General features: G+C 49.7%; 2 protein-coding genes across 3 annotated transcripts; both read left to right on the top strand.

Moving 5' to 3' along the window:
• Window positions 1-48,165: 48,165 nt before the first annotated feature.
• LOC137153357 (collagen alpha-2(VI) chain-like) lies at window positions 48,166-92,958 on the top strand. Of its 2 annotated transcripts, none has more exons than XM_067548582.1 (28): window positions 48,166-48,363; window positions 53,728-53,868; window positions 54,531-55,129; window positions 58,676-58,696; window positions 60,156-60,221; window positions 62,286-62,339; window positions 62,450-62,494; window positions 63,691-63,717; window positions 64,464-64,490; window positions 64,590-64,634; window positions 65,225-65,278; window positions 65,691-65,753; window positions 66,800-66,862; window positions 67,900-67,989; window positions 69,057-69,119; window positions 69,839-69,901; window positions 70,986-71,048; window positions 71,596-71,658; window positions 72,157-72,207; window positions 72,811-72,846; window positions 75,079-75,141; window positions 75,717-75,779; window positions 76,070-76,105; window positions 76,469-76,514; window positions 77,508-77,660; window positions 78,162-78,614; window positions 78,927-78,965; window positions 91,062-92,958. In XM_067548582.1, the coding sequence occupies exons 2-28, from the start codon at window positions 53,757-53,759 to the stop codon at window positions 91,667-91,669; spliced, it is 3,066 nt and encodes a 1,021-aa protein (XP_067404683.1). In that variant the 5' UTR covers window positions 48,166-48,363; window positions 53,728-53,756; the 3' UTR covers window positions 91,670-92,958. The 2 variants fall into 2 exon arrangements, with proteins under 2 accessions (XP_067404683.1, XP_067404684.1); XM_067548583.1 differs by lacking the exon at window positions 91,062-92,958 and adding an exon at window positions 86,518-88,154.
• An 819-nt stretch (window positions 92,959-93,777) lies between these two features.
• LOC137154046 (lanosterol synthase-like) lies at window positions 93,778-139,427 on the top strand. The gene is made up of 4 exons (XM_067549793.1): window positions 93,778-93,824; window positions 121,611-121,781; window positions 122,918-122,996; window positions 138,991-139,427. The coding sequence occupies exons 2-4, from the start codon at window positions 121,663-121,665 to the stop codon at window positions 139,144-139,146; spliced, it is 354 nt and encodes a 117-aa protein (XP_067405894.1). The 5' UTR covers window positions 93,778-93,824; window positions 121,611-121,662; the 3' UTR covers window positions 139,147-139,427.
• Window positions 139,428-142,582: the final 3,155 nt, after the last annotated feature.

Below are 142,582 nucleotides of genomic sequence, written 5' to 3'. Positions count from 1 at the left end.
CTTCTGCTTCTGTCAGGAAACCAAGAATTGGGGGGGGGGGGGGGGGAGGGCCTTAACAGGAGCCAAACTTCATTGCGGAATGGGGAGAAACTGGCCCCTTTCCTTGTTACTAGGAGGTGATATACCACAGGCACTCCAGCAAATGGCCTTTGGCAACCCTCCTTGCTGGAGTCACCCTTAATCCTCTGGAAACCTCTTCTTTCTGGGGAAGGGAAGCTATTGCTTTGGTCCTCACTGGAGAGTTGTGCACATAGCTGCCCCTTGGTTCATGCTGCCCTGTGTCCCCCTGCAGCGTGCTCCTTGGTCCCACAGGTTTTCTTTTATCTCTGGAGCAGAGAAAGGCTCAGTGCTGAGTCCATCAGCCCCCGGAAGGGAAGTGCAGCCTGTGCACTGTGGAGATCGCAGCTGTGTGCTCTGAGCCGTTCCCTATCCTTCTTGTTAGACACGCTGGGGGAGGCAACAAGGTGCCAAGCCGCTGTATCCACGCCGGGAGCCTCTCTCTCTTTCTTTGCCCCCAGCTGGGTGACTTAGGCTGATGTTAAAGGACATGTCCCCCTGAAGCGAAGCAGCTCCCCATTGGCCCAGGTTCAGGACTCACTGGGGACTGAGTCTCACTAGCACGTGCTGGCCCGGTGACTTCTCTGAGCTTGTAAATTAAAGAGCAAACAGCCCACGCCCAGCCACTGCTTCCCCTCAAGTCAGCCCTGCCGATGCAGTGCCAGCCGCTGGGTGGGGATGGTGCTTGGGCAGGGTTCACTAGCCACCCCAGGTTCCCTTTGGGTCAGCAAGGTGACCAGGGAGCTGGGGTGACCTTCACCTCTGCCACCTAAGACTTGCATGGGGGCCAGCACCCCACCCCCCCAGCGTGGCAGGGAAATGGTGTCTGCTCTGGGCCTGCGTTGTCCAGTGGGGCAGGCTGGGGCAATGCAGGGGCAATAAATTCAACCCACTAGCCCTAGGGCAGCCTGCAGGCCTCAGGACACACCACAGCCTCCCACCCAGACCCCAACTTTCCCACAGCCAGAAACCCCCAGGGACTAACCCGCTCTCTCCTGGCTAACCACGTCAGGGCTCAGAAATGTGCTGTGTGAAGAATTGGAGCTAGCGGGGCTGGGGTGTCCTGGCTGAGCCATGGGGCCTGGCTTTAGCCAGATTGCACCTCCCCCTGCTGCACAGCCTCCCGATGGTCATCTCACACCTGCTCTTGAGGGACTTGGAGAAGTGTGTGCCCAGACTGGTCCTCTCCCCGCAGCCTGGATGGCAGCATGATATGTTGCCTGTGCTACTAAAGCCTAAGAAGAGCAAAGTTTCCATGCCCAAATGCAAAGTGCCTGGGTGCCAGAAAGGGGGTGGGGTGGGGACGGGCAGGCAAGGCAGTGGCTGGTGTTAGCGCACTGTCTCAGCCTCGATTCAAACGATTGCTTTCCAAAGGGCCTTTTTTTTTTCTCTTTAATTCTAAATAAATGGAAGCCTGGGCTAAGCAAACAGTCAAGATTCTTGTTCAAAAGTAATTCTTGCTCCGTTTCTACAACAATACAATAATCCAATGCCCAGCAGCTCAGAACTTGCATTCTGCTATACCTCAAAGCCATCTAAAGTCCTAAATCTAGAACTGACAATTTTCCAGTGGTTCCTAAATTTGGCAAAATGGCAGTGTTATAGGATGACACTCAGGTTTCCTCGCTTCAGTAGCAGAAGCAATGCTTTATGGAAAGTAGCTCAGGCTTTCATAAACTTATAGTAACTCAATGTTGTCCATTACCTCCTGAAATCCATGCAAATCTTTCTCCCCTATGTGCTGAGGAAGCCACCACCATGAACACATCACAAAAACTAAGTTGTTGCTCTTTCACTTAAAATGTTCCTGCTTCCATCCCAAATGGAGAATCTGGGCCCAGAACTCCCCCCTGATTTTTGAACCTTCCCCCATCTGTTAAATGAGCCTGTTAAATGACTGCTAGTGGTAAATATGCCCAATGGCCTGTGATGGGATGTTAGATAGGATGAATTCTGAGTTATTACAGAGAATTCTTTCCGGGTGTCTGGCTGGTGAGTCTTGGCCTCATGCTCAGGGTTTAGCTGATTGCCATATTTGGGGTTGGGAGGGAATTTTCTCCCAGGTCAGATTGTCAGAGGCCCTTGAGTTTTTTTGCCTTCCTCTGCAGCATAGGGTATGGGTTACTTGCTGGTGGATTCTCTGTACCTTGAAGTCTTAAAACCATTATTTGAGGACTTCAGTAATTTAGTCATAGGTTAGGGGTCTATTACAGGAATGGGTGGGTGAATTTCTGTGGCCTGTGTTGTACAGGAGGTCAGACTATATGATCATATTGGTCCCTTCTGACCTGTATCTAACATGGAAACTGAGCAGAAGTGTATATGGTGTTTTCCTTAAGTCCTGAAGTACCTTATGTCCTTTAAGAGCAGCTTGGAAAAGTAACATGTTGCTTTTTCTGCCCTCCAAGGGTCAGGTCTGATTGAGGTTTGGACGACATCCCTGTCTCAGCTAAGGCCTAGGACGTAACGTGAAGCTGCATTTCCCTTGTTCTGAGAGCCTCCCAAGGAAGAGCGGGACATGTGGTTAACAGGATACAGCTGCTGGCACCTATAGATGAGTCACCCCACTGGTGCCCCAGCTGGAATTCCTTATAGCTCCTCTGAAGAGTGTGTGCTAAAAGAAGGCTGATGGTGGGAAAAATGAGAACAGATGCAACAAGTTAAGTCTAATAATGTCCAGCTCTCACAGCACATTTCATCCACAGCTCTCAAAGGGCTTTTCAGGCTTTCATATATTTAAACACACACATCCCTGGGAGGGAGGCAAGTAGCATGATCCCCATTTCTACAGATCCTGCTCTGTGCTCAAAACTAACCTCAGTATCAGCAGCAAGATTGCAAAACCAAACCTTGTCTCCCAGGATTTCATAGAGGGCTGTGTGCCCCACATAGGGGTCAATGTGTACACCTGGTGACACCTGGAGGGAGAGCCAGGTTTCACTGAACAAGAGGCTCAGCTGGGCTGGAGTAGGCTGGATTATAAAGCCAGGAAGTTTGCAGCAGAAGGGGGCTGCAAGGCAGGCAGTTACTCTCTCAGAGTAGAGAGAAGGGGAGAACAAACCCCAAGGTTCTAGCCCCTGACAGAAGGGTTAACCGCAGTGGTGCTGTGGGAAAAGGAAGCCTCAGTGGTCTATGTAGAAAGAAGCCCAGGAAAACAGCAGTAAGGGGTAGGGCTATGCAGACCTTGGCTGCTGGTTATAGGGTGCCCTAGGCTAGAACCTAGTGTAGATGGCAAATCTGGGTTCCCCTGCTAGCCACTGGGAAGTGGTACAGGAGGATGGGAGATGCTTGCTAGCCAGCTGGTCTAGAGAGGCATAACTCCAAAAAGGGAGGACTATAGTGACCTGGCTGGGAGGCCAAGTCATGAAGAGGGAGCACCCAAGTTGTGAAGAGCAAGAGAGTCACAGCTTGAGTAACCAACAGAAGAGTGCACTGGAATGGGTGAGAGCCAATTCCCCAGACCAGCCACAAGGAGGCACACCACCTGTGGTGAGTGAGTCTATTCACGAAGGCATCTGCCTGCAATAACTAATTTATTATAGGTCCTTCTCTAATTATAATCTACTGTACAAAACTGATACATTGCTTGGTTTGGTGCATCTGACTTGATGAATGTCCATCGTTGGTGCAGAGTGATCCCCTTACTGACACCTGAGCTGGGATTTGCTATCCCCATTGAATAGACTTAACGTGCCACATCCCACATGAGATTCCAGTTTTAGGAGACAAACAGTGGGCCAGGCCCCACCCTGCAGTCAATCCCCATACCTCTAGTGACTTGATGGAGCAAGGTTGGTTTACATGAGCTAACATTTTGGCCCAGTGACTTTGGGTACTGCTGAAAACCAAAGCTCAGAGCCCCCAGCCCCCCGACACACACACAAAGACAAAGCCACACATGCTGCAGTTGGGCTCCATAGGGCTGCCTCAGACGGCGCCTTGCAGTGATCTTGGCCCACACAGTAGCCTACTGTTACCTTTCCTGTCTCAGCAGAGTCCTTCCCAGAGTCACTGTGGCTTTGGGGACAATTTCTCTTCTCTGCACGCAGGAAAGTACCTGATTCCTGTGCACAGTGCTCACACCTTGCGCCTGGCCTCAGGGCTTGGGTGGGAGGGGAAATAACTCCCAGTCTATGCTCAGTTCTGTGGCTCTTGCTGCCTTGCTTGCTATTGCAATATCCTCCTCGTAGCTGGAGGGCTCCAGGTTTCACGCGCAGGTAGCTTGTGGCAAGGAAGATGCTGCAGTCCTCGTGCCACGGGCGTGGGCCAGAGTGGCACAGCCCACCCCAGCTACTGACTGCTCAGGGCCCCCTGAAAACACAGGGCTCTACAGCCATGCAGCCCAGAGGCTGGCCCTGAGTAGGCAGGGCCATGTGTAAGACCCTCAAGCTGTAGGACTGCCCACAGTGACAAACGTCTGGCTGCGGCAGCTGGCTTACTCTCCCCAGCAAGGCCCTTGGGGAGGTGCAGAGGGTGGGACTGGCCCTGGCATCTGTGTCCCACAGAGCAGGGAAGGGATGGCAGCCATGGACTTTCCAGGCCTCCACAGCCAGCATGGGTGGGATGCCATTGACTTGATGGCACTGCCGCCAGCATAGGGTTTCTCTGTCTCTCCCATGGCACAAGTCGGTGCCCAGATGCCCTTCGACTGTGAGCCCTCGCTGTTCCCAGCAGCATGGAGAGACAGGCCCATTTCCCTCCCTAGGAAGTCTGTCTCCCAGAGCTGTTCATTCGCCTCAGGGCCCAGCAGTGTGCCACTGTCCCTCTTCCTCTGGCAGCCCCTCCAGGGCCCTGATTTAGCTGCTGCCCGGAGGCTCTCAGGGAAATAAACTGAATCATTTCAAATGAGGCTGACTTTCCTTTTGAGGAAAGGGCCCCTGGCTCTGACTCCTGGACCCTGGCTCTAGCTCTGACTATCAGCTCTGCTTCTGGCCTTGGATTGCCACTGCTCCGACCACTAGGCCTGCCATCCACTCCCTGGGATGTGACAGTACAGGGTCAAGTGTGCATGGGGGGGGGGGGGGGGTGAACAGTGGCACACTGACCACATCAGATGCTAACGCTGGCTTTTGAGCTCCCAGTCCCTTGATTAAAATATAGCCTGGGCAGCGATTGCCTGTACAGGGACTGAACCAACATCCCCCAGGTTTCTTTGTTTCTCTGATACAAAGGTGACTTTTTTTTAGGGTGACTTGCCACTGAACAGCTGGTCAAGTCTGTATTTATTCTTGCTACAGAATTGGAGGCCTTGTCTCAGAAAGGAATGCATGGCCAGAGCCATGTCACGCTCAGTAATATGCTAATGTACTGTGTGATGGGGAGAAGTCTGAGCTGATGGCACTTCAACAGGATGTCCTCTGTATACAGTATGGAGAGAACAAGCTGTTCGTTTATTGGCTGGCTGCTGGATGGGTGGTCTGGCAGGGATGGTCTGACTGATAAACAGGTTGCATATGGTCAATTGCCTAGGGGCTCAGGCAGAAAAGTTTGCTACATCTTGCTTCCAAAATGACTTGGATAAGAGTAAGAAAGGACTCTAACCTCTGTTAGGGTATAAGTGTGTATAATTTAGGTTTGTATAAATATTTAGGCCTGTGTATCTGCCTGAGATGGTATTTTGGGACTGCTTTTGGGGCCTGTTTGCCTGCCTGAAAGCTAAAGTCTCTGAGCTACACATGTTAGCGAAGAACAAAGACAGTGTGTGTTCCATTTGCCTACTTGGAATTAGCTGGGTTTTCTTTATTATTGTGGGAAAGATAGGGAATGTAGTTAAAATGTTTCAAGGCCTAGTGGAGGTGTGATATATAAATGCACAAATGAGGAAAAGCTCTGACTCCTCTTCAAGACAAATGTTAGAGCAAGGACAAGCAACCGGCTGGGAAACCAAGGAAGGTGAAGGGAGGTGGTAAAAAGAAACATAAACATAGGGCCATAAACTGACCATGGCCAAGATGTGACCCTGCTCCCTGCCCCTCCCATGGGGTACAAAAGGGGTTGTACTAAAGCTCCCAGACCCCACAAAATGGAACATGACCATATATTGGAAGGAGTGGTACCGGGGAGGAGAGGAGGATACAGGCATGGACGCCAGGTTCCTATAATTTTTGGTGGTGCCTATAATGGGTCCTGGCCAGGGCGCTGGGCCCATGTGGGAGAGGAGTGGGGGGAGAGGGAGGGCCAGGAGGGAGGAGCAGCAGCTGCCACCGCGCCACACACTGCTTGGGGCCAGGGCTGGCGCGGGAGTGACTCCATCCTGGCTAGCTGCTGAGTGTGTTGGGAGGGTGGCAGAATGGCTGGGCTGCACTGGGGGCCACTGCGCTCTGCACCTCCACGGCCAAGTGCCACTTGAGGATCCCCCCCCAGCACCACAGAAATTGGTGGAGCCGGGCCCACCATCCTCAGTGTTGGTGGAGCATGGGCCCTATGGCTACAGGTATAATTAAGGGGAAGGGGGTTTTGTCAGTGTACAGAGCCATGGTCAGGGGAAGAAGGGGTTCTATGGGTGTATAAAACTATGATGGGGCGGGGGAGGGGAGGGGAGGGAACTTTCTCGGCATATAGAGAAATAAGCCAGACTGGTGTGAAGGGCTTGGAGGTAGGGTTATGGTTTTAAGCTTGTCAGTGTAACCCCGAATAAACCTATCGCGCGGTGCCTGCAGTTTGGACTCTGGACTGTTGCTTTCCGACATACTGTGTCTGGGAACTGAGAGGGGACAGGGCGGGGGAGCCCAAACAACATCCACTCCCCCACACGTGGAACGCTACCTGGAGGGACAGAGGACGAGGCCCCTCTAATATACAGCAGGCATTAGACACTTTAAGGTGCAATACTTTATGCCAGCTATTGGCTCCGTTAGAGGACTTATGGCTCAAAAACCCACCAGGACAGGGCACTTTCACAGTCAGATGCATGACTGGTGAGCTAATATTCACAGGCCGAGCGGTGCAAGCAACTGCCCTTTTCAGATGGGGCGTGGCAACAAACCGCTAAAGTGGTGTTGTTTCTGGTCAGCCTAAAATGAGCATCGTCCAGGTCTCTTTGGTGAAAAGCAAGAACTGAAAACATTTCATTTTGGGCCTGAGATGTCAGCTGGCGGGACTGCCACAGGCGCCGTAAATGGCAGCCAGCCCCTGACCAGTTTAAGTGCTGTTGACAATCCCGCTAGGAGCCTGTCTGCATCTGTAGGTGCCAGGTCATTCTGTGGATCTGACCCTCAAAAGCTTGAGCCCTGTTGACTTTTAACAGGCCTCCGATTCCTCAGTGCCCCAGCGTACATCTACACTGGGTTTTAAAACCTGCAGCAGCTGGTCTCGGAGCTGGGTCGACTGACCCAGGCTCGCACTCGGGCACTAAAAAGAGCCGTGTAGATATTGTGGCTCGAACTCTGAAGCCTGGCAAGGGGAGTGGGCTCCAGCACCTCAGTTACAGCTGAGACCAAATGTTTACACAGTTGTTCTTAGTACCATAGCAAGAGTTCGAGTCTGTAGGCCAAGGCTCTGAGATCGCTGGAGCAGGCTTTAAAACCCAGTGTAGACAGTCCCTGGGGCACTTCTGTAAATGGGAGTATGGCTCCTCAGTCATGCAGACAGCTTTTAAATATTACTTGGTATTTTCTGGGTGCATTAGCAGGAGTGTGTCCAGTTGTGTTTTGTTTGTACAAACCTTGTCTCTGCTTCCTAGCTCTCCATGGCTCAGGGAAGCCCAACTAAATTAAAGGCAAGTGTTCTTTATAGAGATGCAAAATTGTAACCCAATGCACTCAACTGACATTGATGATGATGGCGACCACTCATGAACGAGTAAGACTGTCTTCCAGGGATCTCAGTGGTGGGTCCACAGGTGGCTCCATAGTCCAATCCTAGACCCACATGTCTTGTGACAATAAGGACAGGTATTTCCAGGAGAGAGAGGCACAGTGTTGCTGCGCTGAATGTTCTGATGTTCTTTCCGCCTGTTCCTCTTCTACCTGTCAACGAGCTGTTTCAAAGTGTTGAGATCCCTCCAACAGAGCCTTCCTCTATTTTGGACAGTCCCGAGCGAGGGTCTGCCAAGTATTGATCTCAATGATGTACCTCTTCATGTTTACCTTCAAGGTGTCTTTAAGTGCTTTCTTTGTTCTCTGTGACTTCACTGACCTTCTTTCAGCTGTGAGAAAAGGATTCTCATAGGGAGGCAGGAGTCAGGCATGCAAACAACATGACCTATCCAGCGAAGTTGCCTTTGAATAATCATGGCCTCAATGCTGGTAGAATTTGGTTCAGCCAAGATGCTGGTATATGTACATCTATCCTCCCAGCTAATTCGAAGGATTAAATACCATTTAATATTGACATTAAATATGATTTGATCTTTGAACATTGTTTTTTCAATGGATTTTAAGCAAACAATTGTTTGTTAGTCATTGGAATACTATGGGAACATTTGTGCTGCATTAGTAGAAATAGACTTGGTAAAATGGACATCTTTTCCAGGAAGTAGAAATTTCCAGTAAGCTGCTTGGCAATTTTGCTTTACTCTTTTAAACAAAAATTATTCAATCTTATTCAATCAATGCACCAAGGGTTTATCCTGGGGCTGATTTTGTTCAACATTTTCATTAATGATCTGGAGGATGGGATGGATTACACCCTCAGCAAGTTTGCAGATTACACTAAGATGGGGGGAGTGATAAATACAGTGTGACCTAGACAAATAGGAGGATTGGGCCAAAAGAAATCTGAGGTTCAACAAGGACAAGTGCTGAGTCCTGCGAGTGCTGAGAATAGAAGAATCTCATGCACTGCTACAGACTGGGGACCGACTGGCTAGGCAGCAGCTCTGTAGAAAAGAACTTGGAGGTTACAGTGGACAAGAAGCTGGATATCAGTCAACAGTGCCCTTAGTGCCCATATTGGTCTGCATTAGTAGGAGCATTGCCAGCAGATCGAGGGAAGTAATTATTCCCCTTTTCGGAGCTGGTGAGTCCTCATCTGGAGTATTGTGCTCAGTTTTGAACCCCCCACTACAGAAAAGATGTAGACCAATTGGGGAGAGTCCAGAGGAGGGCAATAAAAATGATTAGGGGGCTGGAGCACAAGACGTATGAGGAGAGGCTGAGGAAACTACACTTGTTTAGTCCGTAGAAGAGAAGAATGAGGGGGGATTTGATAGCAGCCTTTAACTACCTGGAAAGGGGGTTCCAGGGCGCATGGAGCTAGGCTGTTCTCAATGGTAGTAGATGACAGAACTAGGAGCAATGGTCTCAAGTTGCAGCGGGGGAGGTTGAGGTTGGACATTAGGAAAAAGTATTTCACTAGAAGGGTGGTGAAGCACTGGAATGGGTTACCTAGGGAGGTGGTGGCATCTCCATTCTTAGAGGTTTTTAAGGCCCGGCTTGACAAATCCCTGGCTGGGATGATTTAGTTGGGTTTGGTCCTGTTTTGAGCAGGGGTTTGGACTGGATGACCTCCTGAGGTCCCTTCCAACCCTAACCTTCTATGATTCTATGGGTAACTGTCTCATAGATGCTACTGATGCTATGAAAATAATGCTGAGGTCTGATCACAGTTCTGTAAGGAACTGTGCACAGATTTGTAAATGATTGGCTTTGCTGAATGTCCCTATTCCCATTCAGTCCTAGCCTTTCATGGTCACTAGCAGAGTTCACACCCATATCTGGATCCCTGCAGGTATCCTGAGCGCTGGCTCAGATCCAGCACTCCTTGCAGGATTTGCAAACATGCTCCTAGCTAGATGTTGCCCCACTCCAGGTGCCCAAGACTTTGCTTTCGTGCTGTGTTGCATTTGGAATGAGTAAAAATACCTATTCAAGGCACAAGTCATGCTTGTCTGCTTTGTATTAACGAGAGGGGCTGGTGCCCAGCATAGGGACAGGGCTGCAGGCCACCTACCTCAGCCCACCCTGGAGCCTGCAGGGAAGCATTAAGAAGTGTTTTGGGAGGGGCGGGGGGGATGAGGGAAGTCAATGAGGAAAAGAGACAAGGGCGCCACTCCCCACTTTGGCGATTCCTCCTCCCTCCCTCTCAGGAGTTCTCCCCAGATTCGAATCCTTTTAAAGCAGGCCACGTTTGAGGCCAGTGTTCCTGCAGTGTCCCTTAGGCCTGGGTTGGAGGATGGGGCTCCACTGGAGCTGATGAGCTGCCAGCCTTTCCCAATCCCAAATGATGAGGTCTCATTGTGCAGGACGGAGCATCCTAAAATCATATTTTAACATATTTGTCCAGTACAGAAGAGCAGCTGCGCTGCGTCCAAAAATGCGGTATCTTGTTTTCATTGGACTGTGCAGTCATCTTCTCGAGACCTTGGCAGTTCCCTGTGCCCCTTCCAGATGTTTCCATTTATGGCTGGGATCATGACTTCTTTCTCTGCAATCCTCCCCACAGATGGAAAAGCTTAACTGGACAGGGAGCATTCAGAGTGACTCAGGCAGCCAAAGGAGGAGCTGTGGGTTTACACTGGAAGAGAAACACACTGTACACTGTACTGTACTCTTCAAATGTCTGCCTAGGTAAAGCACAGTGCCATCCCGCCCAGGCTGTTCTGTGCTTCACCGAGGTTTCACCAGGGATCCTTTTGGCACAAAGCAGAGTGACTCAGGGAGCCTAGCTGAGCCCTGGCACCAGAGAGAAAGCACATGCCAGTCAGGGAATGCCCTTGGGGCTACCAGTACAATCTCTGCCTCTGGCTTATTCAGGGCAGCATGGGTATGAAAACACGGCTGCCACAGACATGTGGACAAGGGTGATCCAGTGAACTTAGACTTTCAGAAAGCCTTTGACAAGGTCACTCACCAAATGTGCTGAAGCAAAGTAGAGACAGTGGGTGAGGTAACATTTGTTATTGGATCAGCTTCTGTTGGTGAGACAGACAATATCGTGGCAGTGAAATGGCTACAACAACACTGCTTACTTAAGCAAAGTAGGCAGTCAGGGAAGAAGAGGGAAGATCCTCTGATGGATCAGTGACTGGTTAAACAATAGGAAACAAAGAGTAGGAATAAAGGATCAGTCTTCACAAAAGAGAGAGGTAAATAGCAGATTTTCCCAAGGACCTGTACTGGGATCAGTGAGGTTCAACATATTCATAAACGGGCTGGAAAAAGGGGCAAACAGGGAAATGGTAAAGTTTGCAGATGATACAAAATTACTCAAATAGTTAAGTCGAAAACAGACGGCAAAGAGTTACAAAGGGATCTCCTAAAAATGAGAGACTGGGCAACAAAATAACAGATGAAATTCAATGTTGATAAATGCAAAGTAATGCACATTGGAAAACATAATCCCAACTATGCATATAAAATGATAGGGTCTAAATTACCTGTTACCACTGAAGAAAGAGATCTTGGATTCATTGTTTACAGTTCGCTGAGAACATCCACTCAATGTGCAGCAGCAATAAAAAAGCTAACAATGTTAGGAACCATTAGGAAAGAGACGGATTATAAAACAGAAAATACCATAATTCTGCTATATAAATCCATGGTACGCCTGCACATTGAATACTGCATGCAGTTCTAGATGTCCGTCTCAAAAAAGATATATTAGAATCGGAAAAGGTGCAGAGAAGGGCAACAAAAATGATTAGGGGTATGGAACAGCTTCCATATGAAGAGAGATTTAAAAGATTGAAACTGTTCAATTTAGAAAAGAGACACCTTAGAGGGGATATGACAGGTCTATAAAATCATGACTGGTGTAGAGAAGGTGAATAAGGAAGTGTTGTTTACCTCTTCATATAATGCAAGAACCAAGGGTCACTCAATGAAATTAATAGGCAGCAAGTTTAAAACAAACAAGAGGAAGTGCTTAGTTACACAAAACAGTCAATCTGTGGAACTTGCTGACGGGATGTTGTGAAGGCCAAAACTATAACTAGATTCACAAAAGAAAAGTTGATGGAAGCTAGGCTCATCAATGGCTATTAGCCAAGATGGTCAGGGACGCAACCACATGCTCTCAGTGTCCCTAAACCTGTGACAGCCAGAAGCTGGGCGTGGACGACATGATGGATCACTCAAAATTGCCATGTTCTGTTTGTTCCCTTGGAAGCATCTGGCACTGGCCACTGTGGGAAGACAGGATGCTGGGCTAAATGGACCTTTGGTTTGACCCAGCACGGCTGCTCTTGTGTTCTTATTTCCCTGGCTAGTGTAAATCAGCATAGTTCACCAGAACAACAGCAATGAACACCAGCTGAGGGGCTGGTCCAATCCCATGGAGTGCAGTGAAGAAGAGAAGTGAAGAGGGAACAGATTGCACTGCTAGAGTATATTGCAAGGACAGACTGGAGGTTGCAGCTGGGACACTGTTATGCTACAAAACCATTGCTCTCCTCTTTAGTACTGGGAATGGCACAAAGGGGCTAGTGAGCAAGCAATGCTGAGAAAGAGAGAGAGAGAGCGCTAGCTCTCTGTGCCATGAGAGTCCTGTCATTTTAACTACAGAGCAATGGGGGAGGAAATGCTCCCTACCAGGTGTAGCTTCAGCAAACAAGGATTTGGTTACAAAGATGCACAACATTTGGGATTCATACCTCCTGTATGTTGCAGATGTGCCTAGGACAAAAGTCAGCCAGTGCTCCTTTGGAAGAAAGCCTTCGTGGCTTATGAATGTCCAAAGGACAGATTCCAAGCTCCCTTGGTTGGAGCAGGTAGAGGATAAGCCTATTGCTCTATGCACTAGGAAGTCATGGTCAATACTGTGTAGCGTGAGATTATCATAAACACCCCATCAGCCATTTCCCTTCCCATCTCCCTCACACACTGTGTCAGGCACTGCCATGCTGCTCGTCCAGCCTGTGCTGTTACTTGGCTAGCTCTGATCAACATTTGTGCTTGGTGTGGCTGAGCTGAAGAGATTTTAATAAACACTGTGTCTCTTGCTGCTCCACCAGAGAACTGGGTTTGGAAGCAGAATGGATTTTGTCCTCTTAGGTCCTGATTCGGCAAAGCACTTAAGCAGGTGCTCCAGTCCCACCAATGTCAACAGAACTGAAGCACACGCGTCGCACTAAGCATAGCTGTCAGTACCTGGCTGGATGCGGCCCTTGCCCGGAAGGATGAGTGGCTGAGTCTCCTTCCCTGCTTGAGGAGGTAGCTCCAGAAAGGCAAGAGGGATTTTGTGGGTTGATGAGAGAGATTGCTCAGCTTTTGGCTGTTCTGCAGGGAAACCATCAAAATAGGACTTGAAACAGGGAATAGGCCTCGTGCTGGCTCTGCACAGGGCCAAATTTCTTCCTGTGACACCCAATCCCGCCGCCTGCCTTTCACTTCACCTGCTGAAGTCAGCTGGAGTCCTGGCAGAGTTTTATTATTATTTTAGTTTTGAGGTGGCACCTAGGAGCCTTAATCATGGACCAAGGCCCCATGGTGCCAGGTACTGTACAAACACGAACATTGAGATGGTCCCTGCCCCAAAGAGCCGGCAATCTAAGTATCAGACAAGAGACGTGGATGCGGGGGGAGGAGATACAAGGGATCGATGAGACAATATTGGTCAGTGGGATGGGCAGAGCTCTGGCCCTCGCTGAGTTCTTCGTAGACATCACAGCAAAAGAGTTCTAAGGAGGGCTTGAAAGAGGAACAGTGAGATGACCCTGTGGAAATGCTGGGTGGCCTTTTTCTGTGGAAACATTTTTTCAGCAAAACTGGAGAGACTGAACCTTTTTACAAATTTGTGTCCATTTTCACCAAACTGTTCCTATTAAAAAGATGACAAAATCTGGAAAAGTCAAAACATTTTCCAAATGAAATGTCTTGACTTTTCAGTTCAAAATTTCCCTCAGTTTTGTTTAATTTTCTTAACGTTTAAAAACAAAATATATTAAAATTGAAACAAAATCATTTTTATTTTGGGTCAAACAAAATGTTTCATTTGACCCACAGTGATACACCAGAAATGTTCAAAAGCTTCAGTTTTGCATTAACCTGAAATGAAGGGGGACTTTTTTCCCCAATTTCTTTGAATTGCTGGTGAAATGGAAAACCGCACAACTCTATTTGTGACTGTTACGGGAAACGCCTGCCAAGTGTGAGGGGCATCACAAGAGAAAGCAGGAAGGTGATTGTAGGAAAATGTAACAGGGGGGCAAGGGAGACTAAGGTCATGGGCTGAGCAGAGGCAGGAGTCACTAGTGAATGAGAGCTGATAGGCAGGGTGAGGATGGGCTGGGAAGAGCTTGGAAAATAAAGACCAGCAGCTTATGTTCAACACGACTCTAGGGTTAGGATGCAGCACTAGCTCCTTTCCCTTCCACACAGACTGCACGTGAACTATTCCATTTCTTAAAAAAAGTTGCTTAAAATATTTGACCTGTTCTGGGTGGAGCCATGTGATTTCTGCAGAAGCCTTGGAAAACAGGGCCTCGATTTTTCCAGCCAAAATCGACAACACTTGGCAGATCTGATTTCTGTAGAATCATGTCTGAGAGGGGATCTCTCACACTCAATTCCCCCATATGCAGTCCTGGCTGGGGATAAAGCCCCCCTGGGATGGATAAATGCCTTAACAAATGCTGTGGATGCTAATTATATCATGCATGCTCCTCTGTGGGCCTCTGGCACCACCAATGTTCCCTACAGGGAGGCAGATACAAGAAGAATCTGTTGTTACATAGCTTCCTTCAACCTCCTGTCTCAGGCCAAAGCACAGAGCCAAAGCACAGAGATCAGTTCCTAGGAATAGGGAGGACACTGAGTCTGATCTGACTGCCAGTGAAGTCAGTGGGCATCTTTCCATTAACTGCAGTGGGTGTTGGATCAGACCAGATAGCACAGGGGATAAGGCAAGCTATGGACCTGTAATTGTGGCAGGCAGGAAAGCCCTTAGCTGGGGTGCACAGTTGCAAAATGCCTTCAGTGCCACTGACTTGAGTGTAGACCTGAGACAAACCAACCTCAGCAGTGGAGTGACTACTGCTAAGCTGGAAAGAAAGGGGCAAATTGCCTGCCCGCCCCTCCCCCCCCCACCACATGCAGAGGTCAGCAGCAGGCCAAAGCAGCAGTAAGGCTTGATTTGGGGGGACACTAAGTAGGAGTTGGATGTTGAATCAGCCATCAGTAAGCTCCCTACACAGTGAAGATCCACGGCTGAACAACCAAAGAATCAGAGGTGTAGGCTGGTTGAACTAAGCATCCTGATCCGGAGTACTTAACCCTAGAATGATTACAGCAGGACCTCACTAATTCACAGCCATGCTGACAGAGCCCTTGTCCCTAAATCTCTCACTGCCAGAAGCCAGGACTGGACGACAGCGGATTGATCACTCGCTGGTTGCCCGGCTCTGTTCATTCCCTCTGAAGCACCTGGTACTGGCCACTGTTGGAAGACAGGACACTGGGCTGGGTAGACCCTTGGTCTGTCTCTGTATCACCATTCTTATGACCTAGCAAGCTTTGGGAAATGAATGACCACACAAAAAAGCCAAGCTAATATCTTTCCGGATGTGCTTTGTTCTTTCCTGGCAATTATTGCTCTGCTCTGCTTAGCTGTGATATGTCATGATACACAGTGCTATGCAAGAGTGAGCTATTGCTATCATTGCTTAGAGAGAACTGGCTAGCAGATTGTACGGGCTATGCTGTACATGCACCAAACCACAGTGTGGACTAACCCTTTACTCCTCCTTTCTCTCCCACTATCTCTGCTTACCCATGTGGACCTAAAAGCAAACCCTGAACCCGGGGCAGTTTTGCCATTTGCTTAAAAAACAAACCACCACTGAGGTTTCTGCCGCCGCCTCCTCTCCATCACGTCTCCTTTCACCAGACAGGGAATGACCTCAGCCCTCTGAGAGCCAAAACAACATTCCCATACCACCAACACAGTGCTCTGCAAAGGGGACTCATGCTCTTGAGAAGCTTGAATAATTTACCCACACGTGGTCAGGACTTTTCCATTGGCTGCTCTCACACTCTTCAGAGCACGGGCTCCTCAGGCAGGAATGTGCCACATCCTCATGCAACTTCTTCTTAACTCCTACTTCCCCTTGCAGTCCCATTTCCTACTCTGTTGCACTTCCCCAGCTTGATTTTCCTCAATCTCACTGTAAATGTCACTTACCCACACCCTGCCTGATTAGTGTTTGTTATTTGCATTACAGGAGTGACCAGCCCCCTGCAACAAGCTCAGGGCCCATTGTGTGTGGTGCTGAGACAAAGAGATTCAGTGATTTGCACATGGTCACACAGGCAGGCTGGGGCAAAGACACAAATTGAGCTTGGGTCACCTGAGCCCTGCTCCAGGGTCTTAGCCCCAAGGGCATCCTTCCTCCTTAGGAAGTCGCTAACTCTTCCCGGTCCACTGAGCCTTACAGAAATCACCATCCTGCATCCTGATCCAAGTGAACCAGACCCCAGGGAAGCTGTTTGTTGCCTTGCTCCTTGATGCAAATGTTTGTAAGGGTTCTATTAGCCCCTCACTGAAACTTTGTGGGTCTTTTTGGATGGCGTCTCTTGAGAAAGCAGGACCCTGAGATGGACAGCCCCCATGGCCAGTGTGGAGAGGCCAATGTGTGAGGTCAACCTGATTGCAATGGGGGAGCCAGGAGGGCGGGGGGGGGGGAGGTCCCCCTCCGTGTGAGCTGGAGCTGCCTGAGCAGAGAGCAGGGCTGAGCTAAAGACAGAGCAGCCAGTGACTAGAAGGCCAGAGAAGCCAGGCCAGGGCGCTGAACTGAGCAGACCCACAGCAGCAGAACCAGAGGAGCAGCCCACAGAGCCAAGCTGAGCAAAGCCACACCACCACCAAGCTGAGCAGAGTGGAACTGGGGCTGGAGCCATCGGGAGCCAGGTGCAGTGAGCAGTTGGGAAGAGCGAGGGGAACCGTGGGCAGGGCCCAGCGTAGGGAGATTGCCACCAGCCCAAAGACCAGACTGGCCAGGGGATCATCACCCCAATGGGGGGGCGACACTGGGGAGATGGGCCCTGTCCCTTGAGCCTGGGGGTGCGTGACCAGTGCCAGAGCAAGTGTCTGACTCTCTGCATCCCTGATGCACAGCCAGGGCCTGGGCAGGAGAGTGGCGCCAGTGAGGAGCAGACTGCGAATGTCACTGACGCCCCAGAGACGCTGGGTGTGGTGCCCCTGCGCCAGGGGGCAGCCTTAGGTGTTTTCCTTTAACCTTGTTTAATTGGTTGCTGTTTAATAAATGGTATCTGCTTTGAACTGTTTGCATTGATCAGTGAGTTAGGGAAGCGTCCAGTGTGGAGGAAGCCCCCTGGAGTGGGGACACCCAAGCCCCTGCCCTAAGTGACCATGACAAAATTGGGGGTTGAGCCTCCCAGGAAACCTGGTCCCAGCCTTGTCGGGGTTACGGGAACACCCCCCCCCCCCACAGGAGAGGGGAAGGGGAGCCCTTGAGGTCAGGCAGGCCTCTGGATAAAGGGAGTGGGAGCTGGGACTCAGATCCTGTTGCTAGCCAACTCCACTGGGATAGTGTATGAGCCAGGAAAGTTGCCTGCAATAGTGGGACCATTCCCCCACTTACACAGAGTTGAAAATGGGGTTGACATAAATATACACAGCATTGTATGGGGACCACTAAGAGCTCCCAATAGAAATGGCCCCTTTTGTCCAGGAAAGCCCCTGCCTTTGGTGCTCCCAGTAGGCGATGGGCTGTGATTGATATACCATCCCCCAAACTAGGAGCTGATTCTTAGGGCAGGGAGGGGGATCTGGGGCAAAACACTTCAGAGCTCCCCATATTCTATTGCTGTGCCAGGGCCTGCGTAGACCCTGGTATGAGCAGCCCTGAGGCTGCTCTAACTTATGCTCTGCTTCCCATGGCCCTCTGTAGCCATAGTGCAGTGTGGCCCAGCCATGCCCTGACCCACCCCAGAACCCTATGAGCTGCAAGCAGGGCCAGCAAAGAGCACGATGCCAGTTCTCTGATGGCCAAGCACTTCCAGGTTCCCCTAGACCTCCAGAGCAGTACAAAGGTGCCTTCGTGTGAGCAAGATTCGTTTGAATGAAGCAATGTAAATAGGTTTTCTTTGTTCCTTTCTCATGCGCATATTGTTCATTCCTGCCTGGTGCCCGCTGCTGCTGAGCTGGGTGGGATGGGGACAGTGGTAGGAGTGCTGGAGGGGCAAGACCATTTATTCAGCAATGGGTGAATAACCATTTGAGTTTTCCCCTTCTAAGAACCTGTCATCTGTCCATCACGCACTAAAGCTTGAAAACCCAGCTGCCCCTGGCCTGCAGACTGAGTCCTGAGTTTCTAGGGAATCCACCTCATCCAGGAGAAGGAGTGTAAATGTTTTGCCCTGGGGATTATTTTCCAGTGTGATCGCCATGATCCCAAGTGGTGCTAAATGTGACCCTAATGGTATGTTTGGACGCAAGGTGCGTACAAAAAACACGCCAGCTCCTCAGCTGGACAAAGCAATGCTTCTCCTCTGAAGCCATCATATTGGGGGCTGATTTAATGTGTTACGCTTACGGTGCCATGTTGTTCTACCCTTAGTACATCTGCAGTTGGAACTCACATTGTGCAGCATTTGCTTGATTTTTCTTTCAATGGAGTTTGGAATAAAAAAAATCTTGAAATGTAAGTTTTTCCCAATATCTAAATGGAGCCAGATTTTCAGTTAGCCACAGTAGGCAGGTGCCTAGGGGTGCTGGTGTTCTAGGGGTACCTAAACAGTGGCATATTACTGCATGGGCCAACGGAGCCCATGCCTAGGACCTCCAGCCAATTTAGGGGCCCCACACAAGCACTGGAACTCTGGCCATGCCCCCTGCTCCTCCTCTCCCCTCTGAGACCCCACCCCCTGGCCAGGACAGAAGCCAGAGCCAAGGGGTGAGCATATTTCCCCCACCTGGAGCTGGCTGAGCTGGTTGCCCCATCCCCTTTCCTCCCATCCATTCCATGCAGAGCTGGCCCGGCCAGCCCCTTTCTCCCCTGTCACATCTCCCTGCCCTGCAGAAAACACGTAGGCGGCGGGACGCTGAAGATTCTGTGCCTAGGGTGCTTAAGGTGTAACTCCAGCCCTGTATCTGAGCTGCATTTGGGCTCTCACAATGCTGCCACACTTAGTCTGGGAGGAGACCCTCAGCTCTTTGCTTTTCAAGGTAGGCAGATGGAAAGGGGCCTCTGTGGGCAAAAGCTTTCCCAGGGTACAATGGGGCTGGGAGTGCATCTCCGGGGGCCCAGCACAGCTAGGACAACTTCAGGGTCATCTTTGGGTCACAAACCTTTTCTTTCAATGTTTGTCAGGACAGGCTGCCCTCCTGCAGTGACAGTTTTCCAAAGGACTCTGCTATTAATCCATGGAGGTGGAGGAGGCGTGTGTATGGGTAGGAGTGACACTATCATTCTGCAGGATTTCAACCAGATCTCATGATGGCCGTGTGCAGTGCTTTGTCGCCCTCCAGGAATTAGACTTTATATAGCAGTTTATGAGTTTGCTCCTTCCTTCGAGTGGCCACAGCTGGTTCTGCAGTTCAGGCAGGAAAGCCACATGCTTCCAGATCCCCATGTCTTGGTTGGGGCCCTGCCGACTACCTCCCATTAAAAAAAGGTGCTCTGGGAGCTTTAGTGCTTGAGAAAGGCTGTGGTCTCATTAGCTCAGAGGCAAAAGCAACCTCATGAAGCTCTATGTGGTCCAGTGGGCAGAGTGCAGCAGTGGCTATATCTACATGGATTATTTGCATTGTACTAGCACCTAAAGGGCCTAGTGAGGATTGGTGCCCTTTGTGCCAGGTGATGTACAAACACAGAACTCTCTGCCCACAAAAGCATGCAATAAAAGCTGATAGCCAAAGAAGGAGCCAGTGTCTCAGAGCTGGCTAGTCACCTTGGCTTCAGTGGAGTTAGTGCCCATTTACACCAGTGCAAGTGAGAGACGAATCAGGCCCATTGCCTGTGGAGGCATTTGTGTGCCATTCATGCCCTCTTCCAGGCCCTAAACTTTTATGCTGACTGTCCCCAAGACATGCACCTTCACTGAAAGGGAGGGATATTATTTTCCTGTTCCTTCCAGGAGAGGGAAGGTGAAAACCTATTAAGTAGATGGGGAGTGACTTCTGGAGAAGGCTCTGGCATGCTTCTCTGTTGTGCAACAGGACCAAGTGCCCCTGAGATGCAAGCATCTCTAAGACAAGTGCAGCGGTGGGAGCGCTTGTGTGGCTAGGAATATACATGGCTGGGCTCAGAGGGTGCCCCATGGCAGGTGGCACCGCTCTGCAATACATTTCCATTCCTGTAACTAGGGGAAATCCCTGAAAATCTTGGGTGCGACACCAGCAGCTGGGCTGGAGTTATAGACACAATGTGAAATGGGACCCTCCAACATAGCGATAGTCAATGCACCTGCCCCCTAGCTGTCATGGGGCTTGTCTGCCTGGCACTGGTGGGGCTTCGCTACTTGACGGACAATGGCCCAAAGCAAGGGCTGCATTTCAATCAGGAATGTAGTCACCAAAGGATCAGGCACGTGCTGGAGGGGAAGCCAGGCTCTGCCCGCACTGCAGTCCTCTCCCCTAAGACCAGAGGATAAAGCAGAACAGGGTATTGAACTCTCTGCTATTGTTATTATTTAATGCTTTAGTGGCAGGATCCAAGCTTCTTTGTGCTACGTACATAGACAGAAGCAGCCTCAGAGAGCCCAGCGGCTCACCTTGCAGCAGGCAGGTACTCCAGGCTTCCTTACAATGAATAAAAAGAGCTGTCATTGTCTCAGGAGAGCATTCTCTGAGCCTCCCAGCCTGAGGTACCCTTGGCCAGACAGCATCTTAGAGCCTTTTTTCTAGGACAGGGCTGTCCTCAGTTCCAGGCTGTGGTTCCTTCACCCTTCTGGATTTGGTGTCGGATCTGGCATGTCTCTCAAAGAGATTTACACAGACGTCACCGGACAGCCCAGCATCACATGCAACAAGCCCCACCAATGCAGGGCTCCCACCTACATTCAGTGTTCGTCAGTTCCCATTGGACAGCTCCATTTTCACACATCCCCGTGTTCTCCTGAAGACAAACCTGCCAGCTGGGGACTGCCAATCCCTTTTCCAAGCCCACCTCCCTCTGGGTCTGATGAGGGGACAAATACCATTTGCTAATTAACTCCCTTTCAAATTCTGAGTGTCCCTGATCACTAGCGTAACCTTGAACTCAACTCCCTGGCCATCTTTTAGGGCCTAATCCAAGCTTACTGAAGTCAATGGAAAGGCTCCCGTTGACGTTAACAGATTTTGGATCAGGTCCTTCTCATTGTATGTTTCCTTTGTCATTCCCTTTTCCCAGTGCCATGTGAAATATGCATTCCCCACACAACATGAATGACCCTGTCCCAAGGATTCATGTCATCAGTGCTGACACTGGGGACATTCATTTAAGAACCCTGAACCTCAGGACTCTGACACAAAGCTGGGATTAAAGTAAAGAGAAGTGATTCAAAGGGGGAGATTTCCGTTTCTCACTCCTAATGCTTCCTTGCCAGCCCAGGGACCTCCCAAGCAAATGGAGATCCAGAAAAGCTACTCTCATTCCAGTTGGGAACGATTTATTCCCCACACCCAAGTTGATAAGCCCACTTGATCACATCCACAAATTCAGAGGAAACTCTTGTTTTCTGCCCGACTCCTCTAAGCTGCACCCCCTCTTTTCCCAGACTGCTGAGCCTCTTTTGATGGCTAATATAATTAAAACCTTTTCCATCTATTTATAACTACTTAGTCATTGCAAAAGAGTGGATTTATGGTTTAATTTAACCACTGTGTCCTTAGGGGATATTATTCACTCAACCCACTAAAGTCTAACAGCAGAGAGACTGTACTGGATCTGTAACCTTAGCCAGAAGCATTACTTCATGGACTGTTGCTGTCTCCAACTCAGACAGTAAAAAGGCAAATGTTTAGCTAGAAATGAGGTAGAAAAAGGACATTTGGATCTATTTTCTCTAGGTGTGTGTGTGCAGTGAGGGGTAGCCAGGGGCGGAGAGGGAGGAAGTACAGAAATGTATGTGGATTGGACCATCCCTGGGTACAGCAGGGGGAAGGGAGCGGGCTTTGCTCTATAAGAAATATGTATAGCTGTTTTTAGACTGCATGGAAACAACAGAATTTTCCCCCTCGTTTCTTCGGTGACAAGAAAACAAAACACATGCAGCTGGATCACTCGGCTCTAGCTGTATTTCACCATGAAAAGCCAAAGGCAGAGGAAAAAGTGATCCCGTGCGTGCCACGGACTGTGTTAACCCTTTAACTGCCCTGGCCCAAGAAAGGAGAACTGGTCTGCAATCTCTTGGGGGTGCTGCACTGCAAACCATTGAGGCACCACCAGCCCCTCAGGGTGTGTCTACACTGCAGTGTATGCCCAGGGTTAGTGGGACTTGAGTCAGCTGATCCATGTTAGGGAACCTTGGGCTTGAGCATCTACCCTGTATTTTGGCCCTAGGTTAAGAATTTTCTGATCCATGCTTGAACTCTGGCGTCCACACTGCAGCGCGTAGACCAGCATCAAAGGGACCACATCCCAGAGTCCCTACACTGCCCCCTCCCCTCAAATGTGGTGGCTGTAGCACTAGGAATGTGGCGCACTGTGGGAAAACGCTGCCCACCCTACATTGTACCAGGAAGCACCTTGCTTTGCCAAAGACTTGATTGGTTCGCTCTCCATGGCAAACCCAGGAGGCTCTGTGATAATGTGCTTGCGATGAATAGTCAACAGAGAATGGGTTAATGCTGACCTGAACTGTTGCTGTTTGCCAAAGGAGGGCGCTCCTGTTTTCAACAGAGTGCATTGCAGACTGTTGGGCTAGAAAGGACTAAAGAGTTTGTCCCATGGAATTGTGGGATGCTTCCAGCTGACTCTTGGGACCCCAGTCAAACAGGTCTGCATGTGCACAGGAAAGCAATGGGGTTAAGAACTTAACCTGTGCTCAGATTGTCCAGCCCTGCAGGGTCGTGGGACCCTGAATTAGTGCAACTGCAGTGTAGACACAAGTATGGTTAGACTTGAGGCCGAGCTTAAAGACGGGCTTATGTTTCAGTGTAGATGTGCCTTCAGTGGTCGCAACTCCCTTTGATCTAAAATGCTCTCCTCTCACCCTGTGAGTCTTTTCCCATGGATGCAGCAAGGGGTGGAGACCAAGACCCTGACTGACTCAATGATGAAAATGTGCCTGAGAGAGATGAAAAAGCCAAGCAGGAAAGAAGACAGGCCTGTGAATCCGATGAGATGGAAAGTGTTCACAGAAAGTTTAAATGTGCTTTGATTCACTTCCCTGCTGTGTCTCAATCCCCTTGCCCCCCAGCCAGTCTTTCCCTATCTGCAGGCCAGCATGGCTCTAGTCCTTAAAATAACGCACTGCTGTCAATTTGTTTTGACATAGTTTATTCTGGGAGAAGCCTTCCCAATCCCTCCAAGGGTTGAAACCCAATTTAACCAATCCTGAAGGAGTGCAGCGTGTTCAGTTGTAGAAGAGAGGCGGAGAGCTCACTTGGTCACAGGCTCAAGGAAGCTATGCCCAGAGGGAGACGATTTCGGCTCATAGCTGGTCATTCCATCATGCAGACTAAAGGCACAATGACATCCAGTGGCTGGGAGCTGAGCTCAGCCAAATTCAAATTGGAAATGGGACAGTGAGGGCAATTAGCTATTGGAACAGCTCTCGGAGGGACATGGCGGATTCTTTATCGCGTGGAGCCTTCACGCCCAGGTTCGATGTCTCTAAGAGCACGTCGCTGCTGCGGGGGGGAGCTATGACTGCAGCACGTGCAGACGTGATGTAGATCAAAACGAGCTTGAGTAACAATAGTAGTGATGCCACGGCACCAAGAGTGGGGCACAGGCTAGCCCCCTCCCCAGTCTGCACCCAGGGCCCTGCCCTCTTCACTGCTCTTGGTACTCAAGTTAGCTCAAGTGTGTCCACATATTCTGCAGTCCCACCCCTGCACTGCAGTGTAGCCACTCTCCCAGGGTGCGTCTACACAGCAACTAGACATAGCAGCTGGCCCGTGCCAGCCGACTTGGGCTCATGGAGGTCAGGCTGCAGGGCTGTTTCTCTGCTGTATAGATGTCTGGGCTCAGGCTGGAGTCCAGGCTCTAGGACTCTGCAGGGTGGGAGGGCTCCAGAGCTTGGGTGTCCTGCCGGAGCCTGGAAGTCTACGCAGCAATGAAACAGCCCCACAGCTTGAGCTAGGGAGAAAAAGTCAAAAAAGTTGAAATGGTTCATTTCACCCGAACAAATGGGGGGTGGGGGTTGCTTCAGCAAGAAAATCCATAAAGAGGCAGCTTCAGATCCAAACAATCAGTTTGCTGAGCTCTCAGAGGCAGTGAGGGCAGAGGGGCCCAGGCTGGCCCTAGAACTGGAGCCTGGCTGTGAGCTGGAGCTGCCTGCCAGAGGCCGCAGCATGGACGCTGGCCACAGAGGGAAGGCCAGGAAGACAGTAGCCTGGGAGGGGGCAAAGGTCGCAGAGAGCAGGGCAGGGGCACAGGAGCACAGGGAGAAGGACAGGTACATACTGCCATGTCTGATGGTGGCTATACATACAAATCAGGCAGCCAGAAACTTAAGGACGTAAAAGAAAGGGAACTAAAAGAAGCTAATGGACACCAATCTATCCTCCAGTATTTCAGATCAGGCAAGGCCTTTTTGCAGTCAGGCAATATACTAAATAGGGAAGCAGATGAACAAAAGACTGTGTCTGTGGCACTGGCAATTGAAAAAGAAAAGCTTCCAGAACATGCATCCCCAGGGTAAATGACTAGCAGCAGCTCCAACAGTTTCCTCGGCACCTCAGGCAGTAGGTGCAGCAGGCGACTCAGTTTCAAGCTCCAGTAATGGGGAGAAACATCATTCTCCTCCAAAAGCTCCAGCCCAACTGAGCTAGAGGGCCCCCCTTTTATACTTCCCCTTCCTACTCCTCCCCCCCCCCCCCCCCCCCGCTTCCAGCACAGTGCGCATGGATGTCCTGGCTCGGCCCACCAGGGAGCGGGTGCAGGTGTCTCCCTGTCCATCTCCAAGGGAGGCCAGACCCTCTCACTACACTTGGAAAGTAAATGAGCCACTGATGGAGTAGTGATAGAAAGTTTGTGTTGAAATTGTGTGAACACTCCTGGCAAAGGCCCAGGGCTGAAGACCCTGGGCCAAGTTGTGCTGACAGCCACTCCTCGACTGGACTAACTGATTTGTGTGTAGGATCATGCAGTGCGTCAGCTCAGCACCATGGAAATGCTTCCCCCATAGCTCCAATTTCACAGCCAGGTACATCAAACACAGAGACCCTGCACCCGCACAAACCCACCAAGCAGGCAGGTAATTCCCCAGCAGATGTTGCCCTGAATCATTCAGCCAGAGAGGGTAGGATTTAGACCCCACCGCGCTGGCCGGAGGCCTCACCTTCCTCCAGAGTCAGGGTCAACCCACCAGCATAACTGCACTGTTCCTGGTGACCCTGTTGCAGAACCCTCCCTATGGGGTGTGCCCAGCTGGAACATCCATACAGATTTCCATTTAGACACTCTTGGCCCAGCTCTGCCTCCATTCCAGCTCAGGTCCTGCTGTCCCTTTAGCTCTGCCCTGCTCTGGCTCAGGCAGCTCCAGCTCATGCGGAGGATGGGTCCCGGGGCTCCTGACTCCCTCATTGGTTTGCCTGCCCTGTCAATCGGGCTGACTTGGAGCGTCAGCCTCTCCCCATTGGCCTTGGGGACTGTCAGTCTCAGGATCTTGATTTCTCTTCGGCCCTTCCACTTTCTGTTGGCACTGGGAGAGGGTAACCAAAAACCTCTCTTAGTTTCAGTGAGGGGCCAACAGCCTCCTGACACGGCTGTGGCTGCTGAGTGAGTGGCCTCTGAGCACCTGTGTCCCCCAGCAGCCACTGGAGGAGTAGCCCAGTTGGAGCAGTAAAGGCAGGACTGCCACTGTGTATGGAGGGACTTTGATTCCCACTTCCTTGGAGCACCAAACAGCGAAAGGGCAATGGGAGAGACATTGCCGGAGGAGTGCGCACCTCCTAGCCACAGCTCGTCCCCGGGACCGTCAGGAGGAGGCGCTGCTAGCAGTGAGTGGACGCTGTGACAACCCTCCTTTGGAGAGCACCCTGAAACCTGCAGCTGAGAAGAGTTCAGTCGGGCCAAGATTCGTTATTACTGGTGTAACCGTCACTGTGGGAGTCTGTGGACACTGACCCCTTGGCTAACCGCATAACAAACTCACTCTTGGGCAAACATGGAGCAAATAAAGCTGCCTGAATCTCTCAGTCTGAAAGGGGAGTGGCCCCAGATCCACAGGCTCTGTGCTACACCCCAGCTTTTAACCGGTTCATTAGTAGGCCACACCCCAAGGAATCCCATTCTTCCCTCAGGGTACGCCATGCAGCCTCCACACCTCCTAGACAGAGCCACTGGGCTCCAGTCCTCCTGCTTCACACTGGCATCTCTGCTCAGCGAGCCCCACTGAGCTAGACTCCTGGTGGAGATGTGGATGCTCAACAGGGCTAGTTCACCCCAGCCAGCATGTGCAGGGACACCAGTATGTGCAGTCACAGCAAAACAGAGCAGGGTTTGTTAGTCGACTGGAACCCAGCACTGGCAGTCCTCACACTAGCACAGAGAAATACAGACTCAGGTAGAGTCTGCTCTGGCCACACAAGCACAATTCAGTGGCCAGCCTGAAGTGGCTCTATTTCAGGCTCTGTCTCTCTCTGACCTCCCTAGGCAGAACCAGGAGACAGCAGCCAGCTTCTTCCAGTAGCCTACACTTTATCCTGTGCTGGTCGCATCTTAGTCCTTTGTTCTTGAGCTGGGATCCCAGCTCAGCTTCCCTGCTGGAAGGTGATGGGAAACCTCGGGCCTTGTTCTCTAGCTATCAACGTTTTGGTCATTTGGGCTTTTCCAATGTCTCTTTGGACGTCTGCATTGATATGGGTCATTTTCAGTAGGTTCCAGTCACTGCGGCCAGCAAGACGGCACTCCCACCCCATGTCTTGCATTGCCCTCAAGTGCAGACTTAACACTTTCCCCTCCACCAAGTAACAATGCAAAGTGCAGAGGGAAACTGAGGCACACATAGGCTATATAAATATATTACAGAAAATTCCCATTTTGCCACAGAACGCATGAGGAAAGGAAGTTGGGAGAGATGGTTTCAGTGCATCCAAATTGACCTGGAAACAACAGGCATTTCAGACAACTGCAAAAAAAAAACCATGAAAGCAAACTCCATTCTTCAGCATATAGCTGGGGGAAAATATTCTGATAATACCAAGACTGCGCCTTTTGTTGGGTCTCTATACATGTTTATCAAGCAAGACTCTGCAACTTTTAGGAAAAGCTTTGTCACTAGGAGGGTGGTGAAGCACTGGAATGGGTTACCTAGGGAGGAGGGGGTGCAATCTCCATCCTTAGAGGTTTTTAAGGCCCAGCTTGACAAAGCCCTGGCTGGGATGGTTTAGCTGAGGTTAGTCCTGCTTTGAGCAGGGGGTTGGACTAGATGACCTCTTGAGGTCCCTTCCAACCCGAATCACCTATGATTTTAACTAATTGGTGTGTGCTATTGAAAACTCACTCACAATGTGAATTTCCCAATAGATGGATACTGAAGCAGAGCGCAGGGTAACCACAGCAAGCATGCGCAACGGAGCCACTGAAATCACTTTGTACGGGGAGATTTTCATAGACCAGTAAAAGGGCCAGGGACCACATGATAGTGTAATATTGATTATCATACTTGTTGCTAACAGCAGCCAAACTTGGTAGGCCTTTCTGCAGGCCTGTGCAGCTTTGGCATGACTAAGCCAGGAGAGGAGGGGAGCCTCTTGCTCAACCTTTCCCTGACCCTGCACCCCCTCCCTCATGCTCTGGTGGATGTTCTGGGAACTGTGTATTCAGGAAAAGACCAATAAGTTTATTTATTCATGCCCTCTGGGAGATGTTTGTTTGGGCCTCGAGATATGCAGATTCTGTAGGAACACATCTAGTTAATTAATTACTCTGGCTGCCTCAGGTCTAGCTTTTGAAACATTTTTTCCTCTTTCTTGACATGTTATTGTCTATTAACAAGGATAAATGGGGAGGGGAGAGACTTAGACTCTGGGATCTCTTCTTGGACACAGCTTCTGGATCCTCCAACGACAGCTGGAAGATCAGATCAATCAGAAAGCTGTCGTGGTTCCCACTTGAAAGCAGCCCCGGATTTCGGTAATTATTGAGGGTTGGGGTGTTTTACTAACCTGTTGCAGATGTGCGTAAGTGCTTGAGCCTAAGTAAAGTATAGCTTTAAGTAAGAACACCCTTGTGTTGTGTTTGAGCCTAAGTAAAGTATAGCTTTGTAGTGAGAGTACTTTTGTGTTATACTGTTTCTACCAGTCCATCTATTGGCTGGATGGCCATGTCTCCATTTGGCTTATTTCCCAACACAACCTTACACAAAGTAAAATTACCATGAGCTTTGGTCCTTCGTTGGGGCAGACCGATTTGGATTAAACAGAAATTGAATTAAACAGGAAAGATTAATTTGTGTTGTGGGGCTGCAGCTCAATTTTAAGAAAAACTTAAGCTCTTACCCAATCTATTAAATAACAACAATGCTTCATCAATCACATTACTTACCATGGGAATGCAGATGAATGACTAACAGCTGTGACTCGTTCATGTCAGCCCCATCCTATGCAGAGTCAAAGGTGTTAGCAGAAAAGTCAGCCCAAATACCAAAGAGCAAGGAACTTGATTTTTAAAAAAAGCTGATTTGAAAGCTCCATTATTAGATCATCACAGCGCAACTCACAAGGCATTATTAACATCTCTGTTCAGGGACAGATGGGGAGAAAGGGAGAAACCATAGAGCCAGCCTCTAACAGTCATGGTGAGATGAAGACAATTAACTATCCCTTAAATCCCTTAACTATCCAATTAACTATCCCTTAAATCATCTGTACCCGATGACTGGAAGATAGCTAATGTAATACTGATTTTCACAAAAAGGCTCCAGAGGCCATCCTGGCAATTACAGGCTGGTAAGCCTAACTTTAATACCAGGCAAATTGGTTGGAACTGTAGTAAAGATCAATATAATCAGACATATAGATTAACATGATTTGTTGGAGGAAGAGTTAACACAGCTTTTGTAAAGGCCTCACCTATCTATTAGAATTATCTGAGGGATTCAACAAATGTGTGTACAAGGGTGATCCAGTGAATGTAGTGTACTTGGACTTTCAAAAAGCCTTTGATAAGGTGCATCACCAAAGCCTCTTAAGCAAAGTAAGCAGTCATGTCATGAATCAGTAACTGCTTAGAAGATAGGAAAGGAAGGGTAGGAATAAATGGTCAGTTCTCACAAAGGAGAAAGGTAAATAGTGCTGTCCCTCAGGGGTCTGTACTGGTACCAGTGCTGTTCAACACGTTCTTAAATTATCTGGAAAAAGAGGAAAACAGTGAAGCAGCAAAATTTGCAGATGATACAAAATTACTCAAGATAGTTAAGTCAAAAGCAGACTGAGAAGAGTTACAAAGGGATCTCACAAAACTGGGTGACTGGGCAACAGAATGGCAGATGAAAAATTCAGTGCTGACAAATGCAAAGTACTGCATACTGAAAAACATAATGCCAACTATACATATAAAATGATAGGGTCTAAATCAGCTATTACCACTCAAGAAAGAGATCTTGGAATCATTGTGGATAGTTCTCTGAAAACATCCATTCAATGTGCAGCGGTGGTAAAAAAGCTAACAGAATGTTAGGAACCATTAGGAAAGGGATAGATACTAAGACAGAAAATATCAAAACACCACTATATATATCTCCATGGTACTCCCACATCGTCAATTCTGTGTTCAGTTCTGGTCACTCCAACTCAAAAAAAAAATTAGAAATGTGAAAAATATAGAGAAGGGCAAAAAAAATGATAAAGGATATGGAACAGCTTCCATAGGAGCAGACATTAAAAAGACCGGGACTATTCAGCTTGCAAAAGAGACGACTAAGGGAAGATAGGGATAGAGGTCTATAAAATCATAACTGGTGTGGAGAAAAGTGAATAGGGAAGTGTTATTTACTCCTTCACGTAACACAAGAACCAGGTGTCATCCAATGCAATTAATAGGCAGCAGGTTAAAACAAACAAAAGGAAGTATTACTTCACACAACACAGTCCACCTGTGGAACTCATTGCCAGGGGATGTTGTGAAGGTCAAAATTATAACTGGGTTAAAAAAAGAATAAGATCAGTTTCTGGAGGATAAGTCCATCAATGGCTATTAGCCAAGATGAGCAGGGATGCCACCCCATGCTCTGGGTTCCTTTATGCTTCTGACCGCCAGAAGCCAGGACTAGACAACAGAGGATGGATCACTCGGTGATTGCCTGCTCTGTTCATTCCCTTTGAAGCCCCTGGCACTGGCCACTGTCAGATACTGGGCTAGATGGACCTTTGGTCTGACCCAGTATGGCATTATATGCTGTATTATATGTATACATTAGAACATAAGAATGGGTATAGATTCAGGAAGTAGCCCAAGGACCTTATGTATGTATGTATGAGCTGCTCCTGCAATTGTGTGTACGCATTGTCTGTGTGCATACAATGCCGAGTACACACAGAACCCCAGCTCCAAGTATAGATGCAGCCTAGATACGTACAGACCTCAGCACAATTGGGCCCTGATTTCAGATGGGGATTCTAGGTGCTTCCCTTATGATTTGGTGTCCGAAGGACTGCTTTATTCTGGGCCCTGACATTCCACCGGGTTCTGGTGGAAAGGAGTCTGTTCCCCTATGGTGAGCTCTTGTTGGGATCCAAAAGGCAAGGCACAGGTTTCATGGAGTTTCTTGTATCTGCACAGGGTTTGCTGATTGGCTGCAACCATAAGCAGGGCTAGGGTTTTCATTGTGTACATACAGCGCCTGGCAGAGAGGGGCTTTGTTCTCATTTGGAACATGGACTGTAATGGAAATAAAACAATAGTAATACTCTGTGACTGGCCGCAGGGGACATCTTCCAAGGGAACATGATCTAGTATCAAAATCTGCTATGCAAAGGTGCCTCAGAAAGTCCAGAGAGATCCGGACAGAGCACACACACAAATGCAGAGCACCGGGGCATTGGAGAGCAGTAAGGAGCCACAGCTGGCTTGGGAGGGTTGGCAGGCACAGTTTGATATGAGTCAGGCATTTTGCACTGCCCTGTGTGAAGACTGGTGCTGGTTTCACTGATCCAGTATCAGTTACACAGAGCTGGGAATGACCATCAAGAGTCAGGGCTACCGGTTCCAATGCGGGCTGTGAGCTGCATCTCTCTGGCCCAGCAGCAGGCACTCACGGAAGAAGTGCTGCATGCAGGGGAATGTCCAAGGCACAGGAGGGATGAGGGGGGAAGCACTTGCAGACTCATGCGTAGGCTAATGCAGCCGCTGAGTGTTTTGACTGAGTACCCCTCCCCCTTCCTTTCTCTCACCCCACCTTCCCATGCCTCGATTTGTTGCTTGGTTTGGTGTGTCTAACTTTGGATGGCAAACGCTTTGTGGCATGGGAGGCTGAACTGCAAGAGACTTGGAGCCACCGGCAGGGGAGACCCCAGGATGACCCCGAGGCGAACCCGCCAGCATCGCATCCCAGAGTGGTGACGTCATTGTAGGCTGCTGTGGGTGTGTGCTGATGATGTCAGACTGGGGGGCTGGCAACATCCCTGAGGGAGATGCAGCAACACAAAGACATCATGGCTGGGCAAGGAGGGATGGTGACATCACAGGCCCAGGGGTTCTGGCATTAGTTTGTGGCTTGGGAGAACGGGGTTCAAGTCCCTTCTCTGGCATAGACTGCTTGGGTGCATTAGACACTGGAGGGGTTCAGACTTGGTGTCAATGGGAGGGCATGTAAGTGCCTGAGCTAGATAAGGGACAGGTCTGCTTTGTGGTCAGGGAAACACCAAGTGCCCTGCTGGCTCCTGTATGGACACTGATTATATGATGTGACACACAGCACCCCATATACACTCTTATGGTGTGATTTGTGTATCATTCATGTTCACCCTTGCAGCGTAACTGTGTATTGACTGATGCATATGTCACGTGGGCTGGCTTGAGTGGGGGAGGCATTTAGTATATTGTGTGACATCAGGATGGCAGAATCATAATAATTCGTGTGAGATATATCATGTCAGGTACTGTTAGAAGGGATATATCGTGCTGAGTAAGATAAATATACTCATGTTCATGTATTATATGTGAAATGGAAGTTGTGAATGTATTTGATATTTCTGTATGTCAATTTGGGCTGGCTGGGACACACTCCAGACAGAGAGGTGGCAGAACAGTAGCCTGCTTGATGGCCCATTAAGGCACTCATGGATGCAAGGGGCCCAGGAAGAAACTAAAGGCATACCTGAAGAGTTACCAGGATTGGCCCATGTAACTTTGGACTCCAGGCATACTTGAAGAGTCACCAGGATTGGCCTTTGTGACTCTGAACTCCATTTTAGTTCTTGTAACTTTCCACAGGCCTCATGGCCAGGGACAGAGGGTATATAAGATCAAACCCTAGAAACCATTTTGCCTTCTATCCTGAGATTCAGCCACCTACCTACCTCTGGATCAAGTCATCTGCAACTGAAGCTGTGTAACAAAGGACTGAGGCCTATCCAGGTACTGGATGTATACCAGAGGAGACTATACAAGCCTGCAACTCCACATTTCTTCTAGAAACCTGATGTATACGGACTTTCAATCATTTGTATGTATCTGATTTGTTCTAATCCCTGGTTTCTTTCTTTCTTTTTACAATAAACCTTTAGTTTTAGTTACTAAAGGATTGGCTGGCAGCATGGTATTTTGGGTAAGATCCAAACTCATATTGATCTGGTACTGTGGCTGACCCCTTGGGGTCAGAGGGAACCTTTTTAGTAAAGAGCATAGAGTTTAAATAACTGGTCTCTTTACTGATTTGCTGATTTGGGGTCCTGGAGCTGAAATGCAGTAAAGGGGACTGTGTGTATTTGTGTACTGGCTTCTGTGGGGATTGAGAAATGCAGTTGGTGGCTGGTTGGGAAGTCTGGCTTCAGTGCCACCCACCAGTGCTGGGAGAATCTGCTCTTCTTTTACAGCCTGCCCTGACCTTGGCATTTTCAGGTGGCTGCCCTGGGCACGGACGGGTCACAGCATAGTATACCATGTAAGGTGTTTTTGGCATGCTCATGAGATGCTGAACATTATTGATATGGTAGCATGTTTCCTGCAATGTCATACATATGTACAGATATGAAACTCTGCTATGTCATATCCCATAATGTGTGTCTCACATGGCTTGAGGCAGATCCAGGCCAACACTAAAAGTAGAGGGGTAGTTCACGCTTCACTAAGGCATACATAAAACAACCCAGCTCTTCCAGGAACAATGGACTGGCCTAAGTATCTGATAAGATGATGCTCATTGACTCAGGACATGGAGAAGACCATGTAGGAATACTGTTGTCACCTGACCCTGAAGGTGAGGCCCCAGAGGGAGGTGCAGAGACTTTTGAAAATGGGGGACATTTTGTTCTCTCTCTTGCAATCCAGCTACAAACAACATCAAGCAATAGAAGCATTGACCACAGGGGAGAGCCTGATTGGAGGCTGACCAACCAACCTGCGGTGAGAACCATCTAAGACTGTAAGGTTGCTGAAAGTATTAAGCTTAGTTTATAATGTGATTTGATTAAATCTGACCTGCTTTCCTCTGGCTTATAATCACTTAAAATCTTTCTGTACTTAATACATTTATTTGTTTGTTTTATCTAATGCAGTGCATGTGGTTTGGATGTGTCTAGAGACTTCATTTAGAGTGACAGAGCTGGTGCATATCAATTTCTTTGATAAATTGACGAACATATGAGCTTGCAGAGTCCAGTGGGCAGCACTGAACTCTGTAAAACGTCAGTTCCTAAGATTGCATCTGGGACTGGGGTGTTTGCTGGGATCATTCTACTGCATAATCCCATGAGTGGATGGCCAGAAGCACTCATAGACTCAATCGTAGAATCATACAGTTGGAAGGAACCTCAGGAGGTCATCTAGTCCAACCCCCTGCTCAAAGCAGGACTAACCTCAGCTATATCATCCCAGCCAGTGCTATGTCAAGCCTCAGCTTAAAAACCTCTAAAGATGGAGATTCCACCACCTCCCTAGATAACCCATTCCAGTGCTTCACCACCCTCCTAGTGAAAAACTTTTTCCTAATGTCCAACCTAGACCTCCCCCCCTGCAACTTGAGACCATTGTTCCTTGTTCTGTCATCTGCCACCACTGAGAACAGCCTAGCCCCATCCTCCCTGGCACCCCCTTTCAGGTAGTTAAAGGCTGCTATCAAATCCCTCCTCATTCTTCTCTTTTGCAGACTAAACAAGCCCAGTTCACTTAGCCGCTCCTCATAAGTCCTGTGCTCCAGCCCCCTAATCATTTTTGTTGCCCTCCTCTGGACTCTCTCCAACTTGTCCACATCCTTTTTGTAGTGGGGGTCCCAAAACTGAACACAATACTCTAAATGTGGCCTCACCAATGCCGAATAGAGGGGAATAATCACTTCCCGTGATCTGCTGGCAATGCTTCTACTAATGCAGCCCAATATGCTACTAGCCTTCTTGGCAAACAGGGCACACTGCTGCCTCATATACAGCTTCTTATCCACTGTTACCCTCAGGTCCTTTTCTGCAGATCTGCTGCCTAGCTCATCGGTCCCCAGTCTGTAGTTGTTCATGGGATTCTTCTTTCCTAAGTGGAGGACTCTGCACTTGTCCTTGTTGAACCTCATCAGATTTCTTTTGGCCCAACCCTCCAGTTTTTTTAGGTCCTTCTGTATCCTATCCCTACCTTCCAGGGTATCTACCACTCCCCCCAGCTTAGTGTCATATGCAAACTTGCTGAGGGTGCAATCTACCCCATCCTCCAGATCATTAATGAAGATGTTGAACAAAACCGGCCCCAGCACTGACCCGTGGGGCACTCCGCTGCCAGCTAGACATGGAGCCATTGATCACTACTCGTTGAGCCCTATGCTCTAGCCAGTTCCCTATCCATTTTATAGTCCATTCATCCAACCCATACTTCTTTAACTTGCTGATAAGACTACTGTGAGAGACAGTATCAAAAGCTTTGCTAAAGTCAGGTATATCATGTCCACCGCTTTCCCCACATCCACAGAGCCAGTCACCTCTTCATAGAAAGCAATCAGGTTGGTCAGACATGACTTTCCCTTGGTGAATCCATGTTGACTGTTCCTGATCATCTTCCTCTCTTCCACTCACTCTCTAAGGTAAGAGCCACTGGCATTCAGGAGACTGACCTGGTAGTGCAGGGGTTCACACAGTGAAGCAAGTACTAGTCGGGCTCTAGAAGTGAGGGATTAGGGTGACACAGGTATACAGAAGTCCAGATTGCAGAGGGGAACCTAACATATGGTAGGTTAAAATGCCTTCATGGAGCATGTGGGGTGGGGCACAGGAGTGAAGGGGATGTAGGATGCATGCGGAGGTCAGTCTGTGTGAACATGGCTGGAGTGTTGAGGAGCTGCTGGAGCAGCTCCAGTAATAGTTGATTTACTAAAGAGACAAGTTAGCTTAATGTAAGCGGGGGAATGGTCCCGCTATTGTGGGCAACTTTCCTGGCTCATACACTACCCCGGTGGAGGTGGCTAGCAACAGGATCTGAGTCCTTGCCCCTACTCCCTTTATTCAGAGGCCTGCCTGACCTCGAGGGCTCCCCTCCCACTCTCCTGTGTGGCAGAGTCCCCATAACCTCAACAAGGCTGGGCCCAGGATTCCTGGGAGACTCGACCCCCAATTTTGTCGTGGGCACTTAGAGCAGGGGCTTGGGTGTCCCCACTCTGGGAGTCTCCCTCCACACTGGACGCTTCGCTGACCCACCGATCGATGCAAACAGTTCAAAGCAGATACCATTTATTAAACAACAATCAGATAAAAAATAAAGAAAAGAGGAGAAATGTTAAAGGAAAACACCTAGGCTGCCCCCTTTGCCTGAGGCACCACACCCAGCGTCTCTGGGGTGTAAGGGACGTTCACAGTCTGTGTCTCACACGTCGCAGGCCCCCTGCCTGGCTGCGCTGCAGGGATGCAGAGAGTCAGGTACATGCTCTGGTGGTGGCCACACACCCCCAGGCTCTAGGGGCAGGGCCCTTCTCCCCAGTGTTGGGGTCACGATCCCCTCCAAGGCCTCTGGGCTGGTGGCGCCTCCCTGCAGCCGGGCCCTGCCCTGCGTCCCCCTCGCTCTTCCTAGCTTCTCACCGCACCCAGCTCCAGACAGTTCCAGTGCCAGCTCCTGCCCCACCCTGCTTCAGTGCAGCTTGGCTTGGCTCTGCTCTCTGGGACACTCCTTGGGCTCCTCTGGTTCTGTTGCTGTGGGTCAGCTCAGCTCCACTCTCTGAGCTTCTTCTCTGGCCTCCACACCCAGCTCCAGATGGCTCCAGTGCCAGCCCCAGGCTCGGCTCGGCTCTCTGGCTGCTCATCTGGTTCTGCTGCTGTGGGTCAGCTCAGCTTGGCTCTCTGAGCTTCTTCTCTGGCCTGTGCACCCAGCTCCAGATGGCCCCAGCCCCAGCCCCAGCTTGGCTCTCTGGTTGCTCCTCTGGTTCTGTTGCTGTGGCCCTGCTCAGCTCAGCTCCCTGGCTTGGACTTCTTCTCTCATCTCCAAGCTGCTGGCTGATCTGTCCTTAGCTTGGCCCCGCTCTCTGACCAGGCAGCTCCAGCTCACCCAGAGGACGGGACCCCTCCACCCCCCACTCTCCTGGCTCCGTCATTGGCCTGCTTACCCTGTCAATCAAGCTGGCCTGAGTTTGCCTCTCCCCACTGGCTCTGAGGTTGTGTCTGTTTCAGGGTCCTGCTTCCTCTAGAGATGCTAACCAAAAAGACACACTAAGTTTCAGTAAGGGGCTAATAGACCCCTTACATTAATAAGAAAGGAGTCCTCCTCTGTTCTGGTCCAGCACTCCCTACGTGTAGCAATAAAGAAAGGGGCAGAGGCTGGGCTTGGATGTCAATCCAAGGGCATGACTTTCTAACTAGTGCAGTCATTTGCATTCACGGCACAGAGGGCATAGTGTACCATGGTACTGTCTTTTTAGTCATGCATAATCCCCAGGGGGTCTCTCCCATGTGGTGGGCACACTACAGGTCTTCATGCTCAGGGCCCTCGAGGACCCCTTGTCACTTGTCTAGTGGAGTTCTGATTTTGACTTTACAGCCCTGCCCTCACCCTGGCTCCAGAAGCAGATTGGCTGCAGCATACAGTGCCAGCAGCCTGCCTTTGTCAGAGTGCATGACAGGGCAAATGCCAGCACAAGAAGCCGGGCTCCAGACATCTGGATGTTCCTTCTGAACATTTTGGGACTCTACCAGCTGGTCACCCTTTCTCTCCTGGTCCCAGCCATGGGGCAAGAAGTGGGGCATGGCTTGCTCTTATAGAGGGAGTTGAGCACCGTGCAGCCCTTTGGCAAGTATTTCTTAGATTGTTCACTCTTTGAGGCAGGGAGCATATTTTTATTCTGTTTGTGTTGTGAGCATTATCACAGTGATAAGATTTCAGAACCTTGAAAGCAGTCCATTTGGATCAGTAATTTATTTCCCTTCCTTATGTGGCGCAGAGATGACAAAAAGGTTTTCTCTTCTTATTTCCCCTTTCCTTCCTACTGGTACCAATACATTTGCTTTTAAGATAATATTTAGAGAAAACGATCTGTGTAAACTGAAAACTGTTCTGCTGAAGTCCAGATGGTAGATGTATTGTTTGGTTCTGCACAGCTGGAGTTTATACTGCTGTTTTAATAGATCAGAGGTATATTTTATGACCCAATGTATTGGCACTGAGCAGAACTATTGCAACAAATGACACATTGGATTTATGATGATGGGACAGTTGGCATAATTTTTGTCTTTATCTGGAATTTCAGTGTTTAGAAAACAGACCATGACTAATTCTAATTGTTTGGCTGATGGATTTCATGCCCCTATGGCCAGTGTATACATTCCATTCTGGAGGGTGAGTTACTATTATAGGCTATCCTACACTTAAATATACAGTGAGCATCGAAGATAGCTCACAACTACAATGCAAAGCCATATGATCGTATGCCACCATTCCTGAGACTGTTTTTGCCAGAGGGTTTCCCCACATGGGCAGCTGCAGATTCTGTCTGCAGGCAGAAATCCTGGCAAGTGTAGCGCTAGCTGGGTAAAGCTCCCTGGGTGGCCATTAGGAGCCAATACAACTTCAAGCAGCCTGGAGACAAGATAGGATGCAGGGGTGCTAGGTAGGCTAACTGTGAGGATCAGGGCTCTCAAGAGGGTCCCTGGTAACTTATCATTTATTTTACGAAGTATCTAGGCAAAGGGATCACTCATATAATCTGATGGAATAGACATACCAGGCCAAATTGCACTCTTCATCATGCTGCTGTAAATCTGGAGTAACAGCACTTACTTCAGTGAATTTCTGTTTTACGCCAAAGGCGCATCTACACTTCAGTCCTGGGCTGTGACTGCAGCTCATGTAGACAGCCCCAGGTTAGCTGGGTACTGGAGTAGTGAAGCTGCAGCAGCATGGGCTAGCTACTGAAATAATCACCAAGGGTTCCAGGCGGGCTCGTACAGTCTGTATTGAAGTGCCCAAGCTGGCTAGATTAAAGCTGTGATTGCAGCAGAGACCTTATAAGGGCCCAGGGGTCTAGAGCCTGGGCCTGCAGACCTGCCAGCTAGTGGTCAACTTCCTGCTGCTATTCAGCAGCACCTGTGACTGGTTAGTTGGTGCTACATTGCCTTTGACCTGCTGCAGACACAGATTATGGGAAGTCCCTCCTCAAGGAATCTGCCAGGTAGCAGCCTTGTGGCTCCTGATTGGCTCCCTGCCCTATATAAACCCAAGGGACGTTCCAGGAAGTGTCCAGGCAACAGTGCAGTTCTCCTGTAGCAGTCATGACCATTCCTGCTCTTGAACTCCTGGTTTTGGCCTCAGTTTGATTTTGACCTCACCTCCTGACCTGGACTCTGAAACCTGACTGGGCCTCTGACCTTTGGTATTGACCCTAGCCTGGAACTTGACTATGAACGCCTCCGCTACTCCTCTCCTCAGATTTGCACCTGCTCTGACCCTTGGCCCTGAATGCTGTTGTTGGGATCCTGGCAGTTTGCTGGATCACCCTAGCCCATGATGAAGGCATTACCCCAGAGTAACATGATGACAGTGGGCTCTCCCTACCCAGAATGCCCCAGATGGTACTGGAGATGCCTGAATGAGATGACCTCTCCCAGGAGTAGCTCCTCATGCTCAGAGCCCAAGTATCGCAGCTTGCAACAGGGAACCAAGCTCTGCGCAGGCAATTCACCCAGCTCCATGATGAAAATGTGGCACTGTAGGTCCAGCTGGCACAGCATGTCGCTAATAGCCAGCTGCTATGAGAGCAGGTGGCCCGGCTCCAAGATGAGAATGCGGCACTCATGGCATGCACTGTGGCTGTGTACTTGAACCTGGTCCCCCTTCCCGAATGTTTTAATGTGGACTGCCAAAAAGTCATGGGGGTTATTAACCAATGCCATCCCTTGTCCTACCCCCGACCCAGCAAAAGTAGGACTCGTTATAAGCCTCCTGACAGGACATGCATTAGACTGGGCCTCACCCCTACTTGAATGAGAGAGCCCCACATGTGGCCCATTTTCGGCAACTAGTCTCTGACACTGAGTGGAACGAAGCAGCCCAGTTCTAACAATTCTGTCAGGGATTAAGTATGGAGATTATGGATGAGCTAGTTTAGGTGGAGGCCCAACCTAGATGCCTTTGTCAAGCTTGTCATACATGTTGGCAATAAGATCTGCGAACAGCATGAGGAAAGGAAGGGGTCCATATTAACACCGAGCCGGTGCCCCTTGTTATCTGTCTCTGACCAGACCCAAACCCATGCTACTGGATAGTGCCTGTTGCCATGTGACCTCTGAGGAAAAAAAGCACCATTGACGCCACTGGCTGTGTTTCTACTGCGGAGGATCTGGCCATACTCTCTCCAACTGCCCATCCTGAGTTCTAGCATGAAACAGTTTGGGACATGACCACCCCCGGGCCCATAGAGGGCACTGACCCAGGGGAGCCCCAAGATAACCACTACTCCTCACTGAGGCATGGCCCAGGCATGGTGAGCACTCCCTGCACCTTAAAGTCCAGGTCTGCCTCTGTGTTCCAGGGGAGCCTTAGTGGGCACTGGTGGATTACAGGGCAGCGGACAACTTCATAGATATTAATATTGCCCACACTCTGGATATTCCAGTTCAACAAATGATGGTTCCTATCCTAGTGTAAACTATAGATAGTTCACTGCTGTCATCAGGGCCAAGGACACAGATGATGCCTCTGGAAATTGCCATTTGGGACCATCAGGAGGTCCTTCAGTTTGAAACGATCTGCTCATAATCCTTCACACATTGTTTTGCATGAGCAGCAGGTTAGTGTCTGCTCCAGGTTCTCCCAGCAGTCTGTCTACACACACCCCAAACCCCAGAAACAAGACGTGCACCAGCAGGGCCTGGTTGTGAGTAAGCTGGGACCACCACCAGAGTTGACTCTAGCACTGTCCTGGAAGTACAGTGACTACGGTGATGTCTTCAAGAAAAATAATGCTGACACCCTACCTCTACACCAGGATTATGTTTGCCCAGTTGAGCCACAACCAGGTGCCAAGGTGCCATTTGGCTGTATTTGTGCAATGTTGGAACTTAAGCTGGCTGCCCTGCATTCCTGTATCCAGGAGAATCTGGCCAAGGGCTTCATCTGGCCATCTCCCTCTCCTGCTGGGGCCCCAGTTCTGTTCACTAAAAAGAAAGATGGAAACCTGAGCCTATGCATGGGCTCTCAATCAGGTTACTATCAGAATATATAACCCTTCCACTCATCCTGAAACTAGTGGACTGTGTATGATTTGCCCAGGTATTTATAAAACTTTACCTGTGAGGGGCCTACAAACTGGTTTGAATCTGAGCCACGGATGAATGGAAGACAGCTTTTTGAATGCAGTATGGCAACTAGGAATACTGGGTATTGCCATTCATTGCTTCATAAACAAGGCCTTCCATGACATCTTAGACAAGTACAAGGTAGTCTACGTAGATGGCATCATCTTGTTTTCTGAGGATTTCATGCTACATACTCAACACATAGAGTCTGTAGGCAAAGCTGGAAAAGTGCAGCTTTGACCAGCACTCCATGGAGTTCCTGGGATCCTTTCCCCCCGTGGTCTCTGAATAGACCCCAAGAAGGTGGAGGCAGTACGGAGCAGGACGACAACCCCTCCGAAACATCAAGGAATTACAATGATTCCTTGGGTTCACTGATTTTTATAGGCATTTCATCTCTTGGTTTTCAGGCCAAATCACCCCATTGACAGCACATCTCTATAAAAGTACCTTCACTTGGTCTCTGGAAGCCTAACAAGCATTCAACCAGCTCAAGATGACCATTTCCAGAGCCCTGATCCCGGTCCATCCTGACCTGGCATGACCCTTCTTCATTAAGACAGATGCTTCCAGTGTAGCAATTGGGACCATACTTGCTCAAAGACATGGTCCCCAACAGCACCTTCACCCTTGTGCCCACTATTCATGGAAGTTCAGTCCAGCTTAACAGAATTATGAAATTCTAGATAAGCAGCTTCTAGCCATCAAAGTGGCCTTCAGAGAGAGGTGCCACTATCTGGAGAGTGCTCGATACCCAGTATAGGATACATGGGATCATGACATGAGGCCACAATTCATATCTCAAAATTTGCATTTCTCAGCAGCTGTAAACTCAATTTATTATTATAATATATACTATTTGTATTAAGGTAATATACAGAGGTCTCAACTGACAGTCACTCTGAACGGGTGAATCAAGAGTTAGAACAATACTTGTGCAGCTTCATGAATTTCCACAAGGGCAAATGGTCAAGCCTCGAACCCCAGGCAGAGTTTGCTTAGAACAATGCCGACCATATCTTCGCCAGGCAGTCTGTTCAGTGCCAACTATGGCTCTCACCCCCATCTCCACCTGATCATACCTGTCTACTCCACCAATCCCATAGCTGCTGACTGGGTGCAACAGATCCATGAGGTCCAAGAAGAACTCAAGGTCCATCTGGACAAGGCCAAAGAAGACTACAAGTGGTACATTGACTGGCAATACCGGGAAGGCCCAGCATTCACCATCAGGCAAAAAGTGTGACTCTCAACCCAAAACCTCCACACCAAATGGCCATGTTGTAAACTGGACCACTGATACCTCGGCACATATTCTATCAGCCAGGTAATCAACCCAGTGACCATGAAGCATCAGTTACCCAGATCCCTCAAAATACACCCAGTTTTTCATGTATCCTTGCTAAACTTTACATTGACAACCTCTTCCCCTTCACTCACTGGGCTCACTCAGCCCCCTCTCTGGTGCAGGTCCAAGGATATAATGGGGATGAGGTCCATGAGAGTCTGGAATAAAAAATCAGACACAGCTTCCTGTGGTATCTCATAGACTGGGAGGACGATGCCTACAAAGGTGATCCTAGGAGCCTATATCTTAAGCCCATGCCCCTAACCTCATGGCAGCCTTCCATGTAGCCCATCCAGGCTGGTAGAGTAGTGTAAGGGCCAGGAGGTCTAGAATCTGGGCCTGCAGAGCTTCCAGGTAGCAGACATCTCCATGCTGCCACCCAGTAGCAGCTGTAGCCAACTTGTGCTTTACTACGTGTTTTGGACACAGACCATGGGAAGTCCCACCTCAAGAGGTCTGAAAGGTAGCATCCTCATGGCTCCTGATTGGATCCCTGTCCTATATAAAACCATGGGGCATTCCAAGAAGTGTTCAAGCAACAGTGTGGATCTCCTAATCATTCCTGCTCCTGAACTCCTTGCTTTGACTTCAGCTTGATTTGGATTTGTCTTTCTGACCTGGATCCTGAAACTTGACTAGGACTCTGATCTTCAGAATTGACCCAGCCTGAAGCCAGATTATGAACTTCTATGCTGCTCCCAGCCTCATCTTTGACCCTGCTCTAATCTTTGGTCATGACTGTTCCTGTTAGAATCCTGATGACATACCCTAAGAGTAGAATACCCTAAGAATACCCTACATTGTACACATGTGGATTGAGTATATTTTTCATAATATGTAATGTCAGATACCATGTGGGTCAGGAGTCATCAAAATCTATCTACCGTATTTCCCCATGTATAAGATGCTCCCATGTATAAGATGCACCTTAATTTTGGGGCCCGAAATTTGAAAAAAAATGTATTACGGTAAAAAAATCTAAAACCACTGTATAAGACGCACCCAGTTTTTAGACCCCAAATTTTTCGAAAAAAGGTGCGTCTTATACATGGGGAAATACGGTATCTTAGAGTTGGTTGAAAGATCCATTCATGTGAAATGTCTTGGCTTAATTTTTCAATATTTGTTGGAAAAATTTGAAACAATTTTTATTTTGATTCAATTTTCATAAAACTTTGAAAATTGTTGATGTTTATGTCTTCTCCATTCTGTTTTCCACCACTGAATGTCATAGAATGAATTATATCCGGGGGTTTGTTGGTTTTCTTTTCTTCTTTTCCCCCTTTTTCCACTCTGTCATTTCTCAAAACTTCTCCAGCTTTGGAAAAGTTAGAGTAGCATTTTATGTTCTAAATTCACATTGCTTATTATTATTGAGTTCCAGAGGGGTAGCCATGTTAGTCTGTTTTTAGCAAAACAGTGAGAATCTTGTGGCACCTTAAGGACTAACAAATTTATATCAGCATAAAGCTTTCATGGGCAGAAACCCACTCATCCGACGAAGTGGGTTTCTGCCCATGAAAGCTTATGCCGAAATAAATTTGTTAGTCTTTAAGGAGCCACAGGACTCTCGCTGTTTTGCTTATTATTATTATTATTATTTCAAGCATATTTAGTTTCACACCATATGTGCTTCACAAAAGGAAACTGCCCATATATGATTGTAACCTATGTCCTGCCTCCAAGGTTCTCCAAGTTTTCCATTCTGCACAGCATTCTGGGAAAGAAAGACCTTCTCATGAGCCAGCAGCCCACCTCACTGCTTGGTTCTCAAGGGTAGTCCCCACCCCACAGAGTGAGAACCACATAAACATATGGAAAATCATTGAAAAATGACATGCATGGACTCTTTTTCAGTAAATCAGGATTGCTAGACTGTTGAACTGAAATGTGTGGGGCACATGGGGGATAGGGCAGTTACAATAGCAGGGAAGCAGCAAAAATCAGACTAGAAAAACCAATAACAACATGGGTATTCATTAAAATCATGGGTATGGTTTGTACTTGGAACCACACAGGGCTCGGCCTGTGAGAGCTATGAACAGGTTACAAACCCAGCACCAAGACTGGCCCCCTTGGCTGGCAGATCCCTCAGAGAGGCCACGGGCTGAATGAGTTTCCAAAGTGACCTGTTCTCTCACCCCTAGATTGAGAGATCGGTTCAGGGCAGTGCCCATGGGAGGGGAGGGCATAGGGCGATGCAGGGTTGCTGGCACTGCCATTAACCCTATTGTGCTAGTCTTTGCATTAATGAAAGACTCTCACTGACATCAGTGGGAATTGGATCAGGCTGTTTTCCTGGCCAGGAGGTTGCCATATATTAGCCTTTCACAATGGCTGGAGCCTGTCGTTACTGCCTGTCCTTGCCAATGCCTTGTACATTACTACAACCAAGTGTGACGCTGTGACTAAGAAGGCTAATGTGATTCTTGGATGTACAAGCAAGGGAATATCAATGAGGTGTGTGTGTGGGGGGGTGGTATTACCTCTGTATATGACATCGATGAGACCATGCTTGGCCATTGTGTGTTACTGGATGGTGACACATTGGAGAGGGAGGAAGATTTCTTACAGCAAAGGGCTCTTCAATCTAGCAGACAAGGAGACAATGAAATCCAATGGCTGGAAGCTGAAGCTAGACAAATTCGGACTGGAAATAAGGTGCAGCATGGTAAGAGTGAGGGGTGTTACCCATTGGAACTACTCCCAAAGGCTGTGGTGCCCACTCTAGCCCTGTACTAGGCGTGTCTTTCTGAACAGTGTGCTCCCGCATGTTACCCTCCCAGTGCTGCCGAAAAGCTCAGCACAGAGGCACCATGGTTTGGGGGTGAGCCTGCACCTTGGCATAACCACAAGGCTGGGGCACCCTCTAGGATCATACCCCCTATTAGCAGGGGAGTTACTCCTCCTCTTCCCACAGGCTGGTGTCAGCCTGGCCACCACCCCATTGGTTCTCCTGCCTCCTCCCATAGAAAACGATCGTGGCTGGCAGCCGGGCAACAGGTCCAATACTGTACTGCACTCACCAGTCAGGAATCCCTCCCCACCATCCTCCCTGGGAATCCCCCCACCAGCCCCCTCTATCTTCCCTGCCTTCCCCTAGAAATACCCAGCCCGCTGCCACAAACCAACTCCAGTTCTGGTGCACTCACTCTCTCTCCCCGTCCCTCGGTCGCTCCGTCGGTCTCTCCCTAGCCTATGCTGTCTTGTGCGTTTCGGCCTGTCAGCAGTGTGTGGGGCTGTACGGGTGGGCGGGGGCTGTGAGCTGAGCGCGTTGTCCCTGCCATGTCTGTACTTAGCCCGGGGGCGGAGTACCTGCTTCCTTGCAGTAGGGAGAATTCAACTCACGTGGATAGGCCTTTAGCCACACCCCCAGCCCACCCTGTTTTCCTCTGTGTCTGCCCTGGAGCCCACTCACACACCGTTAAGAAGATGCTCCGGGCTCCAAACCTCTTTCTGAGATGCCCGACCTGCCTGTTTTAGCTACGCGGGCGTGTGGAATGCCTGGCCTAGCAGGGTGCAGTGCTCTGTCAGGAGAGGAGTGGCAGGAACAAGCACCATTGCCGTGCGGAATGCCCCCTTCGCCAGGCTGCAGGGATGGCACAGGACAGGAGGGCAGTGATGTTGGGATGGCTCTCAGGAGATTGCTGTAGCCTAATGAACCAGTGTCTCTGTGCGTGAGCGCTGAGGGGCACCCAGCACTCGTACTCCTCACATACTCAAGTGCCTACATCTGGTTTGAGTGTCACAACCCTGGGTCCTTGTTTTTTAAAGCCTTGGCACATACAGTTAAGTGTTTCCACTAGAATCGGTATTGCAGTGTGCTGTGCACAGCAAGTACCTGGGACATTTCAGCAGCGCTGGGGTTGGCAGAGGAAAGGGGTGTGTGTTATTTATGGGGGCATTGCTGAAAGGGGGGAATGCTCTGATTTTCAGAAGTTTGAGATTTGCTTGACTCAGTGTCCTGCGAGAGGACAACATACCACAAGCGTGGTGAAGCACTCTTGCTGATGCACAGTACCCAAAGCGGGTCTTGGCTGGATCGTGCCAAATACAAGGACCAATGCTTCTGTGTGAACAGGGACCGGGAAACACTTCTGGTTCTTACTGTCAGAGTTTCCTCTTTGGGGCACCCTTCCTGAATACTGCTCCAAGAACCATCTGCAGAAGGGTGGGGGAAGCCCTGCCAGAGCCTGCTGGCTCAGCCAGGTAGCAAAACCCCCTGCCCATCCCACCAAAACCCACAAAGCCCACTTCCATGGAGCACCCATAAAGGGTCTCTGATGGGGTGGGGATCCTGGGGAATGATGTAGGTGAGTTGTTACTCCGCCACGGCAAACCCACTGGGTTCTGCTGCCCTCCACTGATGCAGGGTCCCATGGGGTTCCAAATGATCCATCGTTATTCTTGCAATGGCAATTCTCTGCCCCCTGACTGATGCCAGAAGGATTCCAGTGCTGGTGGGAAGAAGGGGCGATGATGCCAGTGTGGTGTAATGGGTTCTCTGCTCACTCTGCCAGTGCAGTCCAGTGCTTCCCTGCACAGCCCCTGCCATGGTCCCAGGCCACAGGGTGAGAAGGCCACATTCCCTTTGTATTGTTGACCTCAGCCAGTGTTTGAAGTTGGTCTCCAGAGAGATCTGGGCCCAAAGCCCACTGTGCGCTAACCCCCTGTGGAGAGTTTTTAAACCCCTGCTTTCTGTTCCCTGCCCTCTCCTGGGCACTCAGCTGCATTTCCATATAGAAAAACCAAATGCCTCCTTGGAAATCTTTCTGCCCTGGGCAAACGCTGGCCAATGGTAACGAGAAATTTCTCCTGAAGGTATTTGCTGCAAGGTCGGGGGGTGGCAGTCAGGGAACCTCTGCCTCATTGAGGGACTGCTCTAACTTGCGCTATCTGGCTGCGGTTCCTAAGGGACCACACTGGCAGTTTGCAGAGTGAAGCTGCACTCCATCCTGCCCCCGCCTTCCTCCACATGCTCCCTATGGCAGAGGTGGTTGGCTAGTTTTCAGTGCGATGGCTGATGAACCAGGGACTGAACCAGGGACCTTTGGTGGTAAAAACAGGCGCTGCTCTAGTTATCCTTTGCCTGCTCTGACTATAACAGAGCCACGTCATCTACAGATCGGGGCATCGTGGAGACATGTAACACCATGACCAGTGGGGTACTCCAACTCTACTGGCTTTACACCACTGGATATTCTGGCCCCTTTGCCTTGCTCAGGTGGTTCAAAGGTTCCCTGGCTTGTGGAATGTGTCATTTCCTGGAGCTCCTTGGTGCCATCTGCAGGGTGTCGGGGTGTTTCAATTTAAAATGGAAACCAACAGAGAGTTCTGAGATAGCAGAGCAAATCCACACCCAGGAGATGGTAGAATCCAGGTGTGGGGTTGCCAGGATCCCTGAGTAAGAAGTGAATGTTTGTGAAGGCCACAGGAAGCTGAAATCAGAGGCCTTCCTGTTTTGAAATGTCCCTGTCCATTTTATTTATTCTCCTCAAGCTAGGTTATAAACAGGGCAAAGAGGAGTAACATGAGTGAGTGGTGTAAATCCATGCGGCAGGCACAGAAAGAGCTCCTGTGCTCAGAAAAATAGGATTTCCTCTTCAGTTTTGTTTAAAAAATTATTTTAATTGCAACATTACAACTTCACCCCACCCTATTCCAGATACCCCCAGGAAGAGGAGTAGGATTGGAAGGCAATTCCCACTCCCCAGCCTAGCCTAGTGGGGCTTCAATGGAACCACAGTGACGCCCTGTGGATATTCGGAGTAAGGACAACTTTGGGCTCTGTCACACAGGGATTTGAAGGAGGAGAATTTATAAAGTAGGCAGTTTCTTTTTTGCCAGAGAACAGAGGCTCTCGGCTGGAGAAGCCTCTGCCGCTCCCAACTGATCCCTTCTCTTCATCAAAAATACACAACAAAAACCCTAAGAAAAGAAATCCAGTCCTTCCAACGGAAGATGCAGAAGCACTATTGACACAAAAGATTCCAAGAAGTCCTTCTTTTCCTGACTTGACGTTGTGGCAGAAACTTCAAACTTGTTTTCAGGTAGGCAGAGACTCTTGCTTCACCATTTAATATCTCCATAATCCTTCTTGTTTCTTTTGAAGGTGTTTCATACATGAACAGAGAAACTAACCTTTTTATCTCTATGTTGTGTTTGTGCATATAATACATCCAGTGCAGCTGCATGTGGACTGTGGATCATGTTGATAGGGGAGACTTTGTAAGCATGTTGCTTTTAGAGACTAGTCACAGTAGATAGACATAGATTGCACTTATCTCTCTGAGCTGCTTGATAGTTCATGTATTTGTACATGTGGATATTTGGGGCAACAGATTTATTCTCTTGGGGTCAGAATAATTGTTCATGAGGTCACTTTCTGAAGGAAAGCCTTTTAGGAAAGATTCTGCATCTGCTGCTCTTCACAAGACCCAAGGAAAATTCAGTCCCTTGTGTATGAACTCAAGTTTCAGGCTTCTGGACCAAGGGGGCTAATAACTCACTCTAAAACTTGTTGGGCCAAATTAATCCCTGGTGTAACACCATTGACACCAATGGCGTTACATCAAGGACAAACTTGGCCCAGTGTAGCAGTAACAGAATTTTGATGCTGCTATAAAGCCTGAATTATTTTGACTTTCAATGACACATTATGGTATCTTCTTTGTTTCCCACAGAAAGCAGGTTTTTGGGTTCTGCTGAATTTCACAAGCTTGTCTGTTTTCTGCGACGAGGTAACTGGCAGGATTTGAACATGGCTCGGGCAATCCTTTCAGGGTTATTGCTAGTGTACGCATAACTTGCTCTGCTGGTGCTGACGGTTTATGGAGTGTTTTCTGATTTCATGCACACGACTTTAGCTGAAATGTGTGTGTGGCTACTTCGCTTATACTGCAGTGCCAGCGGTTCGCTGATGGGTGTGTTTCAGCCTTGGTTATGTTAACATGAAGGTGGCTGCATTACACATGACAGCAGAACTTATCCACTGGAAGAAGTGCAGTTTCTGTATGACTGAAAGCAGCACCCAGACTGAGGTTGTTCCTCCCTTGCAAAATGACATTCCCTGGGCTTGTGCCACCTCCTTCCTGTGTTATTTGTGCTGTTGGAAGTTCTGTGGTATTTGCAGTAGGGTAGACAGGATAGAGCTAGGTGCCAGGCAGTGGAGGAAAGCCTTTACAATGAGTGATCTGCCTGGGAATCGATAACTGAGCACCAAAGGAAAGGTCTAAGCAGATTATTTGACATATACTGACACCTGCACTGAGTGAGCCCAGCCTGCGTGTGCGTGAGAGCAGGAGACAGGCATTTGTTCCCGATGGGGGACACAGATTTCTCCTAGTTTTATCTTACTTGATTCTCAGAAGAAACCCTAGTGCCTTGGACAGATCTAGTGCAGAGGATGTCTGCCTGTGTGACTGCTGATCTAGGTGTCAGGGTTGTACCCTGAAATCACATACTCCCATGCACATATCCTGCTTCTCCATGTGCTCAACACAACCCGTAGCCATTGCCATAAAAAGCACAGGCCTGGATGGCTCTCCGAGCAGGGATACAAAGTGTGAAATGTTATTCCACATTTGCCATCAGTGGGATGATGTACATGGAATAGCTATCTACCTGTGATCAAAACACAACTGTGGCATTAACTCAGCTCCTTCCATATGGTGTTAGCCAGGACACTGGAGCTGGGACTGGTTTGTTCAGGTATGCTAGGGGTGCCTCAGGCAAGTGAGATACTCAGGTGTGGGAGGAGGACTCAGGGATGCCAAGTAGATCTTCAGTATAGGAGGCATACAAGATGGGGATCCCCATGGGTGAGAGTTGGGAGCACAACCAAGGGAGACAATAGACCAGAGTTGTATGGGAGACCCTGGCTATGCACGGAGGTTCTCGGGCGCTGAGCTGGCCCTTCTGGTAAGCTAGGGGATGTGCAGGCTGGCTCCACTCTTAAGGATGGGACAGAAGATCTGTCATGTCTGTGAGCAGAGGGAATCTGTATCCCTCACTGTGACATTACTGCCATGTTTCACTGGACTTCTCTCCCCTCCCTTCCCCCCTTCCCCCCCCCCCCCCCCCCCCCACACACACACCAGCCAGGGCCTCCCCAGTGTTGTAGGGAAGGGCAGCGGGGCAAAGGATTTTGTGATCTCACCATGTGCAACAAGACTAGAGGACTCTGTGGGCTTGTGGAACATCATGTCAAATGGCGGGTGGAGCTGCTCTCTTGAGTTGAGGAGTGGGGGGGGGAGGGGGCAGGAGAGGTCTTTCCATTCTGTTTGCAAGCCAGGACCTGCACTCTCCCGCAGGGCCACCGTTATTGTCAGACCACTGCTGCCCATGCGGGGGGGCTGAGAACAAACAGGTGTGGATCAGTGAGCTCTTGGGCTCCTATGGGGGCCTCGTACAGCGCATTGCTCCTGCACGTGCCCTCTCGAGTCTCTGGAGATCACTTGAGTTGCGGCCTAAACCACATGCAGGGCGAGGGTCCGAGCCTGGGCTGGGCCTTCCGAGTCTGCGCCACGGCCATGTCACCAGGGCTGGAGCGTCCCAGGGCTGCTCCCTGCACACCCTCCTGTCTCCATCTCACTTCTGACTCCCTGACTTCCAGGAGGGGAGTTGGGAGGAACCCTCAGCTCCAAGATCAGTGGGGCCGCTCCCCAACATGCCAGGCTGTCCAGGGCATCCTGCATTGGGCAGAGGAGGTAATGCCGCCCCAGGCCATTGCCTGGGAACCTCGGGGGGCTGCTTGGAGGAGGGGCAGGGTGTGTCCCCCCCAGCCCACCCTGCTCCCTCCACATCATCCACAAGGGTCCTGGGTTCAGCAGGGACCCCTCCCTGGATCCAGGGCGAGGGGAGGGCAGGGGACAGCACCCAGCCCATAACTGAGGGCCCTGTTGGCATGTGGGCCTGGGGAACACACTACCCTCATGGGAGGCTGGGGGGAATGCAGATGGAATGGTGAGCCAATGGTACCACATGGGGGAGGGGCAGGAGTGTGCTGAGTGAGTTGGGGGAGGGGCAGGGGTGCACTGAGTGGGGTTGGGGGAGGGGCAGGGGTGCACTGAGTGGGGTGGGGGAGGGGAAGATGTGTGCTGAGTGGGGTTGGGGCGGGGCAGCAGTACACTGAGGGCAGGGAGGAGGAGTGGGGGTGTGCTGGGGGCCTACGCAGTTAGGAGGCCTTGAGTTCTCCTCTGGTCTACCAGAGCCACCCCATGAGCGCTAGGCCAAACCTCTCCCCTCGTGTGGGGTGGGGGGATCGGGGTGCTGACCTGATGCAGCGGGGCGCCACAAGGCTGCAGGCAGCATTGCCCATGAAGGGCTCTGATGGGCGACCATCTCAAGGGAAGGTGTGAGGCCAGGATTTCCAACCGTCATAATGGAATTGGGTCCAAGAGTTTCCAAGTGCCTAGTGGGTTCAGGTGCCCTGCTTGAGGAACTTTAAAGGGGCCTGATTGTCGGGGTAAGAGATCAGCGAGGTCTGAAATCCAGGCCCCTTCAAGGCCACTCAGACTGGGAACCCAGCATAAGTGCCCCATTCCCATTGGTTCTCAGTGGGATGTGGGCTCCTTACTCTCCAGGGATGATCCCACCCCAAGCATTAGCTCCTCTTAGGGGTGATGGCAGCTGCCAGGACTAAGTAAGGAACCCGGCTGTTTTAACTGCTGCTAACATAGCGAGGTCGTTAGCACCGACAGGAGCGGACCATTGCCAGAGGTATCGGCTGTTTGCAAAATGCCAGGAGGTTTGCCCTGGAGCTCTTGGAATGCCTCCCAGGCACCACTGTGTTGTGTTTGTCACAGGAGTATGTGTACACAGAGGAGTATGTGTACACACCGGTAGCTCCAAGTCAGCCCTACTCTTCCAGTAGCATCATTCCTTCTGGTGCAGAAGAGGCCATGGTTGGCTGAGTTTCCCAGCCCCTCGCTGCCAGTCCACCCCAGCTCTCTGCTGGAGGGGGAGGCAATCTCTTTCCATGCCCATCCACTCCTTTGCTTCTCCAGTAGGGACCAGCAAATTGGCACATGGGCTGATGCCTGGGTTGTCAGCCCCTGTCTGCTGCGAGCTGAACTCAGGATCCCTCTCATTGCACATACACCACACAGAGACAGTCCCTTGCTGGCTAGGGGGACCCAGGAATAATCAGCTAATTCTTGAGCCAGCCTGCGCTCCAATGACAAGCACCAGACTACCCAGTAACATCATCCTCCACTGCTACCCTCCTCACTTGTCTTTGTTGTTGGTAATTTTGGATTGTTTTGCTGGAAATGAATGTTCAGACTAAGGGATGTTAAGACTGGGGGCTGCTAGGAGCCTGCAGACCTGAGCTGCACTTTTTTCTGCCTCTTGAGTTAACACAATGTCAGAGTCCTTGGCGTGCTGAGTGCAGCTGGTCATCACAGGGAACTTGGCACTTTCCCAGCAAATTAAACAAACCAGGCACTGATTTCACTTTGCGAGCACAGCTTATGTATTTCTTTTAACAGGCAGATGCCCTTTGAATGCTGGCTGCAGTCCTTGGGGTCAGGATGGGGCCCAAAGGGCTGAGGGTTATATTGGAGGATTTAGGGGTCCCAAAATGTTTGGCACATCTCTCATCCGAGCCCCTCAAAACACTCTACAGACCTGAATGCATTTTCATGGCACCGTGCTGGCAAGTAGGAAGCTCTGATGATGGTTATCCGGATTCCCGGGTGAGGAAATAAAGGCAGAGCAGCTAAGTGCCTGGTGCAAGGCCAACCAATGGCTCTAATGCTGATCTCACGTCACTGTATGTCAGCAATAGCCTTGCTGGACCCAAAGGAGTGATACTGGTGGAACCAGCATGAACCTAGCAAGTCAATGCAGTTAGGACACCCTGACTCCACGTTGCTGCGCTGGCCATTAGATCCCTTCCCTTGGAGTGACACAGGCTGGGGAAGCAACCACCCATTTGGCATAAGGCAAAAACAGCTTCAAAACAACTTTCAACCACACTCCAAGATGAGGGGTGTTTAAAATGATGTAGCTGGATTCATTAGACCTGAAACCTAACTGAAAGTCCCCAAGCTATAGCCACTGTCTTTGATGAATGAGGGCGGAGCCATACTCCAGACTGTGCAGAGAATACTTTGCTTGGTGGGTCATTACTAGCATTTCCCTTTGACTCTAGAGCCCTGGCTGAGGTGGGTTGTAAATTCATAGGTTCCAGTCCCCGAAAGGACCATTGTGACCGTTTGGTCTGCCCTCCTGCCTGGCACAGGCCAGAGGACTTTGCGAATTAATTCTTTTTTGGATGAGAGCACTTTTTGAAAAACTTCCAATCCTGATTTTGAAATGTCCAATGAGGAGAATCCACCCCGACTCTTGGTAAGTGGTTACTGAGGCTAATTCCCCTGACTGACTCCTGGATTCGGTTTGTTCTGCCGCAGGAAGTGGAGCGTGAAGTGGAGCAGCTGAGATGTCCCGACCAGCCTTTTTCGCTGTTCTTCTTTGCATGACGCTGGTTCCCCTCCAGGCTCAGTATGATGAGGATGAGTCCATATCCTTCAGTCGCCCATCCCCCTGTCCAGGTATTAGCAGGGTAACTTGTCTCTCTGCCTCGGTCCTCTGTATTCAGCTGGATCAGTTCTAAAGACTATTCAGAGGGGTCCCACCTTGGCATGCCAGAATACATGCAGCTCCCATATCTGTGGGTTGTGCAGGAGTCTGGGTGTGAGGAGCTCAGGGGGCATGGATCTCCCAGGCCTTCAGAAAGGAAGCGTGATCCCTATCAGGTGTCAGAAAATAAACCTGTCCTGTCACACATCAGTGAGGGACAGATATTGGATCAGACTTGGAAGATGCAAGGAGCAGGGACAGGGTGTGTATGTGCGGGGGAGGTGGGAGGCCATTGTAGGTAGCACTGTAGGGCCCAGTTTTTTAATTTGTTTTTTGTTACCATTGAGACGATCCCCGCGCATCTCCCTCCCAAACCTGTTCTGAGAAGTCAGTGTAGACAAAGCCCTAATGCCTCCTGGGACATGGTTTCTAACCGATCACCACTGCCAGGAGCCATCACTATACATACCTCGAGGGGTGTTCCATGTGTGGAAGGGATAGGTTTGCGTCATATGTGTCTGCACGCTGTGTGTTTTCACTCGTTGCTCTGCGGGGTTTGTTCCTGACTAGTCCGGTGCCGGGGTGGCACACACAGTCCCATCCTGATGCTCTCTGTCCCATTGTCTCCACACAGAGAAGGAAGAGTGCCCCATTAACGTGTACTTTGTCATCGACACCTCTGAGAGCATTGCCCTGCAGACTGTGCCCATCCAGAGCCTGGTGGACCACATGAAGCAGTTCATCCAAGCCTTCATTGGTAAGCTGGAGGCTGAGGTCTACCAGAACCAGGTCTCCATCACATGGAATTTCGGGGGACTTCACTTCTCAGATGTGGTGGATATTTACAGCCCCTTGACCAGCAGCAAGGATATGTACCTCAGGAAGCTGAATGGCATCAGCTACATTGGCCGGGGCACGTTCACAGACTGTGCGATCTCTAATATGACTAAGCAAATCATGAGCCATGCATTCCCTGGTGTCAGCTACGCCGTGGTCATCACTGACGGCCATGTGACGGGGAATCCCTGTGGAGGAATGAAGACGCAGGCTGATAATGCGCGGTTTGAGGGGATCAAGCTCTTTGCAGTGGCCCCCAGCCAGAACATCTTTGAGCAGGGTCTCCGGGAGATTGCCAACCTCCCCTACGAGCTGTACCGCAACGACTACACCATCACAAAGAGAGGTGCCATTGATGTGGACGAGGACACCATTGACCGGATTATCCAAGTGATGGTAAGGGACATTAGCTCACACCACTCTGGCCTGATGCTGCTGCCAGAGGGTGCAGGGTCAGGCCGATGTGACACACGTAGAGATGCAATAGAGATCTTGTAGTGTTGGGCTGCTGGCACAGAGGCACTGGGAACTAAGGACAGGTGATCCAGGTGCTTGTCTATACACAAAAGTTGTACTGCTCTGACTGTATTGTACAGAAATGCCAGCAAAACTCCTAGTGTGCCAGTACTGCTTAGTCTGTGTGTGCGCTATGGGACCTATACCCGCATAGCCTCCTGCTGTAGATGCAGCCTAGCTGAAATGAGTTTTGCTATCAGTGCAGGAACACCACCTCCATGAACAGCATTAGTTACGTTGACAGAAGCGTTCTTCCATTGATATAGTTGCACCTGCACTGTCAGCATAGCTCTGGTTGTCCAGGGTGTGAAAAACACACCCCGGACAACCATGGCTATACTGACATAACTTTTAATTGCAGACCAAGCCTTATTCCATATGGGAATGAGAATAAGTTGTACTGGTATAAGCATCTTCAAATAACAGCATAATTGTGTCCACACTAGAGGGTGTGTTCCACTCTAACCCTCCTGGTATGCTTTACCCCTGTTACCAGAATGGTTAAATCAGTAAAAAAGGCATGTGCAGCCCAGGCCTGGCCCAGAAGTTGGGGTGCTGTTGAAGAAGCTGGTGTACAGTTTAAGAAGCTGTTAAGTAAATATTTAGGAGGGAAATGTATTAGATCCACCCCGACTGTTTATCCCAAGGAGAGAGATTTTGATGGGCCTGTTATCATCACCATATCCTGTGTTCCCTCCATATATCCTAGAAGCCCCTACAGCCAGACTTTTTAAAGTGAATTCCTTCACTTCACAATGTTAGAATTGGCATCAACACTTCTTTGTGAAAGGACGGAATGTAAAAGGTCAATCAGCAATTCACCAGTATCTAGCCTGGGTGAGGATGGTTAGCTCCAGAAACCTGCATTTTGTCACTCTGGGAATGGCAGAGTCTCCACTGCTGTCAGTTTCCCTCTGTTTGGAATAGGAGTCAGGGTGAAAAGAATGGTAGGACTCTACCCTAGCTCCATCCCCAATCCTAAACTCCCACAAGCTTCTCAGAGCAGGATGTCTCCACTGGAGTGAAATGAAGTAGTTAGCCATGCTGACATTTAACTGAATTCCGGCTCCCTTGGGATGAAAAGGTCATTTCACACCGACTTGAGGTCATCATGGTAGGTGCTGTTGGTCTCTCTGAACGCTCAGAAAGACCTGGACACCTTGTTGAAGGTAAACTCTCCATACCAAGATAGGTAGAACACTGTAAGCATTTACATTTAGGTTTTTTCCAAAGCCATAAAGGGCTAGAAACTTTCTGCCTGGCTTTCAGAGGTGCTGAGCTCTCCCAAACCTGACTTAAGTGATAACAGCAGATATTCAGCATCTTTGAAAGCCGGGGCCTTTTTTTACAATGAAAGCTTAGCTAGTGCAGCAGTGGATGGGCCCACATGAAGTCTTCAATGGGCCACCTACTCAGAATACAGTTAAGAATATGCCTCCATGTCTGCAGGTTCAGGGTCTGTCTAAAAAAACTATTTGTAAACGTCCTTAGGATTCTTATTGGTTTCTTGTTCAAGGCTTATCTAATCTTTCTTTGGGCTGGTTTACACTTACCCGGAAATTCAGCGGCAGTCAACAGGAGTTACGCAAACTACGCAGAGTAGTTTGTGTAACTCACATCGACTGCTTCTGCGCGGTGTTTATGCTATGCGCTATGCGCTATGCGCTCAGCGCTATGCTACTTGAGGGGACGGACTTACTCAGTCGACTTCCTGATCGATTGAGTGGGTCTCACTGACCACTCAGTTGATCCTGAAAGATCGATCTGGCGGCAGCGATTTTGCCGCCGTCAGTGTAAACGTAGCCTTTGTTTGCAGTGTCCAAGTCTCCAATACAGCAAACCCGTTTGTAGGTAACTAGTAAGGTTACAGATGTCCATAAGTCTTGAAAGGATCAGGGCCCAAATTTGCACATCAGTGTTCCCCCAAATGTTAAGCTATTCTTCCCTCTTTGCACCATATAATACAGTAGGTGTGATTGGTCAGTGTATGTAGGTTAGTATTTAAAACTACAGTCTTACCTTTCTCTTTAACTCATAATTAACAAAACCAACAGCCATGATTTTCAGAGGAAACTCTGGGATGAAAATCAGGTCACCCTTTCAAATGCCCAAGTAATGAATTAGGAGCCTAATTTAGGATCCCTTTTAAAAATAATCTTGGCCAACAAAGTCTATGAGTCTATGAGAGAGACAAGATGTGTGAGGTAATATCAAGCGTGGAAGCTTGTCTCTTTCACCAACAGAAGTTGGTCCAGTAAAAGCTATTACCTCACCCATCTTGTCTCTCTACTATCCTGGGAATGACATGGCTACAGCAACACTGCATAATTAAGTTCATGGATGTTCTCTTCTACCCAGGTATTGTTTAACAGAAATCTGTCCTTTAAAACTTTATCAGAGTAATAGCACTCGAATTCCTGTCCTGCGAATTCTCAGGTACCTGCTGAACATTCAGCATGTGAGTTGGTCCACTGAAATCATCCGCTGCAACAGAGAGGAAGGATGGCCCGTGGTTAGGGCACTAGTTCAGGATGTGGGAGAACTGGGGGGATCAAGTCCTGGCTCTGTCATAGATGTGCTGTGTGACCTTGGGCAAGTCACTTAACCTCTCTATGCCTCAGATCCCACCTGTACAATAAGGATACCAGTGCTGCACTGCCTCACAGCAGAGAGGGTAAATCCAGTACAGATTGTGAGGTGCCCAACAGTGATAATGGGGGCAGATAAGTCCCATGGCTAAAACATCTCAAAAGACAAAGGTGCAGTGACAGACACCCTCTGTTCCTAACTACCAATAACTGGGAAAAGGGGCAAAACTTAACCAGAGCTTTCAATACAATCCAGTTCCTGGCCCTGCCTCGGCAAAGTCATTTTGCTCATTCATATGCTCAGCTTTGGGCAGCGTGAGCTGTTCCTTTGACTTTAGCGGCACTATGCACAGTGTGTAACATTACACCCTAGTGCACATCTATGCAGGACTGGCATTCCAGTCTCATCTGGAGAAGGCAAATCTAGCGTTCTCTTGCATTCCATATGGTTTAAAATGTGCACCAGTGAAAAGAGCTACCGTCAGTGTAAACTGGAGGAAGACAGAACAAGTTAGCCATTCTCCTTCCTTGAAAAGGGACATCTCCTTTGCGGGAGTTTTGCAGTCTTTGGCTTTGCTCTGCAGGATAGTCCATCTGACTCATCTATCAGAAATCAGAGTAGTCTCATCTCCGTATCTCACATCTGGGGCTGAAAATCACTGCTGCTTGGGTTGCTTTGTATGTTGTTTTTAAACCATTCAGTTACTGCCTCCCGCTTTTCCTGCTCGTAGTGGGCAGTGCCAAGTTCAGCCAGCTCCAGGAGACGAAAGAGGTCAGTATCTCTTCGTGCTTTTGCATCTAAATGATCTGATTTTCTCTTTCTCTCTCTTTCTCACAGAAACAAGAAGCCTATGGAAAGGTGAGTGAACAACATCTACATGCAGCTTGCTCACGCCAATGAAACTGGATTGTACCACAGATGATGACTAACCCTGATCCTGCATTGAGCTTCATGTGCCTGGACTCCTGCACCTGTGCACTGAGTTCAGTGTGGGGTCAGGGAGCAGGTCATGTTGCCTGTTAGCTAAAATGAAACAGCAGGATCCTCAGTTCCTGCCCTAAATCCCCGTTTTATTTTGCTGAGCATAAACAAACAGCTGCTGTGTCCCCAGAAGTGGCTGCATTATAGTGCTAGGCATAGTGATTTCTGCCTATATAAAGTTTTGTGAAGTGTTTCTGTCTCCTTCTGGCTGGAAGGAATTATACATAGATATGAGATGTTTCAAATGCTATTATGTTCCAATAATACAGGCCATCCAGTCCCTCCATGAATTCACTTCATGTCATCTTGGACCGCTAAGTGAGAACATGGCGTAGTCCTGCCCACCTTATGCAGGCAAAAACCCTGGGCTCTTTGTGGCAGGATTTCATGAGAAGAGCTGGCCGAGACCATAGTCTCTAATGTCCTGTCTGATTCCACAGAGTGGAGGGCAGCAGCACACCCAGAGAACAGACACCAACAAGGCCCATTACCATTTCAGTTAATCAATCCCCAGGCCTGTTGAGGAGAAAGGAGTGTTTGAAAGCACAGGAAAAATGTGCAAAGGGGACTCGGTGACTTCCTGTACTTTAGAGGGAAAGCATGTGTGTGAATGTTTTAATTGGGGTCTATACTCACCTATACTCCCATGTCCATTTATCTGCCCACCCATAAACGCAGGAGAGCTTCAGATGCACTAGGCCCCAAAGGGCATAAGAACTGTACAGCAATGCCTTTAAACCCAGCCAGGCCCAGCACCATTAAAGCTAAGTGTTAACAGTTCCAGCTCCCCATAGCTGCTACATGCCAGGCCAGGATTCGGGTGCTCCTGGCTGGCTCCCATTTTGAAGTCTAGGGTGGGATTTTCCACCTCACTGCCTGGTGCCCCCACTCTGATCCCACCATAGCAAACAGAGGTGTTCCCCCGAGCTCAGTAGGAGCTAGACAGTAGGAGCTCAGTAGGAGCTAGACAGACACTGAGCAATTGTCAGCCTCAATGTTCCCTTAGGCACGGTGTGAAGGGCTGACGATCCCCACAAAGCAAAGCTCCAAGTGTGCCAGGTCCAGGCCTGAAACACCAGGCTGGCTACAGAAGTCAGGGCCCCATGCACAGAGCAGCGGGAGCATTGCACAGCAGCAGTCTCAGCCATCACACTAGGGAGCCACTGGGCACAGTGAGGAGATAAGCACCTGGTGACTGAGAATTAACCTAAAGGCTACCATTTGTTTCCATTAGATCCATCTTCCTGGCCTAGTTCTCTGTCTGTCTGTCCCCGAGCTTTGTGCCACATGCCTTGCTGTGGGGAGCTCACCTCATCTTTAATCTGGTTTATTTCAGTGCTACAAGATGAGCTGTCTGGAGATCACAGGCCCACCTGGGCCCAAGGGCTACCGGGGGCAGAAGGTGAGTGACAAACACCTGGTGGGCAGGAGGAACAGTGCTGGGTGATTCCTTAGGCCTGGTCTACACTGGTGGATTAATTCGAAGTAAAGTCCCTTAATTCGAATTAATTACTCCTGCGTCTACACTTGCCCTTTGTTAATTCGAATTAAGGAGCCTTTAAAATCGAATTAATAAAACCACCTCTGCAAGTGGATTAGCGCCTGAAGAGCATCAGTTAATTCGCATTAGTGTGAGGGTGGATGCAATGGGACTTAATTCGAATTAATTGGCCTCCAGACTGTATCCCATGATGCCCCATTTCAGTACCCTCCCCTAAAGCAGCCCTGGGAAGATTTAAATCTTCATTTCCTGCAGTGAATGGGTTTAAAATCCAAGCTGCGATCACCCCCTCCCCCCCCCCCCACACACACACAACAAGCCCTTTGCAGTTTGTCTCTTTAAGGGTTTGAAAGATTTCACCACCCCCTCCCCACGCGGTGAATGAGTTTTAAATGCCCAGCAAGCCCTTTGCAGTTTGTCCCTTTAAGATTTGTCCCTTTGAAAGTTTAGCCCTTTAAAGTTTGTCCTTTTGAAAGATTTCACCACCCACCCCCTCCCCGTGTGGTGAATGCCTTTTAAATGCCAGCAGTGAGAGGAAATTCTTTGCTACATTGTTTCAGTGGCCACTCATGGAAATTGATACTTTCTTAAGTGTTTATTCACAGTGCTACATGTGGATACATTATATCATGCTTTCTATCAGTGAACTGGAAACATTTGTATCACTGTATTAATATACTAACTGACTCAGTTGTTATCTATCTTACATTCTACAGACACCTGTAGAATCAAAATCAAAGGCAAGAAATATACAGGTGGTAGTGGGGGGAGCATAAAAGGCAAACAGCATACAGTTCTAAAGTAATCCAGGATAAACTGCGATGTATTTGTCACAGTCAAAATGAGAGCATAGTTCAGCTGGCTCCATGTGCCTGCAGCAATGGTGATCAGGGGAGTAAAAAAACAGCGTGAAAATCCTTCTGTTTGTTTGGGGGTGGGGAAAAGAAGGTGGGGGAATCAGCGCTGCATCCTGGGATGATGATACTCGTCACAATAGCCTCTATGGTTAGTTGCACTGTGGGATAGATTCCCACATTGCACTGCTTTCTAATTCGAATTAAGGCTGGCCAGTGTGGACGCAAGAAACCAGCACAAACACTGTAGTGTGGACAGTCTGTAGCGCTTTCTATAAATCGCTTTCTGTAATTTGAATTAAGCTAATTCGAATTAGTGCTGCAGTGTAGCCATAACCCCAGACTCCCTCAGCTGAGCTGGCCTTGGGAACTGGGAGATGACACTGACCAGCCTGTCAGTATGACACACCAAGCCCAGGTTGTCATTACCTCTGCTTACCTGTGGCAGTTGCAAACCCCATAGCTGCAGCGGGGCTCTCCTTCACTCACGCTGCTGCACGGCCTGGAGCAGAGAGAGGTGCACTAAACCCACACCTTTGCAGTGTCACAAGCCCAGCAACACCCAGTTCTTGCTGTGCAGGATACAAAAAGAATGGAGATCACTCCCCACTTCCAGTAACCACCCCTCCCACATGGGATTCAGGCTCACTCATCATACCCACAGGCTGCCTCAGGCTTCCCATCCTCACCATCCCCAGGCCAGGCTCCCTTGGTGACCCAACTCTCCCTCTCTCCCCAGCTGCCCCTTTCTCCTTCCTCTCCCCCACTCCTGGGGTGCTGGGCAGTAGCCCCACCCTGCACACCATTCTCCCCAGGGAGATGCTCCTGGGCACTGCAGCCCCAGCCAGTGCTGTTCTTTTCTCTCGGGGAGCACGCTCTGTGACTGGCAGCTGTCACACACTCAGCTAGGCTGCATGTTCCCCTCCCCACTGAAACCTGAGCTCTGAGTCCGTACTGTGTGTCTGCCCCTTTGGGCGTTGCACCCCTAGCACAGAGCACAGCCCACTCTGTGCTAGGTCTGTGGGACTCTGTGAGAGAGGTGCCAGCACATGGTGCCCTCTGCTGACTGCGAATGAAAAGTCATGGTGCTATTTGTGTGCTTTATTTTCAGGGTGCAAAAGGGAACATGGGTGAACCTGGAATACCTGGGCTAAAAGGGCGACGGGTGAGTAGTGTGAAATCCCCCTTCCGCCTGCTGGCTAGCAGTTCTGTTACTGGGTCAGCTGGAGATTGACTCTGACTTTGGACTAACTCTTCATATCTTCTTTCTTTAAGGGTGATCCAGGTATTGAAGGTCCCATCGGATACCCTGGCCCCAAGGTAAAGAATCCTGCACCCAGTGGCTGAGCTGCCTGGCTGCCTTCTGGTTCGGATTCAGCAGTGTTGTGTGTGTGTGTGTGTTTGTGTGTGTGTGATGCACAGCTGCCGGTCTAGTGCATGCCTTCTAGCACTGCTGCAAGGCTGAGGGGCTGGGTGAGGGCACACGGCCTGCCCCACAACCTGCCAGAGTCAGTGGGAAGGGACTTGTCTCCCATGGACTTTGGATCCATTCACGAGAGAGATTTTTGCAGAAGGGAATCTATTCAGCAGAATTTTGGCCTGCAGCAGCACAGCAGCTGAGTGCAAGACATGGTTCTAACAAGCTTTCCTGGCTGATGTCCCTTGTAAGCAGGACAGACAGCTCCTGCCCTTGTGCTACCCCAGCCCACCTGAGACACACAGGAGGCTGCAGCATCAAAACTGTTTGGCTAAACAGGTGCCCCTCGCATTGCCCCTGTAGGTCAGCAAACAGGCAGGCCCCCAGACAGGGAGCGTTCCTCCGTTTGGGACCCTTGGCTAGAAACACCTCTCCTCTAGCCGCTGAGCGTCATCTCTGTGCCTCTTGAGGGCGCACTAGCAGATGGGTGGTCCCTAAGGTAGGTCCCTAAGACCCTGAGTGAGGGTTTGGTTGATTGGAACAATCACCCTGCGTGGAACCTGGAAGCAGATGGGAAGCCAGGGCAGCTCTTGTGGCACATCAGGAGTATTATGTGCTCCTGGCCCCCACTCCACTCTGCAGTCAGGTCCCCCCACCACACTACACCAACGGACGCTTCTGAGTGGTCTCCTGGTTAGCCCTGAGGAGAGGACATGGCAGGGAGCAGCCGGGAGAGTGATACTGGGTATCAGCGCAGATCATTACAAATACTGATAAGGCAGAGTCTCTGTGTTCCTGGAAGACATTGCTTGTTCCTTGGGTTGGAATGAATGTGTCCCAGAGGGGCTGGTTTGGAGGGCAGCTGGCCCTTAGCACTGACTGGCTGAAGGCTCTCTGCTGTTCTGTGTCTGCCCAAAACAGCAGGGACTGCTGGGAATCACTGTCTTTATCTCTCTCTCTGTAGCTGGCCATCTCCTACTTTCTGTGATAGTTGCATCCCTGAGTCCACTTGTCTGCCTGCCTTCCCAGCAACCCTTTGCTTCTGCCAGTCCACCCACAGACACTAACAGAAAGGTTTTTGTGTTTTTTCTTGTCCTAGGGTGTTTCTGGTTTGAGAGGAGAGAAGGTAAGAAAGAGCTTCTGATATCGTTCTTTGACCACTGAGCAATGGGACACCTTGACATTTCCACAAGGGCATTGTTGATATTGCATGATTAGAGCTGGGCCTGGGAATATTAGTAGTAGCAGCTGGGAAGCTGAGGAGGATTATTCTTCAAGTATTTGTTCACAGTGGAACTTGGCTGTGGGTGTGTCCATGTTTGTGATCTCCCACCCAGCATGCCTGTGCTTTAACTTTGCTATCTTTACTACCATGAAAAGCACATTTCAAACTCACACGACTGAATACTCATTTACAATGAACCTGGAATTATATATTCAATGGTAGTATTTGAAATGGAAATAGATTGGTAAATTACATAAATCATCCAATCTGGGAGCAGAAACAGCAGCATGTGATTTATGCAGCTAAGCAACACGTGGCCAGCCCAGGACTGGTGTAGGTCACGGTAGTTCCCATGAAGTCAATGCAGATTTGCCAGTTTACACCAGCCCACTTGAGCCTGAAATAATGAACATTGACAACAAAGAATGCCATGTCTGTGCCAGAGGGAGAGGGGAGCAGGGGATTGTGAGGATATTACTGAATAATTGAACAGTAATGAATAAATCTGAAAACGTCATGATTGGCTTAAGGACACTTCATGAGTAGAAAGGTGGGGGGCTGCTAGACACGGAACATGGTCATCATTAGGAGGGGTGGGTGGTGCAATGTTCCCAGAGCTGACTAAGCATTGTCCCCTTTCTCCTCAGGGTGAGTATGGAGGCGACGGCCGGAAGGTAAGAAGGCACCTTTCACGCATCACGTGTCCCAGCTCAGATCCTCGGAGTGTCTCTAGCAAGATAATTAATTTTCTTTTTTTTCCCCCTTGATCCCAGGGGGCAGCTGGTTTGTCGGGAAGGAACGGCACCGATGGACAGAAGGTAACACCATATAAGAGACAAGCAGTGCCCAGTCCAGCTCTGGTGTTCTGGTCGTTCATATAAAGTCTTTACTGGTGTGGATTCCTGACACCTGAGACTGGGCGAGAAGCTGCTGCCATCGATGAAAACGAAATACAGGAAAACAGCAGAGAATTCTTTCAAAGGGGGAGGGGCAAGATCCATCCCTCTCCCACACCTGCCCAAACACCTTCACTGCTTCCACAGACCAGACTTCAAACCTCCCTTCCACACCTCCCATAAGACAGCTGGTGCCTCAGAACCCACAGAGCCCAGTCTAAAAAAGGGACTTGATGCCCACCCAGGGTGCTAATGTTGCCCCACCCCCGTACCTCCTCTGGGGCATCCCTGCTGCTTGGCAGGTGTCTGACCAGCCATGCCCAGGGCTGTACTCTGTTTTTTGTTTTATGGCTATGTTTGCAGTCCCTTCTCTAACTGGTCTGGTTGTGCAAGACCCTTGTGATTAGCTTTGGGATTGAATTATTTACTATGAAAGAACAGAAATTCTTCATTGTTTCCCCCTAACACCCAGGTTTTCTCTCCCCTCTTTCTGTCGTATATAATCTCTCTAGGGCAGGCTGGGACGGATTGGATCTCCTGGCTGTAAGGGAGACCCTGGGGACAAGGTAGGAATGTTTTCTTGTGCATAATCAGCCAAGGTGCAGTTCACCCTAGCAGTGCAGGCTTAGCATGGACTCACCAGTGGAGTGAATCACAGTGGCTAAAGATGCATCGTGAGTACTGAGCCTTCCTGCCTAGCAGTCTCACTGCCCAGTGCTGAGCCATGCGCTGGAACGCAGCATGGAACTCACCACGGCATCAGAGCGCTCAGGTCTCTCCTGTCAACGCTGAAGGGGAACAGCGAGGTGATGAGAGCAGGCCTCTGTCCGGTTAACACTAGCTGCAAGTTGAGCCCACTGTTGTATCAGTAGTTGCTCTCATGGTGAAGTGACTTTCTAGAGAAGATGTTTTATCTGGCGGAGAGCTACGCACTGTTACTACTGCAGATGGACAGCACTTTGTCCTTTCCCTCCTTAGGGCCCTGATGGTTACCCAGGAGATGCGGGAGACCAAGGAGAAAAAGGAGATGATGGCATAAAGGTACGTGAATTCCAGACCAGAGTGGCCCAGTTTGGACAGAGCACCAAGCAAGAAAGCTAAATTCCCCAGGCCACAGCTAGAGCTTGCAGAAGAGGGCGTAGCTGTGTCCCCATCAGTGGAGCAGTGCCCAGGTCTGCCCGCAGTGAATACAGCTCTTAAGGAAATGGAACAATGCAGAGAAAGTTGGATACTTCCATGGAGATTTTGTTGCTCAGTTTCACTGCTTCCTTTACACTTTGTGCACTAGGGTGACTTATGAAAGACACTTTTGCTCCCTCAGCCTTTGTTTGTGCCCTATGGGTGGCTGTATGAATAAGAGGGTGCATTTGAGTGAGACCATGCTGCTGAGAGCAGAGTTCACCACAGCACAACCGCTGCTATCAATAAAATCTAAGTTGCTGAAGGCCGCTGGAGATCTGTGCTGCCACAGCCCTTGTGTGACACAGCCACTAGATGGCACATTGGAGAGACTCCAGCTGAGCAGGAGACTGACAGAAGAAGATGGCTTGCTTGGAGTCCAGCTTGTGTCCCTGCTGAGGCTATAGGAAAGCCCCCCTCCCCCCACACTTCTGATCTGGCCTGCTCAGGTCAGAACAGATGCCCAGACTGAGATCCCCAGCCCCGTGTGACCATGCACTGAGTTAGTACCCCTGGAGTCCATGGGGAGGGTGCACAATTCCCAGAGCTGGCAGTGTGATGGTCACAGCTGCATTTTGCCTGGAGGCTGACACATTCAGTCCCAACATATCCAGTGAGATGCGGGGCAGGGACTTCAACCCACAGGCTGGAGCCAAGGAAAGGGTCTCAAAGCCTGTAAGGTAGGAAGGCCAGGTTCTGCAAGGCACCAGTCATTACCACACTCAGGGTAAATGCGGGTGCACTACAGTGCTTCCCCCCTTTGCTCTCAGGGAGAACGGAGTTTAGGTTAGGTTAGTTACACATTGCTTTTTCCCCCACCGGCACCAATAAGCTCTGAGCAGCAGCTGGGACCCCTGGGGAACAGGACAGCGATGGCGCTCTTGACCATTGTTCTCTTGCTGTTTCAGGGAGACCCTGGCCGCCCTGGCCGCAGCGGACCCATAGGCCCTCCAGGAGAAAAGGGAAACAGGGTAGGTTCCCTGCCATATCGGGGCTTTCAGCTGAAGCAGCAGCAATGGAAGCAGGCACCTCCCTCTGGAACCCACATGTGATGCTATGCGGCCACAGATAAAGATACTTACTTTGCGGCATACAGCACTGGAAACGCTGCAGCCATGTCTGCATCCCAAATACATAGGTCATTGCCCAGGGAGGTGAAGAGCTAGCCGCTCTGGGAGCTGATATCTGCACAATGGGTAGGGCTTACACCTGCCACCCTGCAATAGGCAGGGGACATGTGCACACATGCCAGTGCCCAAGGTTACACTGAAGAAGGCACTGCCTGCATCTCAGGTGGGTTGGAGCAGGAGCTGGGCCAGTTGCTGGTAGCAAGTCACTGGGAAATCTGGTAGCCTGCTGCTGCAATGTAAAGAGAAATCTTTCTTGTCCTGTGTCCTCAGAGTGCTGCACAGTGCTGTGCAAACACTAGCCAATGGGCCTGGGAGCTGGCTCTCCAGACACCCATGCATTTCCAGCCATGTAAATGGAAGTTACACTGGGAGTGGTGGGGATGCCAAAGAGTCCCTGCAGCCGGGTATGTGGGGGGCATGTGGGGGAACTTCTTCTTCCCTGCCCCTCTGGCTGTGCCTCATTCACATCAGTGCCTCAGTGTCCCTCCAGGACACAACTCAGACTGCACACAGCCCAGCTGCTACAGGTGTGCCTGGGCGGGGAAGAGGGGGGGCAAGGGGCCAGGAGCCCCTCCCCAGTGGCCAGGCCCAGTCACAATCACTGGGCTCCCTGAGCAGGGGCAGGGACAGGGAGGTCCGGGCGGAGGGGGAGCTCCTAGGACCTTGGACTAGCAGGGTGAAAGAGGGGTGTGTGTGCTGCACGGGGCTATGCTAAGGCTGGAGCCAGGAGGGTTGGGCAGCTGGGTTGGCTGTGGGTCGCTGGGTGTGAGAGGGGGTGGCTGGGGGATGTGTGGGCGGAGCAGGGAGGGAATGACCCCTGCTGATTGTCCTGCCTGCTCTCTTCAGACACATTCTGACTATTTTTTTTCCTTGCAAAGGGACCTAAAGGCAACAGTGGAGCCCCTGGGAGCCCTGGTACCAAGGGAGCCAAAGGCAACTTAGGATCTATTGGACCTAAGGGAGAACCGGTGAGATCCCAAGTGGTTCCCCTAGCCCTGTGCACTGTGTGTACCTTGCAATGGGGGATCCTGGTGCTCAGCAGGAGCATGGACTGTCCCCGCAGGAAAGGCAGCTAAAGCACATTCCTGCAGTGAGCTGGCAATGCCTGTAAACACCCGGCACCCCCACCTGGCCTGCTTGCAGCAACCCCGAGGGGAACCCCAGCAAGGAACTGCAGAGATTCGAGCCCCTTGTCTGTCACAGGCCAAACTGGGATTTAAAACACCATTTTTCTAGCCCTCTTGATTGCAGAGGAAACACTGAAAACCTGAATTGAGAGGCCTGCCTGAGTCTGTAGACAGCCTGAAATGATAGGTCAGAGGGAGGTGGGACTGGCCCCATTCCTCAGTATTAACTCTGCAAGCCCAGAGATGACCAGTTAAAGCCCATATTGTTAACTGTTTCCCTGCTGATCCTTTTAGCAGAAACACCCAGCTAATGTGCTACCCCCAGGCCCAAATCATCTCTCCTCCACGGCCCCCTCCCCAGCTCCCCCGGCAGCTCCTACAGTGCCGTGCATGCAGGCAATGCAATAGTGAGAGCAGAAAGTGACAATGCAAGGTCAGTGGAGAATCAATTGAATTACACTTATATGAAGCTGCCACAGAATCCTCAGGGCATTGCAGAATCCCAGGAACGTGCTTTGGGGTAAGTCAGTGTCAGTAGCCGAGTCCTGATGGCTGGAAGCTGACACTAGACAAATTCCAGCTAGAAATAAAGCATCATGTTTAGCAGAGAGGAATTAACCATTTGTATCCATGTGAGAGCAGCACAGTGGTGACTCTCCTTGGAAAATGTTTGGCCATTGCTTAAAATCAAACCCAACCGCTTCAAACCATATGGCAATAGAACACAAAGCGATGCCTTGTGTGGCCCTCCCTGCTCCCATCCCACGAGCCACGCACTGCCGAGGGAAAGGAAGGAGAAGTGACTGTCGGCGAGAGAGGGAGGGATGGGGCAGCATAGCCAAAGACCAGTAACTAAGCTGGTGTCCACCTTTGTGTCCCGTTTACCTGGTTGGTTTCTGTGTGTGCAGGGTCGGCGTGGGGATCCAGGGACAAAAGGCGGCCCGGGGAACACTGGGCCCAAGGGAGAGAAGGTGAGTGCATGGGCAGCAGAGCACAGAGCAGAGGGGTGATGTGCACTGTTCAGTCCGGCCAGCACGGAAGGCCCAGGGGCCCGTTGCCAAGCTGTCTATGGACCCCAGCCTTCCTTCCTACGGCCAGGGAGACAGCGAAGGCAGGCTGGGCTGTGCTTGCCCCAGCCAATCGGACAGTTGGGAGGAGAGGAGGCTGAGTGGCAGAGGCCAAGCCAGGGTGTACGGCGTTAGCTCAGAGAAAGCAGCTCAGGAGGGAGGCGTGTGCCAGGGCTGCCTGAGGGTTCGTGCCCTGAGAAGACAGAGACATCTGTCCATCCCACACAGGCCGTCTGGCTCCTGCAGTCACGGTGTGGGAGGGGTTGGCTCTGGTGGGGTCTGGGCTCTGGCAGAGGAGTGTCCTGCACCGTTCTCCTGACCCTGCTAGCAGATGCAGAAGCAGCAGTGGGGCGTGGGGGGTTGCTCCACCAGGGGTCTGGGGGCCTGACCCCAAGCTGGAAGCGGAGGAGAAAGGGCAGTGATGGATGCTTCAGGTTGCGAGGGCAGCTGAGGACACTTTGCCCTTGCAGCACCTGCCACGAAGAAAGGAACTGGCATGCGGGGCCCTCCTGAGATGGCGCCTGTCCCTAGGCAGGCAGCGTAACCAGCTGTGGCTGGGCGGGGGCAGCTGAGAGGGCAGCGCCTGATGGTGAATGTGTCTTATGACCTTTTCTTGCCAACAGGGAGACCCTGGCCCTGAGGGCCCCCGGGGCCTGGCAGGAGAAGTCGGCAGCAAAGGAGCAAGGGTAAGCAAGGATTAGAGGCTCTCGGCAGCCAGCAGGGGGAACAGCTCATCAGCCATTGATACCCTCCCCAGTCCGAGCAGGACAACTCACAGCAGATCAGCTGTCAATGCAAAGCCTGCAAAATATCCACAGCTCCCCATTTCCGACTGCAGGTCTGTGCCCTCTCTTAGCCTCAGGGCAGGCCCTGCTCCCCAGCTGTGGGGAGCTGCTGCCCATGGCTGTGCAAGAGCCGAGGGGAAGGGTATCAGAGCAGAGCCTGCCTGCTGCGTGTCCCCTCATGCCAACCCCCGTCACACAGGAGGGGCGCCCAGAGGGCAGGTATCCATCCAGATGTTGTGCATGGCCACACAGGCCGGACCAGGACCACTCCCGTGGGAAGCCATGTTTCCCTCCCCCAGCCACTTCTGTGTCACCTGGATGCTGGAGAGAGGATTTTTAACCCCTCCCTGCCCCTGAACAAATCTCCCTTTCCTCAGCAGCACAAACTTGAGAATCCCTTGCCCTGTTGCTCCTCTGGTGTCTGGCCCCAGGACGGAGGGGCGGCTGCCTGTGGCTGCCCTTTGGGTGACAGCTGGGGAGGGGCCCTTAGAGAGCGAGCCCCAAAGGATGCCCCAAAGCAGAGGACACTGGGAAGAGTCCCACTGATACAGCAGTAATGCTGAGCTGGGCCTTCCTCGATAGCCTCACCCTGCCCAGGGCGTGGAGTTCAAACCCTGAGCCCTGCATCCTCCTCCCGCCATAGCATCATGGAAAGGGGAAAGGAACACGGCACCATATGCTCAGGCAGACGGCTCTACAACGAGATAGCATGGGGCCAGGAGAGCATCCCGCATGCAATCCACACCCCCGAAGCAGTAGCGAGGGGCTTCCCCTGGGAGAGAGGACCCTAACTGCAAAGGGATGCCAGGTGGAAGCCTAGGATGTCCAGGTGCCCTGGTTGACCCCACCCCATATAATGCCCTGCTGCCAGGGGCGTCTGCCCTGACTGGCACTGCATACGCTTGGCACTGCCCGTTAGATGCCGAGAGCTGGCGTGTTCCTGTCCACTCAGTGTGGTGACCTGTCTTATTGCTTTGTTCCTCAGGGGGACCGAGGAGGGCTAGGGCCCCGGGGCCCGCAGGGTGCCATGGGAGAGCTGGGCAGGCCGGTAAGTTCCCTGGTGGGGATTATGGAGTAGTGTGTGACTTTGATAACAGCCCCCAATGTTTACAAAGTGCGGTATGGATGTCCGCTCACCCTGTCAACTGCCCAGCAGGGGGGCCAGCATGTCTTATGGTCCCCATTTTACAGATGGGCACAGAGATTTGCCCCACAAATCAGTGTCAGACCCAGGGTCAGAATTCAGGGCCCATTCACTGGCTCCTGCTGCAGTGCTCTGCCCACTCAGCTGCACTGCCTCTCTCAGGCCTGACTTCTGGTCACCTGGCCATTGCTACCCCTTTGGGCCATGGTTTAGTTCATGGTTAATTCCAGTCTCACCTGATGCCAGAAGTGGTTTCCCCCTGGAGACTATTAATGCCAGGAAAGTTAGGTGCATGGGCCGTGCTGCAGGGACGCGAGTAGCAATTGAAAAGTGGAATTATTTTGTTACAATAACTCCCTGCATCACCTGAGCCATCCACAGCACTGTCCCCTGACCCAATGTGTGAGAGGTGTCCCCTGCTTACCCTGCTCTCTCCAACGCTGTCTTGCAGGGATCTCGTGGGGATCCAGGCGACATGGGCCCAAGGGGTGACTCGGGGCCCCCAGGACCAAAGGTAAAGTCTAGACACATACGGCGTAAAAGAAAGGGGAAAACCAGCAGCTTCATCTGTGTACTCCATGGGGGCAGTAAATGCCCCCTCCTGAGTCTACAACTCTGAGACCCAATCTGGGTTCTGACCTGCCTTCTCCAGTCCTTCCCCAGGCCAAAGCCATGCTGGTGACACCTGGGTGAAGTGTCGGTGGCTTCGCAGGCCCACGATGACTCCTTTCTGAACTCCCCTCCCATCAGTCAGCCCTGCTGTTGGTGCAGAATCCTATGCTGTCCCTGGCTTCTCTTACCCCCCATTCCCCTGCCTTACAAACACAGATGCTACTTTTAAAGCACTCCACAGCACAGCTGCTAGCTAAGCCCAGTGACCCAAATGCAGAGATTGCGGGTACGCCTTCTAGAGAAAGGAAACACACCTGGCTGTGACTGATGTGGCTTGCTCAGCCGACACTGGGTTGCAATGTTCTGGCTTCACTGCAGCATTCTTTCTTTCCCACCAAAGGGAGACAGAGGCAGACCTGGCTTCAGCTACCCTGGCCCCAGAGGACTTCCGGTACGTATGGTTCCTGCAGCACATCCATGCCCTGCACGTGGGCTGCTATGGTTGCATCAGGCTGTGCCAGTGAAACCAGAGCTCTCCCAGCTAAGCCATTTCAAGAGATGCAGGGGAGGGAGGTTTTGGGAAGAAACTGTGTTGGAGTCAATTCTGGGGCAAGGGAAAAGCTGCTGTCGAGGCGATAGCACGGCAGGCAGCTGAGCTGCCTGGCATTTCTCTATGGGTTAAACCAGTGGGGAATCCTTCCCATGCAGTAGAGGGACAGGGTCAGAAGGAGTGACAAGAAGCTAGCAGGAGAATTTCATTGTCAGCAATGGGCATTACTGCTTCCCTGAATAGGTAGGTACCTAATGGTCAGGTTGGAAAGTCAGGTTTCCTCACACCCCTTTGAAGTCAATGTAATAAACCAGGGTTTGCATGTTACAGATCTACTTCCTACTGATAGCTAAAGATGGTGTGAGGAATGCAGGTCTATTACAGGAGTAGCCTGTTGTTTTAAACATCCCCCATGAATCAGACTCACCGTTGTCTCTGGGCACATCTGCAACAAATTTCAATCCAGCACAAAACAGAAGCTAACTATCTCCTGTCTGTTCCCAGGGCGACAAAGGCGAGAAAGGGCCACCTGGTCCAGAGGTATGGTGTGTGCGTGCATACATGTGTGTGTTTATGAAGTTATCAAACTAACCAACGTGCTAAGCAGCTAGTCCCTGTCCTATCAGTGAGTGACTGCGGAACCCTGCCCTGATGGGCGTGGCTGACCCGGCACCTGTGAGTGGCTCCATTGATCCCAGCAGGCACTCACCTGGGTGACCCAGGACCTGCAAACATCCTCATTGGCCCCAGGCGTCACTCACTGGGGAAGGGCTTGCAGGGGCAGAGGCTCTGATCCATTTGGTTGGGTTTAGCAATCTGTGGGTTAGTGTTGCTGTCCGCGCTGTGTGTGCACACAGACAGGGTTAGCTGTGGCTTAGTGTCGCTATGTGTGTGCACACAGACAGGACTAGCTGTGGGTTAGTGTCGCTATGTGTGTGCACACAGACAGGGTTAGCTGTGGGTTAGTGTCACTATGTGTGTGCACACAGACAAGGTTAGCTGTAGGTTAGTGTCGCTATGTGTGTGCATACAGACAGGACTAGCTGTGGGTTAGTGTCGCTATGTGTGTGCACACAGACAGGGTTAGTTTGGATTAGTGTCGCTGTGTGTGCATGCTGCCCTCTCTCTGCACACACAGTACAGGGAGCTTACTGACAAATATCTGTCTGCTTGTCCTACCATTGCCCTTGCAGTAACGCTGTGCACCCCCTGCTCTGATGCGGGGACTGGGGATGGGGATGACGCAGCAGCGCCATGCGGGCTCCACCCACCCTACAGATTCCCTTTTCCCAGGGGAGCTCCCATGGGGCCAGCTAAGCTGGCTGGGCACTGCTTTGTGCCAGCGGGGCAGTGCAAATCAGGTCCAAGGACCAGCCCAGCATCAGCAAGGCCAGACTTTCACTTCACAATGCACTCTGTTCTCTGGGGATCTCTTGTGAAGAATTTGGATTCATACGTTTAGAAAATGCTCACCTAGCTGGCAAACTTGCTGCCACCCAGCCACGTACCTTACTGCCACATGCAGAATTGGTGCAGTGACTGCAGCCGTTGTAGAAACACCTCTCTCAGGCAGCCCTGGAAGTCATGGCACTAGGCCCTGGTCCTGGCCCAGACATCCACTCACCTGCCGCTTTACACTGCAGAGCACAATGGGCTCCTGCAGGTGTGTCACACCGATCTGTGCCCTCAGGTGGCATCCAGCCTGGAATGGCCGCTGCAGGCCCGGGCAAGGGGAGCTGGCACAGGGGCCATGCAGGGAGCTGTGGCATGCCTTGCCCCGTGGGGTAGGGGACTCTGTGTTGGAGCCAAAGGGGCCATCCCCTGAGTGTGTTGGGGTTGGGCCAGCAGAGGTGGCCAGGAACCCTCACTGACAACCCTGCGATGGGACAGTGGCCACAGCCGTCTCCTTGGGGACTGGTCCAGCCTGTTGAATCACTAGGAGTCTGTCCGCTGCTTCCAGGGAGCCTTGGCCAGGCCACTAGAGCCACACACAGGCCTCATGGCTTGGGCGTGGTGTGGGATGGGAGGGTTCCACCCAGAGCAACATCAGTTTCCAAATGTTATGAAATCAGGTGTGTTTTTCTTCATCACAGAACCCAGGTGCTGTCGGCTGGTGGCTGGGCCGAGGGGTGCAGGGGTGGGGCGGTGCTGGGTCAGCTATCCAGTGTAGCTAAGGACACACCTGAATACAGTCAGTTCTCTTCCTCTCACTCGCACTTCATATGTGGGTCATGACAGGTTACTACAGCACCAATCCAGGGTGGGCCCTGTGGATGCTACCCCCATAAACATTGCAGTCTAGCAATGACACTCAGAGGCAGAGAGCTACATGCTAGTGGCAATTACCAAGCCTCGGTTTACAAAACACCTACGTGCTTCACAATAATTACCTGTGCATGGTACACACTGACAGGCCATGCACATTTCAGATTTGGGAAGCATTTATCCCTAGGTCCACACGTTCTCTGTCTTACCTCAAGCATTCATTAGTCCCATGCAAAAGATCACCAAGCTCTCCCGCTGACAAAACTGGCCCTGGAGCTCTTCCAAGCATGTGTTTTCAATGTAGCAATCTGATGTTTCGTAAAACATCCCCATTCTGAAATGAAAGGCTGTTAAAGCCAGGCGTATGGCTTCATGTCCTCTCCCTGTGCCTCATGCTACCTCTTCCTTCTGGGACAGGAAAGTCAGCCAGCTCACCATTTGGGTCTAACAGCAGTGCAGCTTTCCCAGTATGTGCTCATGATACTTCTTTCTCCCTCCTTTGAACAGGGTGGAAGGGGTGACTTTGGACAGAAAGGTGCTTCCGGGGCGAAAGGAGAGAAAGGGGAAATTGTAAGTACATTGTCAGTGCCGTTCCCATGCCCAGGCCCTGCTTTCCTACCGTGGGCAGAGGTAGAAGAGATGCACACGGACCCTGCCGTTCTGCATGTCTGGGCTCTGGGGCGCCTGGGGGTGATAGAGCCAGGTTAAAGAACTCCCAGCCTGGGCAGTGCCTGCCTTGTCACATTGAGAGCAGAGCCCCCTTCTCGGTTGCTGGAATCCCAGTCTGAAAGCTGACCCAAACTGGCAGCTTACAGGTCATGCCACTTGTAATACCAGAGCACCCCCTGCACATGGCTATAATGCTATGCTGTGTACGTGGCCCCTTGGCACACATGGCTGCGGCTTGGCCCCCATACTGGGAACACGGTGTTTGCAGTGAGATCTGACTGAGTCCAGACCAGCCATTCCTGCACACCGCCATGGGAGCCCCACACTGCTGGCTGCGTGGCTAGGGCTAGTCCCCATCAGGAGGAGCAAGGCCCTTGTGGGATTCAGTTGGAGTGCTGCTGATCAGGGCAGGCAGGAGGGGCAGTATCAACCCTTGGTCATGCCTGTCAAATTCGTTCCTTTTCTCTTCCTGCCAGGGTGACCTTGGCCCAGCAGGCGAGCCTGGACGCAGAGGCACAACCGGCCCAGCTGGCCCCAAGGTACTGTACCGTGCCATGTCAGACTGGCCACGCAGAGCTGCACCCTTTCTTCCTGTGTCTTATATGTGCTTATAGCAGTAAGGCCCAGAAAGCCCTGTTAGGGCTTCCCCCACACCGGACTGGCAGGGAGCTGCTCCCCTGGGCCAGCGGTTAACGATTCCAGCTGGGCGCTCCAGGGTCTGTTACCATGCCCCTTCCTGCCAACGCCTGTGTGAACCCAGCCCCAGCAGGCATCTGTGTCTAGATCCTGACTGGGAGTCGGGCATGACACTGCTGTATTTTTATTCCAGGGTGACCCGGGCCCTCAAGGAGATCCTGGCCTAACCGTAAGTAGAGCCGGGTTCCTAATTACCTAATACGGACACACCTGGCGGGCTGATGCCATCTAGCGACGGATCCCCTGCACCATGCTGAGTGGGACTGACGCTCAGAGGCAGATCCTGCTCTTGGAGCCAGGGGGGCAGCTCTTGCTGGACTCACCCCTGTAGCGCAGAGCAGCGCGAATGCCCCTGCTGGCCCTGGCACCCGCGGGAGAGCGGCGTGTGACTAGCTGCAGCCAGGGCAGAGTGTGAGGGAGGGAAAGCAGAAGGGCATGGTCGGAAGGGAAGCCGTGCTGCGGGTTGGGGTATTCCTGCCCAATGGGCAGGCTGGCACTCACCAGCGCTCTGCTCCTTGTGTTTTGCTGGCAGGACTGCGATGTGATGACCTACGTGAGAGAAACCTGTGGCTGCTGCGGTCAGTCCAAAGCTCCTCTCCGGGGGGCTTAGTCAGCGCTGAGCAGCTTGACTCTGAAACCAGAGAGTGCTTTGTGTCCCTTGGGGGTCCCTCCCCAGTGTGTCCCCCTCCGTGCCTGTGCATTAGTAGGAAGGTTGTACGAGGCAGCCCTCCCCGAGCACAGGGCCAGCTCTCTCCTGTGCACTGACGTCCTCAGAGTGGGGTAGAGCAGGATTCTCGTGGGTTTGCATGAGGACAGCACCGCCTCCATTGACACCATCCGAGCTGAGCGTGCCCTGCCTGTCGGGGGTGATGGAATGCCCAGCAAAACACAAACTCCCATTCAGACCAGGGAAATAACAACCCCTGCTGGGCCTCCCCGTTCACACCAGCTTCTGCTCGCTGCCCTGTGTGCTCAGCCATTGCACGGTGAAGCTGCCCAGATGGCGTGAAACAGCCCAGCTAGTCTCTAGTGCTCTTCCAGCAGAGGTGCCATAGAAAGACGTTAGGGAATGGCTGAGTCAGCCAGTCAGAACCTTCCCCTGCCATGGACAGGGACTGGGTCCCTGCAGGCTGGGTGTGGAAAGGGCTGGATAATTCCCCAGCTCTGAGAACTCAGGTGAGGCTACTGACTATCCAGTCATGTGCCATAGAGCATCAGCTTAATTTCCTGTGGGTAGCTTCATTTTCCTTCAGGTATTGGCCAGAGTGGGATGACAGAGACATGATGTGGCCCTGCCAGGTTACCTATGGAGGTGGTGGAATCTCCATCCTTAGAGGTCTTTAAGGTCTGGCTTGATAAAGCCCTGGCTGGGATGATTTAGTTGGGGTTAGTCCTTCTTATAGCAGGGGGTGGGACTAGATGACCTCCCAGGGTCCCTTCCAAACCTAATCTTCTGTGATTCTCTGAATCTTCCCGTGGGCAGCCTCCCATGTGGTGGAGACCTCCCTGGTCTCTTGGTGGTCCCCGCTGGCCTTGTCCCCCTGTGATCCGCTCCTCTCTCCCATGCCCAGACTGCGAGAAGCGCTGTGGGGCCTTGGACATCGTGTTTGTCATAGACAGCTCCGAGAGCATCGGCTACACCAACTTCTCCCTGGAGAAGAACTTCGTCATCAATGTGGTCAGCCGTCTGGGCTCCATTGCCAAGGACCCCAAGTCAGAGACGGGTGAGGAGTGCATGTGAGCAGCGGCGGGGGCTGCGCGTGAAAGACAGATGGGGCCCGGGGACCCCCACAACTTTCCTGCCTCAGTCACTGGCCCCTGGAGAAGCATCCATACGTTAAGCAGCCTAGATGGCCATCTGCTGAACCAGGGGAGAGCCCAGGTAGAGAGGCTGCTGCTGTACTTTATCAACACTGCCGTCTTGCACTGCTGACTGTTGCCCAACCCTACTGCAGGCTGGGTGTCAGTCACGTGTCTCTCGTAGGACTCCTTCCCCTCATCCGCAGGCTCCTGTGTCAGCATTTTGCTGTCTTTCAGGGATTTTTGTGGTGCAAGTCATTGGCACCATTTGATGCAGGGGTTCTGAGGGACGATGCCCGCCCCAGACAGTTTAGCATGTATAGTGCGGTGCCAGCATGTGCCCTACACGGGGAACACCGCCCAGTGGACTGGGGAGAGCCGAGGGGCATGAGGATGGCAGGATGTGATCGTCTGTCTCCCTGCAGGTGCCAGGGTTGGAGTGGTGCAGTACAGCCACGAGGGGACGTTCGAAGCTATCCAGCTCAATGACGAGCGCATCAACTCACTGTCTGCCTTTAAGGAGGCAGTGAAGCGTCTGGAGTGGATTGCCGGGGGCACCTGGACCCCCTCCGCCCTGCAGTTTGCCTACAACAAACTCATCAAGGAGAGTAAGCGAGAGAAAGCCCACGTATTTGCCGTGGTGGTGACAGACGGGCGCCATGATCCGCGGGACGATGACAACAACCTCCGGGCCTTCTGTCAGGGAGACGTGATCGTCAATGCCATCGGCATTGGAGACATGTTCAACCAGCCGGACCAGGACGAGACCCTGCACTCCATCGCTTGCAACGACCGCCAGCGCGTCCAGAAAATGAAGCTTTTCTCGGAGCTGGTGGCTGAGGAATTCATTGACAACATGGAGGACGTCCTCTGCCCAGGTCTGCACCTATCGCCCTGGCTCAGTCACTGAGGGAGGCTGGGGCTATGACGCGAGTCGGTCAGTTGTATGCAGCACACGGCGCGGTGCCACCCTGTGGCAGTGCGTTGGCCGAAATGCATATAGCTGGGTCAGTGACCTAATGCGGCGGTGCACAGACGGCTCTTTCCCAACTGGAGAGCAGATCCCCCTGGGCAGCCCCCACTCCCATGGGTGTCCTTGCCCACCCCGGAGTGAGGGGCCTGGCCTGCTGCTGACGGCTTGGGATGGGGCACGGCGCCATCTCACAGGCTGCTCCTTATTCTCGTTTCAGATCCACAGATCGTCTGCCCAGAACTGCCCTGCCAAACAGGTAACTGTAATGACAAATGGCTCCGTTCCTTCCGCGTCACACTGTAGTGTCATGGGCTGCTGGACGAGGTGGGAAAACACCAGCTTTTCTAGCCATGCAATCCCCGGGGCAGGGCGGGGCGGAGAAAGGGAGTGTCACTTTATCTCAAGAGAGGCCCCAGTTTCTCTCACCCCTCTTTGCCGTTGTGGCCGAGGGCTCTCCACAGGTAAGGATGTGTGTATGGTACAGCCATGCTCAGCTCTCTCTCACTTCTCCTGATTCCAATGGAGATGGCACCGAACCTAAACCCTGGATCCTAAAACTCCACAGGACCTGCCAGGACTTGGAATCCAAATCCAGGACTAAACTCCTCACGAGGCCCCTATCTCTGTTATTGGCTGAGCCAAATCCCCAGATCCAAATTCCCCACCCTTCATGGGGTCTGAAATCCAGTTCTGCAGGTCCTGGCACTGCGCAGGGCATTCCCTGGGACGGCGAGGAGCAGGGAGAGGGGACAGTCTCACCATGTTGTTTTCTGAAAGCCCCAGCTCCCAGAGGAAGGTGACTGTGGGATCTCAGGTTTCATTTTTAAACAAGTCACTTTCTAGCCCATGTATCTGTGGATCAAAGCTGGAAAATGTGAGCCCTGCAGGCTGGGAAAGCAGAAGGCAAAGAAAACACTCCCCCCCCCCCCCCATTTATTATCTGTTTTAGATCTTGTGATTTTCAAGCCAGTCTCATGATTTTGGGGTCCTGGCTTGTGAGTTTGCAGTGCAAGACTGAAGATGGGCTGTCAGGGAGCTCCCTGCTGTGCCCTGTCGAGCATTGTCCTTTAAAGCCACGTGTAGGGAGCTCTCCTTCCCTGCTGCGCTGGGGAAAATACTGTGCAAGCTTCTTTATAAAGGAACCTCTTCCAGTCTGTCCAACCTGCCTGTCTGGGAAAGACTGGTCGAGGACTGCCGGGGGAGGGAGAGATGGCAGCTGGCAAAGGCCTCTAGCAGGGAAGCCAGTGGAATTTTGCACCTTGTGATGAAAGCGCCAGCCTGCTGTCCCCGGCCAGAGAGCGGGTTCTCTGTGCACCCTCCCCTCCTGCTGATCGGCTGCTGCGTGTCAGGCTGACCGTGCCACCTGCTGCAGCCTCACCTGTCTTGAGCAGCACCTGGCAGTCGTGTCAGTCTGTGTGTTGAGCACGAGTCTCCAGTGGGGCTGCGCAAACCCCGCAGACGCCTTTTGCTGACTCAGGTTTAATCCTGCGCTGTCTAGCTGAACAGCTTGCCCCGAATGCTGCACCTCTCCGCTGAATTAGGGGCTCTGGACGTGCGCTCCAGCCCCATGTCTGAAGGCGGATGGAGTCGGACCCAACTGCAGGTCTGGACAGATCTCGAAGGATGCAGCAGTTGCTCTTCCAGCCACTGCTTTGTCTTAGGCTGCGCCAAAGATCAGTGCTTCAGAGCCCTGCTTGTGTGTATGTGCGAGGTCAGATTGGCAGCTGGGATGGCGCCGTGGGAGCGGGATGGATTTGTAAAAAGGAACCGTGCCAAGGCAGATTCTCTGGCGCTTGGAACAGCAACATGTTTGGGCTCTGCTAGGTCTGGGCCAAGCGTCCATCAGGAGATCCCAGACCCATTTGAATGTGGCCTTCATCACACAGCAGCTTTCGGCCAATCTCATTGCTGATGCCAGGCACGGCACCGCTGAAAACCACTTCCATTTTACTGGCCTGGATAGGGGCAAATCAGGAACTCCCCTGAAGGGGCTGTGGGGAAGAAAAGGGACTCTAAAAGGGTCCCTCTTGTGGGAATTCCCTCACCTAGGCCATAAGCCGGGCAGGGCACAGAACATGGCGGCTGTAGAATGACTTCCCTCGGGAGAGGTGGCAGAACAGCCATAGGACTGGCGGGGATGGGTGAGTACAGATATGCTCCAGGCGGGTGGAATTGCCCCATGTGTATAAAGCTTGGGAGTGAGTGGGATTTAGTGGGCGCCCAGGCACCCCCCTAGAACTGTGCTGTCTCTGGCTCATCGCCAGGCTGCGTGTGATAGCTGGCAATTTCTTGCCAGGCTTGGCCCTGGGAAGCCGGCTGTGGCCAGAGCTGATAGGAGACAGGCTATGCTAGAGGATCTTCCCAACCACCTCTCTAAATTCCTATATTCATTAGACTGTCCCGTATGAGGGAGCATCTCTAAATTATAATCTTCTACAAACACATCTCTATATTGTCCCCTTAAAGAAAAACAAATTAACTCTTATATACAGCTATAAACAGCTAACTACTATCTAATAACACATGCATTACATTCTCAACCTATCTTGTACATTTCCATAAACCCATTGTGTCAACTACCTAGAGAGCAGAGGTTACCAGCACATCATTCTTTAACAAGCCTTTACCACTCGCTTTCCTTGTCTACCCCTTCTCCAGGCAGATTTGCAAGTCTCTGAGTCTTTTGGAACATTTAATCTCCCACTCGGATCTTCTCAGTATCAGCCTTTCATTAGAGTCTGAGTTGTTCTCTTGTTCCTTGACAATTTCTCCTTTGTGTGTTGATGATAAAGGATCAGTCAGATGGAAAATGCCAGCGTCCACCGTAGCCATCAATGTGTTGGAACTTTCTGGGATTACTCGTAGATCCCTTCGATTACACCAAAATGTGTCCCCCTGATCTGTTTGGACTTCATAAGACCTTGGATGCAGCTGTTCTTTAATGTTACCCCTATGGCCCCAAGTAGTAGAGGTGTGATTCCTTAGGCACACTCCGTCACCTGGGTTAAGAGATGGGAGATCACAGGCCCTTTTGTCAAAATAATATTTCTAATTCCACTTCTGATTTTCTGTCCTCTTCCATGTGGTTTCATTGTTATGAGATTTCAGCAAGTTATTAGTAATAGGTAAATTAGATCTGATCTTTCTTCCCATTAACAGCTGAGCTCGAGAAAAGCCATTCTCCGGAGGTGTACTTTGGTAAACCAATAAAGCTTTATACAAATCGCCCTCACTGTCAAAAGTCTTTTCATAAGATTCTTTGCTATCCATATAGGCCTTTCCACAAGTCCTTTTGATTGGGGGTGATTTGGACTTGATATTTTGTGATGAAAATTCCAATCTAGGGCAAGTTGCCTAAAATCTGCACTGAAAAATTGAGGCCCATTATCACTGAAGTCTCCATCTGGAATTCCATATCTGGAGAAGGTTTCCTTCATGCCAGCTATCACTGATTTAGTATTAGCACTGTTCCGTGTGCAAATTTCTGGATACAGAGAATAATAATCTGGGACTATGAAACAATCCTTTGATTGCCGGGTAAACAAGTCAGACCCTACCTTCTCATAAGGCAGGGGTCGGCAACCTTAACAAAGGGCCGTGCCCGGTCTTCCCCCCCACCCCTCTCCCAGTGCCAGTGGCAGTATCCACGGCAGGGGTGGTCTGGAGCCCCCATTCCGGCGGCAGTGTCCGCGGCGAGCACGAAGCGATGCGGTTCCAACAACCCCTGTCATAAGGCCTTTGGGGAATTGGATGAGGTCTCAGTGGCTCTGCCTGTTGGCATGGCTTGTATTTCAAGCAGGAAAAGCACATTAGCAATGTCGTGACTGATCCGTGGCCCATCCAGCACCTCTCATGCTTGTTGTTTGCATTTCTCAATCCCTAAATGACCCTCATGAATCTTATGTAGCATTTCTTTTCGGGGGCTCATTGGAACGACAACCTTACTGCCCTTGAAAATCACCCCATGTATCACAGTCAGTTCATGTCTGCAGTTCCAATAGTCTCTTATACTTGGACAGAAACTGCTTATTTCTCCAGACCACCCTTTAATTATCACTTCTTTAAGAATTCCCAATGATTCATTTTTCTCTGTCTCCTCTCATATTTGTTGCAGTTTCCTGTTAGCTACGGCAATTCACTTTACAATCAGATTGACATAGGCTTGCATCTCTTTCTCTAAAGTCGTCTCTGATTTTGTGGGACCCACTGCTCTGGAAAGTGCATCTGCAGCGAACATGAATTTACCGGGCGTGTAGGTCACAAACAAATCATACTTCTGCAGCTGTATCATCATTCTTTGAATCCTTCATGTACAGTCATTTAGCGGTCCATTTCAACTTCCATTGTCTGACCATAAATATTGACTCTCTCACAAGCAAACAATATTCCTAAAAACTCCTTCTTGATTTGTGCATATTCTGCCTCAGTCAGTGATTTGGATGCATATGCCACTGGTTGCCAGCAATCCTCATGCTTCTGTAAAATCATTGCACCTGACCCAGTCTGTGAAGCATCTGCTGAAATTTTAGTAGGCCCTCCTGGTGCATAGAACTCCAGTACTGGCTCTTGCATCAGTTTGGTTTTAAACCTTCCCACAATTCTTCCTGTTCTGTATCCCAACACCATTCATTTTTATTTTCTGGGAGTTTTCTCAAAGTTGCTGCTTTGGTAGATAGATTAGGAATGATTTTTCCAAGATAATTAACCATTCCCAAGAACTGCTAGACCTCTTTCTTTGACTGGGGACAGGAATCATTTCAATGGCTGAAATCTTCCTCTTATCAGGTTTTACACCATCGTTGGAAATAATGTCCCCAACAAAAGTCAGTTCTGTAATCCCTATAGTACATTTCTCCTATTTTGTTTGAGGTTTGTAGCTCTAGTTGCATCCAGGACTTCCTAAAGTCTATGATCATGCTCCTCTCTCATTGAGCCCTAGATGATGATGTCATCCATTGAGGTGTCAACACCATTGATATGTTCATAGATCATATGTATGGTTTTTTGGTACAATTCTGGTGCTGAAGCTCTGCCGAAAGGTAAGCATAAGGATCTGTATCTTCCAAATGGGGTATTAAATGTGCATTGTTTTGAGCTTTCTTCAGTTAATTTTAACTGCCAAAATCCTGAGGATGCATCCAATTTACTGAAATATTGAGCATTTGCAAACTGAGCCATAATCTCTTCTTTGGTTGGTAGTTTGAAATGTTCTCTTTTTATAGCCTTGTTGAGGTCTCTGGGAACTAAGTGTATGTGTAGCTAGCTATTATTTTTCTCCACTATGACGAGGAAGCTCACCCATTCCATTGGCTCCTCAAGTTTTTGTATTACTTGCATTGCTTTCATCCTTGCAAGCTCAGCCTGGAGTTTATCACGGAGTGCAAATGGCACCTTTCTACATGGATGGACAACTGGAGGGACCTGCCTGTTTGTTTGGATTGTATATTCACCCTGCAAGCAACCCAACCCTTGAAACAGATCACAATATTCCTGAATGAGCCTGGCTATGAGGCACTCAATATGATCTTGTAGTGAGAGTCTCTGGTTTACCAGATAGAGTTTTTCACATGCAACTAGGCCCAAAACTGGTGTCACCTCCTTTGGCACGAAAATGAGCAGAAGCCTGTACATGGTAGTTTTATGGCTGATGCTAGCAGTGCACTTCCCCTTCACTGGGATATTTCTTCCAGAATAACTAGTTATGTTTATTTTTGTTGGTCTTAGTTTTGGTCTTATTTTCAGTCTCTCATAATCTTGTTCAAACAGAATATTAATCTGAGCTCCTGGGTCCAGTTTCAGTGGAATAATTGTTCCGTTCACTGTCATAGGCAGTATCCAGTCCCTTTCATCAGGCTTGCTTGATCCCAGTAAGTCTATGAAAAACTAACTCCTCAATCAGACTCTCTCCCAATACATTGTCTTTAATGCCACCAGTGATTCTATCTCTGACCAGAGACTCTGTCAACACACCAGTGCCACAGGTTTTACTGAGTTTCCTTAGTTCTGTGACACATTGCTCTATGGTTTCATCATTGTTTTGCATGCATGTAAAAAATTTGTCTCTCTCAAAGGTCTCACTCCTTTTTGGCATGTGATGTTCCTCAAATTTAGCCAGTATTTTACTTAACTTCATACTTCTACAACATGTGAAAAGATGGGTGATTTCACTTTATCATTTTCTCCTCTGCTCCTGTGGCAGGTCAAATCTCTGTCTGAATTTTTTCCAGTTCTGTTCAACATTGCCTGATGATTGCAGACTGGATGGAAGTTGCAACACATCCATATCTGGCTTTTCCTCCCCTTCTTAAGCTAGTCAAGCTATTACAGTGCTCATAAAATACAGAGAGCATCTGCGGTGAACTGCTGTACACAGAGGGATACATGGGGTTCTCTACCTCAGCTTCCAGGGCACATCTCTACGTTTCTAGATTTATAATACTGTCCTTTAGGAGGGAGCACCACTAAATTATAATCTTACACACACATCTCTACACTTGGGTCTCCCAAGCGGTAGGCCAGCCTGCACACAGCCCCAGGCTGGGTGTGGGAGCTGAGTGCAGAGCCAACCTGGGCTGATGTAAAGGCTTGGGTAGAAACCATGTGAAGCTCTGCGGGGCTGTGGGGCTCCTTCTAACCCAGTAACCGGCTGCTTCACACAAGTGCTGCTTTGAGTTTTAGGGTTTGGTCAACATCGGACTCAAGGGGGAAGAACTCAGAGAAGCAAACTGGAAATCAAGTTTCACCAGGGCACTGGTGGACCAAAGCCCCCGTGTCCCATGCAGTGACAGTGTCCATTCTTGGTTACTGTCTCTGAGCAAACTGGAGCAGGCTCAGTTCAATGCAGGAATGTCACCTGTGCTGATGGGTGGTTTCCCATGGAAGCCTCTGTTGCTGCCCTGTGCCCATGCAGTCTATTGAGTTGTGCATGGATGGGGCCTTGCAAACTCTCCGCCAGCTGCCCAGAAAAAACATGGCAAACCCTGATGTCTGCTGCTGGCTGAGCCCTTGCTCAGAGAGAGGTTGGACAATTTGCCTTCTTCCCTCCAGCAGCTCTCCCCAGAATGGGATCCCTGGGGCTGAGGTCCAGCAGGAGGCAAGGGACAGTGCCGTTCTGTGGGCCATTCGTCCGAGGCTTTACTGACAGGGTGTGTGGGAGAGGGAGGGCAAAGTCAGAAAGAAGCCATTCATTCAGCAGGCACATGTGGCAGAGCTGGGGGAATGCCATCTGCCAAGCCTTAGCTCACAGATTGTTGCTCTCTCCCATCCATTATTGGATGGTGACATTCAGCAGGTTCTAGAGCTGCTTAAATATGATGCGACAAACAATAGCAAAACTCAGTCCGTTGCTTCAGTGATTGTTTCTTAAGTATTCGCCCCTCTCCAGTATGTAGCGATTTCCATCCTCAGTTGCTCTCCAATTCCACCAGCCATACAGCACAGACATCACCACAGTACAGGGAACTGTGACATACCTCAGGGTCTGATTTCCCTTCAGTTAATGGGAAATACACTCATCCATCAGTAACTGCATGGAAGCTTGTGCATTTACTGCAAATCATATTCCAAGTACTGTCTAAGGGCCTGATTCAAAGTCCACTGGAGGCAACCAGCATCTCTCTCTTCACTTTGGATCAGGTCCTTTAGCGAGAGAGGGTTGCAGTGCAGTTTCCAGGCTTTAGTCTTTGCTTCTCTCTCCTGTGCTGGCTGTCTTTCCTACGGTGCAGGGTACATAAGAGAATTGAGCGGTGTTCGGGGACACAGGCAATGCTAGCGAGCCCTGAAAATATTCTTTTGACGCTCACTTGCAGATGACAGGAACCCTGGGAACGCAAACCCAATTATTTTCCGCCCCATGGAAGAGGGGGTCAAGATAAATTTCCCCAGCACCAAAGACTCAATCGCCCAGTTCCTAAACTCCACGCGGGAAATCCAGGACCCCGGAATGTACACCCAGCTGGTGGCCACCTTGGCCTATACCGCCGAGAAAGCCAAGTTTTCCACTGGACATGAGCGGCAGGAATGGATGGACCTGTTCATTGACACTTTTAAACTGGTGCACAGCGAAATAGTGGGGGATCCAGAAACTGTGCTGGGGCTCTGCTGAGCTTTGCACTAGAGACAATACACAAGGAATGGCAGCTGAGCTGGAGCAGGCGCTGTTGGGGAAAGCAACGTTTCCTATAACAGCCTCTCTTAAATTCCCATGAGGGGCTGAGTACGGTGACAGATGCATTGAGTTTAGGAGGAGCCCACAGAGTCTCGGTTGCTCTCTGCCGGTGATTTGATGGCAGGGGTGGACCTCTGTAGTGTGGCTGGCCAAGCAGCATGGTGCCTCTTCCCAGCGAACAGGAGAAAGGTTCCTGCATCCCCGCCTGTCTCTGCAGCACTTTTGCAGGGGACGCTGAGTGCTGCAGAGGGGCTGCCTCATCCTGTCCCTGTGATTCAAACCACGTGTGCAGAGACACTCGAATCCTGTCCTGCGAACCACTCCAACCCCGCAATGACAGGCCAGCTCATCCAATAGCCCTCCTGGGCCCTCTCAGCCCCCAGTCATGCCTGACTCCATGGCCGAATCAGCAAAGCTACTTGCCAACATGTAACCGGGGGCCAGTGCATGCCCTTTATCGGCAATAGGCATAGGGATGTGTTAGCATGTGTCTGGTTTCCTGCTTAGCTTTGTTTGGATTGGCCCCATATGTTTTCCTGTGCTCTCCTTTTGTGTTTAATTAAAGGGCTTCCTAGAGTTAGCCAGCCACGTGAAAGGCCATGTCCCCACGTGAGAAGCCACAGCAAGCTACCCCCTTTGCTACAATCACAATGTTAAAACCATCAACTTACGCTGTAAGCTGTGCTATTAAAGGAAAGAGCAATGAGAGTGGTTAGGGATGGGCACCCTTCGTGTCTCTCTTCGGCCATGCTGAAATCCACCCTTGTCCCAACAGGTGCCATGTGTCTTTGTCTGATTGTCATTCTGCCTGCACATCGCATGTGTCCTAGCTAGCAACTTGCATTGTCATGGGCAGGGAAATCCAGCACATCCCGGAATGAGGCGCTAAAGGTTATTAATTAAACATGTATGGTAGATTATTATATTACATAAGGCAATATATATAAACAAGCTGGACTTCTGTGCATGTGAACTTTGTAGCCAGCAGTGTCCTTGATTCAGAGACGTTATAGTCTCATCGTGTCAGCCATAGTCTTTATAACACACTCGAAGGAGCCATGGGGCAGAGTTTCAAAGGCACAGATGACAATCAGGCACCTGATACCCATTGACTTTCAAAGGGAGTTGGGCTCCATGCTGCTATCTGTGCTTTTTAAACTCTCCCCATAGCTACAGAAGAGCAGACCAAAGTGTACAAACATTAGGTCTGGTGGGTGAATTCTGATAGGCCACTGACATTGGTGTAGCATCATTGTGATGACTTCAGCTGTCAGTTAATATGCAGATGAAAATACCCAGAACTCGATCGAGTCCCTCCATTGTGCAGAGGAGTTTGGGCTATCGTGTTGTCTGCTTTCAAGTGCCTGAAGTGGGGATACTTGGCAGCATGCTAGACTGGGGGTCATGGCAAGCAGGAGCTGGAACTACGAATCTACAAATCTCAGCAACGTTTTATGTCTGTGCACCCCAAATTCTGGCTACATGCAAGAGCTACATCAGAATTAGCCAGAGCGCTGGGCTCTGCGAACCCAGGTTAGCATTGCATGGTGCTAGGCATGCCCAGGAGACATTTGCCCTTTTCTGCTTTTCCCGGGGCAAAAGCCAGCCTCTTCCACTGCAGCCGAGCCCTTTTGCTGCCAGCCTGCCCGGTGGCATGGAGTTCGGAGAATCTCAGCGCTGGCAAATACTGAGAAAAGAGATGACAACAGAGCCAGGCTTTTGACTGGCTTGGCTTGAGCTTTGGGCAAAGGGGTGGGAGCAGGGAGGGTTCTACCAGTGTCTGACTCTATTTGCCCAGCTCTAGCTGTAATCCACATTAGTGAGGTGGGCTGACGCAAAACCCCACGCCCCACCCCTCCATCATTTTGGTGTGCCACACCAAAGATAGCATGTGGCACTAAGCTCAGAACAAGGTTGCTGCTTTGGCCTGGGCCCAGGACATGGATTTGTCGGCACAGGACGAATCCCGTCTGCCTTCCGCGGGGCTGCTCCCGGGCTTAAGTGTTTTGCTGAACCGGATCCTAAGTCAATACAGTTTAGTTTGTTTTAGCCAGGCGAGTTTATCCCTCCTCCCACTCAGACAGTGGCTGGTTGTTTCATTTCCTCTGTGGCACCTTCCAAGAAAAGGGACATGAAGGCTCGCAACAAAACAGTAGAAATCTAAGCCCCCAGACTTCATGAGAAGAGTGTCTCAGAAGCGAGGGGGAGTGGCGCTGGGGAGCCTGCTCTTGGCAAGTCCATAGCAAGCCCTTGGGCAGGCTCTGACGCTGACTCCATGTCCTTCCCTCTGCCTCACAGCACAGCGGACAGGTGGGGGTTGGGGAGACAGATGATCTCAGGAGAGGGAGTGGGGTTTTGTGAGGGAAAAGGGTAGGAGGTTGCCCTGAGACCATCCACCATGCAATGGCAAAGGGCTTCCCTGGCTGCTGGGGCTCTTCTTTGAAGGGAAACAATAACAAGACAAGGGCAGAATTGCAAAAGGGCAGCGGTGTGTGTGCAAGAGAAACCATCTCCCATGTGCTTAGGACTGGCTTGGGTTATCTGGTGGTGCTTGTGCAGCTGATCTGGTATATCTGGGCGGGAAGGACCAGTACTGCAGTTACAACAGGCTATGAAGAGCACAAGCTGCTGCTTTGGGCTGGTTATTGCAGGTCTCCGAGATGCTCCTTTGCTAGTGTTGGGGCTGGCTGATTTGCAGAGCTTAATGGCAGTCCTCACATCCCAATGGGGCAGTTAACGGTAGCAGTCCCACTCCTTCAGGGAGGAGGAAGAATGTCGGCTCCACCGTTGGGCTGCACCCACAGCTTGGCTGGCAGCTGGGAAGACAAATTATGGGAGACAGCGTGACTCTGGGGATCGCAAAGCCTGAGGGCAGCTTGTCTAGATCTGCCGCCTTGAGGGAGCCTCCTGCCGAGGGCGCTGTTTCCTCCTGCCCTCTCCTGACCCCACCAAGCAGGGATTTTGGGAGCAGCCGATCCCCACAGAGGCATGTGCATAATGCCATTGACTCAGGCATTGAGCCACCGTAGGAGGGGAGCCACGTCCTACTGGTGTGTGGGTGTGACATAAACGGGCAGGGAGCCCAGCTCTGAGGGCACCTGCCCATTGAACGGTGGCAGGAGGCTCAGGCTGACTCTCCATTGCTGGCAAGAGCACAGGGCTGAGGTAAGAGCCAGGCATGCTGGATTCCTTGAGGCCCCTTTCTGATGCTGGCCTAGCCCCATTCCTGGGGGAAAGCTCTCTGCACCCTGCTCAGCCAGCAGCAGGGCGCAGAGGCCTGGCACTGCAGAATGGAAGAACCCACTTGTTGAGGGGGGCTGTGCAGAGTCTAAAGGGCCTTTTTCCCCGTGGTATTAGCCCCTTGCTTCTGCAATCAGTAGCTGCCTGCAGCTCTGCCAGTCTCACATCTCTAGGGCAGGCTCCGCCGTTCGAACCAATTGAAGGCATGTCTCAATCCTGGGACGGAGGTGTTTGGGGGCTGTCACAGAGACCTGATCCCTACAGGCTTTGTTAAGCTCTCCCCCTTCCAGCAGCCCTGGTCTGAGGGCTCTGGGTCTCTGTGAGAGGGACTGCACCTGTCAGAGCTCCAGTGAAGACACACCCAGCAAAATGGCCTGTGCCCACAGGTAGCCAGTGCCCTAGGGAGTGAACAAACCGTGGGGCACACAAGGAAGCTGCTGGAGAGCAGCGGGCCAGGCGAGGGCAGTGTCCGTCAGCCCCCTATTCAATTGTTCTGGAGCCGAAAGGTGCTTCTCCTTCCACTGTGCTGTGGAAAGGAAACAGCTTCCTAGCCAACATCTGCCAGCCTTTGTGCTGTCATGTGCCCCATGCCAGGGGCTGCCACCGGAGGGGCTGGGGTAACTGTAGAGCAAGGGGCTTCCCGCTGCACCATTGCCCTCCTCACTGCGGCTGGATGGTCACAGCCCTTCTTCTGCTGCCTCACAACCCTGCTCAGACTCCAGCTCTGGCCTGACAGGGAGACGGGGACACTCCCCAGCAGACCCCTCTGTGAGCAGATGGGTTTGGGGTTCCAGAGGAGAGGTTTGGGGTGCCAGGGAAGCAGCATGGATTTGCCACCACAAACACACCACTTTTGTCCAATCCCGGCAGTGCAAGGAAATTGTGGCACCTTCCTCTGGTTCCTTTTCCCCAGGCTTGACTTGACTCTTTTCCCTCTACCCACAGAGCTGGCAGTGGCGCAGTGCACGCAGCGCCCTGTCGACATCGTCTTCCTGCTGGATGGCTCAGAACGAATCGGGGAGCTGAACTTCCACAAGGCCCACAACTTTGTGGAGGAGGTGGCCAGCCGCCTCACGCTGGCCAGGGGTGACACCGACAACATGAATGCCCGGCTCGCCCTCCTGCAGTACGGCAGCGAGAGAGAACAGGAGGTAATCTTCCCCCTGACATACAATCTGACTGATATCTCAGAGGCCCTGGCCCAGATCAAGTACCTGGACTCCTCCTCCAACATCGGCTCCGCCATCATCCACGCCATTAACAACATCGTCATCAACCCACGGAATCAGCAGAGGGCTGCCCGGCGCAATGCCGAGCTCTCCTTCGTCTTCATCACTGACGGCATCACTGGCAGCAAGAACCTCGAGGAGGCCATCAACTCCATGAAGAAGCAGGATGTGATGCCCACAGTGGTGGCCCTCGGGAGTGATGTGGACATGGACGTCCTGCTGAAGATCGGCCTAGGGGACCGAGCAGCCATCTTCCGGGAGAAGGACTATGCCAGCCTCTCCCAGCCCGGCTTTTTTGACAGGTTCATTAGGTGGATATGTTAGTTCAGGGGAATGCGCACGTTCTCCATCACCAATCCACACACCCATGATATTCCTTGATTTGTTTGTTCTCTTGCCGTTGTAGGGTTGCTAGCAGACCCAGAGCGGTTGCTACAAACTGCCCTCGGGATTCTCTTTTTTTAATCCAAGTTTATGCTGATTTTATATTTTCATGATGAACAAGATATCACTCACGTTTATGGTGCTAATTATAACCAAGATCAAAGGAGGATTCAGAGCCACACCATGTAATTTGCAATGCCATAAGCAAGCTAGCCGGTCCCTTAGTGTGTGTGCTGTGATCCCGGGGTGCTAAGCAGAGGGACTGCAATGCTTTCCAATTCCGCAGGAAGAGCAATCAGCCTGGCTTCCAGGAATGTTCCAACCCCTCCTGCCTTCCCAGGCATCATGCTGGGGGCAGGACATCCCAGTTGCTGATGGCTCTTTGTCTGGGAATCAAGCTCAATGGCTTCTAAGTGGGCCTGTGCACTGAGCTTGGACCTCAGGTTTATTCATTGTTAAAAAGAGCAGAAGAAAAATAACTGGAGCCTTGGTTATACTAGTGGCATCCCTAGGCTTTGCTGTGTTCCAGGGGTGAGCACCTCCTCTTCCTTCTCCCCTCTCCTCCTGTCTTCACTGAGGGGCTTCCAGGGTGCATTGCCTTTGATACATCATGGTGCATCTTGCTGTGGCCAACAAAGTGCATTTCCATTACTTTGTCCTGGTTACCTGTCCCCTCCCTAGGAGTGATGGGTTGGTCGGTTAGCCCACATTGGGATTTGAACCACACCTTGTGCAGATACTTCCAGCTGACCCATGCAGGCCTACATCTGCCTCACATTTCCCTGGCCTCCTTATATATCCGACTGTTCTGTGACTTTCCATGTCTTGCTTCCTTCAGCTACCCTCCCCATCGTTCCTGAGAGCCTGTGCATTTACCACCCCTGCTAGACTTCTCTCTGGGAGGTCCAGCATGCAGGCTGGCTGGCAGCACCCAGCCAGGCTCCTGATGGGGCTCTCCGAGCTGGAGCGTACCCAGAGTGTGCATGTGAAACCAGGAAACTACAGCCTAGAGCACACATGAGATTAGGCCTCCTGAATGGCATCTCTCCCTAGACTCAAACTGTGCTCTGCAAAGTAAATAAACTCCCTCCACCCTACAAATATTGTCTGCTTTGTGTGTGTGTGTGTCTGTTCGCTGCATCTGTAAAATGAACTCAGATTCCACCTGGTGTAAATTGGGGCATCACCACTGGAATCAAAAAATCAGATCCCCCCCACACTGCTGCAAATCACTGGCACTCAACTAAACCCCCAGGCCCTATAAATCCTGAGCGTATCCCAGCAGCACTAGGGGCCGGGGGCTGTTTGAAAGAAGCCCTGTTCTATGGACCTTTCTGTTGTGCACAGACAAATAAGGGAGACAATGTCACTGACCCCTCCCAGCCACTACAGGGCTGGTTGGACAGAGCCAAAAGGGGCAGGAACTCCCCTGTGGGATCACCCGCCACCCCCCTCAGAGATTATTGTACTTGGAGAGAAGGACAGGGACTGGCATCTCGTTCCATATGGACTGGCCCCCACAGGGACATACTGCGGGAGCGGAGAGCAGGCTGTATGTGCGTAGACACACCTGCTTTTCCAGGCTGCCCAGCACACAGACCTGCTTTGCCAAGGTCATCAATTCTTGCTGTTTTGGGTCAAAATTCACTTAGGTCTTGGGTGCCAGCTGGGTGGCATCACTACGAGCTGAAATCACAAAGAAAAGGGCGGTGGGGGGCAGATCAGATCCCCACATGGCAGCAAAAGGCAGCTGCCAGGGACAGATGGAGCCTCCGCATCAAAGGCATTGCCTCCCCCCAAATTTGGGAGCTGGGATTGCTGATGGCTGGGCTGGGTGGCCCTGGCGTGGTAGGACCAAGGACGCAGCGGTGCAGCAGCCAAGATGGCAGCAGTGCGAGACAGCAGTCATCAAAAGGAGGTCAGGGCCTTGTTCCCTTTGGACTGAGGGGAGGTTATTTCAGGTTAATTAGAACACATGGAGCCAATTAGGGCCCTGCCAGAGACTTGATAAAACCCCCCTGCTCCAGGCTGTGAGAGGAAGGAGAGCTGGTGGTAGTGCGGTGACTGATGGCAGACGGCAGACTAAAGGAACCAGGTAATGCAGGGAGGGAGGCTTCCCTGCCAAACCCTTGGCTCAAAGGTCTAGAGGCCTGAGGGAAAAAGGACCCTGCCCAAGAAGAGAGGGGGTGGGGACTCCAGAAGCTGAAAGAGCGGAGGGGGAAGGTAGCCCAAGGGAAAATTGCAGCAGGAAGCACTGTCTGGTGCATAGCTGCTGTTAATAGGGCCCCTGGGCTGGGACCCAGAGTAGGGGCGGGCCTGGGTCCTTTCCTCCTCCTCCTCCCCCTTTGCCCCACTGGGCACTATCGGGGTGGCCAATGCCCAGAAATATGGGCAACAAGTGGTGCCCTGACTGTCCATGATAAGGAAAAGTATGGGGCCCACAGAAGCAGAGCTGGCAATTTGCCACAAGTGACAGCAGCAGCAGTCGTGGGGTATCACTCACCCACTCCAGGGGTGTGGGAGTTGAACCCACAAACGCACTCCTGGACACTGGGTCTTTGCTGACCTCACACAACAAACCAGGCGTGGGGTGCGGCGGAGGGAAAGGGGGAGCGCCGTGTTATAGGGACATTCATCCTTCGGACTGTTACACTGCTAGGAAAAAACTGAGGCAAAGGACACCACCCTAGAGACTGGGGGAGGGGGGTTTTACACACTCTTTGTGAACACTTTTGAGTCACTGCTGCATCTTCCCAAGTTTATTTTGTGTCCCTTCTCCTCTGAGTAAAAGGTTTTTTTTGTTCTGCACAGACTCAGGCCTGCACGTGGGGAAGCATTGCCTCGCAGAGGCGCCTGGGGTGGGGTGAAGTTTTCCCAGATTGCTCGGGGCTCAAGCGGCTTCTGGTTTGCATTGTAAGAGGAACCCCTACATATTGACCATGGCTCTGGTGGCTGGCAGGAGAGCTACATAAGAGGGGAAAATCTCTCCATTGAGAGAGGGGAAATTGCCAGGGCATGCTCTTAAAATGCTTCCCGAGAGAAATTGAACAAACCAAAGACAAGAGAATCCCGAGCCCCTAGGTTACACAGCATTAATTTAGAAGAGGGTGCAAAGGGCAGTATTAGAATGAACGGGAGCGAATGAACAGGACGTTCTTAAATTGTATTTGGCTTCTGCTGCGTCACCCACGTGAGCCCCGGCCGGCAGGAGTCGTTTCTTTAATCCGAGTCGGAACTGCTGCTCGATCCGCTTCCACGCTGAAAGGGATGTGGATTGATGCGTATTAGGACCTGTGAGAATGCCTCTCCCCTGCGGCATCTGCTTTCACAGCAATAACCACCCCGCAGCCTGCTTCAGACCAAGATGGGAGCTAGGCCTGGGGGCTGGCCAATTACACTATGGCCAATTACACTCCTCCACTGGTGGCAGCTGGGCCCGATGCCCTTCACTGCCTGACCCCGCTTTGGCAGCGTTTGCCGTGGCTCCTGGACAGGATGGCCATGTTAGTCTCTGGTGTCTCTGCATGCCCGCAGCAGACAGGAGCGAGGGCTGGTGATGGCAACGCTCCTGGCCATACCTGCTGCAGGCCTGGCTGGCTCGGGACTCCTCAGCCATTCAGGAACGGGCAGCGCTGTGAAGGTGGAGGGTTCGACCATCTAGGGTGGAACAAGCCCAAGAGCTTCCTTCCAGGCACAGCCCTGGCAGTGAGGGGTGATTCCCTGCCAGCCCCAGACAGCAGGAAAGAGGCGGGAGGGCTGCAGGCCAGGCCAGGCCAGGAGTGTGCAGAGTGTGATCCTGAGCTGAGATGGCCCTGGGGACAGCATCCCAGCGCAGAGCTGACATTAATGGTGCATCTTCTTTTTGCCCCCCATACCTAATGACCAGGGCTTCCTACCTTGCCTCCATGGTGATCGTGGCCGTGCTTCTTATGCTTGTGCTTTTTATGATGCCCATGAGGGCCACGTGGGGGATGACACCCAGGAGGGGGCTGGCATCCAGGTCCTCCAGGCATTGGGGGTCCATGCAGGTGGTGCCCCTGTGGGTGGGGTCCAGGGAAATGGGGCCCACCAGGCCCAGGGCATGCAGGAGGGAGAGGAGGACAGACAACGGGTGGGCACGGCTGCATTCCAGGCCCGGGGTAAGGCCCAGGGCATGGTCCAGGGGGAGGGGTGCAATACAGTGCATTCGGCCGTGGCATCCCACCAGGTGCTCCTGCCAGACAGGGGGAGAGCAGAGGAGATGCATTAGAGACCATGGCAGAGACCCCCCCACCCTTCCTGACAATGACCTAGAGATGCTGCCCTGCCTTCAGCCAGACTCCTCAAGCCGAGCAGGGCATTGCCTGTGGTCGGTGACCTGCTGGCTCCGCAGTAAGGGGGCTGGGGGAGGTGAGGGGGCAGAATGGGGCCAGTGTACGAAGTAACTTTCCAAATGGGCCGTGAACACGACACATGCTGCCACTGCGCGGGGAGCTGGTGTCTGCCTCCGTGTTTGAGCAGCGGGTCCTGTGCTGCAGTCCTTACTCTGGCACGTCTCCCAGTGGCAGCCATGCTTTCTGGCTCACAGCGGATCCCCTGAGACATAGCCCCACACGGAGGTCCCTGAAAGCCGTCCATCTCCCTGTAGAGCTGAGGGACTGGCCTTAGCACTGGGCCCAGGACACAGCCCTCAGCCTGGCTCCTCGCCTGCCCCAGCTTTGAGCGAAGCAGCCAGAAATCAGCCACCTCGGCTCTCCTGGCAGGCGGGCCCGTGCTGAGCCCGGGTCTCACCTGAATTTGGGTTCCACATCCCAGGGGGATCCGGCAGCACCTGTGAGGAAAGGAGACGCCTGGTCAGATGCCTTCCCCCTTCCTCCCCCCCATTCACCTGCCCTATGAACTCTGGAGCCGCTCGCTGCACCCATGCAGTGAACCATTGAAAAGCAACCTCCCTGCCGCAGTCTGTGCCCCCTGCACTGCCCCACTCACTGGGGAGTAGGGAGTGAGTGGGCCCTGCACCCCCAGTGCAGGGCCTCTGGGTCGCTGCCATCGCACCCTGTTGGGGAACTATCCAAGCCATGGCACGTGGGCAGGCACAGGGCACACGGCTCAGTTCAGAGCCAGAAGCAGCAGCAGAGGGACCACCCCGGCTATTGCCTGGCTCCCCTTGGGAGAGAACAGGGGCGAGAGCAGGTCCTGAGAGCCCAGCCCAGCTCTGCTGAGCCTCCCACATGGGTCTGAGGGCGGGCAGCAGTGCACACCAGCTTTCCCCCACCCCCGCACGAGGAGGGGCGGCACTGCCAGCATGCGAGGGCACTGCACACACACACCCTGCTCCAGCCGGCTGCCAGCCTGGGCTCCCATCCTGTGTCTGCCACGGGCCTGCTGTGACCTTGGGCACTTCCCCTGCCACGCTGGAAACGCCACCAAGCCTGAGGGTGTCCTGTGCTCTCAGCCTCTGCCTAATGCAGCCGCAGAGGCAGCTCAGCTACAACTCGTACAAGAGTCCAGCTCGCCCAGGAATAAACACATCCCCGCAGGTAGCCCCTTGTCTTCTCCTTGGGCCAGATGCGATCTGACTGCCCAAGCACCAGCACTAACCTCACCAATCCCGCTGTGTGGCTGGCCTGGCAGAAATGGCTCTGCTGCTGTAGACATGGCATAAGTGAGATCTCCATGCCAGTGGGCAGTGCCCCAACCCCCAGCAAGAGAGGGGGCCCCTGTACCAGGCACTGCTCCAACCCAGTCTGAGTGAGAACATTTGCCCTAAAGGCTTTGTGATTCAACACCCTAGCCAGACCAAGAGTGGGAGAAAGGGACCAAACAGATGAGCCGAGGGAAGAAACGTCATGTAAGTGCCACCTTTTTTCCTTTAAGGCCCACTGATGCATGCAGGTGCTATTGAGTCCAATAGCTGTGGCACATTCGGATCTCAGGACTAGACCTGTGCGCAATGGATCAATCCGACCCATTTCCCCTCTTCCCACTGAACAATCATAGAATCATAAAATATTAGAGTTTATCTAGTCCAACCCCCTGCTCAAAGCAGGACTAACCTCAGCTATATCATCCCAGCCAGGGCTTTGTCAAGCCTCAGATTAAAAACCTCTAAAGATGGAGATTCCACCACCTCCCTAGGTAACCCATTCCAGTGCTTCACCACCCTCCTAGTGAAAAACGTTTTCCTAATGTCCAACCTAGACCTCCCCAGCTGCAACTTGAGACCATTGCTCCTTGTTCTGTCATCTGCCACCACCAAGAACAGCCTAGCCCCATCTTCCCTGGCACCCCCTTTCAGATAGTTAAAGGCTGCTATCAAATCCCCCCTCATTCTTCTCTTTTGCAGACTAAACAAGCCCAGTTCCCTCAGCCTCTCCTCATAAGTCCTGTGCTCCAGCCCCCTAATCATTTTGGTTGCCCTCCACTGGACTCTCTCCAACTTGTCTACATCCTTTTTGTAGTGGGGGGCCCAAAACTGGACACAATATTCTAAATGAGGCCTTACCAATGCCGTATAGAGGGGAATAATCACTTTCCGTGATCTGCTGGCAGTGCTCCTCCTAATGCAGCCCAATATGCTATTAGCCTTCTTGACAACCAGAGCAAACTGCTGACTCATATCCAGCTTTTTATCCACTGTTACTCACAGATCCTTTTCTGCAGAACTACTGCCTAGCTCGTCGGTCCCCAGTCTATAGCTATGCATGGGATTCTTCCGTCCTAAGTGGAAGACTCTGCACTTGTCCTTGTTGAACCTCATCAGATTTCTTTTGGCCCAATCCTCCAGTTTGTTTAGGTCCTTCTGTATCCTATCCCTACCTTCCAGGGTATCTACCACTCCCCCCAGCTTAGTGTCATATGCAAACTTGCTGAGGGTGCAATCTATCCCATCTTCCAGATCATTAATGAAGATGTTGAACAAAACTGGCCCCAGGACTGACCCCTGGGGTACTCCGCTTGTGACTGGTTGCCAGCTAGACATGGAGCCATTGATCACTACTCGTTAAGCCCTATGCTCTAGCCAGTTCTCTATCCATTTTATAGTCCATACATCCAACCCATACTTCTTTAACTTGCTGATAAGAATACTGTGGGAGACAGTATCAAAAGCTTTGCTAAAGTCAAGGTATATCACATCCACCGCCTTCCCTACATCCACAGAGCCAGTCACCTCATCATAGAAAGCAATCAGGTTGGTCAGGCATGACTTTCCCTTGGTGAATCCGTGTTGACTGTTCCTGATCACCTTCCTCTCTTCCAAGTGCCTTAAAATGGATTCCTTAAGGACCTGCTCCATGATTTTTCCAGGGATTGAGGTGAGTCTGTAGTTCCTTGGATCCTTTTTCCTCCCTTTTTTGAAGATGGGCACTATACTTGCTTTTTTCCAGTCCTCAGGGACCTCCCCCTGTTGCCACAAGCTTTCAAAGATAATAGCCAATGGCTCTGAAATCACCTCAGCCAACTCCCTCAGCACCCTCGGGTGCATTGCATCCGGTCCCATGGACTTGTGTATGTCCAATCCTTCTAAGTAGTCTTGGACCTGTTCCTTCAGCACTGCGGGATGTTCACCTCCTTCCCATTCTGTGCCACCCAGTGAAGCAGTCTGGGAGCTGATCTTGTCTGTGAAGACAGAGGCAAAAAAGGCATTGAGTACCTCCGCTTTCTCCACATCCTCTGTCACTAGGTTGCCTCCCCCATTCTGGAGGGGCCCCACACTTTCCCTAAACTTCTTCTTGTTGGCAACATACCTGTAGAACCCCTTCTTGTTCCCCTTCACGTCCCTTGCTAGCTGCAACTCCAATTGTGCTTTGGTCTTCCTGATTTCATTCCTGCATGTTAGAGCAGTATTTTTATAATCCTCCCTAGTCATCTGATCAAGCTTCCACTTCTTGTAAGCTTCTTTTTTGTGTTTAAGTTTGCCAAAGACTTCTTTGTTAAGCCAAGCTGGACGCCTACCATATTTGCTATTCTTTCTGCACATCGTGATGGTTTGTTCCTGTGCCCTCGATAAGGTTTCTTTAAAATACAGCCAGCTCTCTTGGATTCCTTTCCTCCTCATATTAGCCTCCCAGGGAATCCTGCCCATCAGTTCCCTGAGGGAGTCAAAGTCCGCTTTTCTGAAGTCCATGGTCTGTATCCTGCTGTTCTCCTTTCTTCCTTTTGTCAGGATCCTGAACTCGACCATCTCATGGTCACTGCTGCCCAGGTTGCCACCCACTTCTACTTCCCCTACCAAATCTTCCCTGTTTGTGAGCAGCAGGTCAAGAGAAGCACGGCCCCTAGTTGGTTGCTCCAGCACTTGCACCAGGAAATTGTCTGTGACACTATCCAAAAACTTCCTGGATTGTTTGTGCTCTGCTGTATTGCTCTTCCAGCAGATGTCAAGGTGATTGAAGTCCCCCATGAGAATCAGGTCCTGTGAACTGGAAACTTTCCCTAGTTGAATAAAGAAAGCTTCATCTACCTCATCCTCCTGGTCTGGTGGTCTATAACAGACACCCATCACGACATCACCTATATTGTTCTTGCTTCTAAGCTTAACCCAGAGACACTCAGCTGGCTTATCTCCAGTTTCATACTGGAGCTCAGAGCAATCATAGTGCTCTCTTACATACAGTGCAACTCCTCCACCCTTTCGCCCCTGCCTGTCCTTCCTGAACAGTTTATACCCATCCATAACAGTGCTCCAGTCGTGTCAGTTACTCCACCAAGTCTCAGTTATTCCAATCATGTCGTAGTTTCTTGACTGTACCAGGACTTCCAGTTCCTCCTGCTTGTTTCCCAGGCTTCTTGCATTTGTGTACAGGCACTTGAGATAAGTAGCCGATTGGCCTACTTTCACCGTATGAATCGGGAGGCCTCCCCTGCTGCACCCTCCTCCTTCTGCTTTCTTGTGGTGTCCCTCTTCCCCACTTACCTTCGGGATTAGGTCTCCGTCCCCCGTCAAACCTAGTTTAAAGCCCTTGTCACTAGGTTAGCCAGCCTGTCTGTGAAGATACTCTTCCCTCTCTTTGCTAGGTGAATCCCGTCTCTTCCTAGTAATCCTTCTTCCTGGAACAACATCCCATGATCGAAGAATCGAAAGCCCTCTCTTCGACACCACCTGCGTAACCACTCATTTACTTCCGCAATGCGACGGTCCCTACCTGGGCCTTTTCCCTGAACAGGGAGGATGGATGAAAACACCACTTGAGCTTCAGACTCCTTTATCTCTTTTCCCAGAGCCACATAGTCTGCAGTGATCCGCTCAAGATCATTCTTGGCAGTGTCATTGGTGCCCACGTGAAGAAGTAGGAAGGGGTAGTGGTCTGAGGACTTGATAAGTTTTGGCAGTCTCTTCGTCACATCCCTAATCCTAGCTCCAGGCAAGCAGCACACTTCTCTAGTTTCCCGATCCGGACGGCAGATGGATCACCACCATCACCCTCCTCTTCCTCTTGGGAATGGTGGTCGTGGAACCCCCGTCCCTAGCACAATGCATCCCTTGCCTTCTGATCAAACGGGTCTCCTTCTGGTCCATTCCCTCCGATAGATCCTCCAGTGATCAGTTGAGTGAAATGAGTCATACTGATCCCTATTGATCTTGGGCTTTGGACTATCCCACCCCCCGGGACTGCCATGGGCACAGGACTGGCTCTTGGGGGCAGGTTCTCCTCTCTGCTCCAGCCACCTCACACTGGGCATGATGTTGGGGGGCCGGTGGTGGGGGAAAATGTGAGCAGTCTCAGGAGTCCAGCTTCAGGCCCCTGCGCGTCCAGCCTCTGGTGCCTGTGGATGGCAAACAGCACCAGGCACCCCCTGCCCCTCCCGTGGGGCTGCCCCCAGCCATGATGCAGCCTGGGGAGGAGTGTTACCCAAATAACAAATGTCACAGGATCTTTTTAGGGGATAAGGCAACAAGCCACATTTATTGTGAACACAGAAACTTGGTAAATAGTATCAAAGGAAAAAAAAGTATCAACACTGTAACAACATCAATATTGTGCTTTACTTAGTGAAATAGCATTAATAATAATGTAAACACTAGGAAAACAGTATTAACATTATATCAATACTACAATTACAGAGACACATGTTTCAACTGATGCTTTCATTCACACTCACACACACTGATAGGCATACAGGGAGACAGCAAACATACATAGGGATCTTCCAGATGTTATAGTTACCAGCCTCTTGGTGCTCATGATAGTCACTGGCCAGGTGACTAGAGCATGAGGATGAGGAGCAAGATTCTGCTGATGCGCATCGGTACTCCTGGCTGATGTGGTGATGTTGTAGACTGAACCTTCAGCCTTCATCTTTCTTTCCCATTTTATAGGGAAAAGACCCCCTGTAACTCTATGGGTTTTGCACTGTCATGCTGCAACTGCATTTTTTGGTGTGATCTTTAATCGCACACATTCTTGCAAGCCTGATCAGATTTTGTCCTTTGAAATGTGCTGGCTCCAGAGTTATTAGGGTGGGTTCCTCTTCAGCCATTTCATCATCTTTGCTCCTTTCTTCTTCCCTCAAGCGTTTTAGGTGAGGCTGGTGTTTTCTTCATGTCTGTTTCGATATCCTTTACTGAGACCAATTGTTCAATCACTCTTTCTGTCTACACCCAACTCAATTGCTCAGCCATTCACACTTCAATTACTCAGGGCCAACTCCCAGCTGAAGAACTTACATATTATTTTTAAAGCAAACCTTATTTCATTTCTGACAGTGTCTTTTACAACTGAAAGTAGATATATTACATTTCACAGTGTGGCTTTTTATACTTACAAATATATTGAAAGTGAGTAAAATTAACAGATAAGGTGGTTTTAAAACAAATAGACCTATAGAAAGCAAGTGAACATTTAAAAGGGTAAAACAATAAGAGTTAGTTGAAGTTTTAGCTCTTGATTAAAGTTACAGTGTGTCAGGCTGAAGTGCCTTTTGGTAGGAGGTGGGTGTTTGTGGCTCTATTCTTTCATTTATTTTTCAAAATAAAGATTTTGGCCAACAGGAGGGGCTGCAGCTGCTTTCTCCAGACAGCAGGGGATGGTCCTCATCCACCAGCAGGGCCTCAAGGAGAGGTCAAAGTCCAGAGGCAGGGATACCCCACAGCATCCCCCCTATCCAGAGGGGAGGAGCCTGGGGCACCCAAGGCTGGGGGCTGGCACAGGGGAGGAGCCTGGAGAATCTTCGCAAGGGGAGAGACAGGGCAGTCAGCTCTTGTGATGACATCATCACCACAGCAGGCTCCGCCCCATCTGCCATGACATCGCGCCATGGCACGCTCTGGCCCGTCTGACAAGACAGAACTTACAGCCCTGCCAGGGACACCCCCGCGGATTGGCTGCTGGCTTAACTGCCCCACCTCCTTCCGGGGAAGAGCAGCCAATCAGAGCTGCTGCAAGAGGCAAATGGCGCACCCCTCCCCCAGGAGGCAGAGAAGTTTTTTGGGGGGAGCAGACAGAGCCCAGGGCCGTCCCTTCCTTTCCATCCTGCCTTCCTGACAGTCTGCTCCCCACTCCTTCCCCCCATGAGCAATGGGCCAGTCTGCTTCTCACTCCTCCCCCCTCCCCGTGAGCAATGGGTCAGTCTGCTCTTTCTGTTCTGTTCTGCCTCAACTCTACCTCTCGCTGCAGCACCAGCCCTGTGGAGTGGGTGACGGTGACAAGCCGCTGGAGCTTCACAAGAGGCAGGTGTGGGGCTTGGGACAGGAGTGGTGTGGGGCATGGCATGGCTTCTTGCTGGGTGGGGCAAGAAGGGGCATAGTTCCTTGCTGGGTGGATGGGGGCGGGGCATAGCTCTTTGCTGGGAAGCCTTGAGCAGCTGACGCTATCTAAGGAGGGTTTCCCTGCACCATGCTGAGTGGACTGAGACTCGGGGCAGATCCTGCTCTTGGTGCTGTACAGGGGCACTTTAGCAACCAGCCAGGTGTCCAAGCTGCTGCCAGTTTTTGCGGTGGACGAGCAATTATCTTGCTTGCTGCTTTCAGCCGTTCTCAAGCCTTTGCAGGAACTTAGCATAAGCAGGCAATGGGGGGAGGGGTTAGACAGTGAATACCTGACCTGAGCCTGGCTCTCTGCCTTCTCTCTCTGAATAGGCAGGGGAGATGTCTGTGAAAAACAGGAAGTCTGGATATGTTTTAGAAGTGCAGCCCTGGGGAAATCCAGCTATGAGACTAACTGCTAAGACTCCTTGCTTCACATTTTTTTTTTTTAGTTCTATGTCTTTGTATCGCCTGCTTCTGCCCAGTGATTGATCTGTTTGGTCAGCTATGTACCAGTTTCTTCCTTGCCATGTCTCTGTAACTTTTGGGGTATAAGAGGGAGGTACTGAGTCTGAGTCAAGAGAATCTTTGGAACACTTTGAAAGATCTCCAGGAGCAGAGACAAGGACTGGCCATCCGTAAATCTGTGATTGAATCACTTGAAAACTGCCTCAGACTTGTAGGGGTAACTATCAAGTGCCCTGACTTCTGGGGTGCTCTAATACCTATTGTAGGTGTATGTGCTTAAGACTAATAAGCTGAGGCTCTGGCAAAGGCATCAAATGGGAATTGCTGGAGGCCAAGAAAGTAAAGCTTTGACGTTAAAGCACTTGGTTTGGACTTGTCTATGTCAGCCATATAGCAGGTGGATGTGCTGCATTTCCTTGGTTTATTGCCTGATACCAACTGGCAGAGACTAAAAGTTACTGGTTTGAGGGACCCTGGGTAACAGTGCTAAGGCTGAAACTCACGCTGGACTGACTCCTGCCAGCCAGAGCGCCAGCCAGGGCTGGATTAACACAGGGGCTGTAAGGGCTGCAGCCCAGGGCCTCAGGCTAAGGGGTCCTCGCAAAAATAAATCCCCGCCCCTCTCCCGCGTGACATGGGCCCAGTGCCCTGGCCAGGAGCCGCTCCCAGCCCCAAATAGCACCATTCAGTGGCTGCTTCTGCCTCCCAGCCCCTCCCCTCTCCCACGTGACATGGGCCCAGCATAAGTGAGTGCCACTCAAAATCATCTCACATGCCACATTTGACACGCATGCCATAGGTTGCCGACCACTGTTCTACATGTTTTAAGAATGAAATGTAACCACAGAGCGGCTTTATGTTAATTAAAGGCAAGTTTAGTATAGCGGTAATAGCCTCGATGCCATAATTGTGGTCATTTTGTTTTAAATTAGAAAAAAGACTTGTATATAGGGCCCACAAAATCTAATAGCCCCGGGCCCATCGGAGAGTTAATCTGGCCCTGGTGCCAGCGGAAGAGCGGCGTGTGACTGGCCGCAGCCAGGGTAGAGTGTGAAGGAGGGAAAGCAGAAGGGTCAGAAGGGAAGCCATGCTGCAGGTTGGGATATTCCTGCCCAATGGGCAGGCTGGAACTCACCAGTGCTCTGCTCCTTGTGTTTTGCTGGCAGGACTGCGATGTGATGACCTACGTGAGAGAAACCTGTGGCTGCTGCGGTCAGTCCAAAGCTCCTCTCCTTGGGGGGCTTAGTCAGCGCTGAACAGCTTGGCTCTGAAACCAGCGGGTGCTTTGTGTCCCTTGGGGGTCCCTCCCCAGTGTGTCCCCCTTTGTGCATTAGCAGGAAGGTTGAATGAGGCAGCCCGCCCCGAGCACAGGGCCAGCTCTCCCCTGTGCACTGACGGCCTCAGAGTGGGGTAGAGCAGGACTCTTGTGGGTTTGCATGAGGACAGCATTGGCACCATCCGAGCTGAGCATGCCCTGCCCATCGGGGGTGATGGAATGCCCAGCAAAACACAAACTCCCATTCAGACCAGGGAAATAACAACCCCTGCTGGGCCTCCCTGTTCACACCAGCTTCTGCTCGCTGCCCTGTGTGCTCAGCCATTACACAGTGAAGCTGCCCAGATGGCGTGAAACAGCCCAGCTGGTCTCTAGTACTCTTCCATAGAAAGACATCAGGGAACGGCTCAGTCAGCCAGTCAGAGCCTTCCCCTGCCATGGACAAGGACTGGGTCCCTGCAGGCTGGGTGTGGAAAGGGCTGGATAATTCCCCAGCTCTGAGAACTCAGGTGAGGCTACTGACCATCCAGTCATGTGCCATAAAGCCTCAGCTTAGTTTCCTGTTGGTAGCTTCATTTTCCTTCAGGTATTGGCCAGAGCGGGATGGCAGGGACATGATGTGGCCCTGCCAGGTTACCTATGGAGGTGGTGGAATCTCCATCCTTAGAGGTCTTTAAGGTCTGGCTTGATAAAGCCCTGGCTGGGATGATTTAGTTGGGGTTAGTCCTGCTTATAGCAGGGGGTGGAACTAGATGACCTTCCGGGGTCCCTTCCAAACCTAATCTTCTGTGATTCTCTGACTCTTCCCGTGGGCAGCCTCCCATGTGGTGGAGACCTCCCTGGTCTCTTGGTGGTCCCCGCTGGCCTTGTCCCCCTGTGATCCGCTCCTCTCTCCCATGCCCAAACTGCGAGAAGCGCTGTGGGGCCCTGGACATCATGTTTGTCATAGACAGCTCCAAGAGCATCGGCTACACCAACTTCTCCCTGGAGAAGAACTTCGTCATCCATGTGGTCAGCCACCTGGGTTCCATTGCCAAGGACCCCAAGTCAGAGACGGGTGAGGAGTGCGTGTGAGCAGTGGCGGGGGCTGCGCGTGAAAGACAGATGGGGCTCGGGGACCCCCATGACTTTCCCGCCTCTTAACCACTGGCCCAGAACTGCACTGCCAAGTGTGTCAAAATAATGACAATGGGTGCGTGCTTTCTCACTTCTCCTGGTCCCAGTGGAGATGGCACCAAACCTGAACTCTGGATCCTAAACCCCAATCATGAGTCTCACCATGTTTTCTGAAAGGCCCAGCCCCCAGAGGCGGGTGACTCATTTATAAATAAGTCAATTTCTAGCCCATGTATCTGTGGAGCAAAGCTGGAGAATGTGAGCCCTGTAGACTGAGAAAGCAGAAGGCAAAGAAAAAGCACCCCCCATTTACTATCTGTTTCAAATCTGATGATTTTCAAGCCAGTGTCATGATTTTGGGGTCCTGGCTTGTGAGTTTGCAGTGCAAGACTGAAGATGGGCTGTCAGGGAGCTTCCTGCTGTGCCCTGTCGAGCATTGTCCTTTAAAGCCACGTGTAGGGAGCTCTCCTTCCCTGCTGCGCTGGGGAAAATACTGTGCAAGCTTCTTTATAAAGGAACCTCTTCCAGTCTGTCCAACCTGCCTGTCTGGGAAAGACTGGTCGAGGACTGCCGGGGGAGGGAGAGATGGCAGCTGGCAAAGGCCTCTAGCAGGGAAGCCAGTGGAATTTTGCACCTTGTGATGAAAGCGCCAGCCTGCTGTCCCCGGCCAGAGAGCGGGTTCTCTGTGCACCCTCCCCTCCTGCTGATCGGCTGCTGTGTGTCAGGCTGACCGTGCCACCTGCTGCAGCCTCACCTGTCTTGAGCAGCACCTGGCAGTCATGTCAGTCTGTGTGTTGAGCACGAGTCTCCAGTGGGGCTGCGCAAACCCCGCAGACGCCTTTTGCTGACTCAGGTTTAACCCTGCGCTGTCTAGCTGAACAGCTTGCCCCGAATGCTGCACCTCTCCGCTGAATTAGGGGCTCTGGACGTGCGCTCCAGCCCCATGTCTGAAGGCGGATGGAGTCGGACCCAACTGCAGGTCTGGACAGATCTCGAAGGATGCAGCAGCTGCTCTTCCAGCCACTGTTTTGTCTTAGGCAGTGCCAAAGATCAGTGCTTCAGAGCCCTGCTTGTGTGTATGTGCGAGGTCAGATTGGCAGCTGGGATGGCGCCGTGGGAGCGGGATGGATTGTAAAAAGGAACCATGTCAGGGCAGATTCTCTGGCGCTTGGAACAGCAGCATGTTCGGGCTCTGCTAGGTCTGGGCCAAGCATCCATCAGGAGACCCCAGACCCATTTGAATGTGGCCTTCATCACACAGCAGCTTTCAGCCAATCTAATTGCTGATGCCAGGCACGGCACCACTGATAACCACTTCCCTTTTACTGGGCTGCACAGGGCTGGATCAGAAACCCCTCTGGAGTGACCTGTGGGGAAGAGAAGGGACTCTAAAAGGGTCCCCTTTGCGGGAATTCCAGGCCATAGGTCGGGCAGGGCTCAGTCTGCACCCCATAGAACATGATGGCTTAGGACGACATCCTTCATAAATGGCGGCAGAATATTGCAGATATGCTCTGAGTGGGTGGAATTCCCTCCTATGCAGAGGCCCTACATTCGGTCTGGAAGGTATGTGGGATTTAGAGGATGCCTAGTTCCCGGATTACCTGTCCCCTCGCTAACAGTGATGGGTTGGTCTGCTAGCCCTTGTTGGGATTTGAACCACAGCTTGTGCAGATGCTTCCAGGTGGTGGCAAGGGTGTTTCCAGTAACTGGTGATAGTGGCTGTGCTCTTTGGAAGGTGGCCAGTTGGTTGTGGTGGTTGTTGGGGAGCGTAGTCAGTAGCTGGTAGCAGTAGTGGTGGAGGTTGTTGTTGTTGTTGTGGGACTGGGATAGGTGGCCAGTACCTGGTAGCAGTTGTGGTAATGGTTTTGTTGGGGGTAGATGATCAGTATCTGTCAGCGGTTGGTGTTGTTTGCAGGGGTGGCCAATAGCTGCTAGTGCTAGTTTGGTGGGGGGGTGACCAGTCTACACCCCACAGAACATGGTGGCTATAGAATGACATCCTTCGTAAATGGCGGCAGACTAGTGCAGATATGCTCTGGGTGGGTGGCATTTCTCCCATGCACAGTCTCTGCAGTGGGCCTGGGAGGTGTGTGGGATTTAGGGGATTCCCAGTTCCGGGTTACCTGTACCCTCTCTAGCAGTGATGGGTTGGTCTGCTAGCCCATGTTGGGATTTGAACCTTGAGCAGATGCTTCCAGGTGGTGGTAAGAATGGTTGTCCAATAGCTGGCAGTGGTGATGGCAAGGGTGGGTGGCCAGTAGCTGGCGTTCGTGATGGTTGGGTGGTGGCCAAGAGGTGGGAATGGTTTTTGTTGTGGTTGTTGGGGTGTAGCCAGTAATTGATGGTGGCGGTTGTGGTCTTTTGGGGGGTGGCCAGTTGGTGGCGGTTGTGGTGGAGATTGTTGTTGTTGTTGGGGGGAGGGAGGAGGCTGGGGGCTGGGATGGGTGGCCAGTACCTGATAGCTGTTGTGGTAATTGTTTTGTTGGCATGAGGTGATCAGTATCTGTCAGCAGTTGATGTTGTTTGCAGGGATGGCCAGTAGCTGCCAGTGCTGGCACTGGTTGTTGTTTGCTGGGGGAGGGGGGAGTAACCATTAGCTGGCAGTGGTGGTGGTTGTTTTTTGCCGGTGGGGGGGGGGGTGGATATGTGGTAGTGCTGATTGTTGTTTTTGTTTGGGAGCGGTGGCCAGTAGCTGGTGGTGGGGGTGGCCTTTGGGGGGTGGCCGGTTGATGACGGCAGTAGTTGTTGTGCCTTTTGGGAGGTAGGTGGCCAGTAGCTGGCAGGTGTGGTGGTGGAGGCTGTTGTTGGAGGAGAGAGGGTCAGTATCTGGCAGTGGTTGTTGTTAATGTTGTTGTTGGGGGATGGCCAATAGCTGGCAGTGGTGTGTAGCCTATAGAACTAGCCTGCTTGCTTGCATTATTATTAGAGATATTTTTCATATATATTTTGATATGATTGTGTGATGAAATAATAAAATTAGATATTTTATTCAGCTGTAATGCAAGGTACCTTCCAGGCCACATCCTGGATGACAGCTATTGGTAAGATATATATATATATATATATATATATATTCAACCTTTGGTTTAGATAGATGTAGAATAGGATAAGATATATATATATGGTCATAACCTTTACCCTAGACAGGTTACGTCAACCTTTGGTTTAGATAAGTATCAATGTAGGACAGGATAGGACTTATATGGTCATAACCTTTACCCTAGATAAGTCAAGAGACATTAAAAGGGGAAGGGGCTGTCCTGGTTACCAAGAAACTTCACAAGAACACCACAGAACCCACAATAAGCTAGAAATAACAAAGGTGAGATAAAAGACCACCTGAAGAAGGATGTGGATACGTCAATAATACGTACGAACCTAGTAGCCAATAGACAACATGTACCCCAAAAGTTTGAAGGTGGAAAGGCCAAGTATGGGCCCGGATGAAGGACACATATTCTTGAGGGTATAAGTAAGATCAAATTCAGCTCATCGGGGCAGTCGACTGTCAGCTATCCCTGTTTAAAGTTTTATTTAGTGTTAAGATTTATTCTTTATTTTATACTCTTAAAGTTGTAATGTTAGTCTTAGTTTATAGCTCTTAGCTTTAAAGCAGCTCTTATTCCACTCAACTCCAACTTGAGGAATTAGACATCTCTTTCACCAAGTCCAGGAAGGGTGTGAGTATACAAGTTTAAAGCATATCATAACTATATCTATCAAATAAGTCTTTACTTTTAAGATTGTATTAATCCATTATCAATTTGATTATTCATTTTATTTTCTCTATAGTAATCATTTGTTTATTATTTTGTGTTGTTTTAATAAATTTATAAAATTATACAAATCCTGGTTATCACTGAAATTCTTCCTGTGTTGTACCCGGGGTCCTTATAAAACTTACCTGAAGCCTGGTTTAGGACACGAACCTCATGATCCATTAATTTGAGCAATTAGCAAACCTATTACCCTATTCAATAAATTAATAACTATAAAATCAGGCTACAGGTGATAGTAGTGGTTGTTGTTGGGGGGGCGGAGTGGCCAGTAACTGGGGATGCTGGTGGTGTTGTTGAGGAACGGGGAAGTCAATAGCTGGTGTGTTGGTGCTGGTTGTTTATGGGGGTGGTCAGTAGCTGATGATGGTGGTCGTCGTCGTTTAGGGGTGGGGGCTGTATCTGGTGGTGCTAATTGTTGTTTTTATTTGGGAGGGGTGGCCAGTGGCTGGCAGTGATTGTGGTGGCTGTTGGAGGGTGGGGTGGCAAATAGTTGGTGTTGGTGTTTTTGGGGGGTAGGTTGGTGGGGAGACAGTGATGGGTGGCCAGTAGCTGGTAGTCGTGGTGGTGATGTCATTGTTGGGGTGTGGCCAGTAGTTGGTGCTGGTGTTGCTGCTGGTTTTTTTGTTGAGGTATGTGGGAGTAGCTGGCAGCGTTGATTTGTTGTTTGGGGTTAGGAGTGTCCATTCACTGGCAGTGTTGAATATTGTTTTTGTTTGGGGGGTGGCCCATAGATGGCGGTCATAGTGGTGGCTTTTGGAGGGAATGGATACCCAGTAGCTGGTGGTTGTTGGTGGGAGGTGAGGTGTTCAGAAGCTGGTATTGGTCATGGTGGTGATAGTTGTTGGGTGGCTGGGGTGGGTGGCCAATATCAGGTGGAAGTGGAGGTGATGGTTGCTGTGTGGGGGAGATGGTCAGTATCTCACAGCAGTTGTGGTAGTGGTTGTTGTTAGGGGGTCAAGGTCCCTGTAGCTAGCTGTGGTGGTGGTTGTTTTTGGGGGTGGGGTGACCAGAAGATATCATTGGTTGTGTTGGTTTTCAGGGCGAGGCCCATAGCCAGGGGGACTGATTGTTGTTTTTGTTTGCATGTGGGGGCAATAGCTGGTGGTGGAGGACTTATGGAAGAATGGGTGGCTAGTGGCTGGTTGTGCTGATGTTGTTGTCACAGTGTGAGAGTTGGTGGCCAATAGCTGGTGATGGTTGTTGTTGGGCAGAGTTGTGTTTAGTAGCTGCCAGTGGTGGTGCCAGAGGGTGGGTTGGGTGTCAGTAGTCAGGAGTCATGGTGGTTGTTGGGGATGGGTGGGTGGCAAGTAGTTGGCAGTCGTGGTGATGGTGGTGGCTGGGTGGTGGATGGTAGTTGGCGGTGTTGGTTATTGGGGTATCACCTGTAGTTGGAGGTGGTGGTGGTAGTTTTTTTTGTTTGTTTGTTTGTTTTTGAGTGGGGGTGGATAGGTGGCCAGTAACTGGCACTGCTGATTGTTGTTGTTGTTATTTGGGGGAGTGGCCAATAGCGGGCAGTGGTGGTAGTGGCTGTTGCAGAGAATGGGTGGCCAGTAGCTGGCGGCACTGATTATTGTTCTTTTGGGGTGAGCGGGGGGAAGCCAGTAGCTGGCAGTGGTGGTGGTGGAGGCTATTGTTAGTGGGGAGGTGGCCAGTATCTCACGGCAGTTATTGTTGATGTTGGTAGGAGGGGTGGGCAGTAGCTGCTGCCAGAGTTTTTTCTTTGTTGGGTGTCCAGTAGCTGGCAGCGGTAATGGTAGTAGTGGTTGTTGGGGGATGGGGTGGCTAGTAGTAGTAGTTGGTGGTATCAGGAGAGCGAATCGGGTGTCCAATAGCTGGCTGTAGTGGTTGTTGGGGGGCGGGGCAGTAATAGGTAGCCAGTAGTTGGCAGTCGTGGTGGTGGTGGTTGTTGTTGGATGGTGGCCAGTAGTTGGCGGCAGTGGTGGTGGTGATTGTTGTTGGGGTGTGGCTATTAGTTGGCGGTCATGTTGGTGCTGGTTTTTGTTGGGGGATGTGGGAGTTGGTGTCCAGTAACTGTCAGTGCTAATTGTTGTTGTTTGAGGCTAGTGGTGTCCATTCGCTGGCAGTGTTGAATATTGTTTTTGTTTGGGGGGTGGCGGTGGTGGTGACGGGGTAGCTTGGGTGTCCAGTAGCTGGCAGTCATGGTGGTGGTTGTTGGTGATGGGTGGGTGGCCACTTGTGATGGTGGTGGGTGGTGTTGGGTGGTGAACAGTAGTTGGCAGTGGTGGTTGTGGTTATTGGGGTGTGGCCTGTAGTTGAAGATGGAGGTGGTGGTGGGCTTTTTGAGAATGGGGGTGGGTTGGCAGCCAGTAACTGGCACTGTTGATTGTTGTTATTGTTTGGGCGGGAGCATGGCAAGTACCTGGCAGTGCTGGTGATGATTGTTGGAGTAATGGGTGTCCAGAAGCTGTCAGTGGTGGTGGTGATTTTTAATGGGGGAGGGTGGCCAGTAGCTGATGGTTGTTGCTGCTGGTGTTGGAGGGTGGGCCAGTAGCTGGCAGTAGTGGTGGTGTTTTTGGCCTTTGGGGGCCATGGTGGCAAATAGCTGGCAGCGGTGGATTTTGTTCTTGTGAGGAGATGGGAGTGTGGCCAGTAGTTGGCGGTGGTGGTGGTTGTTGGAGCATGGCCAGTAGCAGGCGATGGTTTTGGTGTTGTTTGGGGAGGTAGGCAGCAGTTCTTCAGAAAAGGACCTGGGGGTAACAGTGGATAAGAAGCTGGATATGAGGCAACCAGGGCACACTGCTGACAAGAAGGCTAATAGCATATTGGGCTGCATTAGGAGGAGCATTGCCAGTAGATCACGGGAAGTGATCATTCCCCTCTATTTGGCATTGGTGAGGCCGCATTTGGAGTATTGTGTCCAGTTTTGGGCCCCCCACTACAACAAGGATGTGGAGAAGTTAGAGAGAGTCCAGAGGAGGGCAACCAAAATGATTAGGGGGCTGGAGCACAAGATTTATGAGGAGAGGCTGAAGGAACTAGGCTTGTTCAGTCTACAGAAGAGAAGAATGAGGGGGGATTTGATAGCAGCCTTTAACTACCTGAAAGGGGGTTCCAGGGAGGATGGGGCTAGGCTGTTCTCGGTGGTGGCAGATGACAGAACAAGGAGCAATGGTCTCAAGTTGCAAGGAGGGAGGTCTAGGTTGGACATTAGGAAAAAGTTTTTCACTAGGAGGGTGGTGAAGCACTGGAATGGGTTACCTAGGGAGGTGGTGGAATCTCCATCTTTAGAGGTTTTTAAGCTGCGGCTTGACAAAACCCTCGCTGGGATTATTTAGCTGAGGTTAGTTCTGCTCTGAGCATGGGGTTGGACTAGATGACCTCCTGAGGTCCCTTCCAACTCTATGATTCTATGAGGTGGGCAATAGCTGGTGATAGTGGTTGTGATTGTTGGGGTGTGGTCAGTAGCTGGTGGTGGTGGTGGCGGTGGTTCTTGAGGTGCAGGGTGTCCAGTAGCTGTTGGTGGTGATGATTGTTGTGAGGCGAATGGGTGGCCAGTAGTTGGGGGTGATGCTGATGATTGTGGGATGTGGTTGGGTGGACAGCAGCTGGCAATGGTGGTGGTTTTTGTGGGAGGGGCGGTGGTAGTGATTTTTGTTGGTGTGGGGGATGGGTGGTGGCCAGTAATTTGGCAGTGGTGGTTGTGGTTGTTGTTGAGTGGTGATTAATAATAGTTGGTTTTCGGAGTAGGCCAGTAGCTGGTGGTGGTGCTGGTGGTTGTTGTGGTTATTGGGCGGTGGTCACTAGCTTTGGTGGTGGTGGTGGCAGTGGTGTGGATGTGGCCAGTAGCTGGCAGCTGTGGTTGTGGTATAGGTGGTTGGGGGGGTGACCACTAGCTGGTGACTGGTGGCAATTGGTTTTGTACGGGGTGGGGTTGCTGGCCAGTATCTGGTGCTGGTGGTGGTTGTCATTGGGGCGGGCAATCAGTAGTTTGTGGTGATGGTGGTGGTGGGCTTTTTTTGTTGTGGGAATGGGTGGGTGGCCAGTAGTTGGCAGTGGTGGTGGCTGAGATGTGGCCAATAGGTGGTAGTGGTGTTGGTGGTAGTTTTTGGGTGGCCAGTAGTTGGTGGCGGTGATGACTGTGGTTGTTGGGGTATGATCAGTGGGTGGTGGTGGTAGTTAGGGATAAATGGCAGCAGTGAAGGTGGTGGTGGTGGTGGTTGCGGGGTGGCAAGTAGTTGGTGGTGGTATTTTGGATTTAAGGGGTTTGTTATTTTAGAAGTTAAGTTAACTTAATACATACAATATAATTACAATTATGGTAATTTAATAAAATAAAATATTTATATAGTTAAAAGTTAATTTAAATTAGCAGGCTTTTTAGAGACAAAGGGTAGAAAGCTACTAGAGTTTCCCCTGGGATAGTGCTTGGGGTGTGCTACAGACCACTAGGATCTGATTTGGACATGGATAGAGACCTCTTTAAGGCTTTTTTAATCAAGTAAATACTACTGGGTACTGTGTGATTATGGGAGACTTTAACTCCCCAGATATAGACTGGAGGACAAGTGCTAGTAGTAATAATAGGGCCCAGATTTTCCTGGATGTGATAGCTGACGGATTCCTTCACCAAATAGTTACCGAACCACCAAGAGGGGATGCCATTTTAGATTTGGTATTGGTGAGTGGTGAGGACCTCATAGAAGAACTAGTTGTAGGAAACAACCTTGGTTCAAGCAACCATGAGCTAATTCAGTTCAATGGAAGTATAAATAAAAATAGATCTGTGACTAGGGTCTTTGACTTCTGTAAGGCTTGAGACTTTTCAGCTAACAAGTTGTACATTAAAACTTATGTAAATGGCTAATCCTCAAGGACAATGGCCCATGCAAACATCTGATGACCCAGGAAGCCAGATGTCCTCTTGTAATTCTAATTTCGATAAAAACACCACATTTACTTTTGTGTTTCTGTCTGTCTGTCTGCCACCTATCTGTAAAGATTTCCCCCCACCCTCCCTTCTCCCTCCATCCTACCCCACCCCCCACCGAGTGTAACCTTAGCAGTCTGGATGTAAGTGGAGTGATTAAAAGTGTCTCTGTGTATTTAACGACCATTATCATGGTTGTTCTCTGTAGATGGGACAATGTCTGTATTTGTAAATGAATAGATAAAGAATTTAAAATGTATTACATAATCGATAAGAAAAGGTATATAATTTATCACTGTAACATCAGAAAGCTGAAGCTGATTTATCAGACTTCCCAGTATCATGAATAAACCTCTCCAGTATTGTCTATGCTGCCTGATTCTTGGAGAAAGAATCCTTCACGCTTTACACTTCAAAAAGGCTAACTTTAAAAAATTAAGGGAATTAGTTGGGGAAGTGGATTGGACTGAAGAACTCATGGATCTAAAGGTGGAGGAGGCTTGGAATTATTTCAAGTCAAAGGTTGCAGGAACTATCTGAAGCCTGCATCCCAACAAAGGGGAAAAAATTAATAGACACGAGTTGTAGACCAAGCTGGATGAGTAAGCATCTCAGACAGGTGATTAAGAGAAAGCAGAAAGCCTACAAGGAGTGGAAGATGGGAGGGATCAGCAAGGAAAGCTACCTCTTGGAGGTCAGAACATGTAGAGATAAAGTGAGAGAGGCCAAAAGCCAAGTAGAATTGGACCTTGCAAAGGGAATTTAAACCAATAGTAAAAGGTTCTATAGCCATATAAATAGGAAGAAAACCAAGAAAGAAATGGGACCGCTAAGCACTGAGGATGAGGTGGAGGTTAAGGATAATCTAGGCATGACCAAATATCTAAACAAATACTTTACCTCCATTTTTAATGAAGCTAATGATGAGCTTGGGGATAGTGATCACGGCACCAAACTGCTGGTCAGTTCTTTCCCACTAACCAGAAGGCGCAGGCTCAGACAGACAGACTCTTGAGAAGGATGTCGTTTATTTGCTGCTTCTGTGAGTGATCAGTCCACTGAAACAGGGCACTGCACGGGGTTAAATGCAATTGCACACGCACATTCAAGTGCTCACATTCAGTGCATTGTTACAAAGGTGTTCGTTATATAGTGTGTAAACACTTTTTCTGCCTGGCACTAAGATTAGTTTGCTAACTCAGTTGTTTACCTGATCAGGTTGTTGGCTCAGATTTTTACCTGGCTGTTCTCTTTCATTGCTAGACAAGCAGGCATCTCTTCCCATATCCCAATGCCTACATTGTACTTTCTACATATTACACCCTACAGGAGGGAAATACTCCATCCATGGTTTCAGTTGTGTTACCTAGCAGTTCTGTGTTCTTGGGGAACCAGGGCACAAAACCCCAATTGCTCACGTGAATACCCCCCCACCACCACCACCACCCTGCAGGCTTCTTGAACCAGAAATCAAAGACATTCTCAATATAAAAAGGCAGGAGACACAACTGAAACCCTCCCATCAAGGGTGAGACAACTCCCTATGCCTCATAAGCATCTCAGTTAGCACATGAATGGAGAACAGAAGCTTCATCTACTTCGAAGATGGAACACGCACGGAATTCTGGAATTGGTACAGCAGGGAACGCACTGAACTCTGGGATTGCTGAAGCAGGGAAGCACTGCATGTTGGGAAATCCCTGCTCTTGATGTAAATGAACTAACACCTGTACACATCCAGCTCCGCAGTTATCAGACCATTCTAGGTATTGATATGCAAAACACTATATCCTGGTTGCATTGTGAGCTCTATCTGAAGAAAGGATGCCCTTCCAAGAATGATCAGCTCCTTTTGTATCCATAAACAAACCTGGGATCTACAAAAACCCCTTATCAGAAATCAAATTTTTGTTCTGATGCTTGGATCCAAACTCTGCATCGGTTCCACTGTAACCTGTCTTCTCTTCCTGACTGATCGTGTTGGGGGCTCTGCCAGACTCAAAGCCCTCCAGACCCTGAACTGACAAGCCTGTTCCTGGGAACCTCTGAACTGCATGGAGTGGTGAGATCAACCACCCCGCCCCCTTCTTCCCCCAACACAACTTGTCTCTCCCTCTCTCTCTCCCTCTCTTAGTCCAGGTATAACTTTCAAACCTGGGATAGCTTTCTCCAATATCCCCAACTGTAATTGTGTAGTACTGTAAGTGTTTGATTGTTTTTCTCTCCTGGTATGGTATTACTGTTAGTATTGTAAGTTTTATATACCTAGCAATAAATAACTGTTATAATCAAGCTGGTTGCCACTTTCTCTCTCTATCTCTCCAAACTTTATTTTATTCCTTTGTGTCCTTGGTCCCTATCTTGCTCTGTACTAACGCTTCTCTTACCTAAGCCAAAGATCTCGGGAGTGCCCAAAAATCCTATGGGGTTTGCTCATCAAGGGGGTTACTGCTAGAACAATTCTGGTGTGTTGCACAGGGGCATATAAGGGTAGCCACTGAGAGTGTGGTGTCACCCAGCCTGCTGAGTTCAGGGACATATAAGGGGTCAGCTGAGAGTGCTGATAGCCCGGTCCACTCAGACGCGCTAAGTTGAGCTGAACTGTGTATATGTGTGTGTATCTGTGGGGGGTTTATTTGAATCTGGTGCTGGAGGAACCCAGCCCTGAAAACCTTAGGTCCTGCAGGATAGCTCCATTGGGAGGGGGCTTGTAGCCCTATACACACACAAGTAACACAAGCAGTACATTAGTACAATCACACCCCTAGAATCACACCCCCTTCCAGGAAGGTAACCCTAATAAATGAGCATACCCCAAGGTGAAGGGCAAATCTGGTAACAGTTGGAAAGCAGGCAGATTGATAAAGAGGTAGGCATAACTGCCAGAGAGCAGCATCTTCCCACGGGGTCTCTGGGGATAGCCCTAACCCCATGGAATATTTCTGAAACTCTCTCAGTTTGGTGCATTCCAAAGGCTGCTTATTGCTCTCTGGAAGGATCTGTTGGAGGCAGGAGTGAAAGTCTTTGGAAAGATGGCTGGACTGAAGATGCCTCAGAGGAATACTCTTCCCAGCTCTCCTGCAGTCTAATACTGCCAAGCGCTCAGTCGTTTGTGTGCAGTGAATTATACTCCCCTAAGAATGTGGGGTTCACAGCTGTTAGATGTTACAGTTGCTGTTTCTGTAACACTGACCATCAGGTAGTGACAGCTTTGGGATGGGGTTTGCTGGCCAGGCTGATTCCACCTATATGTTTGTCAGTGTTTGGCGCAGACATGGGGACCCTGGCATGAGCTGGCACCTGCCAGCATCACAGCTTAACCTTCTCTTTGCTAAGCTAAATAGATTGTGCTCCTTCAGACTGTCACGCTAAGGCATATTTTCTAATCCTTTAATCATTCATGTGGCTCTTCTCTGAGCCCTCTGCAACGTATCAAAATCTTTCTTGAATTGTGGGCACCACAAGTGGACACGGTATTCCATCACTGGTTGCACCAGGCCAAATGCAGAGGTAAAATAACCTCTTGACTCCTACTCGAGATTCCTCTTTTTACGCATCCTAGGATCATATTTGCCCTTTTGGCTACAGTGTTGTATGGGAGCTTGTGTTCATCTAATTATCCACCATTATTCATCCAAATCTTTCTCAGAGTCACTTCTTTCCAGGATAGTTACCCATCCTCTAAGCATGGCCTACGTTCTTTGTTCCCACATCACTTAGCCATATTAAAACACATATTGTTTCTTGCCCCCAATTAACTAAGTGATCCATATCTCTCTGTGTGACGTCCTCTATTTACCACCGCCCCAATTTTTGCATCACCTGCAAACTTTACCAGCACTGATTTTATGGTTTTTTCCAGGTCATTGATAAAATGTTAAATCTCTGGGACAAGCCCATTTCACACATTCAAAGTGTTAAGGGGACGCTGTCAGTTTAAAATTCCTGGCCAGGGTTGCTGTGTCCCAGGGAGCGTTGCCTACCATAACAACCCTGGAACTACAGTGGATTCTGCTTGTTAGCAACCCCTCGCTGGCCGGCCAGAAGTTGCTGTGATCCAGCGTTTGCTAATAAGCAGACGGCAGGTTTGCGAGGTAGTAGCCAGGGATTGCGGCTCTCAGCACTTCCCATTCTGGCTGCTGCCTCAGAAACTTGCCTGCAGGTGGAGCCTTCTATCCAAAACATGTGGCTAAGCAGAAGCCATTGCCAATAGCTGACAACCATTAACATTAAAGTGAATGGGACAGGATTGGTTCCAGGCCAGAAGTTGCTGGTAACAGGAAGATGTTAATATCCCAGCTATTATTAAAGGGAATTGGCTGTAGTGGCAACTGGAGCAAGGTAAAGCAGCCTGAAGGGCCCGGCCCAGGACCAGGTTCAAAGTCACCCTCACTCGCATACACCCTCCTGGGCGGCACTGAGCCAGACCCCAGGCTCCATCTCAGGGTTAAGCATCCTGGCAGGTTGTATGGCTGAATGCTGCTGTGGCAGCCGAAGGATGGGACCCAGCACATTTTCCAAGTGCTGTTTAGAGTATCCCCTGCCAAAGCCCCTGAGCCCAAGGGCTTTCCTCGGATTTGCTGCAGACTGAATGCAATGATCACGGTGGTCAGTCAGTGCAGTAGGGAGGAGGTTCAGTTTGAGAGAGTCTCCCTAATCTTTTCTATGACTAACAAGCATGTTCTTATAAAAGAGTTATAAGAAAACACAGTCTGGGTAATATTTTCCTATGTAAAAGGCTAATTCCAATAGAGTTTGTCATTCTTGGAATATAATGGGTTCTGGATCTGACCCAGTGATAAGAACAGCCATACTGGGTCAGACCAATGGTCTGTCTAGCCTAGCGTCCTGGCCACAGTCAGAAGACAATGCCAGGTGCTTCAGAGGGAATGAACAGAACAAGTAATCATCAAGTGATCCAGCCCCTATCACCCATTCCCAACTTTTGGCAAACAGAGGTTAGGGACACTTACGAGTATGGTTTTGCATCCTTGCCCATCCTCGCCAACAGCCATTGATGGACCTATTCTCCATTAACTTATCTAGTTCTTTTTTAGACCTGTAATAGTCATGGCCTTCACAGCATCCTCTGGCAAAGAGTTACACAGGTTGACTGTGCACTGTGTGAAGAAGTACTTCCTTTTGTTCATTTTAAATCTGCTGCCTAGTAATTTCATTGGGTAACCCCTAGTTCTTGTGTTATGAGAAGGAGTAAATAGCACTTTGTAATTTACTTTATCCACAGCAGTCATGACTGTATAGACCTCTGTCATATCCCCCCTTGGTCATCTCTTTTCCAAGCTGAAAAGTCCCAGTCTTATTAATTTCTCCATACCCCTAACCATTTTTGTTGCCCTATTCTGTACCTTTTCCAGTTCCATTATATCTTTTTTATAATGGGGCAACCAGATCTGCACACAGCATTCAAGATGTGGGTGTACCATGGATTTATAAAGAGGCAATATGATATTTTCTGTCTTATTATCTATCCCTTTCCGAATGATTCCCAACATTCTGTTAGCTTTTTGACTGCTGCTGCGCATTGAGTGGATGTTTTCAGAAAACTACTCACAAGAACTCCAAGATCTTTCTTGAGTGGTAACAGCTAATTTAGACCCATCATTTTGTATGTATAGTTCAGATTGTTTTTTCCAACGTGCATTACTTTGCATTTACCAACATTGAGTTTCATCTGCCATTTTGTTGCCAGTCATCCAGTTTTGTGAGATCCCTTTGTAACTCTTCGCAGTCTGCTTTGGACTTAAGTAGTTTTTTATTATCTGCAAATGTTGACACCTCACCGTTAATCCCTTTTTCCAGATCATTTATTAATATGTTGAACAGCACAGGTCCCAGTACAGAACCAGGGGGACACCTCTATTTAACTTTCTTCATTCTGTAAATTGACCATTTATTCCCACCCTTTCTTTCCTATCTTTTAACCAGTTACTGATCCAGGAGAGGACCTTCCCTCTTATTGCATAACAATTTACTTTGCTTAGGAGCCTTTGGTGAGGGACCTTGTCAAAGGCTTTCTGAAAATCTAAGTACACTATATCCACTGGATCACCCTTGTCCACATGCTTGTTGATGGATGGCAGCTGCAGGACACTGCACGTGAGGGGCCCTAGGATATAAGATGGTCCTCTCTGTGCGGTATTGATTAATTTTTGCAAGTTCTTTAGCAAGGCTGTAGAAGTTGGATTTCTCAAGAAAGTGTGTTTCAAGGCATTTTACGTCTTGCTCTAAATCAAGACATTTTTGTAGAACAGCTGTTGCATTGATGGAGGATTGTGCAATAATAGACCTGTGTTTTAAGAATTTCCCAGGAGCTAATTAGCTTATCTAAATGAGGGCCCTTGTCTCTGAGAAAGGAGAATGCTTATAGGCTACCTGTAACCTGTCATTATGATGCCTCTCTTTTCCATGTGACATTTTGCTATCCTGGTGACTGCAGTTCATTGCAGTGGGGAAACACACTGTGCTCTCTTGTGTAGACTTTACTTGTGTTCTTTCTTATTGGTCTTCTCACTGCACTAGAGGAAGTCAAATAAAGCTCTTTAATACAAGTCAGTGTTGTTCCTTCATTTCCAATATTTTCCCATTTCTCTGTCTCGTCCTTTCAGATCTGCAAGCAGGGAGGTGACCCAGGCCTGCTAGTTCCTGGTCTCCAAGCAGATGGAGGATGGTGGCTGGGGAGAGGATTTTGAGTCCTGCAGGCAGCGCAGATATGTGCAGAGCACCACCTCCCAGATCCACAACACCTGCTGGGCTCTGCTGGGGCTCATGGCCATCAGGTAGGAGCACTGACGCTGCTTCTCAAAGGCAGAACATCGTCCTTCACCCGCACTGCAGAACACAGCACCGGGCCATGACTGAAAAAATCAAACACACAGCATGAAATCTTGTCTCACTGTAGGCAACGGGTGTTTCGCCACTGACTTCACAGGCCAGGACCTCAGCCCAGTTCTTTAGCTACGTGCCTGATGCTCTGACTGCACTATCAGACAGGCAGTTACCAAACTAACCCAACATACCACAGCAGAGACATAAAGCTCCGTGTCATCACTGAACATTCTGTAAAACAAAGTAATCACTAGTGCAGAATAATGGATTGGCTCTAGCTTGTTTGCTTCTTCATAATATAATTAAATTATAATATAATTTTATTTATGAAGCCTCACAGCCACGCACGGTGCTGTACAATGATCTACAACACAAATACAATACAATGTAGACAGCAGTAAGGAACCCACATGATTTTCAGCACCCGTCCTTCAAACCAAACCCATAGTCCAAATTGCATGGGAAGAAGGGAAATGAAGGATCTTAGGTGAATTACCTTTGCCAAAGAAGTGTTTTCAGGAGGAGAGGTTTAAAGCTGAGACGGATGGGCTCAGATAAATGCTCAGGGAAATAAGTGCCACCATCCTTGAGATTAAAAAGTATGAAAAGTTCCTCTTTTTGAAATTGTGACCAAGCCCCTAATTTTTCTGAGTCCCTCGTCTAGCCGGGGGGGTGGTCACATTGCACCAGACACATGGGCAAACTGGACATTTGGCTCATAGAATAGGCACTTTATAGGAGCAGGAACTGTGACAGTGTTAAGAAATTGTCTTTGTTTTGAAAATGATTCATTAGTCTCTGTCAGTGACACAGGCAGAGGGAAAACCTCAGGGAGACTAGAATATTTTCAGCACCAACTCCCAAACTGGCTAGCCCTACTTTCAGAGAGGAAAGCATGCTCCAAGATTGGGTACAATTTCTCTTCTTCAACGTTCTCCACCAAAATGCCATACTGGTGCAGGGGGGATGGGCACAGGCTCATTTTCCAGAGGAGGGTCACAAAGGAATGGGGTATTGACCCCTGCTGTTCTCCACAGCTCTGTATCATGCCTGAGAACTGCTGACCTCTCCGTCCTTTGCATTGCAGGTACCCGGAGGTTGGGGTGCTGGAAAGGGGGATCAAGGTTTTGATTGACAAGCAGCTGCCCAATGGTGACTGGCCTCAGGTACACAATGTAGATGTTACAAAAACAAAAACCCATCAAAACTCTGTGTGGGGGCTCCCAACAGTATTTCCCCTGAAATCTGCCAGCCCAATGCATTAAGGTGCTGGATTAGCTTGTCTCTTTTTAGTATGTTACATTTTCCATTTCTGGGTCGACTTTCTTGTCAGTCTGTCCTCCTCTTCCTGCTGAATATAATTGAATTCAAAGCTCCGTGTAGTGTCCTCTGTAGACATGTCTCAGAAATGACATCTCTGCCCAATAGCCCATTTCACTGGCACATTGCCTACATGGAGGGCTTCATTGCCTTCATAGCTCTGAACTCTGAAGAATTTCTCATTCTTTCTCTGCTTTACACACTATCTGCAAGTGTCTGTGGCCACAGGCCTTCTCGCTAAGGAGGAATAGATTAGGGTCCTTTTGGAGCCTGTCAGCTCGCCTTCTTTCTCTTTGTTGCCTAATGCAAGTCTCTGCCGAGGACAGGAGACCTTTCCTCCCACTTAGAGGCTGACAAACAGTTCTGTTTCCACATTACTATCTCCTCAGCTGAGTGGTGGAGTAAGACCCAAGTCCTGGTAATGATTCAAAGACTGAAAGAACCTGAGTTATCCATGTGTTTGAGAGAGAATCTGGATATGTGACAACTCACTGGCAAAGAAACCTTTGGTCCAAGGTGCGCTGGCCATAGACTGGCGCCCAGTGTTTCCTGTATTGAGCCCAATAAGATGTGTTTGAGCTAGAAAGAGACATCCAGTCTTGTTTTAAAGACTCCATGTGAGGTGGAACAATTCTTCCCTGGGTGAGCTGTTCCAGGGCTTCATTTCTCTCACTATTACATCTTATTTCCACTGTTATCTTAACTGATTTCTACTTTCAGCTCTGGGGATCTGGACACAATCGAATACATGCATTTTAACACAGCCAAATGTACGGTTGTAGGCACAAAGAAAGAATGTAGGTCACAATTACAGGATGTGGCACTGTGCCCTGACTGGGAGTCAGGAAGGGAACCAAGTGAATGAACTATCTGTGCAATGATGCTGGGACAAAAATGGCTATCACAGGTCTTGGAAATATAAGCAGGAGAAGTATGAACCAGAGTAGTGAGATGCTGTTACCTCTGCATAAGGCATCACTGAGACCATTTCAAGAGTCCACACTTTAAAAGGAATGTTGAAAAACTGGAGAAGGTTCTGAGTTGAGCCACAAGACTGATTTGAGGTCTGGAAAACATGTCTTACAGTGACAGACTAAAGGAGCTCAGTCTATTAAACAGGTTGAAGAGAAGGTTGAGAGGTGACTTGATCACATTCTACACGTACGTACACAGTGGAGAACTCTTTGATCTAGCATACGAGCAGAACAAGAGAGAGAGCCTGGCTGGGCTGAAGGTGGCTCCCCCCAACCATCGCCAGACCCAGCAATCTAGCCAGCCCTTTGGGAAACCAGCTTTCTCCTGCCGCCAGCTTGTCCCATAGCTCACATAGAACCAGTGTGCTGCAGTGCTGAAGGTTTAAACCCTAATGACAATGTTCTGGGTGTGTTAAGAGTTGTATTTAATAGACCCTTGCTTTAAGTTTTTCATTCTTAAAAAAACCAACCTATGAATGACACACACACACAGCGTAAGTTGTTAAAAGAATATTATTTAGGTTGCAAAGCCAAACACTGAGAAGCTGGATAATGCCAGCTCTGCAGCTTTCTGTTCAGTTTGTCCCCCTTGTGTGCATGCATTATGGTACGGCTTCATTTACAGGATCACATCTTATCTTAGCCCCGCCTCACTCATTGCACAGACTGGATGCACAAAGGAGTGGAATCAAGGATATGTGACAAGTGTAAATCTAGCCTGTAAATCCTCAGGGCAGCCGTACCAAGTGGCCCCTTGCTTCAGTTTCCATCCTGCTTTCTCAGGTAAACTCAGTGCAACCTTCCAGATACATCAATAGCCCTTTTTGTGGGGTTTCCTTCTTACAGAATCCCCCCAGCACAGTCCATGCATCCCAACAGACCAGCTCTAGTGTCTCTCACATGCCTCACCCCAGACACTCTAGCTTATTTCCTTCCCAGGCAGGGCTCTAGCTGTTGCCTGGAGACATCAGTGGGCTCACCCCTCCATCACTCCTTGGCCTTCAGCTCTATCTGGCCCTCTGACAGCTCTCCAGCTCAGAGAACCAGCAGGCATCTCCTTCTGATGCTTTCAGCCTTCAGCCCTGGAAAAGTTTGTAAGTGACTCCCTGCATTCCTGCTTTCAGCTTTCACCAACCTGCTCTGGCTGCACTGCTCAGTGGGGGACTCCCACAGCTCCCCCACTTCAGTGACAGCTCCCTGGAAGCTCTCCACCCAGCTCTGCTCTTCCTCCGAGCTCCCCTGACTCTCCGGGCGCTCTTCCTTTCTGCTCTAGGCGCTAAACTCTCCTGTAATTTCTCGCTCAGGGTTTTGGACTCAGGGTTCAGAACTTCCCTCTCAGGATTCTGACCTCTCATTTATAGCTCCAGGGGCAGCCCCATCCTTCTCATGACACCAAGGCAGCGTACTTCCGAACTGGAACAACAGAGCCGAGCCTCGTTTCATTTAAGTGGCCACAGACCCATTTATCCTGGCAGTTCCTAACTGTGATGTTCCTGCTTTGCAACCTAAATCTACATAACATTCTTGTTAATGTAGTTTTGGGGTGCGATCTGTTCAATGTGTTCATTAAACGATATTTCTTTTTTAAAATAAAAACACAATCTCCTGTTACTTTGTAGTTATAATTTTCTACCAACAAACTTCCATTTAAGATAAGTTACCATTGAAAAAGTCTGTGTCCAGAATAGCTTATTTAGCCTTAACTCTCCAGATAATTTTCAGACCTATTCCTTTTCTTTACATACATTTGATTTCCTATAAAAAGGGTTTATTTCTTCAGTCTTGACTACATAATCAGATATGGCAACTTTAAAGCATCAGTTGATGTCAGTACAAACCAGACCACAGGGAGGAAGTAGGGAAATGCCTCTATCACAAATGCAACAGGAGTGAGTAGTTAACCAAAACCCTGAAATCTCATCTTCTGTGAAGAATAGAGCATGGCTTCTGTTTGCTGTAGCAGGAGTTCTGGCCAAATCCATTGAGATCACAGAATCCCAGAAATGCAGGGCTGGTAGGGATTTCAAGGTCATCTAGTCCATTCCCCTGCGCTGAGGCAGCAGTACCAAGTAACTCTAGACCATCCCTGACAAGTGTTTGTCTAACCCAGTGTTTCTCAATTAAATTTGGCCATGGAACCCTTTTGAACTCGATAAATAATTGCGGAACCCCACAAACTCTTAACAGTATTTTTACATATGGGGCCAAAAAAAATGTCGAAATAAGCAAATTATATACAAACAACTAGGTTATTTATTACAACATTTATTAAAATAAAATACATTTAAATTGAACATTAATGTGAGGAGTGCGCTTTCTTTTTATCTTGGCATATTTTTTTTATATTTGGCTTGATGGTCGAAAGTTGTATTCGCATATCAGGAGCGGTATTAAGACGATTTCTGTACTTAGTTTTGGTGGCCACGTAGTGCGAGAATCCAGTTTCGCACAAATATGTGCTAGCAAAGGGCAGCAACTCTCGGATCGCCCTTCTTGACAAATCTGGATACTCTTCACGTAAGTCGCCCCAGAATGTAATCAGAGACACTTCTTTAATTTTTTGCTTTAATTGCCCATCTGAAGTGATCTCGATCAGGTTCTCGTAATCCACTGTGGAAAACCCGACTGTTTTTTCTCTTATGCTTAACGGATTTTCAACCCAGCTGTTGTTGTTATCATGCATAGATGGAAAATATTTGTTGATGGTGGTAAATAAATTGCAAAGATGATCTGCAATGTCATCTCGAATTTCTCCTTCCAGTTCGCGTTTGTTTTCCTCGATAAAATCGTTGAGGAGCGGGAAACAATCCCAATTGTTTTGTTCTGCAGACGAGATCCAGAACTGTATCTTACGAGACAATGAACAAATTTTGCTTTTAGCATTGAAAACATTCACAATCCTTCCTTGGAGCAACAGACATACTTCATTTAATTTTGTAAATATGTCGGCAAGGTATGCAATTCTTGACAACCACGAAAAATTTACTAACCGATCAGATAATCGAAATGGATGATCAAAGAAGTACAACATGAGCTCTTGCTGTAATTCGAAAAATCTAGCAAGGACTCTTCCTCTCGACAGCCATCTGACTTCCGTATGCAAAAGCAAAGCTGTGTGTTGGCTTCCCATATCTTCACAAATAATTTTAAATAATCTTGCTTGTAATGGTCGGCTTTTTATGTAATTAATAATCAGCACTGCTTCATCCAACACACATTTAAGAGAGGGTGGAATATTCTTAACTACCAGTGCATGTCTGTGGAGAATGCAGTGACTGCTTGTGCAGTTTTTTGCTACAGCTTTTATTCGTGTTACAGCACCAGCAACTTTTCCTACCATCGCTTTGGCCCGATCACTGCATACATTAACACATTTTTCCCAGCTTATTTCATGTGTTTTCATAAAGTTATCAATACAGTTAAATATGTTCTTGCCTGTTGTTGAGGTTTGCAAAATTTCACATAAAAGTAAGTCTTCTTCAATAGATTTTTCAAAATCATAACGCACAAACACGAGCAAAACTGAAAGACCTGCAACGTCAGTGGACTTGTCTAATTGTAATACAAATGCGTCACATGAATGCAGTCAAAAAATAAGCTCCTTCTCAATGTCGTCAGCGAGATCGTTAATGCGACGCCCAACAGTACTGTCGGACAATGAAACAGCTTCGACTTTTCGACAAGACTCCTCATCTAACATACACATCACAATATCTTTTGCGTATGGTTTTATGAGTGATTCTCCAATCGTGTGCGATTCTCCGGCTAGTGCTATACGGTAACTTACACGGTAAGAGGCTTCTGTCGCGTTTTTGTTATCTGTTTTGAAAATTTTCGACATAAACAGTTTATTTTTTTCAGAGGATTTGAGCTTCCGCTTAAAAAAACTGACATCTTTATTTTTATATTCATGGTGCTTTGTTTCCAAATGTCTTTGTAGTTTAGCAGGTGCTAAAGAACTATTTGATAATATTTTGTAGCATAAAATACACTGGGCATCGGGAGCCTCTTCATCGCCGGTGCTTGTGAATCCAAATGACAAATAGCTCACATCATATTTACATTTCTTATTACTTGAAGATAAACTTGCCCGCTTGTTCTTCTCACTTTCAACGGATGAATCATTTTTTCTTTCCGTAAGCACGGCAACAGAATGTTCTAATTCTAGATAACTTTCTTGAACTACCTTGGTATCATTCTCATTGATTTGGGTAACAGCAGGAGTGGTTGAAGTGCTGACTTCGTTCTCTCCCTTTAACCAGCGATCCATAGTGAATTTTAATATCAACAATTTATATTTTCTGTGTAACCGTTGAAACGTATGTATTCACGAACACGAAAGTGAGTACAGAATTTTTTGCAAGCGTACGCGTATAACACAGACAATCAATCTTAGAAGCAGCGAACGGTGAACTAAGTAGTCATAGTCAAATGCCAAATTAGTATTAGCAGGAAGATGGCTCGGGAACGCTCGGCTGCTCTCGGGAAACTTCGATAATGGCGCCACTGACCGCGCTCATCTCACCTACATGTATTCTACGCTCTCTTTCAAATTTCGCACTCACGTACGCACTCAATCCATCAATGCTTAATACACTGGTCTATATCCATCTGTCATCTCTTTTCTTATACTTAGATTGTAAACTGCCTTGGAGCTGAATGTGTCTTTTTGTTCTGTGTTTGTCTACCGCCTAGCACAATGAAGTTCTGGTCTACTGCTATGGCCCTTAAGCTCTAGGAATAATAAATAAATAATGATTGATATGTTATTACTATACTAGAAGTCAATATAAACATAAAAAAAGTTGAACTGCATCATGCAATAGAGGTTGTATCCACACCTGTATGGACATCAAGATCCCATAACATTTTTGGTAAGAGTGGATATTGGCCCCCCAATACTCTGACTAATAATTTCCCCTCCTTGTTATTCTAAATCATATTACATGCCACCTACTGCCACATTCAAGCTTACTGATGGATGCATTTTATTGATGCTGTATGTATACTGTTTGAAATGCATCAAGAGCCTTCAAGATGAAAGGTGCATTTCATTGATCATCATCTTCACTCTACATGACCAGGTTCACTCTGTTCCACTGCAATAATGGAATCTGTCAATCTCAAAAAAAAAAAAAAAGAAAAGAAAAGGCTGATTTGTGCAGAAGACAGAGGTTTCTTAGCAAATTACCCATGACTGTGGAAGTCCTCAGAATGACCATGAACCTCAGTGCTTCCAGAACCAGATGTTCTTTGACCTAGTGCACCCTCCCACCGTGTTCTGTCACCACTTGCACTATATTTTGCTTTAATGGATAACGTAAGCAGTTTGGGACAGAGTCTACCCTTTTACTTTACATAGAAACCAATGCGCAGCTATAACAACAAATTACTGTTAAAGGCTGGTATTGTGCATAGCACACTAGGTACTTTCCAAACATACCATCTACAATATGAAGGTGATAATGGCAGCTTTGTCTTTTTTATGAGTAATTTCCATTTCAATGAAGTAAAGGGCAAGTGGATGAAAAAACCAGGACAGTAGCATATGGCACAACGGTCCTCCACCTTGGTGCTGTATGAGCAGCACAGAATCTCACATGTGTTTCATGGCATGCAACTTTTGGGAGTACCTGGGGTGCAGCAAGCTTGGGGTCCACCAGTGGGAGGTGAGATGTTCACCCTGAGGGAGGAAGTGGGGCAGAAGCGATGTCTCCCCCCCATCCCTCAGGGCACGGCCAGAGGGAGAGATGGGAACACACAGCCCCTGTCACTGTTAGGGGGTGCTGGGATGTAGGGGCTGGGCTCTGCTGCCACACCCCTACCCCCCATGAGGCAGACAGTCCGAGGGCGGCAGCAGCCCTGAGGTGGAGATGGTGGTCCCCGGAGCAGACGCCTGTGCAGGGAGGACGCTGGGTGGAGGAGGGGGGAGGCCCCCGGGGCGGGTCTCTGGCTCCGCCTTTCCCCCCCGGAGGCCACTCTCTACCCCCCAGCCCAGAAGTCACTAGCCCCCACGTCGCCCCACACCAGGAAAGGGGGGCGGGGACCCCGACACACGCAACCCCAGCACTGATTCCAGGTTTCCACTTGCCTGCAGGGCGGCTTGGCTCTGCCTTGGCCTCACGCGCACCCCGCCCCGTGCCCCATTTTGCCTCCACCGCCACCTGTTTACAAGGATGGCTACGGGTTCGTGCATTCAGCCAGCTTGCCAACGCGCATGCACCGCCGGCGGCGGCTTGTGCCTGCTCCCGGGACAGCCACGGGTAACTTTTTTGCGGAAACCCAACATTCATTTTGCAGAACTGCAGGGTTCCGCGGAACACGAATTGAGAAACACTGGTCTAACCTGTACTTAAAAACCTCCGGTGATGGGAATTCCACAGTCCCCTCTCGGTAACCTGTTCCAGTATTTAACTGGCCTCACAGCTAGAAAGCTTTTCCTAATAGCTAAACTAAATCACCCTTGCCGCACATTAAATAAATTCCTTCTTGTCCTACTTTCAGTGGGGATGGAGAACAATTGAACACCGTCCTCTTTATAACAACCCTTAACATATTTGAAGACTGTAATCAGGTCCCCTCAGTCTTCTCTTCTCAAAACTAAACATGCTCAGTTTTTTCAACCTTTCCTCATAGGTCACGTTTTCTAAACCTTTTATCATTTTTTGTTGCTCTCCTCTGAACTCTCTTCAGTTTATCAACATCTTTCCTAATATGTGCCAAAACTAGACACATTACTCCAGCCCAGTGCCAAGTAGAGCAGGATAATGTATAGTACTCACACTTGTCGTTATCGAAATTCATTTTGTTGATATCAGACCAATTCTCCAATTCATCAAGGTCTTTTTGTATTCTAATCCTGTCCTCCAAAGAACTTGCATCCCCTCCCTGCCTGGTGTCATCTGAAAATTTTATAAATGTGCTCTCCACCCTATTGTCCAAGTCATTAATGTAATCCAAGGAAAGCTCAAGGCTCTCAGCTGAGACCAGGCAAATGATCTTCTTGTTGGCATCTCAGACTCTCAGCACACCAGACTAGCAACTGATGAGTGGTCATCTCCACCTAACTCCCATTCGAGGGAGGTGTGACAAGTTCAATATGTTCCCTTCCAGGGTAGGAGCAAAGGTGGCAGTAGCCACTGGCTTATCTGTCAAGAGACTTGTAGTTGCCAAATTTTACACCAGATCCAGCATGCCATTAGCTGGTAAAGAGAACTGCTACTATTTGGAGTCCCAAAATCACTACAATGGGGTGTAAGGCCAAAGTTGAGATTCCCATGCTAGTGGAGGACCATCCTAACAGTGCTTCCCACCACTCATGTTTTAGATACTGGCCAATTCTTGCAAATACCCACTTCATTTCATTGACATTATGAAGCACAATAACCATGACTCTGCACCCTTCTTGTTTGGCAGTGCAGCTAGTTCTGCAAATCAGGATGTACAAGCAACATTTGTCAAACAGTTACATTAATTCCAACAGATACAGGTTTTACAGCAGAGTACAAAGTATGTGTCTCTTTTAAGTGATTATATGCACTTGAAATTCAAAATTACATCTCCTAATCACTACAATATGACAAAAACATTTATTCTCAGGATTATAATCTACTTCATGCATGTAGTTAACAATGCTGTTCCAGGAAGAAGGATTACTAGGAAGGGACGGGATTCATCTAACGAAGACAGGGAAGAGTATCTTCGCAGACAGGCTGGCTAACCTAGTGAGGAGGGCTTTAAACTAGTTTCGACGGGGGACGGGGACCTAAGCCCGAAGGTTAGTGTGGAAGAGGGACACCACAAGGAAGCAGAAGTAGGAGGGTGCAGCAGGGGAGGCCTCCCGATTCATACTGTGAAAGTAGGCCACTCAGCTACTTATCTCAAGTGCCTGTACACAAATGCAAGAAGCCTGGGAAACAATCAGGAAGAACTGGAAGTCCTGGCACAGTCAAGAAACTACCACATGATTGGAATAACTGAGACTTGGTGGAATAACTCTCATGATTGGAGCGCTGTCATGGATGGGTATAAACTGTTCAGGAAGGACAGGCAGGGGAGAAAGGGGGGAGGAGTTGCACTGTATGTAAGAGAGCACTATGACTGCTCTGAGCTCCAGAATGAAACTGGAGATAAGTCAGTTGAGTGTCTCTGGGTTAAGCTTAGAAGCAAGAACAATAAGAGTGATGTCCTGGTGGGTGTCTGTTACAGACCACCAGACCAAGAGGATGAGGTAGATGAGGCTTTCTTTACTCAGCTAGGGAAAGTTTCCAGTTCACAGGGCCTGATTCTCATGGGAGACATCTGCTGGACATCTGACATCTGCTGGAAGAGCAATACAGCAGAGCACAAACAATCCAGGAAGTTTTTGGAGAGTGTTGCAGACAATTTCCTGGTGCAAGTGCTTGAGCAACCAACTAGGGGCCGTGCTTTTCTTGACCTGCTGCTCACAAACAGGGAAGATTTGGTAGGGGAAGTACAAGTGGGTGGCAACCTGGGCAGCAGTGACCATGAGATGGTCGAGTTCAGGATCCTGACGAAAGGAAGAAAGGAGAGCAGCAGGATATGGACCATGGACTTCAGAAAAGCAGACTTTGACTCCCTCAGGGAACTGATGGGCAGGATTCCCTGGGAGGCTAATATGAGGGGGGAAAGGAACCCAAGAGAGCTGGCTGTATTTTAAAGAGACCTTATTGAGGGCACAAGAGCAAACCATCCCAATGTGCAGCAAGAATAGCAAATATGGTAGGCGTCCAGCTTGGCTTAACAAAGATGTCCTTGGCGAACTTAAACACAAAAAAGAAGCTTACAAGAAGTGGAAGCTTGGTCAGATGACTAGGGAGGATTATATAAACACTGCTCGAACGTGCAGGAATGAAATCAGGAAGGCCAAAGCACAATTGGAGTTGCAGCTAGCAAGGGACGTGAAGGGGAACAAGAAGGGTTTCTACAGGCATGTTGCCAACAAGAGGAAGATTAGAGAAAGTGTGGGCCCCTTAGAGAATGAGGGAGGCGACCTAGTGACAGAGGATGTGGAGAAAGCTGAGGTACTCAATGCCTTTTTTGCCTCTGTCTTCACAGACAAGATCAGCTCTCAGACTGCTGCACTGGGTGGCACAGAATGGGAAGGAGGCGAACATCCCGCAGTGCGGAAGGAACGGGTCCAAGACTATTTAGAAGGATTGGACATTCACAAGTCCATGGGACCGGATGCAATGCACCCGAGGGTGCTGAGGGAGTTGGCTGAGGTGATTTCAGAGCCATTGGCTATTATCTTTGAAAGCTCATGGGAACAGGGGGAGGGCCCTGAGGACTGGAAAAAAGCAAATATAGTGCCCATCTTCAAAAAAGGGAGGAAAGAGGATCCAGGGAACTACAGACCGGTCAGCTTCACCTCAATCCCTGGAAAAATCATGGAGCAGGTCCTTAAGGAATCCATTTTAAGGCACTTGGAGGAGAGGAAGGTGATCAGGAACAGTCAACACGGATTTACTAAGGGAAAGTCATGCCTGACCAACCTGATTGCTTTCTATGATGAGGTGACTGGCTCTGTGGATGTAGGGAAGGTGGTGGATGTGATATACCTTGACTTTAGCAAAGCTTTTGATACTGTCTCACACAGTATTCTTATCAGCAAGTTAAAGAAGTATGGGTTGGATGAATGGACTATAAAATGGATAGAGAACTGGCTAGAGCATAGGGCTCAACGAGTAGTGATCAATGGCTCCATGTCTAGCTGGCAACCGGTCACACGCGGAGTTCCCCAGGGGTCGGTCCTGGAGCCGGTTTTGTTCAACATCTTTATTAATGATCTGGAGGATGGGGTAGATTGCACCCTCAGCAAGTTTGCGGATGACACTAAGCTGGGGGGAGTGGTAGATACCCTGGAGGGTAGGGATAGGACCTAAACAAACTGGAGGATTGGGCCAAAAGAAATCTAATGAGGTTCAACAAGGACAAGTGCAGAGTCCTCCACTTAGGAAGGAAGAATCCCATGCACAGCTATAGACTGGGGACCGACGAGCTGGGCAGCAGCTCTGCAGAAAAGGACCTGGGGGTAACGGTGGATAAAAAGCTGGATATGAGTCAGCAGTGTGCCCTGGTTGTCAAGAAGGCTAATGGCATATTGGGCTGCATTAGGAGGTGCATTGCCAGCAGGTCACGGGAAGTGATTATTCCCCTCTATTCGGCATTGGTGAGGCCACATTTAGAATATTGTGTCCAGTTTTGGGCCCCCCACTATAAAAAGGATGTGGACAAGTTAGAGAGAGTGCAGCGGAGGGCAACCAAAATGATTAGGGGGCTGGAGCACAGGACTTATGAGGAGAGGCTGAGGGAACTGGGCTTGTTTAGTCTGCAAAAGAGAAGAGTGAGGGGGGATTTGATAGCGGCCTTTAACTACCTGAAAGGGGGTTCCAGGGAGGATGGGGCTAGGCTGTTCTCAATGGTAGCAGATGACAGAACAAGGAGCAACGGTCTCAAGTTGCAGGGCGGGAGGTCTAGGTTGGACATTAGGAAAAAGTTTTTTACTAGGAGGGTGGTGAAGCACTGGAATGGGTTACCTAGGGAGGTGGTGGAATCTCCATCCTTCGAGGTTTTTAAGCTGAGGCTTGACAAAGCCCTGGTTGGGATGATATAGTTGAGGTTAGTCCTGCTTTGAGCAGGGGGTTGGACTAGATGACCTCCTGAGGTCCCTTCCAACTCTAATATTCTATGATTCTATGAAGTGTAAGACACCAGCTTCTGAGACACACACAGTAATTACCTATATACACAAGCATAGAGTTATTATTTACAAATGGATTAATAGCACAGTGGCATTTTTCTTCAGTGGATTTTAAATACACATTCTGTACTTGCAAGGCATTTCTGTGGCATTCATATCCAATTCCACATTTCTTTAAACAGACTTCCAGTTTTACTGTTTTTCCCCACCCACAGTTTATATGTATCAACCCATTGCATGTATCTTATTTGCTTGCACGTTCTCCTTGATGCTGTTAGGAATTGCAGCCTCCTTTCTAATTGCTCCCCTAGGTTCCTTCTCACCTGTCTCTTGCCAAATTTTGGGACCTCATGTAGATTTATCCAGTTTTTCCAGGCTTCAAATAATGGCTGGCCAAATTGCTCACACTGGGGCTCTCGTGCCGAAATGTTTGCTAGGCTAAGGTCTGAGATGACCTTTTTGAGGAAGTGGGGGCATTAATTACCAATTGCTTCTTCCCATAGGACACGTGACTGTTGTTGATCTTGCCAGCGAGTACATGTTTTACTGGAGAGTGGGCGGTTTTCAGTAACGCAAGCTACAATCCCATCAAATATTCCCAATCCTGCATAGCCCAAACTACTGCCCAAAACCTTTTCACAGGGAGTAAATCCTCTCGCTCTGTTCACTTAAAGTTTTGGAGGCATAAACTACAGGGCAGAGCCCTGCTCCAGGGCTCTGACTCAGCACAGCTGTCATCCCCCCCCACTTTTCTGTAATTGCCAATTGCAACACAAATACTGTTTCACCCTGTTCCCTCCTTCAACTGCCCTAGCTGCAATTTAAGCCCATTGCCTCTTTTCCTATCTTCAGAGATTAATGTGAACAATTTTTCTCCCTCCTCCTTGTAACATCCTTTTATGTACTAAAAACTGTTAACATGTCCCCCCTCAGTTTTCTCTTGTTCAGACTAAACAAATCCAATTTTTTCAACCTTCCCTCATAGGTCACATTTTCTAGACTGTTAATCATTTTTCTTGCTCTTCTCTGGACTTTCTCTGGTGTCTCCACATCTTTCCTGAAATGTCGTGGCCAGAACTGGACACAATCCTCCAGCTGAGGCCTAATCAGCGGAGAGTAGAGCAGAATTATTTCTAGTGTCTTGCTTACAACACTCCTTCTAATACATCCCAGAATGATTGCTTTTTTGGCAACAGTGTTACACTGTTGATTCATATTTGTGATCCACTATGACCCCCCAGATCCCTTTCCGCAGTACTAGGCAGTCATATCCCGTTTTGTATGTGTGCAACTGATTGTTCCTTATTAAGTGTAGTACTTTGCATTTGTACTTATTGAATTTCATCCCATTTACTTCAGACCATTTGTCCAGATCATTCTGAATTTTAATCCTATCCTGCGAAGAACTTGCAACCCCTCCCCACTTGGTATTGTCAAGCTTTATACATGTACTCTCTATGCCATTCTCTAAATCATTGATGAAGATATTGAACAGAACCAGACCCAGAACTGATCCCTGTGGGATTTCACTTGATATACCCTTCCAGCTTGACTGAATTACTGATAACTTGCATGTGAATTTCAAAGCAGTGTACTAATCCAGCAATCATTAACCCATTTATCTGTAGTAATAGAAATCAAGGATAGATGTTAAATATTTGTCTGTGTTTATCTATATCTTGTTAGAAGTTTAACAATGTGATCTAGTTAGCTTGCAGATGCTAAAACCTGTTCCTGTCATTAATGGTTCATTAATGTATCCTATTGATGTAAAGATCAAAGATGCAAGATACTGCAGGAAATAATATTATTTACATTGTCTTCAGCTTAATTATCTGATAGAATGAAAGGCCTTCATTGTTTGAATGGCTAATTGCCTAATGTGAATGAATGTAACTGGCTACTTGTGTATGCATAGAAAGGAGAAGATTAATTTCAGAGCAACAATATACATTACCTGGCTCTGTGGGTGTGGGGAAAGCGGTGGACGTGATATACCTTGACTTTAGCAAAGCTTTTGATACGGTCTCTCACAGTATTCTTATCAGCAAGTTAAAGAAGTATGGGTTGGATGAATGGACTATAAAATGGATTGAGAACGGCTAGAGCATAGGGCTCAATGAGTGGTGATCAATGGCTCCACGTCCAGCTGGCAACCAGTCACAAGCGGAGTGCCCCAGGGGTTGGTCCTGGGGCCAGTTTTGTTCAACATCTTCATTAATGATCTGGAGGATGGGGTAGATTGCACCCTCAGCAAGTTTGCAGATGACACTAAGCTAGGGGGAGTGGTAGATACCCTGGAAGGTAGGGATAGGATACAGAAGGACCTAAAAAACTGGAGGATTGGGCCAAAAGAAATCTGATGAGGTTCAACAAGGACAAGTGCAGAGTCCTGCACTTAGGACGGAAGAATCCCAGGTGCTGCTACAGAGTGGGGACCGATGAGCTAGGCAGCAGTTCTGCAGAAAAGGACCTGGGGGTTACAGTGGATAAGAAGCTGGATATGAGTCAGCAGTGTGCCCTGGTTGCCAAGAAGGCTAATAGCATATTGGGCTGCATTAATAAGAGCATTGCCAGCAGATCGTGGGAAGTGATTATTCCCCTCTATTCGGCATTGATGAGGCCGCATTTGGAGTATTGTGTCCAGTTTTGGGCCCCCCACTACAAAAAGGATGTGGAGAAGTTGGAGAGAGTACAGCGGAGGGCAACAAAAATGATTAGGGGGCTGGAGCACAAGACATATGAGGAGAAGCTGAAGGAACTAGGCTTGTTCAGTCTACAGAAGAGAAGAATGAGGAGGAATTTGATAGCAGCCTTTAACTACCTGAAAGGGGGTTCCAAGGAGGATGGAGCTAGGCTGTTCTCAGTGGCGGCAGATGACAGAACAAGGAGCAATGGTCTCAAATTGCAGTGGGGGAGGTCTAGGTTGGATATTAGGAAGAAGTTTTTCACTAGGTGGGTGATGAAGCACTGGAATGGGTTACCTAGGGAGGTGGTGGAATCTCCATCTTTAGAGGTTTTTAAGCTGAGGCTTGACAAAGCCCTGGCTGGGATTATTTAGCTGAGGTTAGTCCTGCTTTGACCAGGAGGTTGGACTAGATGACCTCCTGAGGTCCCTTCCAACTCTATGATTCTACCTCTTCTTCATCCGAGAAAGGGCCTGCTGTGACAATTGCTGACAAGAGATTTATCCGCTGGCCTCAAATACAAAGGAAGCTTTGGGCCTAATCTTTTTTATCTCGGGTCTGCTTAAGCCTTAACAGGGAAAATCTAAGTCACAAAAAACTGAGTTCTCCAGGTTACTCTGGATTCACCCTGGAATTCTCATGGAAGAATTTGAACAAACTCTGCACATGGACTGCATATTAGACTATAACCTTTTAAACTGATTGTAGAAAGGCTTTTACAAATCAGCAGCTTCACAATCTCTGCTATGAAACTGATCTAAGAACTTTACAATATCTGTATTTATCTTTTAATCAAGCAACTCTCTTTTTTCTTTGTGTTAATAAATTTTAGCTTTAGTTAACAAGGACTGGCAGTAGGCATTTATTTGAGTGAGATGTGAAATATTCATTGACCTGGTGGGCAATGTGTCTGCTCCCTTGGGATTGGTGGAACTTTAAGTATGGTGAATAAGGTTTTTAGTAATCTTTCATTATACTAGACTTGGCTGTCTGGATGGGAGCCAAAGGCCTTTTGGCTTCTTGTAACCAAGATGGTAATACAGAAGCTGTTTTGTTGCTGGCTTGGTGAATCTAAGTATAAAATAAACCATCAGTTTGGGGGATTGTTTGCTTATTCAGGGCAAACTGCAAGGAATAGGGCATTCTCAGTCTGGCCCCTCTAGGCACCAGTCACAAATGGATTTCCTTCTGAAATCTCAGTAACCGGGTTGGTGACTTTTATCCAGATTCCCAGCAAGACTCGCTGGCACAGCTCCTCTTTACCGTATGGCTGGGAGTATTGAAGACAAGAAGAGCCTTTTGCACCAGACAGCTGGTACATTTCTGATGTGACAAGGCTTGACAGATCCCATTTCAACCCCCATGGTCACCTGTCGGTGAACCTTTTGGCTCAGATTTCCATCCTGACAGGGATCCTAGTGCTTATTAACCTCAGTTTCTGTCTCCTCCTCCTCAGGAAAACATATGTGGGGTGTTCAATAAGACTGGTGCAGTGAACTACAGTTCATATTGGAAGGTCTTCCCCCTCTGGACATTGGGCCGTTTTTCACGCCTTCACCCAGGGAGCTCTCTTGCGCGTAAGCTAAAGCCAGGATCATCAGACTGTGAATAAGAGCATGGACCGTACCAAGGCACAGCATAAGAGCTGCTGTCTGGATAAAACAAGATACTTGCTCTTGGCTATAGAACAATGTAACTGAAGACTGAACTAAGCCTTAAAATCATATTGTAGTGTTTTCCTCTACTGGGACGGGTGAACTCTTTATTTTATTACTGAAAGTTTCTTGATTGGTGTGTGCTTCCCAATTATTTCTACACTGATTGTTATTAATGCAGTTTATGGAAAGCAGCAGCTCTCTCTACATCTGACACACACTAAATATACTATCAAAAGGCTATCACTGTGGTCATCATTGTCTCCTTGGTACCTGTGCTTCCTGGCTGTGTGTTGTATCCATCTGTGTTTTCTGTCTTACCCTCCCATTGAGCTCTTTGGGGCTGGGTCTGTCCTGGTTGTGTGGCTGTACAGTGACAAGGCAGGTGAGGGAATAACTTTTATTGGACCAACTTCTTTTGGTGAGAGAGACAAGCTTTCCAACTTACACAGAGCTCTTCTTCAGGTCTGGGAAAGGTACTCAGTGTCACAGCTAAATACAAGGTATGTAAACAGGGTCTGACTGAGCTCTGCCCAGACATCTGGGCTGGGGGGAAAATGTCAGGAACTGACCTTGTTTGAATAGACACACCCATTCTGCCTAGGTGCACAGCCTTGTGGAGCTGCTTTGCCCAAATGATCCTTTTGGCTGGTATTGGATTGCAAGTCACTTTGTTATTGGGGGTAACAAAGGGTTGCTATCGTTATTTGAATCAAGAGCAGCAGAACTGTGCTTGGCATGCCTTTATTGAGGGGTTCACCCTCAACTGAACTGCACTCACTAAGCAGGGAGATGGGGTGACAAAGTCCAGGGAAGATGAAGATAGGTGTTTCTGCTTGGTGATGTGATCTCTGCCTAAGGGTCCTGGCCACCATTTGACCCTCCCTCTCTCCACTGTTCAATGACAGAGCTGATTAAGACTCAATTGAGAGTCTTTTGTTGTGGATCACAAGAGCTGAAATCACTGATAACCAGGTCTAAGCACTAGATATACTATGGGACGGTGTCTCTAAGGAAGGAGACTGCCCTGGTAGTGAGGCTCCCCCACTAACTGCTGAAATCAATGAGAGCTGTCTTAAGTGATGGGACCTTAAGACATTCCAGCAGTCACAGTGGAGAGGGCAGTGATGGAGTGAGTGATGGCAGAGCAGCTAACAAAAGAGCGAGCGACTGAAGGTGGAGCGAACAGGTGACCAAGGAGTGAGCAACGGCAGAGTGAACGGCCAATGAAGCAGCTGATGGTGGAGCAAGTGGACAATGGTGCAGTGGCAGCAGAGGCATTGCTTGGTGCTTCCCCCCTTTTCCTTGGGTGGGATGTGAACTCGCGAAGGCACCTTTGAACTCTGAGTCTTTGCTGACCAAGGAAAACAACTGTGAGTGGGGTGTGGTCGAGGGAGAGGGGAGTGGCGTGTTAAAGGGATGTTTGTTTGTCAAATTTTTACACCACAAAGTGAGAGACGGAGGAAAAGGACACTGCTCAGCGTACTCTGTGGTAGGTGTTTTGTTCACAGTCATATGTTTTCGAATCATGCTTGTGGTGTTTTCCCAAATTACTGCCAGGTACTTTTCTCCTTTTATTAAATGTTTCCTTTCCATCTACAGACTCAGTGCTTGCAAGAGGGGAAGTATTGCCTCTTGGAGGCACTTTGGGGTGGTGTGTAATTTTCCCAGATTACCGAGTGGGCGCTCAAACTGGTTCTGTGTTGTATTGTCAAAAGGAACCCCTAGATATTAAACCAACCTTGTGGCTGCCAACTTCGCTAGGCAGAAAGGTTGCAGGTAGAACAGCATAAGTAGCTTAGCATAAGCAGTTTTAGCATATATTGTAAGAGAGCATTCCAGGTGCAGTGGCCAGTTAACACCTGTGCAGTCATGAGACAAAAAAGGAGACTAGTAGGGTTACAGACTGTTGTAATAAGCCATGAATCTAGTGTCTTTATTAAGACCATGGTTTTTTAGTGCCTAGGAAAGTTGTGAATTTAAGCTCCCAGGCTCATCTCTTCAAGTTGTTTGATCAGATATGGAATGATTGATTTGTGAAAAGTATTTGCCTGTGGTGATGTGGTGTTTTTGTCTTTTACCATTTTTCCGTGTGAGTTCACTTGAGAGAGTAGTGATTGTCTGATGTCACCCACACAGGTGTTATGAGGACATTTAACGCACTGGATGAGGTATACCACATATAGTATAGGCATGGGTAGGGCTCATGGATTTTGAAAGGCAGGTTGTAGCTGATACTGATCATCCTAACAGTGGAGATATGCCTTTAGGTTTTGCATCTGCTGTTCTGGCAGAGTCTGGTGCTGCTTTGATTTGGTGGGTCCTGCTCTGCAGGGAGCTTGCTTCTGATGATGAGGTTGGTGAGATTGCTTGTTTGAAGGCTAGAAGAGGGGGTTCAAGAAAGACTGCGGGTGTGGTCCCTATTGAGTATGTAATTGTAATTGTTTAATGGTACATGTGTGGTAGGTTACAATTAAGGATATGCAGTTAGAGGGTTTTTTTCCTATATTGAAGCAGGTTCTCTCGGGGTATTTGGGTAGCTCATTCCATGATGAGATCTATTTCTCTGGTGGAGTGTCCTTGTTTGATGAAGGTGGTTTTAAGTCAATGAAGGTGTGTATCCCAGACTTTCTTCCCAGAGCATATTCTGTGGTAGCTGAGTGCCTGTTTGTAGATAAGGTTTCTTGATGGGTTGGGGTGGTTACTGGATCTGTGAAGGTAGGTTAGGTGATCCGCTGGGGGTTTCCTGTATCTAGCTGTCTGTAGGGTTCCATTGTTGAAGCTGATCATGGTGTCCAGGAAGCTGATGCTGGTGCAGAAGTGTTCTGATGGATGGGTAGTGGATCTTGAAGTGGGGGAAATCCTATGAGGCAACTTTGGTTGTCTGTCCAGGGATGAAAGTGTCATTGATGTATCTCAGGTCTATCATTGGTTTCTTGGTGCATTTGTCTAGAAATTTTTCCTTAAGGTGGCCCATGAAGAGGTTGGCATACTAGGGAGCCAACCTAGTACCTACAGCTGTTCCCACAGTTGGGAGAGTCTTGTTGAATATAAAATTGTTATGGGTGAGGATGAAAGGGATGAGTTTGACAATGTGTTTGGGTTGGATACCTGAGTGTTGTCCATTGTCGCAGAGCTATTTGAGGCAGGCTGCGAAGCGCTCATTGTGAGGGATGTTGGTGTATAAGGAAGTGACATTCCTGGTGGCAAGGGTGCTGTTCTGAGGGAGGTTGCTAACGTTGCAGGTTTGCGCAGGAAGTCGGTTGTGGCCTGGAGGAAGCTGGCCCTTTGTGTGGTGAGTGGTTTGAGGATGGTTTCCATGACTCCTGATATTCCTTCAGTCAGAGTGTCCTGGCCAGATCCAATGGTTCTGCCTGGGTCCCCTTGTTTGGG

The sequence above is a fragment of the Emydura macquarii genome, unplaced genomic scaffold, assembly GCF_026122565.2.
Source record: "Emydura macquarii macquarii isolate MOO-44397 ecotype Brisbane River unplaced genomic scaffold, CSIRO-AGI_Emac_v2 contig_1253, whole genome shotgun sequence".
Taxonomy (NCBI): Eukaryota; Metazoa; Chordata; order Testudines; family Chelidae; genus Emydura; species Emydura macquarii.
Note: the sequence above shows the minus strand (reverse complement) of the source record. Positions and strands in the feature narration are given on the sequence as shown.

What these genes read in the sequence shown, in the direction of transcription:
- LOC137153357 (XM_067548582.1), top strand. Translation starts at nt 53,757, where the DNA reads ATGTCCCGACCAGCCTTTTTCGCTGTTCTTCTTTGCATGACGCTGGTT. An exon ending in ATGGAGGCGACGGCCGGAAG is followed by an intron (nt 64,491 to 64,589) that starts GTAAGAAGGCAC and finishes CCTTGATCCCAG; the next exon opens with GGGGCAGCTGGTTTGTCGGG. An exon ending in CAGGAGAAAAGGGAAACAGG is followed by an intron (nt 66,863 to 67,899) that starts GTAGGTTCCCTG and finishes TTCCTTGCAAAG; the next exon opens with GGACCTAAAGGCAACAGTGG.
- LOC137154046 (XM_067549793.1), top strand. Translation starts at nt 121,663, where the DNA reads ATGGAGGATGGTGGCTGGGGAGAGGATTTTGAGTCCTGCAGGCAGCGC. An exon ending in CTGGGGCTCATGGCCATCAG is followed by an intron (nt 121,782 to 122,917) that starts GTAGGAGCACTG and finishes TTTGCATTGCAG; the next exon opens with GTACCCGGAGGTTGGGGTGC. An exon ending in CCAATGGTGACTGGCCTCAG is followed by an intron (nt 122,997 to 138,990) that starts GTACACAATGTA and finishes CCTCCTCCTCAG; the next exon opens with GAAAACATATGTGGGGTGTT.